This window comes from Urocitellus parryii, chromosome 3 (genome assembly GCF_045843805.1).
Source record: "Urocitellus parryii isolate mUroPar1 chromosome 3, mUroPar1.hap1, whole genome shotgun sequence".
NCBI lineage: Eukaryota > Metazoa > Chordata > Mammalia > Rodentia > Sciuridae > Urocitellus > Urocitellus parryii.
This window is the reverse complement of record NC_135533.1, coordinates 84,989,935-85,134,113: the sequence shown is the minus strand read 5'-3', so window position 1 is coordinate 85,134,113 and position 144,179 is coordinate 84,989,935.

Sequence of the window (144,179 nt, the reverse complement as noted above, 5' to 3'; positions counted from 1 at the left end):
AAGTTTCACATCCCCTGTGAACAGTTTTTAGTGGAAAAGAACTGAAATTGTAAATGATTACTCCCACAGATGTATGAAGTATCTCCACTAGATGTGACAATGAGAATGTGCAGCTACCTCCAATGGTGGGAAAGAGAGAGACCCTGACTCTGTTATTGGTGCAGGGTGTGCAAATGCCTCACGTCCCAGCAGCATCCAGACTGCATCAGCCACCATGTCTCTCTTACCCATTGGCAGAAGGTGGGGGGATCCTGACTATCTTCAGGTCACCTGTGACAAGAGGCATAGACTCTGGGCCTCACACACCTCTGGGGATAATAAAGTCAGAGCGAGGTTCATATGTGATGAGGGAATCAGGCCGTGAGTCAGTGGGTTGACAGAGCCATCTTTCCAGTTGCCATTTCTACAATCAGATGTTCCAGAATGTTTTGTTCCACCAAGGGCTTCAGACCTATGTCATCTGCATTATCTGGAAGCTCGTTGGAAATGCAGATTCTCAGTTCCCAGCCCAGACCTGGTGATGCAGAATCTTCATTTTAACAAGTTCCCAAGAGAGTCATTTGCAAATTAAATCTGGCATCATGCACTGATCAGTCAAGAGTTCTCTTGCTATTCCATGTCACTTGTCCCTGTACTTCCCATACCCAGTATTGTTAGTGGGAGCTCAGTTATTTGCTGTGCTAAATTGGGTGGTTTATATGCAAAGGCACATATTTATGACAGATGAGGACTTTCAAAGAAGGCAGAGTAGCTGGACTATACAAGAACAGTAAGGAAGTCTCTTTCATTCCCTCCTTTAACCAGTGTTTATGGAGTGCCTGTGATGTGCCTCCTGTAGGCAAAAGGGACACAGTGGCAACGAGTCAAGTCCTGTTGTGTGCCCTCCTGAGTACACAGTGAATGAGACTTTCTCTTTGAACCTAAGGTGAATGGGATCTTTTCATTATTGGATGTCAGAAGTTAAACTGCTTTTTGCCAAAATTTAAAATGCCCACGTTATTTTTCTGTGCATTTGCTCTTTCTCATTTTTTTCTTTTTCTCTTTTCCTTCCTCCCTCCCCTCTCCTTCTCCCCTGCCCCCCATAAGAATGAACAAAGACCGGATTATGATTTTTAGTCATTATCTTTATGGGCAGCAATGTCACATTTCAGTTGCATTTAAAGTCTAAATCAGGAGTTTGTTACAGCTCTTTCATGATTTTACTGTTTCTGTTTCACAGCCCTGTTTCAGATTTACTGCCTACTCCAATTTTGTATGCAGATGACCACTATCCATTGTCCAATCTCAGGGTGTTCCTTCTGTGACCACAGGATGTACAATAATCACTAGGCAGGAGGAATTTTCTTCAGAAAGTCTTTTTCTTTTTCATATCACATTCCAAATCTTAGGCTCCTGAAACATGAGTTGAACAAATACATTTTTTCATGTTCAAAATATGTTGCTTTTTTCATCACTTATCAATTTTTAAAAATTTTCTACTATGTGTGAGATACTGTTGATATAATAAGAAAGGGATCAACTTTATAAAAACAAGAAGGTAGTAAAAACTGACTTTGATGTCTTTGGATTTAGGGGCAGAGGGCCATCAAAGTGGAGGTTTTATGAAATATATTTTTAGAACAGCATGTTATCATTTAATAAATTATTTTCCTCCAGTAGAATACTACATAGCCACTAAATAATAATATTAAGCATGCAAGGTTAACATTTAATAACGTGCAAAATCATCCTGATATATAAATTTCAAAGGTTAAAAAATACGAATGAATAGCATGAACACACTTTTGACTTAAAATATCACATTGAGGGGAAATATTTAACCATGTTAAATACAGCATAATAGGGAAATGGGGGCTTATTTTCATTTTTGTGTGCTCTTTCATAGTTTTCAAATCTTCTCTAATAAATGTGTTCACTTTTGTTATCATAAGTCAAAGAACCACAAATTGATTTTTAAAGTATGCTTCTTCTTGAGTCTGAAATCTGGGACTTCTGTGAGACAAACCATGGTGAAAATATTTTGGAGCTTAATAATTTCTGGGTTCCCTATTGTATTAGACAGGGTTGTCTGGGGAACAAAACTAATAGAACGTATATATAAATTTAAGAGGGGATTTATTAGATTGGCTTACATGGTCGGAGCCCCGATATTCCCACAATGGCCATCTGCAGACTGGAGAGCTGGGGAAGCCAGTGACTGTTCAGTTCAAGAAGCTGGAAGTGTCTGCAAAAGAGGAACCTATAATGCAGCCTTTGTCTGAAGCTGAAGGAACAGAAGCCCCTTGGACGGTTGATGGTGCAAGTCCATGTTCAAAAGCTGAAGAACCTGAGATCCGATGTCCACAGGTGATGGCAACAGCAAAACCCATGCCTAGGTGTAAGCTCAGGGGAGGGTCTAGGGTGTAAGCAAGGGGAGTTTCCCTCTTCTTCAGCTTTTTATTGCCTGTGAGCCCTCCGCCTGTTGGATGGTGCCACTCACACCTACTCAATGGCTGACCCACATACACATCTTCTCTGGAAACTCCTTCACAGACACACCTAAAGGTGTGCCTTATCGATTTTTCTAGGCCTCTCTCAATCCAGTAAAGCTGACAACCATGAGTAACCATCATACCTGTATTGGTTCGGTAGAGTCTAGCATCAGAGTGAGTTTGAATTATGGCACCTTCACTTATAGCTCTGATCTAACCTACAGTTTTGACCTGAACAAAATGAGAATATTAGTAGTTACTACAGTAGATGTTTGTGGATATCCAGCATCTTTTGCATGACTTTCTATGTTATGGAAACTTCATGCATTTAGATGCCCAAGATGCCCATCAGAACTTTATTTTGGAATCTTACTTGCAGCTGCAGCCCTAAGTTATGAGCCTGGGCTCTCCAACTTTAGGAGGTACCCTATGAGGCTCTGATTTAAAAGAGAGTTCAGCAGGGCATGCTAGCACACACTTCTAATCTCAGTGGCTTGGGAGGCTGAGAGAGGAGGATGGTAAGTTTGTTTTATTTTTTTTAATTATTAAGAGAGAGGGAGAGAGAGAGAGAATTTTAATATTTATTTTTTAGTATTTTGGTGGATACAACATCTTTGTTTGTATGTGCTGAGGATCGAACCCGGGCCACACGCATGCCAGGCGAGCGTGCTACCGCTTGAGCCACGTCCCCAGCCCGAGGATGGTAAGTTCAAAGCCCAGCCTCAGCAACTTAGCAAGATCCTATCGCAAAATAAAATACAAAAAAAGGGCTGGGGATATGACTCAGCGGTTTAGTGCCCCTGAGTTCAATCCCCAGTTCATCCCCCCAAAAAACTTTGTGTCAATTATATTGTCAATATTTGCCATATTACATCTTAAAATTAAAAATTAAGTATTCATCTATTAATTTATGTAAAAAGTAATACACTGCCTTCACATAAATTATAAATAATTTATATTTAAGAAAAATTAGTAAAGTTTCTTAAACAAAAATAACTAATATGTGTGACATTAATTTTATTTTTGCAAGTTTCTTTGTTGTTTGGATAAATAAATGTCAGATTAATTTTCTTCTTCTGCATTTAATCTGTTGCGAGATGTTATTTTGGTTGATATAAAATATGATCTTATATAATTATTAGTAGCTTTTAAGATAAGTACAGATAAAATTATACCAAAACTTAACAAGTAGCACTTTCTTAAATGTTAGTTTCAATGTAGAATCTAAAACCATTATCAGTGAAATTTCCATACTCTGCTACATTAAAACATATTGGTATCTCTTTCACTTTTATAAGATCATTGACCCATCATATATTGGTCATTTGAAAGATACACATTCCACATTTCATTATTTAATATTAGAAAATCATATCCATTGCTGATAGATCCTTTGTCATCAATCACACAAGTGCTTTTTCTCAGGAAAATGGTCATACTCTGATATGCAGAAGTGCATGCACAGAGGCAAGGGTATGTGAGGATACAGGGGGGAAAGTGATCATCTGCAAGACAAGAGTCCTCACCAGAAACCAATCCTGCCTTCACCTTGATTTTGGGTTTCCAGCATCCAGAACTGTGAAAGAGAAGATTCCTATTGTTTAAGCCACCCTGTCTGCAACATCTAGTAATGGTAACTCCAACATTTAGGATAATGAAACACCAAATCTGGGAACAGGCTTCCAGCTGACCCACTCTATCCACACTGTCCCACATTCAATTGCTTTAATACAGAGCAGGGGCTCTCTTCACCAATCTGCTGGGTTAACTGATGTTGCATCAGTTAGAATCTGTTTAGGCACAAAGAATATAAAAGTGACTTTAAGTGAAAGAAAAGAAAGTTGGCAGGTAGGTGGGTGTCTCCTGGATTGAGCACTCAAGCTCAGGAACCCAGAGTTTTTCTCTTTGCCCTTTGCTGCCCTCCCTGTGTTGGTGATTACCACACATGGTGACAAAATGGGAGCACAAGTCCTAAGTTTCGGAAGCAGACTCTAAGATGTTTAGCAAAAAATAAAACAAAACAAAATAAAATTGTTCTCATCAAAGTGTGTCTTTTAGGAGCAAGGAAAACCTTTGCAGGTTCTCTTCACCCTCCACACCCAACTTTCCCTCAGATTTTATTGAACACCCTGGGACTTATGGTCAACTCCACGCCCAATTATGGGCAAAAGGACTGGAACCACCCAGCATGCTCCTCCTCCAAGGAAGGGCCCACACTCCTCCAATACATGATCCCAGGGAAGGATAAATGGCTGTTTTGCACCATCTTCTGGCCCCTGGTGTTCATTCATGATCACTGTATAATAAGCTTATCATTCTATTATAGGAAGTCTGCACTCCCAGGCCCTTTCAGATGCCTGAAATATGACTAAGGCTTTACTCAAGGCCTATGTCCAACAGTGAGTCCAAAGAACCTTGCCTCCTATTACGGTTGCTAAAGGAAGGAGGCAGTCTCCTGGTCAACGCCCACTGCTGTCCCCAAAGCACCTTCCAACTTGCACTCTTGGGCAAGAAATCACAGATATTATGATGCAAACTATAGCAGATGCTCTGCCCAGCCCATCTACCCCTCAGAGCCCTCCTCCCGTGCCATTCCAGTGTGCTCTAGGAACACCTTGACTCCTAACTGCCTGTTCCAATATCTCTGAGCCCAAGGGCTCTCTCTGAAACTATGGAGAGCTCTCTTCCAGGAATTAACAACTCAGCAGCCTCCAGTGAGTGCCGAGAGCTGGTAGCTGAATACCCCAGTTCACTCTCTCTTGGTTGGCTGCCTTGCCCGTGTGGTTTTCCCTTTCTCCTGGGATGCTTCCTACTCCTCCCAGATCAATCGTTTGCATTTGAATTCTTGTCTCTGAGTCTATTTCTAGACAAATTCACAGAAAGACATGAAATATTCTATATTATATAAATCAAACCAGACCTAGAATATTGTGTAGGGAACCTCAGGAGATTCTTAACTCCATCCTGAACCAGGACAAAAAGGAGGTTATTGGAGCTTAGCTGGACACAAGGAGATGTCCACGCCTCATGGGTGTCAGAGTCAGAATCAGGTTTTTACTTGCTGTTCTGACTTATCTCTTAAGAGAGCTTTCTTGGCAAGACATCCTCATTAAGCAAGCTACCTAGGAAGTCAGGACCTATTTGGGGGTGAAGGTGGGAGGGATCACGAGAGACAAACGAAATGACTTCCAATTTATGAGGGCAAATAAATATAGTGCAAGCTGACAAGGTACAAAACCTAAGGGAGCAATAATCAAACATGGGAGCGGTCCACAGCCCTGTCCTCAGGAACATGGACTCTGGCTAGCGCTGGACCCATAAAAGGATTTTAGGGAGTGTTAGGCTTGCTTTTGACTAATGAAGTGCAAGGGAAAAAAAATCTAAAGTCAATAATAGAGTGTTGTAAATGCAGAAGGAAAAAAATCCTCAAAATCTCTTTATAGGATTCGAGTCCAATTTTCTATTTCCACCCATTTGGTGTGTGTGTCTCAGCATAGTCATGGCTAGACCTGCCCCCCCAGCAGTTCCTCAGTCCTTTAAGTGTATTGGGGTGTGTGTGTGTGTGTGTGTGTGTGTGTGTGTGTGTGTGTGTTTAATCAGTTTTCCTCACAACAGTAGCAGGTTAGGTCAACAATATCCTTTTCCTTGTTTGAAGAAGTAAAAGCAAGGTGAGGGAGAGGGATGTGTCCTCGGCTCGGGTCATGCAGGAAGCTACAATGAAGACTGTCTGCTCCCAGTCATGGGCAAGGCACCTGTGGACCATTGTAAACGAGATAAAACAAGGCCACTTACTTCCTGCAAGCAATTAAAACTCCCAAATTAGAAAATGAAACGCTTTTAAAAGGGGGGGAAAAAAAGGGCTTTCACTCTCCTGTGATGTGGATTATCAGACGTCCTACATATGGTGATGCAAAGTCAACTGTCTCCTTGAAGTTCTCTGCCTTCATGTCTTTGTCTATTCTTTTCTTCCTAGATCAACCCCACTTCCTCCGGGAAGTTCTCCATGGCTTTGCTGGCCTTCGGGGCTATCCCTGGGCTCTGCATTCCACAACACCCAGTCATCTCGTGACAAGTGCTAACTGGGTGGTTCTGCTCTCCTCCTTCTTTGCATGCTCTCTGGCACCGGATGAAAGTCCAGTATGTATTATTAAACGAGCAAAATGGCATTTTGTGACAAACATGTTGCATGTGCTTGTTTGTCTCTGGGGAATGGGGGTGGGCAACTCTAAGCAGCCAAGACAGATGAAGTCTCAGGGAGGCTTAAGGCATTCCTTGAAGAAAGAAGGGGACAGAACCACAAAAACATGTCACTTCCTTCACATTCCTATGAATGTGAATTCTCTCTTTGAAACTGAGATTGCTCCTCACCTTCACAGCACTGGCAAATCTTGCACCTGAAGGCAAAGGAGCCAGTGTACTCAGTGGTGCCTCCAACAGGAAGCTCTATTACACTAGGCCCAATGGGAGATAGAAGCTGGCAAAGGCCTACGGTCCTATGCATGTGAGCATATGCATGTTCACAGAGCTCAAATGCATCAAATAGATCAGAACTCCTCTGTACCCCTGGCTCTTAGGTTTACAGTGGCCACAAATAATTCTTTCATTCACAAGTGCTTGTTGACAGCTATGGTGTACCATGCCCCACACCAGACACTGAATAGAGAGTGCATGTACCCTCATCTTGCTAGTGGTTAAGTATTCTTGAGATAATGACTCATCCTGCTGTTTTACTTAGGGGCAGTGTATGTGTGCCGGAAATTTAACTCAGGAGCACTCGACTTGAACACTGAGCCACATCCCCAGCCCTGTTTTGTATTTTATTTAGAGACAATCTCACTGAGTTGTTTAGTGCCTCACTTAGTTGCTGAGGCTGGATTTGAACTTGAGATCTTCCTGCCTCAGCCTCCTGAGCCGATGGGATTACAAGCATGCACCACATACCCAGCTCATCTTGCTTTCCAGAGGTATTCTATAATGTTCTGCATGTGTATGTGTGTGTGTGTGGAGGGAGGGGTACTGGAGATTGAACCCAGTGGAGCTTTACCACTAAGCTACATCACCAGCCCTTTTAAAATTTTAAGACAGGGTCTTGCTAAGTTGTTGAGGCCAACCTTGAACCTGGCAATCCTCCTGCCTCAGCCTCTGGAGTCACTAGGATTCCAAGTGTGCACCACTACACCTGGCTGGTTCTATATTCTTCATTATATGGTTATTACATCTGGGGATGCTCCATCTGAGTTTGTGTTCTTGTTCCTGCATTATCATGGACACTCTCTAGTGGAAAAGCAGCAAAAGTCATGTTCCCAGATTGGTCCTCAGTTTCTTGTCAGCAAGGCCAGCACTTTCTGCTAAGAGTCTATACAGTCTTGATTCAGCAGTTTCTTAGTGGAGTTTCCAGCACTTTCCTCTCGGATCCCCCTGCATTAAGATAAAGAAATCACTATGCGTGGTGCTTCTCCCCACTGAACGCTTCATTATAACCCAACAGGAAAGAAGTTTAAACTAAACAAATGCTCACTTTCCTTTTTTTCCTCCACCCATCAGTCTCTGTCATCTTGATAGAGAAAATATGGCTGTTAATAGCCTGCAGTGGAACAAACATTTGCATAACTGTTACCTCAGAGCCCATAACTCTGAGCTAATTGGCTGATGGTGCTTAAAATGATTAAGTGATTGTAATTTATATGATTAACCAATTAAAACGTTCTCGGTGATTGGCTCAGGATAGGCCTGGAGATATATGCTTGTCTCCCAGCATGAAGGCCAGCATGGTACAATGGTAAATGCTCTTTCAAATGCTGAGTTGTTCTGCTGACCAGAGGGGTAAAATGTTTTACACTGGGTGGTTGAATTTTGTCAAGTTCAATGAGCAGCTATTAAAAAACTTAGTGCCTGAACTGGGTGTGGTGGCACAGCCTGTAATTCCAGCTACTAGGGAGGCTGAAGCAGGATTGCAAGTTCAAGGTCAGCCTGAACAGCTTAGTGAGACCCCTGTCTCAAAAAATGAAATAAAAAGGGGGCCTGGGGATGCAGCTCTGGGGTAGAACACCTGTGTAGCATGTGTGAGGCCCTGGGTTCAATCTCCAGCACTGCAAAAATAAAAATAAATAATGAAATAAAAAGGGTTGAGGTTATAGCACAGTAGTAGACTATCGTCTAGCATGCTCAAGGGCCTGAGTTTGACCCTCAGTATGCCAAAAGAAAAAAAAATAAATAAAATAAACTAAAAAAGAAATTGGAGGGAAGATAAGAGTTCCTTAAGAACTGCCTGTGGAAGGACAGGTGGATGTACCGTTGTTATTTGAAAAATAGCCTGTATTCCACTAAAATGAAAGTCATGGTCAGGAGTGAGAACTGGGGAGCCGTGTTGGCTCACTAAAGCCCTGGCTGTGTGTCTTCTCAGCTGTTTTTTTTTTTTTTATCAAGTTACCAACTCCATTAAGCCTGTCGACTCCTCCCCTATGAAATAATATTCATACCTACCTCACATCATTATGAAGGTCAAATAAGACTATATATATTATATTCCCAATGAGTATTAGCTGCCATTATTGTTATTTTTGCTATGATTTTAGTATTGCACTGGAACATGAGTTCCAAAGACAGCCTTTTCTTTTCTATACCCAGTGTTTAGCTTGGGGCCTGGCACATAACAGATACTCAAACATAGCTGAAATAATCCTAGTGAACACAGTCTAAACTCATGCCAGGCCTGTTCTAAGTGCTTCGCATTCATTTAAGTCTTGCAACAATCCCACAAGGAAGGAACTAGTATTATCTTCTGTACATTAGAGGTTAGGAAACGAAGACTGAGAAACAAGATTGGGGACTATATTATGGCACCTTTGTAACTAACAAAGGATAGTTAGACATCCTCTCTTAAGGATGGCTTCCCAAACCCCGGGAAAGATCAGGGATCCAGGGGTGAATACTGTGAGAACCCAGTCTTAGTATCACAAACAGTTTAGGATACTTAGACATGTCTTACCATCCAATGTAAAATGTATAACTTATTCCCATTTGGCAATATATTCCCAAGGGAAAAAAAATACTCCGGTTGCTTCTATTTGGTGGAAACAAACAAATAACTGGGTGAATTTGCCTAGTGATGCCTTTCTTGTACTTGGCAAGTTGAGTGAATGCAATACGGAAGAAATAAACTGGAATTCTTAGGACCAACCAGGCAGGTGATCAGAAAGCAGAAATTGAATATATTCTTTATTAATGTGTTGGGAAACTCAAGTTCAAGGTGATTCCTGCTGGGCTTTTCCCCACCACAGGGCCGGCTATAGGCAGCCACTTCACTCTCCCCTGTGCTCTAGGCTAAACACACCACCTTCTTCCAAAGAAGTTTCCCAGCTTTTTAGCCACTGAGAGATCTGGGGAGCCTAGCCAGTGGCTAGACTGCTGGGCTGTGGGATTTCAGAGCAATTTGTTAAAAATCATAAAGGGAAGCAGGTAATTGGTGTTCCTATCCTGGGAGTGGCACCTAACATACCAAAGGCAACTACTTGAGGGTGTCTTTCCCCCTGGCCTTCTGTGGTTATTAAATGCCAGCTAATAAAGATAGCAAGTGTTTTACTTCCACTTAAAGAATAACTTGCAGTTGTTCTTTGCAGGGGTGTAGAGGAGAGGTGGGGTGCTGCCATTGCTGCTGATTGCAGTAATCATGGGTGTGAGGTGATCTGGAATCTCCCTATACTGAGCAGAACAAGAACTGATAAAAAAAAAACTTTATCATTTCAGCAGCCATCTGGTCACCCTACTTCTTTTTTTCTGACTCTCCATCTCCCCTTCTTTTTATTGCTTCTCTTCTGAGCCTAGGATTCATCTTTTTCTCTTCTCTCTCGTCTTCTCTCCCTGGTTCTCTCCCCTCCAACTTCTTGAATATGAATGCTTAATATGGCTATTTTCTGGAACAAGCTATAGATCATTGGATAAATATAGCTATTCAGAAGGGATTGGGTCATGCTGAACACCATACTGTAACCCCAGTGACTGGGGAGGCTGAGGCAAGAGGATCTCAAGTTTGAAGCTGGCCTGGGCAACTTATTGAGACTCTCTGCAGTTTAGTGAGACTCTGTTTCAAAATAAAAAATAAAAAGGTATGAGGGTGTGGCTCAATGGTGAAGCTCCCCTAGGTTCAATCCCTAGTACCAAAAAAAAAAAAAAAAGTGATTGGTTCATGCTCTCTGTGGAAATTGGAACTTGATGCTAAAATGAATGCATCTATTTTCTTTCACCATAGGTTATTAGTGCTATTTTGTGGCTTTACATAAATTCTTATTTTTTAAAAAAACTTTATTATTCTTAATACATATTTATGAGACATTTTACAAAACAGAAAAGACAAAGAAGAAAATAAAAAATGACTTTGACATATTTCCTAATCTTTTTTCCCCCTCTAAGTCTTCCTCTACTATTCAAAAAGCAGATTTTTTTTTTCAGACCTGAAAGATAATGTTCCATATGGATGTGAGTACATAAGAAGGACAGGATTTGGAGAAAAATGTTTGTGATATTATGACTGGGTTCCCACGGTATCCACCCCTGGATTCTTGATCTTTCCCAGGGTTTTGGGAAGCCATTCTCTGGCTGTTGCAGGGGAGAGAGAAAAATCCAAGCCGTGGACTTGGCAGTCAAAGCAATTCAGTTCATCGATAAGTCTTTAACAAATCCCAGAATTTCCCTGAAGTCATCATTCACTCTGAATTTGCCCATTGCTTTCACAAAGGAGAGGAAAGAACCTCACTTTGGTTCAACATCAGCTCCTATGAAACCAAGCATTGAAAGGGGCCAGAGTCCATAATTGATTTTCTGACAGGTTATAAAATATTAAAAGATGGGAAAGTTTTAAAACTAATTTTTAGGTATCCGTCTGAAGCCATGTCCAGTTGGCCTGCAGGATCAATGAAACAACATTACATAGAAATGCTGAACTCATACTCTCCCAGTTAATCTATATTTCAAAGATGAGACTGAGCTCTTAAATGACCTGCACATAGAGTAAGCTGATCCCCAGTTTAAACCTCTTATTTGGAACCTTGGTTGCAAAGATTAACTATTTCAAGGAAATTTAAGTCAAAACATATCCCCACAAAATAGGCAGGACATCGGGGTAAGAACTCCAACACGAGGAAAGAGATGGGCCAGAGGGGACCCACCGAATCTTGACATAAATTTAGGTGGGAATTCAATCTTAGCATTTCCAGAAACTCTTCCCTCTGAGCCTGGGCTGCCCAGAGACACCTTCAACCTACCTAGTAAAAGTCCTGTCCCTCTCAGAGGGTTCTCCTGAAGCTTAGCTCAGAAGTTTCAAAATCAGAGCCTTCCCCCAAGCCTTCAGACTTGTCTCTCACTGACCTCTCTGTGTCCTTGACGATTCCTCACATTTGGGCACAGTAAATGTAGTAAATGCTTTTTCCTCCTCTTCCCACACTCCCACACAACCACAGCCCCTTGAAAGCAGGGATTAGGTCTGAATCATTTATTTCTATGCCCAAATTTTAGTTTAGACCACTTGACATATATTGAGTCGTTTTATTTTCTAACTCCCTATGTAGAATGCAAGCTCAGTAAAGGCAGTGCTTTTTGCCAAATTTGTTCATATTTCTCCCCCGAAGAGTCTAGAAGAGTGCCTGGCACATAGTAGGTACTCAACAAACATTTGATGGATGGACATATGGGTGAGCTGAGATGCGAGGCTGTCGTAGAAGTGAGGTCTGGGGACCATGAGAATATAGTTGCAGAAGCCGTTTGTCTTGAAGAGGTTGAGAGGAATGATGGGAAAGACTCAGCTAAGGAGACAGAATACGAGCTGAGCCCTAAAGGATAAGAAAATCTTTGTGATTTAGAAATGAGGATCAGAGGATAAGGAAAATAACATGATAAGAGGGAAAAACCAGGTTAGGGAGGCATAGCTGAATGGGGAAGTGCTGCACCTCTGGGTTTGAGGCAGTACCCCAGGGGAGATGGGTGTAAGCAAGTGGCTTGTGCCAGAGTATGAAGAGCCTGGGATCTTATAATGGGCTTCAGGATTCTCCTGTAAGGCTGTTGAGAGCTTTTAGTGAGCTGAGAGATAGCATTAGATTTCTTCATAGAAAATGTGTGGGGGATGCATAGACCATGTAAGGGGGAAGACTAGTGGCAAAGGGTCTGAGGAAGAGGGCTGTGCTATGACCCAGGTGGTAGGAGACAGATGCTGTAGAATTTAGAGTCTCTTCATCCTGCCCCTGGAACATAGGCAGGTCTGTTAGTCAACTTTCCAATACTGTGACCAAATACCTGAGAGAATTAACTTATCAGGAGAAAAGGTGTGTCTTATTTTAGCTCACAGTTTTGAAAGTTTCAGGCCATGGCTGGTTGGCTGGTTGATTTTGGACCTGTGGAGAGACAGTGCATAATGGCAGGAGTACATGGTGGTGGAAGTTGCTCACCTCATGGCCATCAGGAAGTGAAAAGAGAAGAGGAAGTAGAGCTGGGGTCCCAATATTCCCTTCAGGTCCACAGTGACCTAACTTCCTTCCATCAGTTCCTACCTTCTAAAGGCTCCACCCTTCCCCCAATATAGTGTCACAGGGTGGGGACCAAGCCTTCAACACATGGGTGACGTTCAATATCTAACCAGAAAGGCTCCACAAAGAGTGATTGAATGAACGTGCTAGTCAGTGCTGGGATTTCTCTGAGTTTTTCTTAAATATGTGTACTTTGAAATTTAATTCAGTTCACATTAGGTCACTGGTTCTCAATGGGGTAATTTTGCCCCCAAGGGAAAAGTCTGGAGATGATTTGCTGTAACTGAGGAGGTGCTCCTGAATGTAGTGAGTAGGGGCCAGGGAAGCTGGTAAACATCCAGCAAATACACAGGACAGTCCTCCGTAACAGAGAAATATCCAATCCAAAATGTTAAGAGTGCCAAGTGTCACACGCTGAATAGAATGATTGACAGGCTGGAGGAGGAGGCCCAGGAGACGTGTTTCTGCATTGCTGCAGGCAAGACCTAAGTCTCCGAGGGACGACTATGAGTTGTTCAGAACTCTGGAGGGGACTTCAGATTTGGGGTGACAGACACCCTAATGTACTGGCCTGGGTAAGCTTGACCTTGTAGCAATCAGAGGAAAGTTAACAGAAGGCACCATTCAATTAAACAGCAAACACAGGAAAAGTAGCCACATTTCATCTGTCACGGGGTGGTGCTCCAGGAAGGCCACCCTGTCTCTCTGTCCTTTCACTAACTTGTCCTGACATTTCTTCTTGATTATGATCCTGGTATATCTAAGAAGCACTTCCTCATGTCTTTCTCAAGTATCCTCTTCTCACTTCTGGCTGTCCTATCTGCACTGAAACCCCACCCCTACACACACTTCCTACCCTCCTTGCCTTATCCTACCTATGTTTACCCTGCATACACTCAGAGTTTGCCCACCTGTGTACTGTGGGTCTTTCCCTCCTAGGATGTAATCTCTATAAAGATTAGGATTTTTGTCTGTTTTGCTTTTTGCCACATGGTCAGCATTCAGAACATGGCCTGGCATAAAGCAGATACTCAATATATATTTATTGAGTGACATCTCTAGCAAATAGAGAAATGCAAATCAAAAGTACACTGAGAGGGGCTGGGTTGTAGCTCAGTGGTAGAGTGCCGCAGTCTGGCTGGGCACAAATCACGAGAAACTGAAGCAAGAACAGACTTTATTTTTTTACTGCAAGAAAAAACCTCACACACGCTCCTGGGGAATCCTCCCGAAAGCCACGAGGCTCCTGCAGGAAACCCCCCCCCCCACGGAAATATCTCCCTGGGAAATCCCTCCTCCTTGCACTTTGCCAACCAATGGGAACTCCCGGGGAATCCCCATGAGAACTAAAAATAGCGCTAGAACTCAAAAGTAGCGGCAGAGGCGGATATTAACGCCTTGCCTGTCAATCAATACTGTTGGCAAAATGCCAGGGGCCATACAGACTCGGCTGTGGCTCTCAGCAGTAGAGCACTTGCCTAGCACATGTGAGGCACTGGGTTCAATTCTCAGCACTACATATAAATAAATAAATAAATATCTCATGAACAACTAAAAAAATAAAAAACCAAACTACACTGAGATTCCATCTCACTCCAGTCAGAATGGCAATTATCAAGAATACAAATAACAATAAATTTTGGCAAGGATGTGGGGAAAAAGGCATACTCATACATTTTGGGTGGGACTGTAACCACTATAGAAAATAGTATGGAGGCTGGGGATGTGGCTCAAGTGGTAGCGCGCTCGCCTGGCATGCGTGCGGCCCGGGTTCGATCCTTAGCACCACATACAAACAACCATGTTGTGTCCGCCAAAAACTGAAAAATAAATATTAAATAATTAAAAAAAAATAGTATGGAGAAAACTTGGAATGGAACCACCTTTTGATCCAGTTAACCCACTCCTTGGTCTATACCCAAAGGACTTAAAATCAGCATACTACAGTGATGCAGCCACATCAATGTTTACAGCAGCTCAATTCACAATAGCTAAACTATGGAACTAGCCAAGGTTCCCTTCAATAAATGAATGGATTAAAAAATGTGATATATATATATATATATATATATATATATATACATACATACACACACACACACACATACACACACACAATGGAATATTACTCAGCCATAAAGAAGAATGAATTTGTGGCATTTGCCAGTAGATGGATGGAACAGGAGGCTATCATGCTAAATAAAATAAGCCAGTCCCCCCAAATCCATGGCCAAATGTTCTCTCTTATTGATATGCATGAATGCTAACACACAATAAGGGAGGGTAGGGAGGGGGAAAAAGAAATTCATTGCATTAGACAAAGGAGAATGAAGGGAAAGGGGAGATGGGAATAGGAAAAAGAGTAGAATCAATTGAATATCACTTTCCTATGTTCATATATGAATACACAAGCAGTGTAGCTCCACATCATGTGAAACCACAAGAGAAGATCCTAATTAGAATAAGTTATTCTCCACATATATATGTCAAAATACATTCTACTGTCTTGTATGTCTAAGAAGAGCAAATAATGTTGAGTGAAAGTGACTGAATAAATGAAACAAGTCCCAGTTTTCAGTAGCCATAGTGTTGCAAAGATATACTATGTCAAAGCTTGTGTTTTTGCTATGGTTGGCGGACAAAAAGTGTTTTGTAAGCAAGCAAAATGAAAGAAACCCATGAACTGTTGAGGTCCATTTTTCTCCCAACAGGGGGCAAGTCACAGTGTGGCCTGTAGGGCTTCAGCTTCTTACATATGTGAAGGCAAGATGTCCCTGGCTGGGTTTGCTCATTCCCTCAGCTCTCTCAGCCCAGACCCCGCTGCAGGGAAGGTGGCCTGCCAGTCCGGGATTTTTGTTCTATGAGCCCATAAGGCCCTATCAGAGCTGCTAGTCTCATAATCAAATTTTAATGACTGTCTGCTTCCCTTCCTAGATGTTTATAGTCCTCTACACTCTGATTAGGTTTTTGGTCCCATAAGATAGTTAAAAGCCCACAATTTGCACTGGGTGTTTTATTTTTTCTAAGTTAAGTGAGTGGGTAAATGTTCCTTTGATCTTTCTGTGGTGGATGAGGGCTGTTTGTGTTTTTAAGGCCTCACCAATTATGTTAGCTGGAGGCAGGACTAGGTTTGAGGCTGGCCTTCTGGGTGGCTCTAAAGTTCCTCGGAGGAGGTTTTTATTCTCTGTCCTTCTGTCTCCCCTTCACCCCAGGTGCTGAAGGCACAGAGGAAAAGTTAGCAGCAAGGGGCTCTGGGAAGAAACAGGTCCTGATGTTACAGGCCAGCTCAGGGTCAGGTTTCTGAGTGCCAGCAGTTTTTCCCTGGAGGCCCCCCCTTGCCATTGATGGGGAAGGTCGCCAATGCGGGGAAGCACCTTGCTTAAATGGCCATCCACAGCGTTTTTGGTATACAGCGCCATAAGAAGTCGGAGTGGGAGGAGGCTGTCTGAACCACCTGCTGGGCTGGGTTTGCAGTGAGCCCAGTAACCAGCAGATGTCTTCCCATGGCACCTATTCTAGCAACGATGTGCATGAGGAATGAGACACTAGAGCCCTAAAAAGGGCGAGAACCACAGAAATCACACAAGATGCCTCTGGGGCTCCCGGGTTGTGTCTGGATTGAAATATGAACGCCACCACGCTGGCTGGTTGACTTTCTTGTGGAGCATGGCACACAGACATCATCCTGCCTGTGCCCTAAGTAAGTTGCATACAATAGCAGTTCATTATTTTAATTAAGTTTATTGCAAGAGTAATCATCATTGCCGTCGGTATCAATCATCAGTAATTTTTTCTGATTACGGCCGTAAGTGATGACAGTCTATGTTGACAATAAATGATCACACCCGTGGCTTGAATTGACACTTCATTGGATGTTGTGAGGTTGCACCCGAACACTCCCGGGCTTGCTATGTAAAGACCTATTTGTCTATGACAAAAGCTGAGTCTATCACATATTTGTTTTTGCTTCCCAAATGGATAAGTTCATAATATTTGCAAAATTCATCCTTTAGTCGAAGACAGCCACGGAGTCCAAAGCCCATTTAGAAAGAAGTGATAGGCTCTTAGCTCAGGGCTGCTGCAGCACGGCCGGTCCCCAACCTGTCCTAACTGTGTGCCAGCTGAGTTATGGCCCTTTCTTCCAACTGGACGTGGGGAATGAAGTTGTTTCGATTGCAAAATGGCTCTTGGCGGTTTCATATTTCTAAGTGGAAGCAGGAGGAAAGGGATCCGAAGGACAAGGCTGCATTTCCTTTATCACTGGCCTTTTCTGGCACCTGACATGATTGAGAGTCTTCGGCATTTAAATAAGACTTCCTCGGCACAATAATACCCGGGTGCTTATTATTCTTGTTACTGCATTTCCCTGGCTTAAAGCACTCCCTGGTCTCAACCATTTGTGCTACAAATAATTTTAATTGAGCCGAGAAACCCTTGACATTTTAGAAATTACCTTCTATTTATAAGACTTTAAGAAGGAACCTTCATGGCAGTCTTGACCTCGGTGTGATTTGGCCTTTCCAGCATTGTCCCCATCCCCACATTTGAGTTTAGATTTTTTTCTCTTCTTTTCTTTTTAATTTTCATTACCAAATAACTTTCATTCCTAATTTAATTTTTTTAGCTTTATTTATTTATTTTTATGTGGAGCTGAGGATCGAACCCAGCGCCTCACACATGCTAGGCGAATGCTCTACTGCTCAGCCACAACCCCGACCCCATTTAATTTTTTTTTTTTTTTTTTGTGATGCTGAGGATTGAACCCAGGGCCTTGTGCAAGTGAGGCAAGCACTCTGCCAAGTGAGCTATATCCCCAGTCCCCCTAATTTAATTTTGTGGCAACAAATAAAAAGCCTATTTGATATGTGCATAAAATCCCACACCAGCTATGAAATGTCCCAGCTCCTTTGACTCATACCCATGAGGAAGCTGCTCATCTGAAGCAGCTGAAGTCTGTTGTATGAGGAGAGATGATGGACGAAATATTCTTCTGGGGTTGATTACTGAATAGCAGCCTTTGGGGAGAGAGTCTAAAATCAGAGGCTCTATCACATCTATACATTGGAACTTTTTTGCTTAGTGAAAATTCTAATTTTTTAGCACTTTTTCTAAATATCACAAACTTAACTGGAGGAGGCCATAGTTTTGAGGTCAACTTTACTTTGATATGAATAATAAAACATGACTCGCTTAGTGTTTTCACATCCATTGTTTTGATCTTCAAAACAACTAATGTGCATTCACTAAATACTTATAGACCACCTACTCTGTGTCCAACACTGTTCTAGGCGCTTTATATGTATCAGTAAAAAAATGACAGCTCAGGAACTTATATTTTAGGGGGAGTAAAAAAATATAAAATAAATAAACAATAATGTTCATTTGGTGTTAAATGTTGATGTTAACTTTGATGCAATATAAAACAACAACTAAGCTAGAACTGGGCACAGTGGCACATGACTATAATCCCAGGAGCTTAGCAGGCTGAGGCAGAAGGATCATGGGTTCCAAATCAGCCTCGCTTGCTTAGCAATACCGTGTCTCAAAATAAAATATAAAAAGGGATGGGGATATGGCTTAGTGGGTAAGCACCCCCAGTAATAAAATAAAAATAAGCTAAGGAAAGAGAGAGGGGACATCAGAGTGAAAAGATCTCACTAGTAAGAAGGCATTTGAGTAGAAACCTGGAAAAGCGCTAAGGGCAAGAGAAACCTTTTGGGTGAAAAGCAGCCAGTGCAAAAGCCCTAACGCAGGAGCAGAAAGGGGACCACTGGACCTAGAATGGAGTGAGCAGGGGGCTGGGGGTAAGAGAAGATACAGAGCAGTAGCAGGACCTTCTAGGTCAGGTAGGACTTTGAAAGCTAGTGCAAGGGCTTGGCTTTTATTCTGAGATGAGTGCTCTGGAAGGTTTGAAAAGAGGAGTAACATGGTGTGACTTAGGTTTGACAGCACCAGTCAGGGCAGTGGAACAATGGACTCCGATGAGAGCAAAGGCAGTAGCAAGGAGACAAGTGAGAGGCCATTGCCTTTATTAGGAAGACGACATTGGCTTCACGTGGGTGGCTGCAGGTGAGGTAGTGCAAAGCAGTCAGCTTCTGGATATTGAAATTCCTTAAGGAAGATGTGATTGAGTCCCATTTTAAGGTGAGAAAATCCAGTCTCACATTAAGTGACTCAAGAATACAAAGCAAGTGTTTGAGGAAGTTGGGTTTGAAACCAGATCTCTTGGTGAGGGCCCCACTACAACATCCTGTACAGACCACCTGACACCAAATACAGCCCCAAAATCCATCTTGAAGTTTCTGCCTCAGAGCCTTGGTCACGTTCTCATTAACATAATAAATAAGGAATCAGACAGAGCAAGGGTGTGCTAATCCCCTGGATGCCCACACAACTAATGCTACCTGACAAGTAGCAGGTTGGAGCCTAATGAATGGCTGGGAGGAGGAGGTAGAGGAGGAACATTTGCTTCCTGGGAAAGCAAGGAGCTCATTAGCTGCCTGGTTGCTTAGATGGCTCAGGTTTTTGTTTCAGGCAGATCCCTACACTGCTGGGTGTCATTCTGGAAACAAACAGCCCTGTTGTCCCTTTGGAACTCCATGGTGTGTGTGTGTGTGTGTGTGTGTGTGTGTGTGTGTGTGTGTGTATTTGGGTACTAAGATGAAATTCACATACCATAAAGCTATTTTTATTTTAAAGTGAACCATTCAGTGACATTTCATACATTAAAAATTTAGCCACCACCTCTCTGGTTTTAAAACATTTTTGTCAACCTGAAAGGATATCCCTTCCGGTCACTCCCCATTCCCCTTCACCCCAAGCCCAATCACCAATCTGCTTTCTGTCCCTGTGGATTTACCTATTCTGGATGTTTCATATAATAGAATCATACCCTATGTGACCCTTCTGTGTTTGACTTCTTTCACTTGCCCTGTTGGTAAATTGTCTCTGGTAACATACTGGTTCTTCACTCCTTTTTATTACCTTTTATTACTGAGTAATATATTTGTGGAGAGCAGGCTATATCCTGCTTTGAGGTGTTTCATGGTGTGTTAGAACAGCAGTTTGCAGGCTGGGCCTTCCCCGAGTTATTCCATTTTATAAAGCAGCAGTTTGCCAGGAGTTACTCCATTTTGAGTATAAGTGAGCAGGTAGAATGACTCAATGCCTCTTTCATATAAGAAAACAACCACCATCTACAAAGCATAATCATAAGGCACAAACGGATAAATAAATTGTGCTGATTTATTATGACCACCTGTGAACTTATTGGATTAAATCAGAAGCACATGGATGCAACCCATATCAGAAAAACTAGGCCCTGGAGCTTATTAACCTCAGCTGAAATACATAAAAGATGAGGCACCCAAGAAGATGGTCCACCCTGACCTGTCTTCAGACCATCCAGGGAAGGTGGCAAACACCTGACTCTGTCCCCAGGGCTTTAGCTCAATTCCATTTCCCTGCTTGATGTGGCCCATTTCAAACAATTACTTTGGTTGCTTCTTAATCTTATGTGACCACCTACAATGACTCTTTTGCATTTATCTGCTGTTTGTCTCTGATTGCCATGTTTTGGCCACCAAAACACAGTGGCCACTTTAACCCTTTCTTAGCTCTTCTGTAACCTGTATACCATTGTGCAGTGTGATCTGATGATCTGTGACTTGAATGTTACAGATATTAATAATTGAAATTGGAATAAAGGAACCTGCAATTGCCTGAGTATTGGCCACCAAGTGAGCCACAAGTACCCAGTGAATTACAACGTAATTGATTACAACGTAACTGATTGAGTTTGTAAATTTATTGTTATTAAATAAATTCTGACATTGTGTAAAGACACAAACGTGTCTGGTCCATGTCAATGGCATAGCTTGCCCATGACAAGTTTATTGTATGTACATACCTACCACCCATGTTTATTCATTCACCTGTGATGGATATTTTAATCATTTCCACCTTTTGGCTATTGTGAATAAGGCTGCCACAAACGTGTGTACATGGATTTGTTTGAGTTCTTGTTTTAAATTCTTTGGAGTTTACACCCAGAATTGCAGAGTTAGTTAGTTATTTTATAATCAACTCTTTCCCACGAAATTGTTTTCTATAGTAGCTTATTCACTTACAGTTCCACCATCAGTATGAAAGAATTCCAATTTATCCACATACTGGCTAAATCTTGCTATTTTTCATAGCTATCCTAGTGGGTATGACATGACATCTCGCTGTAGTTTTGATCTGCATTTGCCTAATGTCAAGCATCTTTCTATGTGTTTGTTGGCTATTTATATATATTCTTTGAAATATATATGTATGTATCTTTAAGTTCTTTGCCCTTCTATCATTGAGTTGTAAGAGTTCTTTACATACTTTGGACACTAGACTCTTATCAGATATATGATTTACAATTATTTTGTTTTGTTTTGGTGCTGGGGATTGAACCCAGGGGTGCCTATTCACTGAGATACATCCCTAATCCTTTTTATTTTTTGAGACAAGGTTTTGCTAAGTTGCTGAAGGTCTTGCTAAGTTGCTGAGGCTGGATCTGAACTTTCCTGCCTCAGCTTCTGGAATAGCTGGGATTGTAGGCATGTGCCATTACATCTGACCATTTTCTCTGAGTGTTGACTTTTTACTTTCTTAGTAATGTCTATGTACAAACATTTTATTTTTAACTTTTAGGAACTTCCACTTACATTTTTTTTTTTTGCTCAGCTTATATTCCATGATTTATTAAGAGCAATGTTAATGGTAGCAGCCCCACCATGGAAATAACAATGGAGAACACCAAAGAAGAGGGAGGAAGGTAAGGAAGGTGGACATTCACAAATGTCCACCCATTTGTGAATTTTTGTTATTTTAGACCAAGATCTAAGGTAGGCATGGAATTTCCAAATCTCAAATGCATGAAGTTATAGACCTCAGAGTTGTCCTCTGATATGGGCCAGGCTGCTATAACAAAAGATCCACAAATACAGTGAAAGAAAACCAGAGCAAAATTCATTTTTCTGTCCCACGTAAATGGCAGGATAGCTTAGCAGGTCAGGGCCCCAGACTTCTCCTAATGTCTTATTTGCAGTCTCTAACATTCGGTTTCCACCTTGTGATCTGATGACTGTTCTAACCTCCACCACCATCACCTCCATATCCCATCAAGAGGAAGGGTGAGAAAGTGGGAGGTTAGGTTCCTTCTCTTCCGGGTCCAGAATTTGCGCACATCGCTCTGCTCACCTCACATTGGTCAGCGCATAGTCACATGACCACACCTATGGGCTGCTGGGAAATGTGTCCTTTAATTCTGCAGTTGTGTGCCCTGTAAAAACGCTGTTGTTATAAAAGAGAAAGTATACACTGAAGGATGAAAAAATCTGGATCTTGACATAGAACCCCAGGTTCATTAACTCTTAGAATAGGAGTCTGAGCAGTGTTCCTACAGTGGAAAGGAACACAGGGAAACTTCCTTTTCCACCATCTTTCCCACCCATGAAGAGGATCTCAATTTCTCTTCAGGCTGGACTACTTGAGAAGGGGGACTAAAGCAAGGTCACAGAAAAAAGGGGAAGAAAAGAACTCAGTGGGAAGTGATTTGAAGGGCACATGGATGATGAGGTAACATGGGTGATGAACTATGTGTACAAGATTTTTATGGGCAGAGATTTCCATCTGGAAGAGAAACCAACAACAAAATGAAACACATGTTTTCGGTGCTGCATGGTTTCTAAATCGCTTTCCCTTATTGCATCCTAACAACCTTATATGCCAGGTATGGCAGATAATGCTACTCCCATCTCACCTCCATGATAAAGCGGGGTCTCAGGGTAAGAGACTTGCAGCTCTTAAGTGGCAGAGGCAGGATTCAAACCCAGCTCCGCAATCCTCCCTCTCTTGCTCCTTTCTTCCCTCCCTCCCATTATCCTGTATTTACTCACCAAAGGGCTTTTCCCATCATTCTTTGCTACCAGTCACATGCACAAATGGAGCGGATGGCCTGGGTCTCTTGAAGTCTGGTTCTGCATCCAGGAGGGCCAAGTGGTCCCACTTGGGAATTCCTGTCTTTCCAGACCTGCTGTTAAATGCTGTAAAGTCTTGGAAGCTCCTGGAATGCCCATGCCTCTGGTCTGTTTCTGGTCTGCAATAAGGGTGGTACAGGGAGGCAGCAGGCCCTAGGTAGAGTGACACTGGGGTGGGGATGTTGGTGAACATGCTGTGGGGTCCTCCGTGCCCTATTGGGCAAAATGACACCTCTGGCCTTGGATTCACTCTAAACTCACTACCCAGGGCTCCAGCCAGAGCTTTCTGGTCAGTGCAATAGGAAAGTCAGAGTGCTAATGTGCACATCCTGCAACCCCTGGCCCCCAACAAAAAGCCCATTCTTTTTTTCTTTTTCTTTCTTTTTTTTTTGTGGTGGTGCTTGGAATTGAACCCAGAGCCTTGTGGATGTGAGGCAAGCACTCTACCAACTGAGCTATATCCCCAGCCCCAAAAGTCCATTCTTTATCTTGGCAACACTTCATAGGTACATTTTAATGCTTTGTGTTGGCTGTACGAACAAAATGCAATGAAATAAAACATTGTCTAGTTTTTTACCAATAAATTAGTTAAGATTTTGATGACAAAGACAGAAGATTATGAACTGAAATTTCTTATTCGAGACCCAATATTCCTTTGAGGAAAAAGCAAGAGGTTTGAAAATAGAAGTCCTGTTACTAACTGGACATTTGATCTTAGGCAGGTCACACAGGCTCACTAAGCCTCTGTTTCCTGATCTGAGAAATGGAAACAAATAGTCACCAAAATGGTAATAACACATTTCTTGGGAATTCCAAAGATCAAATTTTAAAAATAGGTGGGAAACTGGCTGGAATTGTGGCTCAGTGGTAGAGCGCTTGTCTCACATGTGTGATGCACTGAGTTTGATTCTCAGCACCACATATAAGTAAATGAATAAATAAAGGTCCATCCACAACAACAACAACAACAAAAATATTTTAAAAAATAGGTGGGAAACTGCTTTGTTGACTTTTTTTTTTTTTTCCGGTACTGGGAATTGAACTCAGGAACACTCAGCCACTGAGCCATATCCCCAGCCCTATTTTGTATTTTATTTAGAGACAGGGTCTCACTGAGTTGCTTAGCACCTCGCCATTGCTGAGGTTGATTTTGAACTCACAGTCCTCCTGCCTCAGCCTCCCAAGCCACTGGGATTATAGGCATGTGCCACTGTGCCTGGCTTTTTCAACTTTTAAGAAATATAAGTATTAAATATTATTATAGTGTAAACCTAGCTTTTAAATGTCAGGCAAATGCACAATTAGGAGGGAATTAAGAGTCAGAAAGAAGATCAAGAACTGTCCTTAGATGATTGGCTGGGTTTTGACTCTGATCTGCTGACAAGTCTTCCTTCTGGAAGGATCTCATGTCAATCATGGGAGAGAATTATTAGGACGATAGATGGTGAATGATAACTTTACCACCCTATATTGTTACACAAAGTTTTCCAAAGTACTTTATTCAACTGTTCACAAAAATATCTTCTTTCTCAATGTCACACAAAAAGGTTCTTTTTGTTGTTGTTGACAGTAATAGAGGCTTATTTGTTAATTTCCAGGCAAATAGACTTGGGGCTCCTGGTAATATCAAGATATGAAAAAAAAAAAGTGTAAAGGGATAAAAACAGAGTATGGGAAAAGCCAGCTATTGTACAAATCACAGCAATTTAAAAAACAATTTTCCTATCTAGGGATTTATGTTACACAGTTGTCTTTCTTATTATTTTCAGTGTGTGTTTTTAAGCTGTCTTCTCAGCAATTTTGGATCATATCAAGGTCTAGGCCTATTCTTATTTTAAGCAGTTCTGAAAAATGAGGCATCTACAAAGATATCTGAAGGGGACTGTGGACCAAACTCTTCACACTGGTTACTGTGAGTTGGGATGGAGCAGGAGTAGAAGGTAGGGGCAGTGTATTGCTTTTTTTATGGACCTTTATTTTATTCATTTATTTATATGTGGTGCTGAGAATAGAACCCAGTGCCTCACACATGCTAGGCAAGCGCTCTACCACTGAACCACAACCCCAGCCGCAAGCTATTTCTTCTTGATTCTGTAACCATGTAAACATGTAATGTGGTCAAATTAAAAATAGGTATACATTCATGAAAATAATATAAATAGAAATTGATTGTTTCAGAAATACTCTATTGGTGTATATAAACCCTCACATCACCTGGAATAAAATGTCACCCCCCAATAGGAACCCCATTTTACTGCTCAGGACTTTGCCTTGCTCAGCTTTGGTATAAGAGACTGTATGGACAAATCTGAAAACTTCTTGCACTAAATGACAAACTGTTCAAAAGCAAGGCCTTTGTGTTTATTTTCCTTTCTTCTGGTAGCAGGGATTGAACCCAAGGATGCTTATCACTGAGCCAAATCCCCAGCTATTATTATTATTATTATTATTATTATTATTATTATTTAAATTTTGAGACAGGGCCTCAATAAGTTTCTGAGGCTGGCTTTGAACTTGTGATTCTCCTGCCTCAGCCTCTCAAGCCGCTGGGATTACAGGAGTGTGCCATCATGCCCAGCTTGCATTTCAATCTTTAAATCATTATTCATCTATTTAGTATGTATTTAGAGTGCCAGGTTCTGCTCTATTCACAGATATACTGTAGAGGGAGAGAGAGGGGAAGAGGGAGAAGGAGAGGGAGAGGGAGAGGAGGAAGGAGGGAAGGAGAGAGATAAAAATATCTGCCTGAAATTCATTTATTTTCTAGTATTAATGCATACTCTTAACCAAACTTTGGTAATTAAGTGAATTTGTTAATAGAAATTTATTGACCCCTTACTGCCATTGACCTGGGAGTTACTCTGAGCACTGAAGCTCTAGCAATGAGCCTGTCAAAGCTTATATTCCAGAGAGGGGAAGGCAGACATAAACCAAATAAGTCAATACATAAACATCAGATGGTAATCTGTATACAGTTGACTGTTGCCATTGAACCTCATCCTGTGTATACAAATGTAGCTTACATATAGGAAAAAAATGTGCAGACCTTTCTTGTTGCCTGCTGGTTTAGGTCTTTGGCAAATGGACCACAAGACTCCATTGGCATCATTTGTGAAACTGGGTCAAACTTTCCCATTGTTTGCCCCATCCTCTCCTAAAGGTGCCTATCCTGTGTGGGATGTCAGGCAGTATGTTAATTTTCCATTGTTGTCATTTCATTTTGTTGGGTTGCCACACATTTGGTGGTGTACTAATCCAAATTTCTTTTCTTATTGTTCTGAAGTTCAGAAGTACAAAGTAAGTTTCATGGGGCTAAAAGAAAGGTGTTGGCAGGTTTGCACTCCTTCCAGAAACTCTAAGAGACAAGGCCTCACTTCTCCTTCCTTTCTCCAGCTTCTAGAAACTGCTCACATTCCTTGCTTTGTGGTCTCTTCCTCCATCTTTGAAGCTGGCACTTCTGCTTTTAAGGACTCTTGTGATTCTATTGGGCCCACCTGGACAATCTAGAATTATCTCCCCATCCCAGGGTTAGTTGACAGCAACCAAAAATTCATCTATAAACTTAATTCCCCTTTGCCATGTCACCTAACACATTCATAGGGTCCTGGGATTAGGACCTGGGCATCCTGGAGACTGGGGCATCTTCTGCCTACCATAGGCAGATTAAAAAGGAAGTAGCTGTTTTTCTTCTTTCTGCACCATCCCAAATTTTTAGCACAGTGTTGAGCATTGTGGATATATTGACTGGTTTACACATGATGGTGAACAGAAGAATTCCTCACTCCAGACATCAGGAAACAAGGAGCCTGCATTTAACTGCTCAACCGCCTCACCTTTCCCTGGCTAGCAGCTATGTGCAAGAGCAAGCTGAGTAACTCCCACAAGCAAGCTCAAAAACTGTTTGCAGAATGGTCTCAACCACCTCTGTTTTTCAGTTGTTTTTCTTTCCTCATAACTTCTTAAGTATAGGGAAGATTCTTACTTACAACAATCTCACATATCTTTTTTTTTTTTTTTTTGTACCCAGGATTGAACCCAGAGGTGCTTAACCACTGAGCAACAACTCCAGTTCTTTTTAATATTTGATTTAGAGACAGGGTCTCACTAAATTGCTTAGGGCCTTGCTAAGTTGCTGAGGCTGACCTCAAACTTGTGATCCTCCTGGCTCAGCCTCCTAAATTGCTAGGATTACAGGAGTGCTCCACCAAACCCGGCTAATCTCAATCTTAATATTCTTCCTTTGTGCATTGCACTTTGTAGAGCACTTTTGCATCCTCTAAAAAAGCACTTGACCCTCATGAAAACTCTGTGAGGGGGAGTGGCAGGGATTACAATATAACCCATTTAACAGTTAGGAAACTGAGTGTCAGAAGAGAGGTGTGGCCTGTCCAAGATTCTGAAGTCAGGACTTAGGCCAGGTCTTCTCATGCCAAAGCCTGCTCTCTCTCCATTACTATATGTATCCCCAGCAGTCATTTCTCTTGCTTCAGGACTCCAGCGTCCCTGGACCAAGTTCTATCCTCACCACACAGTGAGCATTTTATCATCATCATCATCATCATCATCATCATTGTCATCATTGCCATCATCATCGTCACTGTCCTCTCTATAAATTTTCTCTAAGTAATTCATCTGCAGAAATCTCCTTCAAATGTCAGTAGCCACTTTTAACTCTGTCCATCAGGGGAAATAACGACAGGGCATATAAGCCACCGTCTTTGTTCAAGCTGTCAACATGTCAAGACATTAGTCTGTCTCTGTGCGTAATCCCTTCTCTGTTCTCCCCTGTGACATCCACACTCAGTCTCCAGATGGCTAGGAAAAATTAGAGGGACTGCAGTCAAGATCCTCAATACTACCAGCATCAATATACATCCCTGATAGGACTGTTCCAATTATCTACAGTCAAAAGTAAAATAAAATAAAATAATTCCAAAGCTCAGTAACTTAAAACAAACCATTTTATTTGCTCATGATTCTTAAATCTAAGCAGTGTTCATCTGGGTGGTTCTCTCAGGCCTGTTGGTGTTCACTCATGTGAGAATGAGTGAAAAGACACATAGTGTCTTGAAATTCTTATAAAAATAGTTTTGACCTCATGTATCATCTGAAAAGATCTCAAGTAACTTCAAAGTGAAGGTCCACTATCCTACCTATTTTTGGTTTACTGTTTTCAGACTGGATCAAGACTTGTCTGGGAGAAGGGTCACCAGTTAGGTCTAGGAAAGCAAACTCTAAAGTTCTGGAAGTACTGAGGAACTTTTGTAATTGTCACATAATGGTCAGGAGCAAGCCAGTGCCAGCGGGCTGTGGACAGCTCTAGGCTCCATTTCTAATCTTTGGAAGTATTCGAACCTCTTCCCAGTGCTCTTGAGTGTAAACTCCAGCTCAAACACTACATCCAAGGCAGAATTCCTATCCTTTTGTTACAAGCTATGTGACATTTCCTTTGGGTTATTCTTTTCCCTCAGTGGAATTTAAAATTTCCACCCTCCAACCTGAGCCTTGCTCCACATGATGTCTTCCATGACATATGGCATATTTTTAAAACATCTCTCAGCAACATCACCCTTACATTTGTTAAGAGGAGGAGGGGTTGAGCTGTGCAGCTCTTATTAAAACCTGCAGCAGTCGCACTGCTTTGAAAATTTAGTGGTTAGCTAATATAAAAGTCATAAAAGGTTTGGGGTTCTGGGGACTTCCATAAACTTTGAATTTTAGGTGCCCTGAGATGCAGTTTCTGAGCGAGTTCTTTGATCTCTGGCTGCCCTGGTAAATCATTTATTAGGGCAGCCTTTTTAAACAGGATCCTCTCAACCTCTCCCACAAGATGTATAAAATAATGTTCTCCGCACACAACCATCATCTCCCCGAACTTACTGTATTCACTGATTACAAACTGATGGGAAGGTAAGGAGGCTTTTCAACCAATTCTTTCCGTCCTCAGAAATTGGCAGAAGAACCCATGATGATGTTCCACAAGACGCCAGATTACAACTGCTGGAAGTCTCCAGAATGGGATGGGCTCCACTAAGATGATTTCAGTAGTATTTGGTTTTTTAAAGAGGAAGATATTTATAACTAGTTGAGTTCCAAATTGGGTCTATCTCCAAGTCATCTGGGTCACATCATTTTCTTGTTGTATCTTTCTATTTTCTTCCCCCTCCTTCCCTAACCTACTCACTCTAAGACCTCTCTTTCTATTTTATCTTCCATGATTTTTAGGGACTCCAAGCAGAGAATAGAGTAATTATCAAAACCACCAATCCCCACTCCTGCCTGTCTGCCTCCCCCCGACACACACACATACATATACATTTTTCCTCCTCCCTTTTTCTGAAGACTTTGAGGAATTGGAAAGTAACTGTCATCAAGAAAATGTTTGAGAATTTCTGGCTTAGAAAACTGTAAATGTCATATTGCTTGCCAAGTGTCTAACTGTATGAGAAGAGAGGTTTGTGAGAGAGAAGTCCTGTTGAAGATTTGGACATAACAAATTTTCAAATCTCTACCACCACTGTGATATTCAAGACCAAAAGTTTCAGTTTTGTGATTAAGAAAAAATGTTGGCAAAGTCACCCTGAAAAGAATGTCTCATGACCAATTTAAGTAACAATTTATATCTCAAGATTAGAGAGCAAAACCTATTCCCAAATTTATAAATCTTGGAGAAGAAAAGCCCTTTCTAAGCAAGACAAGAAGCTATAAAGGAAGCCATGAAGAAAAAGTTAGATAAATTTAATTATATAGGAAAGTTTCTATACAACAAGCTACATAAACTAAATCAGAAGATAAATGACTAATTCAGAAAAAAAAATGTTTGCTATATATGACAGAGGGCTAATTCCTCTAAAGTTCAACAGATTCTTACTAATCAATAGGATAGGAAAGTAGATAAAGCAGCTAATCAGGCAGTTAATGGAAAAATAAATACATTGGTCAATAAACATACACAGATTCACAAATAAGTGCAAATAGAAACAATGATGAGACACTGTTATTAATTTAATATTTGTGTCACCCAAAATTCATATGCTGAATCCCTAATGCGCAACGTGATGATATTTAAACATGGGGACTCTAGAAGTGATTAGGGTCAGATGAGCTAGGTTGTAAGGATGGGGCCCTGATGGGATTAGAGGCCTTATAAGAAGTGACATCCCAGACCAGACAGCATGAGTCCTCCTCCCCATCAAAGGGCATCAAAGAGGCACTATTCATTAGCAGAGAAGAGGATCTCACTAGAACTTAACCATAAGGGAACCCTGATCTTGGCCTTCTAGGTTCCAGAACTGAGAAAATGAATTTCTTTTGTTTCAGTCACACAGTCTATGGTATTTTGTTATGGCAGCCCTAGAAGACTCAGACAGGTATCATTTTTGTCTGTTAAATTGTAAACTATTCAAAACATTTGATGACACTCAATGTTGACAAATGTGAGGTGAAATAAGGATTCTTCTGCCCCCTGGTTGCGATCATTTTGATAAGCTACGAGACAACATGTGTCAACTTCTAGAATGGATACATCATTGAACTCAGCAGTTCTCACTTCCAAGAATTTATGCTGTGGATTTAAGTGTGTGTGTGCGTGTGTACTAGTTATCTCTGTGTAATGAATCAAAAACTGAAAGAGGCTTAAAAGTACATAAGGAACTAGGAAATAGATGGTTTGTCTTTCCATGGGCTGCTCTCCAACCTTTATAAAAGAATGTGGTTAAATTGAAAAGGTAAATATATAGATATTCACAGTATGGTTCTTTATATTTAATTGTTTTTTTTTTTTTTTTGAAAATTTTCAGGATAAAAGTTGGGCAATAAGAGAGAAAACAGCTGGGCGTGGTGGTGCACACCTGTAATCCCAGCAGCTCAAGAGGCTGAGGCAGGAGGATCACAAGTTCAAAGCCAGCCTCAGCAACTTAGAGAGCCCTAAACAACTTAGCAAGACCCTGTTTCAAAATCAAACATAATAAAGGTTGGGAATGTGGCTCAATAATTAAATGCCTCTGGGTTCAATTTTTAGTACCAGGAAAAAAAAAAAAAAAGAGGGAGAACACAGTAGACCTACAGATCCTGTTATAGAAACTGACCATTTGGAATATGGTATTATTCAGTTTTTCAATCCTTGATCCATAATTACCTAAATTCTACCCCCCAATTCTTGCTTTTATTATTATAAATCATTCTGTCATAAATTTCTTTGTTCATAATCTTTTTTGCATATTTCTCTCTGTTACTTTAAAGAAAAATCACAGAAATTTAGACTTGGGCTTATTTATGACCATTATTAGACTATCCATACATATTTTAAAAATCTTCTGAAAATGTTCTTCCAATTTGTCTTTTATCAGAAATTCCACAATTCAATAAATACTTATTCTGTGTTCATACTATTAAACTACTATGAAAAACACCATATCAGAATTCCCTACAAGAATTAAAAAGCACCTGGAAATTAAAAAAACAAAAAGTTTCCTACAAGGAATTTCAAATACTTTTCTTAAACCGCTAATATAATAATTAATACTTACTGAGTGCTACCATCTGTCAGGCTCTGTGCTGGGTATCCTACAAGTCGTGATGTGCTGCCAAATTCAAACTCACTGCTGAGGTCTGGGTTATTTGTTTGAAGAACTGAATTTTTAAAGAGAAGCTAATCTCCCTGGCTCTCCAAAATCTCCATGACCACACAAATTTTAAAAAGAAAGAAAAGCAAAAACAAATGATGAGTTGGCTTCTTTGCACATAAGCAGCCCTCTTTTTGGAATGCGGGCTTCTTAGTGGTTAGCATTTCAATACCAGGGTAAAAGTCCCCTGGGTCTTTCTAAGGGAGCCAGAGACACAGTGGCCTCAGAGGCGAGCCAAGCTTTTCCACCTAATTGATAGAAGGCTGGAAACTGGGCAAGGACTTTGTGGAATTGTAACCCAGAATGCAGTGGTGAATTGAGAATGAGCAAAGCCACAGAAGCACTGACAGTCAGGAAAGGCAGGCAGGCAGGCAGGCAGAGGGGCAGGCAAAAGAACATGGGTTCTAGCCAGGCATGATTGGCACACGCCTATAATTCCTGCAGTTCTGGAGGCTGAGACAGGAGGATTGCAAGTTCAAAGCCACCCTCAGCAAAAGTGAGGGCGCTATGCAGCTCAGTAAGACTCTGTCTGTAAATAAATACCCCCCAAAAAGGGCTGAGGATGTGGCTCAGTAGTTGAGTGACCCTGAGTTCAATTTCTGGTAACCCCGCACCCCTCAAAAAAGAACGTGGGTTCCTTCAGCCAACCTCAGCTTTCTTCATCCCTGAGTTTGCTGAATGATCATAGTCCAGCACATGATCCATTTTGCCACTAACTGGATGTTATTATATAAGAGCCCAAGTGAGATGTATGGAGGATTCATTCCCAGGACAATTTTCATCTTCTAAGGAATTGTACCCATTGACTGGATATTCTCATGTGCACATGACAATAAATGTGTGTCTGCGGATGACCCACACATGTGTGTGCACAGTCATAGAGGTTGTCTGTCGGTGTATATAGTTATAGAATTCAATGCTTCTAGAGCTTGAAACCCTTTTTAAAATTACATTTTACACATCAGTAAACTTGTAATGCAGGAACTGCTTTCTTAGGGTTATTTATATCCTTGGGCTGCAGAAGGATTTGTCAGGAAATAATATGAATGTTATTTATCTGACTGTTCAGCTTTATTGACTGCTACATTTCACATCCTTCAGTTCTTTTTGGCAGAGGAGTAAATAACGCTGCTATTAACCTCTAACACTGGTATAAAAATAGGCAGTTATTAAGGGGTAAATATTACTTTGACGATTATTGCCCCAGTCTGCTTTCTCTGGAAGAGGTAATAAATAAGGCCTCTTGTGGGGTCCACAAAGTTCCCAATTTTGTGAGGGAGCTGGCAGTGTTTGTGGCCATGGGCTGTGATTTGGAGCCATGTGGAGCTGATAAAAACTGCTCCATGAACTCTTGGTCATCTCTCGAGGAAATCAAGGCAGCATGAATGCCTGATGCTGTGTGTGAAGTGCCGAGGTGTCAGGTTTTAAGGTCTCTCCCAGGAAACAATTAGAGATGGTTGGGACCCTGTAAGGAGTGAGGCTATTGAGAAGAGGGAGCCGGCCTTGGGAGCAGGTGAGCATGTAGAAGCCTGGGGTGTGTTGATTCAACCTGCTCACAGAGCCCAGCTCTGGCTATGAGGCTCAGTTTGACAGTGGTCATCCTTTAGTAATGAACAGGTTAACTACATCGAGCCTCTTCATTTTAGAAGGAGAAAGCTGAAGAGTTATGGTAACAGGCACAGAGAGAGTCTTGGACTAGAAGCCACAAGCCCTAAACTAGTCTCAATTCTCAACTCCTTCATGTTATGATACTACGTAAGTTCTTTCATTCATAAGAAATGAATGGTTGATCTGTATGGTTTGGTTTTCTCAGACCTCTCCCATCCAGAAATCCTTTGTCAATAACCCAGCTAGGACTGTTGGACAAATCCACAGGTGTGAGGACAATGCTAACTATGTTTGCACATACAATGGACATGACAGTGCTCCCTTGTCACTCTCCGGGAAGACCCAGCATCACTGGGACCTGCGCACTCAAACAAGCCCTTGATTGTAACCTAAACCAAGATCTCCGGGCTTTTCAGTACTGCCAAGCACTGCTACAAAGCCAGGAATCATCATTTACTTTGTTTGCTCTCCAGGACTAAATTTTCTTGGCTCCAAAGATGATATTTGGCTTTCCTTTGATTGTAAATGTAAAAATGGTTTTTTTCCTCCTTGAAAAACAATTAAATCCAGACCTTATAGTTAAAAATACTTGGAATATTTTCTGCAGAATAAGAGGCATACATGCTTCATATTAAACAGAAGATTAACTTCCAAAAGCTGCCTTTATGTGAAGGCATTGTAGGAACCCATTATTTAAGGAAAGTTTTGAAAATGGAAGGATCCAACATAGATTCAATCTGTACGTTTGGGAAGTTTAAGTTGTCACACATTAGTAGAGTGGAGATGTGATTTGCAGCAAAGCACAGCTCTGCTTTCTACATCTAAACTGTGCTTATGCTGGGTGTGGTGGTGCACGCCTGTGATTCCAGTGACTTGGGAGGCTAAGGCAAAAAGATCCAAGTTTGAGGCCAGCCTCAGCGACTTAGCAAGACCCTGTCTCAAAATAAAAAATAAAAAAATAAAAAGGACTGGAGATGTAGCTCAGTGGTAAAGCACCCCTGGGTTCAGTACCAAAAATATACATTATATAGACATCAAAAAATAAATGTGCTGACCTAATCAAATGTGGTGTTAGCCAAGGTCCTTGTCTCTGTAGTTGAAAGTTCAGAGCATGAGAACAATGTGGCATCTCCATTCCACTTAGAAAGCATAAGACATTTATTCAAATGCATTGTATTTATGAAATAATAGAAATACACACAAAAGGGTGAAATATATAATGCTACAAGTGCATTTTGTCTAAATGTCAGCAGGATGTTTTGGAAATCCTGGCCTCATTTAAATTTCCCCAAATATCCTATTTTATACTGTAGTAAGTTGATATACACTGCCAGTATTTCAATGTTGTTGAAAGTGGGCATTTTAAACCATTATGACTTAAATCTTTAACTACCCCATAGCCTCTCAAATAACAACAATCATAAATGTGCATTTTGGCAAAAGGAAGATAACTGTGTGCCTAACAGTGGCATAGGGTTTAGCCACGTGTCACATCTATGTGTACATCATGCATACATGCAAACATAATGGAGCAAATGGAGAGGGAAAAAACTGGAACTTGGAAAATTTATGAGATGGAATCAGAGAGAGATTGGTATGACACAGGGGGAACTGCTTCTCTATCCACACATGTCTGCAGATGGGAAACCCTATCCCTATCCCAGCCAACCACCACCCTATCACATCAGGTCCACTGGAGGATAGACACCCAGTCTGTGAAGGTCACCTGGGGAAGGCCATCAACCCCTGCACTTACACACTGCCACAAGTGCAGACTGTCCTGCACAAGCAGGCCCACTGGTCAGGGGTCCCAGACAGTGCTGCCATTGCTGTGGAGGCTGTGGCCATAGTGCTCCTGGTACTAACCCCTCCTAAGAACTCTTCTTCCTGTCTCTGCATGCTCCTATTTTCCCTCTCAGGCTTATTCTGTTCTTTCTAGCAACAAAAGGAAGCTTCATGTGGCTATTGTTACTACTTGGAAACGATCAGGGACTCAGGCAGGGCTGTGACCCTGGTGGGTTGGGCTCCCTTGATGCTTGTTTTGCAGTGAGCAAGGGGACCTTCCCAAGACAGAACTCACTGTAAGGGACAATGAAACCCAATACCTTGAGCTATTCAGAGTCTTTGGGACAGGGCGATGTCTTTTACTTAGAATTGTCTACTGGTTATGTCTTCCATTGGAAATCTCTGTGGGTCCTGTGGCAGCAGGGGATGGGGTCTCCAACAAAGACAATCAATTGAAGAATGCCGCAGTCTGGCTGGGCACAAATCAAGCCACTGAAGCAAGAACAGACTTTATTTTTTTACTGCAAGAAACAAACCTCACACACGCTCCCGGGGAATCCTCCCGAAAAGCCACGAGGCTCCTCCAGGAACCCCCAGCCGGAAATAACTATCCGGGAAAACCCTCCTCCTGCACTTCGACAACCAATGGGAACTCCCGGGGAATCCCCGTGAGAACTAAAAATAGCGCGAGAACTCAAAATTAGCGCTAGAACTCAAAAGTAGCGGCAGAGGCGGATATTAACGCCTTGCCTGTCAATCAATACTATTGGCAAAATGCCAGGGGCCATACAGACTCGGCTGTGGCTCTCAGCATCTCCCCCCTTCTGTTTAATTAAACAACAAGTAATGTGGCTTAGGGACCGTGCCTGTTAGGTAGTCCAATTCAACATATGGTCCTTACCCGTCATCGGATGAACTGACCTCTAGGCGTCAGCCTCCTGTCTTAGGTTGGTACCACTGCAATCGGATCATACCCGTCACTGACTACCGGTCCAGCATACAGCCATACTTGTGGATAGGCCTTTGCACCAGTGGGGGGGTGAGGTTCTTTGCCTCACCTCTGTTGGCCCCCAAACTTGTCCTCGGTGCCAATGGGGGGGTGAGGTTCTTTGCCTCACCTCTGTTGGCCCCCAAATTTTAGACCATCACTAGTAGAAGGGAGGAGGATGAAAAATGCCATGGCACCAAGCCAATTGAGGGCTCCTTTGAAAAATTGTACCACCGGTGACACCATCAGCAAAGATGCCAGCATTACCACAATTCGCTGCACCAACAGATAGTTCACAATGCATACAAGTGATACATAGTCCAGGCAAGTTCTGCAAGCAGTTCAAAGTAGAGGAATCTGTCAATATGTCCATTTCCTCCCAAAGTAAATCTACTCCTTGATTGAGCATTACTTGTTGAGTTATTATTCACTGATGCATCAGTTTATACAGTTTGTTGTGATAGCTACTGAAGAAGCTGTAGTATGGTTTTATCTTTGTCTTCACCGGCACTGGGATGAAGATAGGAATTCTGGCAATGATGCTAGGAAAAAAATTATGTAACATTCCAACAGGCATTAAGAAAACAATTTTTTGAACAATTTACATTATCCTGAACAGAATTATTAAATATAATGAGAAGGAAAGGTGAAAGCAAACAAACAGATCTGTTAACCTCCTTATTTGTTCACATATTAAAACAATTTTCAACAGCTGTTTACTCAATCTAAATTAAACCATTAAAATCACGTGAATAAAAAAAAAAATTCGGATCCATTTATTCATGAGCGCTCCTCATATAAGATATATGGACATACACACATACAGACATACAACACAAAACAGAAGTGTGCGCACATAACATACAACATATAAGACAATAATAAAGGCCTTGTAGCTTTACCTAGGTGAAATCTCCATTGCAATGTTTAAAAACTCCACAGTCAAAAAATAAAACACAGTCAAAAAACAAAACTGATCAGAAAAACATTAACCTAGGTTTGTATGAGCTCAAAAAATAAAATAGAACTTTATGATGTGGGAAAAATGCAATAATAAAATAGATATTGAAAAAAGGCACCGTGGTTAATCACTGTCGCAGATGTAAGAATAGCCAAGCTGGAGCTCTGGATATCAGCTGTTATGGATTTCAGTCAAATCATCTTCTTTTTCTGTAGAAATTGTTTTGGTTAACCTCTCTGGAATCCAAATCGGCTGCTGTTCTCCCTGTGGGAACACACAAACGGAACCCCGACTCCAGACAATAACTGGGTCGGGACCTTTCCATTGTCCTGTTAGAATATCTTTCCAAAGTACCTTAGGCTTATGTACATTTTTCGGATACATATGTCTTTCCGCAGCACTAAGTCCTGATGAATCCAAATTTAGAAAGTTTAGAGTAAAAAGGGTTATTTTAAGTTTATCTTTGGGGGATATATACCCCTTTCCAATTCCCTCTTTTTGCTTTAATAAGTACGTTTTAATAGTTTGATGAGCTCTTTCAACTATGCCTTGTCCCTGTGGATTGTATGGGATTCCTGTTATATGAGTAATACCAAAAGATGAGCAAAATTGTTTAAAAGAGTTAGAAGTGTAACCAGGACCATTATCAGTTTTTAACTGTTTAGGAACACCCACAGTGGCAAAATTTTGTAAGCAATGAGCTATAACATCTTTAGTTTTTTCTCCGGCATGAAGGGAGCCCATCAAAAATCCGGAAGAAGTATCAACTGTAACATGTAAATATTTTAATTTTCCAAATTCTGGCAAGTGTGTGACATCCATCTGCCAAATATGGTTAGGTATCAGTCCTCTAGGATTGACTCCAAGATTAACTTGTGGTAAAAAGGTCACACAATTTTGGCATTGTTTTATTATATGCCTGGCTTGTTCCTTAGTTATTTTAAAACGCTTTTGTAAAGTATTAGCATTAACGTGAAACCTTTTATGAAAATTTGTAGCTTCTTCTACAGTAGAAAAAATATGTATATCATGTGTAGTTTTATCTGCTAAATCATTGCCCAAACTAAGGGCTCCAGGCAATCCTGTATGTGCCCTGATATGTCCTATAAAGAATGGATCTTTTCTATCCCAGATTAGACTTTGTATAGTGGAAAACAAAGAGAAAACAGTAGAGGAAGGGGAAATCCTACCAGCATCTTCAAGGGATATTATAGCATTAACTATATACTGACTATCAGAAAATAAATTAAATACAGAATCTTTAAACATCACAAAAGCTTGTAAAACTGCATTGAGCTCTACCTTTTGAGCTGATTGTTTGGGAACTAAAAATGTAAAAGTTTGATCAGGGGTAACTACTGCTGCTGTACCATTATTAGACCCATCAGTGAATATATTTGGAGCATTCACGATAGGTGTTTTTCTTGTCATTTTAGGAAAAACTACAGGATGCTTAGACCAAAAAGACAACAAAGGATTAGATGGTAAATGATTATCAAATGAAACATTTGATTTACACATGATTATTGCCCATGTATTTAACTCATTAGCTAACTCATCAATTTGCTCCATAGTATATGGAGTAATAATTTTATTGGGAGAAATTCCAAACACTCCCTTTGCTGCTTTTATTCCTTTCAGTATTAATTGTCCTACAGCCTCAGGATACCTAGTAAGAATAGTGTTAGGAGAGTAAGATAAATGTATCCACAATAATGGACCTTCTTGCCAAAATACTCCTGTAGGAATATTTTTTGTTGGTATTACAATGAATAATAAAGGCAAACTTATATCAATTCTGTCCAAATGCATATTTTCCATATATGTTTCAATAATTTTTAATGCCTTTCTTGCTTCAGGAGTTAATATGCGGGGTGAATTTGGATCTGATGGACCTTTTAGGATATCAAATAAAGGTCCCAACTCTCCTGTTGGTATGCCTAGATAAGGCCTTATCCAATTTATATCTCCCAACAACTTTTGAAAGTCATTAAGTGATTTGAGTTGATCTACTCGTATTTGAATTTTAGGTGGACGGACCATGGTTGAGGATAATAGAACTCCTAAATAATTAATTGGAAAATTTAATTGTACTTTATCTATTGCTATCTCTAGATTATAATTTTTTAACAAATTTGTAAGTGTGGCATAACATTCCAACAATGTGTTTTTATCTTTGTGTGCTAACAATACATCATCCATATAGTGAAATATTTGTAGTTCAGGATTTTGATTTCTAAGTGGCTGGATTGCTTTATTAACATAAATTTGACACATAGTTGGGCTGTTAGCCATCCCTTGAGGGAGCACTTTCCATTCATATCTCTGATCAGGACCTTCATGATTCAGTGCAGGGATAGTAAATGCAAAATGTGGACTATCCTCAGGATGAATTGGAATTGAAAAGAAACAATCTTTAATATCTATAGCTAAAACATACCAGGTTTTTGGTAAAGCAGACAATTGAGGAATCCCTGATTGAGCAGGTCCCATAATAACCATCTCATTATTAATGGCTCTTAAATCTTGTAATAATCTCCATTTACCAGATTTCTTTTTAATGACAAAAATGGGAGTATTATAGGGAGATACAGAAGGTTGTATATGTCCCTCTGCTAATTGTTGTTTGACCAGGTCATGGGCTGCTTGTATCTTTTCTTTAGTCAGGGGCCACTGAGAAACCCATACTGGTCTATCTGATTTCCAAGTGATTTTTATTGCCTCAGTGACCCCTTCTGAAAACCCAGTCCATGTCTATTTATTCTTTGATCTATTTGTATTGGTGCTGCTATACCTTGTTCTTGTTTTTCTAATCTTTTTCCTTTCCTAAAACCTTGTCTAGCCATAATAGTGGGTGTATTTTGATTGATATTATTTGTTAATGTCAAACCTAATTGATCTAAGACATCTCGTCCCCATAAATTTACGGGAAGATGATCCAATACATATGGCTGTATAGTTCCTTCACATCCTTCAGGATCCTTCCAATCTAAGACCATTGCACTTCTATGGGGATTAGTTGCCACTCCTAGGCCTCGAAGCGTTTGAGTGGCTTGTTGTAATGGCCAATGTTTTGGCCATTCTTGACGAGATATGATGCTAAGGTCTGCACCTGTATCCAGTAGCCCATTAAATTCATGTCCTTGAATATTTAGTTTTAGCATTGGGCGAGAATCTAAATTCAAAGACAGCATAGCCCAATCTACACCTGTGGAGCCTAAACCCCTGGAACCTCTTTCCATAGTAGTACTGGAAAATTTATCATGTAGGCTGGATATTATTAATAACTGTGCTATTCTATCTCCTGGTGAAATTACTGATATACCCTTTGGAGAACTAGCTATAATTTTTATTTCACCTTCATAATCGGGATCAATTACCCCGGGACTTATCATAAGTCCTTTTAGCGTAGAAGAACTACGTCCTAACAATAAGCCTACTGTTCCTTGGGGAAGAGGTCCTTTTACTCCTGTGGGAATGATTTGAACTCCCATCTCTGGAGTTAGTACTGCTCTGGCGGAGGCGCAGATGTCCAACCCTGCGCTCCCTCTGGTTCGTCTGATGAGAGATCTGATGGATAATGTGTCCTGGGTACTACCCTGATGGGGTTGCTGGGTTCCTCCGTGGTTTTTCTGGGTTCCTCCAGTGCCCCGTACATTTGTGGTCGTGGGCCCCGGAGCATTGGGCCCCCCTGTCCGTTTTTTGGCAATGGAGCCTGATGCCTTTCTCCACGATATCGTGGGTAACCACCTGGTCCTTGTCCATTTTTTGATAATGGAGTACCCTCTATGGTGGTTTGAGAACGGCATTCATTAGCCCAGTGTCTCCCTCTACGGCATCGTGGGCAAATATCTGGTGTTCTATTCCTTTGATACCTAACTTTGTTATACCTTCCTCCTATGGGGCAACTCCTTTTAAAATGTCCTGTTTGTTCACAATTGTAGCATGTTTTTGGCCTGGCATCTAAAGCCTGTTGTACTGCTGCCAAGACTTGTCCTTGTTCATTAATGTCTCTACATAATTTAATATATGTGTTTAAATCTTCATGTCTCCATGGTCTAATGACCTCTCTGCAGCAACGATTTGCTTGGTCATAAGCCAGTTGTTTTATAAATGGCATTGCTTGTTCTGTGTCACCAAAAATTTTGGAGGCTGTTTGAATAAGCCTATCTACAAAGTCAGCGTAAGGTTCATTAGGTCTCTGTATTACCTTAGATAGCTGACCTTGTAAATCTCCATGTCCTTGTAAAGTCTTCCATGCCCTAACTGCGTCTGCAGCAATCTGTGCATATACAGCAGGATCATATTGAATTTGTTGCCGCTGACCCTCATAAGGTCCTTTTCCTAGCAACATCTCTAGACTTCTTTGAGGGTAACCGGCTGCTGCATTTCGTCTAGCTGTCTCCCTGCAAAATTCCTCATTGGCAACCTTCCATAACAAATATTGTCCTCCATTTAGCACAGATCTACACATGCTAGCCCAATCTGCTGGAGTCATGTCCAAGTTAGTAATGGATTCGACCATGCTTACAGTGAAGGGTGCATGAGGACCATAGGTTGTTACAGCCTCCTTTAATTGCTTCACTGTTTTGAACTCTAACTCACGGTGAATTCGCTGCCCTCCTGCCTGCTCAAGTACAGGGCATGCTAATCTTTGAGGTCCTGTCTCAGGATCCCATCTATCAACTACGGGGGTTGAGGGGGTTGAGGGCCACTCAGCTATCTCCATAGGTGGAGCTGTTGGCTGAATTACGCCCTCTGGTGATAGATCGGTGTTAGTAGCAGCCTCCTGTTGTTGCTTCCCCCCTGATAGCTGTTTCTCCTCTAAGCTTTCTTCCTTTAAATTTTCTTCCTCTGTCTGACTAGCTTGAGAGACCTTCTCTTTTGCTTGATCTAAATTGTCTTTCTCCATGGTTTGAACCTCTAACAATTTATTTAACACTCTTTCAGTTTGTTTTTTACTAATTTCTAATCTGTTACAAAGATAACGCAACCCAAAAAGATAACACAAAACAAGACCGAAACAGAATGAAACAAAAATGGAACAAAAAATCGTTGTATCAATTTTCCTATTTTCTGGACATGTGCATTTGTGGTCTATTTCTATCTCTTCCTCAGGGGCAAACAACTTCAAACCTTGAGCCAACCATTTTTCCCAGTCTGCCTGAGAAAATTCTAGGGATAGGCAGCTTGAAACAAAACCAAAAAAAATCAAAGCAAGAACATATTGTTTTTTAAAATGGTCACCCATTCTCTTGCCTTCCCTTAGGGGTAAGCAATTTCACTTACCCCGAAGCTTCAGACGTTCCCCGTCGCGGGCCGCCAAATGCCGCAGTCTGGCTGGGCACAAATCAAGCCACTGAAGCAAGAACAGACTTTATTTTTTTACTGCAAGAAACAAACCTCACACACGCTCCCGGGGAATCCTCCCGAAAAGCCACGAGGCTCCTCCAGGAACCCCCAGCCGGAAATAACTATCCGGGAAAACCCTCCTCCTGCACTTCGACAACCAATGGGAACTCCCGGGGAATCCCCGTGAGAACTAAAAATAGCGCGAGAACTCAAAATTAGCGCTAGAACTCAAAAGTAGCGGCAGAGGCGGATATTAACGCCTTGCCTGTCAATCAATACTATTGGCAAAATGCCAGGGGCCATACAGACTCGGCTGTGGCTCTCAGCAGAAGAAGAAAATGATCATGTAGTAATTAACTGGAAATGCTTATGAGCCAATGTAAGAGGCCCCTAAGAACTACCAAAGAACTACTGGACGTGTTTATGAGGTCTCTTTCCATGGGTGTGGGAAGAGTGCTATATACCTGTGAGAGCTGGTTTAAACAAGAGCCAGTGGCATGCAAATTGTCATTGTCATATAACTCCATTTGTATTCCAGAATGGAGAGTCCTGGAGAACCCACGTCTAGACTGTCCTGATGGAGGTTTTCCCAGTTGCTATTTCTACCCTGTGGTTTGCAGGTTGGCCATGTCAACACCATCTGGGAGCCTGTTACAAAGAGAATCTCAGGCTCTGCCAGCTGAATCAGAACCTGCATTTAATAAGACCCCAAGGGACTAAAGTTTGAGAAGTGTTGCTCCAGAGCAGTGATGCTCAGTCTTGGCCACACACCAGAATAATCTATGGAGCTTTAAAAACTACTGATGCCTGCGTCCTACTCCTAGAGATTTGGATGATGATGTGGCCTGGGCTTTAAGATTTTTGAAAAGTTCACCATATGATTTTAATGTGCAGGTACAAAAGAGAGCTGGAGAAAGACTTTGCTCAGAATCCATACTTTGGCCAACTACCCTGTCGCAGAAAGCTCTTCTCTATTGGGTGCATGCTTCACTCCTACTGTATCTGCCTTCAGCTCAGTGGGTACATTCTAGTGAACACGTTTGCGTTTATGATTATGATTATGCTACTGAATATGAAATCTATGAAAAGTGATGCATGGTGACGTTTGTAGTGTGAACCCTATTTTTACACAGATAAATTAGCATTTCAAAGTCCCTTATCTAAGTCTAAGTCTTCTGTTACTGAATATTTTGATACTATGCATAAGACCCCTTCTGAGATTTTTTTGTAAAGCACCCGTTTATAATGTAACAGTCCTATCTCATATTTCTGATATTAAGTTTTCATATATTAAGCTTCTTTATGAAGGGTTATCAGACACCTCACATTTACCTCATTCTCCTAGTTCATGACCTTATCACGTGACTGAGCATTGAGGGCTCGTATTTGAATCTCGAACTCAACTAAAATCAATTCTTCCTCTCTCCCTCTGCACGCCCCCTGATGACCCTCTGTTGGCTCACCGTCTTTTTTCACTCTGCCACAGGTTGGGTTTGATGGTCTATTTCTTTCCCTCCCACTAGACTTCGTGCTCCTCTGAGGAATTAGAGGATGTGTGATCATCTCAATGTCATGTCCATGCAAGGATGTTCAAATAAATGTTTGCTGAGTGCATAATGCTTTGCCAGACATGCAGATGAACAGAGCCGGAGGGAAGCATGTGACATCCTGAGCCCTCCACTGTCTGTGAGGGGGGGGCAATGTTGCCTAATCAAACATTATCAAGGGCCAAGTAACCAGTTCTTATCAAGCCCCTGATGTGTCCATACCCCTTGTCTCCTGACAACGTCCTCTGCCATGGCCTGTGGGTACAGGCTCCTGTCTTCTGCAGTGGTGCTTGGCTTCTGCTGGGACACTAGGTTTTCCTTGAGTTCCATGCGTATAGCTGTATTGTCACCTCTTCTGTTTACAGAAAAAAAAAAAAAAAAGCATAGACACCTCTCAAACATTTGATTTTTCCTCATGCATCCCCAAAGAAGGCATACATAGAGGGAAGATCAGGTGAATCAAAATAAATAGGCTGGACAGAATTAGGGGCCACAAAATCTATGTGACCAAGATTTCATCTGACTTGACCTGGCAGTACTGGGTCATTGGTAAATAAGGAGCCATGTTAGGGCAATGCTGGCATTATTATCAAAACTGCTTACTTCACATCCCTTAATTTTGAGATAAAATTAGTGCTTTGAATGTCATAAACAATACTAATTGATGGGAGGAGGGAAAGAGGGAAGGGAACAAAAAGGAAGGAATGAAGGAAAGAGGAAAGGAAGGAGTAGAGGGGAGTGAGAAAATATCTTGGTTTTACTCTAAAAAAGCATTTTTGCCCAGTGAAACCAAGTGCTGAATTACAGGGGGAAAAAAAATGGAAAATATGCTGAAGCCGAAAACTCTATGTGGAATGTACAGATAAATAAGATAAATTTATAAAATGTAATAAACAAGTTTATTTCTCTAATAGCTGGTATAAAATAAAATATCACCAAATGATGTTGTTTCCCACAAGAGAGTATACTTTTATTGGGTTGTGAAAAGGAGAATAGAAGGGCAGGGTCATCCTAACCTTCTGGCTTGACGGATGGAATTTCAAAACCAAAGAATAGACAACTTTTCAGTGTGGGAAGTGGAAACTCTGGGAATGTTTTCTCCTTTCATTCAATCATTGACCCCTTTCTTGTTGATAATTTTTAAGAATTAATAATGACTGGATTTTCCATTAAAAATTACACACATTCCTGACCTCAACTGTAGCTTTTTTTCATTGATGATAAAACCCTGGCACTAAACAAGAGTGAGCTGTCCTGTGCTTTACCAGCCCTATTGTGCCTTTTTCCACCCCCGAGGAGGTGTCAGCAGGTTGGGCTCTTTAGGAGAGCAGAGGCAAGACTGAACCAGGCATGGATTGGACCTGAGAGATGTGCCCAAAGAAAAATCTAGAGAGCATTCCAATAGCCATATTCCTGTGTGGTGAGGTCAAGACTTAGAGGAAGCCACAGGATATACCCAGTGATTCTTGGAGTGTGTGTGTGTGCGTGTGTGTGTGTGTGTGTGTGTGTGTGTATACACACACACACACACCCAGCTTGCCTCTGATATGGGAGGAATTGGAATAGATCTCCCCCAACCATGTCATGCCCCTCCCCAATCCATCTAAACAACATCAGTGTTGTCCAAGTGCAAATCTGATGCCTTAGTGCTTCTACTTAGCCCCCGTGCCCTTCATGTACAGCCCTACATAATCTGTCTCCTTCCCCAGCTCCAGCCTCAGCCCCAAACCAGCTCCCTGACTGGGATTCTGCCTCACACTGGCTGCTATGGGTGTCTCAAATTCTTCACTCTCTGCCACTACTCCTTCCTTTCTGGGGCTTCTTCAGTGGGGAATGTTCTGCTTTTCCTATTTATTCTCCAGAGCTTTCTTTAAGTGTCACTTCCTGGAGGAAACTTCCTAATCCCCCGAATTAGGTCACATGCCCAAGTTCTATGTACATATATCACCCTGAACTTCTTTCTCCTAGCATTTATGGTATATGAATTCATGGATTCATAGATAAATTCATGCCAATGGTTTGCTAATGTATATTTTGCTCACCAGACTTTTTAAAAAATATTTTTATTTTAATTTTTTTTAATTGGACACAATATCTTTATTTTTATGTAGTGCTGAGGATCGAGCCCAGGGCCTCACACATGCTAGGTGAGCATTCTATCGCTGAGCCATAACCCCAGCCCCAGACTGTAAGTTTTTATAGGAAGAACAGAGCCCATGTTTCTCTTGCTCAACAATGTAAACTTAGCATAGTACCTGCTACATAGTAGGTGAACAATAAATATTTGTTGGTGTCGAATAAATAAGTGATAAGATGGCAGGTGGCACCTAATGCCAACAGTAGTCTCCAACAGAATTCTTTTTTTTCTTCCTGTGTGTGTGTGTGTGTGTGTGTGTGTGTGTGTGTGTTGTGCTAGGAATTGAACCCAGGGCCTCATGCATACTAGGCAAGTGCTGTACCTCTGAGCTACATCCTCAAACCCCCAGAATTCACATAGCAGAGTCTCTCAGGCCTTAAGGTGTATCTATTGGGCCCCAATCATGTGTCCAGAAGGGAAAAAGCTACTATACAGGAGAAGGAGGGAGGATTGGAGAGGTGGGGGGAGGGAGGGAGAGAGAGAAACAGAGAGAGAGAGAGAGAGAGAGAAATAAATCAGGGATAAATAAAAACATTGGTACAAAGAACACAAGGAACTCGTAGGAAAAAAAATCATGGGGGAATAAATGGCTTTCTGAAAAAAATCTGAAGGAGAAGGGAGATGAGAAATACAAGGTGCAGTGTACCAGGAGCACAGACCCCTGGTTTTGTTGCCCAAGCGGAGTTTCTGAGCAGCCCCTGGACAGGGCCTGCTGGAAGAGGGGGCGGGGCAGGAACTCTGACCCGCCCCAGGAGGACAGCTGGGGGCCTCCGACCTCAGCGCTGCAAATCCATCCATCAGTTGTTAGCTCAAGCGAAGCCCAGAGCCCGTGTCCCGGATGATAGAGGAAAAGTGGCCGTTTCTAATGCTGGGAATAGAAACTGCTAGCAGGTGAAGAGATGAGGAAGAAAGAAAGTGGATTGTAAAGATACCTGACTTAAAAAAAAAAAAAAAGAATAAATGAAACTGATTTATTTGACTAAAAGGCCAGCAATGGCATAAATGTTAAAAGGCCATTTGTTTTTCCATATCACAAAATGCGAATCACTAAATTTGCAATTTGAATGCTTTATGGTACTCTAAAAATTCTGAATTCTTTAGTCTGTCCTTTTTCTCTTCCAAAAAAGCTATTTTAAAAGCTCACATTAGAATATTTTATAACTCTTTTATCCCTCCTGAACATCTGTGAACTGGAAAGAATATAGTATATTACAGAAACAATCCATTTAAAGAAAAACAATTAAAATGAAAACTACTTCCATCTCTGTGGTATAAAAAACTCTAATTCTCTCCCCTTTGCAATTTTATTACCAGTCTGACATGATATAGTCGCAGCTTCACTTACACACAATGTTAATTTCACTCATACTCTACTTAATCTTCAAAACACTGCAGAATAACATTTTTCTTTAGTAATTTATCATTTATTGTGATAAGGCAATGTGTTTAGAGGATGTTAGAGGGTTTTTTTTAAAGTCTGCATTTATCTCAATCCTGAAATGTGCTCAGAATGCTATTAAAATATATCATTTATACACTTTCACATTTAACTATATTAACTATACCTTAACTAGACATTTATTAAGAGCAGCATATTTATTTCCCATTCAGGACTTTTTAAATCTGTGGAGTCAGCTCTATGGAAATGAGCAATTTTTGCCAGCCTTACACTGTGTAATAGGTTAAACTGAGCAGAAACCCCAGGGCTCCATTGTAGTGGGGTACACAATTGCATATCTTTCTGGGCTTCCTTAAATAGTTTACTGATGCAGGACTTCTGATTCCACTGGCTGCCAGTGATATGCTCTGAGTTCTAAATAAGTTCATGTCAGCTCTCATTCATTCATTCATCATTTATTGACTATCTCCCATGCACACAGCTTAAAAGATAAACACATCCCAATTCAAGATCCTTCCTTTGAGGTTAATATGAATACATAAACTCCTCTTGTTAATTTTATTTCTATTTATATCAAAATATACACACATAGCTTAGAAAGTATATTTTCAAGTATAGAGTTTAAAATGAAACATCAAGTCCCTGCTCTGCTGCTCTTCATTACCCTTAATCCTGCTTTCCAAGGGCCACTAATTTCAACTTCTAGCCTCTTCTTTTTGTTTTGACTGCTTTAATTTTTTTTTCAGTTTAGATAATATCTGTTGACTACCAACTAAGGAAGAAATTGGTTTTATTTTCTTGTATTAGCCCCCATATCAAATACTTGCCCTCCCTCTCAATCTCCCAGTATGGTATTATGATAAATAAGTAAATATTATTCATATTTAAACCATAGTAAGCAACTGTAATTCCATTTACTTTTCTGTATAGCTTTTTGTTTTCCTTGAAAATGATAATGGCTTTGTTTTGTCATTCTAGAACTAATTGAATCCTAATGCTCTCACAGAACTGTAAAATCTCCTCTCCAGATATTCAGACACACTAGGCTGTCTATTAGTTGCTGCTGCCGCTGCTTCTTTAAGACATCAACCTTGGAGTCTTTTGTCTTCCTGCTGCCAACTGGACTGGTTGCTCCATCAGCCTGTTCACTACCTGTCAGTGTAGGATTTCCCTTTTCCCTCACCCTGGAAATTTCTTTTAACCTGTTTTCTCAATCCTAGTCCCCCGCCTTTTTTTTTTTTCTAGACCAAGCCTCTGTTTTAGTGGAGTATATCCTCAAGTATCTTTCTGAGAAAGGTACATGGGAGGAAGTATAAGATACTACTTCCATATTGTGAGACTTTCTAGGGAACCATGGCACCAACAACCTGTTTCTAACTGGCTCTCCCCCTGGGGGCCTATGTTTCAGCTTTCCTAGTCTTGTAAAATAATGAAGATTACCAGCCATCAAAATTTTGCTGAAATATCTCATAAGCTCAGTTTCTCTCTCTCTCTCTCTCTCTCTCTCTCTCTCTCTCTCTCTGTGTGTGTACTGGGGATTGAACTCAGGACCCCATGAATGATAGGCAAGCACTCTACCACTGAGCTATATCCCCAGTCTTCCCCTTCTTGCTCTCTTAGTGAGTTCATGCCCTTTATATTCTTCCGACATGTCTTGAGGGAACAGATATAAACACACATGTTCTACTGACCATATTTAGCCTGAAGTATAATAATTTCCTTTGATAATTCTAGGATTTAGTTCTACAAATATGTCCATTTATTCTTTTGGTTACTTAACTATTCAGAGAGAACCTATTATATCCAGACATTATTCTATACCCTAGAGATACTGTACCAAACAAAAGGACAGAATTCCCTATGTTTACATTCTAGAGAAGGGAAATATGAACAATAAACAAAATAATAACAAAAATATAGATATCATACAAAGTGATGATGAATTTTATGGAAAAAATAAACCTCCAGTGGGAACATATTTTATTTACATTTGAATAGAATGGACAGAGAAGCTATTCCTCATCTTCTTTTTTCTTTTTGTGGTGCTGAGAATTGATCCCAGGTATGCTCTACCATTGAGCTATACTCACCGCCCTTTTAAAGTTTGATTTTGAGACAAGGCCTTACTAACTTGCCCAGACCTCAAACTTGTAATCCTCCTGCCTTAGTTTCCCACATAGCCAGGATTATAGGCATGACCACCATGCCTGACTCTTCATCTTCTTTTTTTTTTAAATTTAAAATATTTTTTTAGTTGTAGATGGACATGATAGTTGTTGTTGCTGCTGTTGTTGTTGTTGTTTATTTTAATGTGGTGCTGAGCTCATATGATAGGCAAGTGCTCTACCACTGAGCTACAGCCCCAGCCCTCTTCATCTTCTTTTCAAAACCCTCTCAGAAAACATGCTTCTGGGTTGGGTGGTGTTTTATTTATTTTTTTTAGTGGGGGGGTGTCCAGGGGATTGGGCTCGACCACTGAGCCACATCTCCAGCCCTACTGTGTATTTTATTTAGAGACAGGGTCTCACTGAATTGCTTAGCACCTCGCTTTTGCTGAGGCTGGCTTTGAACTCGGGATCTTGCAGAGCTGCTAGGATTATAGGCGTGCACACTGTGCCTGGCTCTGGGGTTTTTTTCCCTTTCAAAAACATGAGTATTTCCACCTCAGAACATTATTCAAACATGTATAAGGTTAACTCCTCCTTACTGTTAGATTTCCTCCGTAATGCCAGTGCCTGCAGTGTTCCCATCATTTTCTGTCACCTCCCCATACCATCATTTCCATGGTATTTGCCACTTTTTAATTTACTGTGTTCTTTTACTTGCTTTCGTGGTTTTCTGAATTGGAATTTATTTATTTATTTATTTGTTCTCCTCCAGTGTCCAGCTGTTCAAGGGATAGATGGACAAAATACTTTGGGCAAATATGAGAGTATCTGAAATTACTTTAAATTGATTCTTTTAAAATAGTCTCCTTTCAGCTTATTCTTTAACTTCACTTAAGTCTTGCTTTTAATTACAAAGAGGCTGGTGGGGGAAAAAAACATCAAAATATTGAGAATTAGCACTTCTTACATATTTTTAACTGCATTTTGCTCTTCAGAGAGTTTTGCAATCTGTGTTTCATTCGCTAATTTTACCCATATAAAGCAGCTGTGAGCCTATCTCCCATGACTTAGTTGCATGTAGTAAGTTTTCAAAGGAAAAATTCCAATTCATTAGGATTTGAAACCCCATTTCTTTAATAAGAAAAATCTCAGTTTTCTTACTTGGTGTTTACTGCATTATCACTTTGTTCAGGGTTGATGGGGAGGGAGGTGGATGGGGAAGACCTCTGACTGCTAATATCACCCTTTTATGGCCGGAGCCAGACGAGGAGGGAGAAAGAAATGGCAGCCACAGCTACAAGAACTTTAGCCAGAGATCAATTGAAGCGCCGAGCCCTCACTGAAACAATGACACTCTAAGGGGCACATGAGAATTTGATGGATGATCCTAAGGGTCAAATAAAAATAAATGAACCCAGGCAGTGCACAGAGGAACCAGCAGGCAACAGAGAATGAAAAAAATCCCCATAGGAAACTTTGTGTAGCTGCAACCCAAAGGAGCAAAAGGGGAAAGAAGGAAAGAACACATGAGGCTCTTGAGCCCCTCTCCAGTGACTCCTGAGCATGGAGCTCAAGTTGGCTTCTTGGATGAAGCCATCATTGTTGGTTCAGCCTCAACCTTTTTAGAGAGAAAAATTAAGTTGTTGTGAAATCATTTAAAATGTTTATGCTTCTTATTATATCCCTCTATTTTGGGGGGAGGAGGGGGTCTTGGGGTAAAGCTTTATATAAATATAGAGAAGCAAAATGGATCTTGGGGACTCACCTGGCCAAGACCTCCTTTGTTCCAGGTGAGAAAATGAGGCAAAGTTAACTTGGCAAGCTTAGCCCTAGTCTGCAGCTCTCCCACTAGACAGGATAGGTCTGATTTACCAAAGGTATCCCTACTGTGTAGCAGTCACTCGATCCAGTACACTATAAGCGCTCAACAGCACATGTGCTGTTTGTTTGGGTTACTCCTCATTGGCCATCTTGCAAAGGGCTGCCCGATTCCCTCTAAGTCATTATTCTAGTACACAATATAATAATGGGTATGATTAGGGGAACGAATGTCTACAGTGTTACAACTGGGGATTTAAGGAAATGTCTCCTACTAGTCAGAAAGAGAGAGCCCTCTAGGGCAAGAAGGTACCCCACCACACACTGGGCCCCCATGGTAGCACAGTACCCCTCATGAGAGCTGCTCATCCACAGAGCTTGAAGTTCATTACCTTAGTTATTGGTGATTCCTCTTTTTCTTCTGTTAACTAAAATTCATGTTTCTAAAACCTAAGGAGTTATCATATATGCTTAATATAGAGTTTTGAGAGATGATCTGACCACATCTAAGAGAATCAAGCATTGGCCATGTTAAGTAACTTTCTCGAGACCACGCAGAAGTCCAGATTCAAACTAAGTTTCTCTCTGAGTTCTTACCCTCTCCTTACCCCATATTTCTGCTAGAGAGAATTCAGTAAGATTGAAAAAATAATTAGGACCAAGCAAGTGGCTTTGGGGTCAGAAGAAAGATTTACCGACCCATTGTAGAGGCTGGTCTTTAGAATTGGCAAGATCTGTACTGAGCTTTTCTTGGCTGTCTCTCTGACCATATATATCACTATGTAATCTATACAGTGGTGTTTTAACAGACAGAGCTCTTACCTGTAATAATTTTCTTTGAACTCATATGCTCTAAGAAATGCCAATAAACTCAGTTGAAGTAATTTCTCACCCACAGCACATGCATTTGTGCAGAAGGACCCTAGATCTTATGAACAATAGAAGAACATCCAGCAAAGCCCACGTAGAGTAGCCATTACATGCAAAATGGACATTTGAAAAAGAAAACATTTGACCCTTCCATTGATTGAGCTTTCCTTCAAAGTGCCCTTCAGGGAGTACTGAACTGGTTGCCAGGAAACAGAGATTCTTTTCTGGAATCAATCCTTGCCATTCTAAGTGACCCTGAGTATGTCACTTATTCGAATCTTGGTTCCTAACTTACAGTGAGGGCTCTTCTCCCTTTCAGGCTTCCTCATCAAGGTCAAGAAATTCAGAATGCATGTGTAAAATATTATGGATACATGAAGTGACAATTTTTTAAAACCATACCTTTCAATTAAGTTATTTTCAAATACCATGCCACTTAAAAGGTTCTGAGTGATTGCAGTTGAATTTCCTATAACATATTGTCCATCCTGGTCCTGTGTAAGTGTGAGTCCTTCTGCAATGTTAGAATATAAACTTGGTGTGATACGTTTTGTGATCTGGAGTTCTGGAACAAGCTGGGGTGAGCTGATCCAAGTCCTAACCCAGCTTTCATGGCTTGCCAGCTCTGTGATGGAGAGCAGGTGGCTTCACCCCAGGATATGTTTCTCTACTTGTAGCTTGAGAGCATTAGGAGAGATGATCTCAAAAATCTCTTGTAACTTGCTTTTATTCTGAAATTGTATCATCTCTTCCTGATCACCCACAAAAAGCATACAAAGCCAGGGTCCCAAGTATTTTGTAGTTCAGCAAGGGAACCGAAAAACAAACAGTACACTGATACATAAATAGCATAATTATACATTGTGATATGTACCATGAAGAACTGATCTACTGGTACTGATGGAGTTTAATGGGGGTGGAAGAATCATAGTACTCAGGGAAGGTGTGAAGGGCAAGAAGTCTTTCTAATTTGCCTCATTTTTCACCGCAGGGTGTCAGAATATACTGTCTGAAGCTGACCAAAGAAGAGTTTTCAATACACTATTAAAAGTTACTGAAGTTATCATTAGAATAACAAAAACCAGAATGTCAATCTTAAAAATCAGTAGAAGATAATTACACTCATTCAACAGAGAACATAAAATGAGAAACTCTAAGCCATTTATCAAAAAATATTAAAAAGGATAAAATAATAAATCATAAAATAAGATTATAGAACTAATAGATCAAATCCTGTTTATTGTTTAATGAAAATGAGGAACCCCCTTGCCCCTTTCTTTTTTTGGTACTGGGGATGAAACTCAGGGGCACTCAACAAATGAACCACATCCCCAGCCATAGTTTTATATTTTATTTAGAGACAGGGTCTCCTGAGTTGCTTAGCAGCCTCACTTTTGCTGAAGCTGGCATTGAACTCCAGATCCTCTGGGATTATAAGTGTGAGCCACCGCACCAGCACCAAACACCCCTGTTTAAAAGAAAAAGACTCCGGGCTGGGGATGTGGCTCAAGCCACTTAGTGATCAACATACAATTTGGTGAAGTTTCGAGTAACAAATGGCATTGCTTCCAAATGCATAAAAGAAAAACTGCAGTAATCACAAAGAGATAGACAACAAGGCTGGGAAAATTAAAACCACTTTTTTTTCAGTCCGTAACAGACCAAGGAGGCAAAAAATAAGTGTGGCCAGTGGAAGTATAAATATCAGAATTAAGATGTGTGTGTGTGTGTGTGTGTGTGTGTGTATTTTTACATGTGTGCGTACGTAAATGCTGAATAGTCATTTAACATCTGTTTTTAAATTTTTATACAACTTTCAACAAAATATTATTGATGGATGCTTCCATAATATATTAACTCAATAAAATAACATGATCATTATCCAAAGCTTGAATCATGCTGAGTAATGGAAACCCTGGAAACCTTCCTCAAATCGGGAGCAAAGCCAGATGTCTGCCATCCCCACTGCTATTTGACAGTATTCACAATGTGTTAACCATACAATAGAACAAGGAAAAGAAGGGATCACATGGAGAGAATGTGAGTGAAATTATCATTTGCAGATTATAGGAAAAAAATTCAATAAAAAATATTGTGGGTGGTGAAACAACTTTTAAAGTTGATGGGTATGAAAATAAGATTCAGAAATATCTTTTTTTAAAAAAAAAGCAAAATGGGGAAAATATTCACTCATAATAAGGGACAAAAATACCTAGATATGAACTTAAGAAATATTTAAATTATGTATGAAGAAAACTTCAAAATGCTATTAAAAGACACAAAAGAAAACCTAGTAATGGAAATGCTACCCTGTTATTGGATGGGAAGACTTAATTATAAAAAAGTCAATTCTCCCTAAATTAATCTATAAATTTAATATAATCTCAACAGAATACCAACATGATCCTTTTCAATCTCAGGCAGACTGACTTTCAATTTTCTAGGAGAAAGTAAACATGCAAATATATCTAGAAAAATCAGGAAAAAAAGAGTAATGGATACCAAATATTAAAATGTATTAAAGGGACTCCATGTCTTATAATGAGAGTCTGGCAGATGAATAGACTGATCAATGGAATGAACATAGCTTTCACAAATAATATGCTCAAGTTCAAATGAAAACAGTTTATTACAAAATTGACAATGTGCATTCATAAAGAAAAAGTGGGTTATTCTGTAAGCAGTGTTGGGACAAGTGGAGAACCATTGAAAAAGAAAGTAAAGTTACCAGTAGTTCCTCTTTCTGTATACCAAACTAGACATTAAAAAGGAATCACAAAACCATAAACTATAGAAATTCTATAAGAAAACAAGTGCTTCTTTAAAACATAATAATCTTGGATCGGGGAACCCTTTGACATAAAACCTAGAAGGCACTAAGGAAAAAATCATGGTTAAGTTTAAGTACATAAAAATTAAAAACTGCATCATGACATTAAACACTTAAAACACTAACAAAGAAGAAATGATGGACTGGGGGAAAATACTTAAAATTTGTACAACAGCATTGACAACAGATATGATAGACCAAGGGTAATTCCTGATATATGAAAATGGCCTAAAAAACTTTAGAAAAGAGTTCAACACCTGTAGAAAAATGGTTATAAAGAATATGAACAGCTGGGCACGGTGGTGCATGCCTGTAATCCCAGTGGCTTGGGAGGCTGAGGCAGGAAGATCACAAGTTTGAGGCCAGCCTCAGCAATTTAGTGAGGCCCTAAGCAACTTAGTGAGACCCTGTCTCAAAAAAAAAAAAAGGACTGGGGATGTGGTTCAGCGGTTAAGCACCCTTGAGTTTGATGCTTGGTTAAAAAAAAAAAAAAAAGAAGAAGAAGAAGAAGAAGAAAAAGAATATAAATACACTTCAAAGAAAAGAAACACAATTGGTACTTAACATTCATAAAGGAAAAATGTGCATTATAGGTCTGAAATTGTCATCAGGCAAAAATTAACAAATTCTACAACACACTATAGAGGTTGGTGTTGGGGGAAACATTGGCATTCTTAAATATTGTTGAAAGAAATGAAAATTGGTATAATAAGTAATCTTTCCAAATTAAAAATACTCAAATCTTTGGCTCTGCAAACCAAAGCTTGGTTTGGAAATCTTATATTTGCCAATATAATTAAAGTTGTATTCATAACACTATCCAAAAGTACAAAACTGAAGATATTAAAGAGATTCTAAATAGAGAACTTATTAAATAATTTATGGTGTGTCTTTAGAAAGAAGGGTATATTCTGGTGTGTGAAAAGACCCCAGTTATGTCATTAAGTTAAAAAACATCATCAACAGCAAAGTGTGTGGGTGTGGGTGTGGGTGTTGTGTACAGATATACACATGGAAATTTTCTGGTAAATACATGTGCTGCTATTGTTGCAGGTTAATTCTATGAAAACAGCTCAGGAGCCTGGGATGGAGAGAAGACTCATTTTTCATTGTGTATATATCAATGATATATACCTATATCACTCTATGTGTTATCTGAGTAGTATTAAATGTTAATTTTTAAAATATCACAACAAAAAGAAAAAGTACACTCAGAAATGATTTTACCTGTGACCTGAAATATATGAAAATCTGTTCTACCATGGACAGTGGTTAGTCATTCTCCATTTCCACAGAAAAGATCTTCTCCAACAAGAGGAAATAGTAGATTTAAAATTGAACATATATTTGGAACTGGAGAAAAAGAATAACTTCCTGGTGGAATTGGAGAAAAGTTATACAAATCCTCTAAAGGGCTTTGGAAAGAGGAGGTGTTGGGAGTGACTGGATAGGGGGAACCCTGGTGGCATAGGGAGGCCTCCTTCCTCCCCAGAAGGCTGTGACCCTCTTCCCAGGAGCAACACCTTTCTGCTGGCTGACAGTTTAATGAGAATTTTACCCAAGGCATTCACACCAGTAGGAAATCCTGTTAGATTTCTAAGTGCCCATTAGTTAGAAGTTCTCTGGAACCATGAAGACATGACACTGTGTAAGGCTTTTTGGGGCTTCCTGGTGCTCCACTGTTGAATATCCAGTGCAAAGAGAGGCCCACGGGGAGCTTCTCCTGTACATCAGAGCAAGACCCTTGAGCTTCTCATAGTTGATAAACTTCAAACCCAACCACTCTCCTACTGCGTGCTCCAGCCTTAAGGGTAAAAAATGGGATTGCTTCCATGGATGAATGACCTAGTACCCTTCAGTGATGGATAGAGCATATTTACAGTAAATAAACCAAGGCAGAGTAGGAAAGAAACCACCAGATCTGGGTCACTGGTGGTTTCTTTCTGCATATTCCATTATTCATCTCCTAGATCAATGGTTCTCAAAGGTAGATCCTAGACCAGAAGCATTAGCATCAACTGGAATTTTTTTAGCAATGCAAAGGATCAGGTCCCACAGCAGGCATAAATGCTGGTTTGGAAAATCCTGGGGTGTGGCTCAGCAATCCATACTTGAACAAGCTCCCGATGGGATTCTGAGGAGCTCAAGTTTGAGAACCACTGACTTAGTCTTCTGGAAGAAGGCCACTGTCTTATTCACAACCCAGTTGTGCCAGGACAGGGTGGTAAGTTGCAGACAAGCCAACGAAAGTGCCCAGAGACCGCATGGAGGACATATGATGTATTGAGGGAAAGCTTGCAAGAGATCAGTGACTGCTCCAAGAAGAATTCAGAGGCCCCAGGCTTACAGATAGCACTTCTGTTCCTTGTGGTGCTTCCTCTCTCTCATGGTGTTTTGTTCAGTGGTTACCGGTTGGATGAGTGACATGTATTTTTCCACAGTTCTCTCTGTTCTGTGCCCATCCCTATACCGAGACAGGTTTTATATATTAGGCTGCAGAAGCAGTGACATCATTGGCATTAGCTGGCTTAGTTTGCTTATATGACCAGCATCCCAAGGAGCAGCTGTCCTGGCTACATGCAAGAAAGTAGCTTTCTAAGGATAACAGAACTTAGCCTAAGTCCCAGTGTGCATAAGAGAAAGCCAATGTCCTTCAAGATAATATGAATCTGGACACTCCAGCCCAAGTTTGCTCTCATTGTTCCCTTAACTTGGTGGTTTGGGGCAACAAAAAGGGGACATTCAGGGACACAGCATTTCACTGTCCCCATCTGCTTGAGTGACAACACAGCCACTGATGGGAATAAGCACTGGCTTGCCTCTGCAATCTTATATGCAAGAGAACCCAAGACGACAACTGAATGTCTCTAGGCAAGATTTTAAATTTCAACCTATAGGTGCCTCTTCAGCCTTGGCTGCTAATGGAGTGCCTGCCTCCCCTCAGAGGAACATCATCTGATCATGGTTTGTTCATAAAGGACATCCCAGTTCCAGTATGTAGAGTGACACATTCCAGAATGTCAAGGAAAGCAAGATTGACCCTATGTCTTCAAGCCATGATACTGGAAATCGACCTACCATCCCAAATACGTGCCAGGGAGTGTAGGGCATTAAATCTCACCGTTAATACTGGAAACTTTAAGGGTCAAAAACCTCCTAATAATGAATTCTTTCTTAAGTAAAAATCATGGAATGTTTGACCCCATGTCAGATTGCAAATTGCTTCTTCCACTTCCTTAGCCCAAGGATGAGGCTGACTCACCAAGGAGGGAGGGAGATGCTGGGAGAGGAAGCCAGAGTCAAGGTGGGGCCCACACCACTCTGACTCTCAGCTTCCTGTTGTGTTAGAAAATGTCCTTATTGTCGAGATCACTTTGACTTGGATTTTCTGTCATTTGACACTGAAACACCCTACTGACCAAGTGAAGATCATTATCCCTTAACATATACGGGGGATTATGGTTTAATTGAGAGGTGTCCCCCAAAATCTCATGTGTGAGACAATGCAAGAAGATTCAGATGAAAACTGATTACATTATGAGAGCCCCAGCCCAATCAGGAATTAATCTCCTGATGGGGTTAACTGAGTAGTAACTGAAGGTGGGTAAGGTGTCTCTGGAGGAGGTGGGTCCATGGGCCCATGCCTTTGGGGTATATATTTTGTATCTGGTGAGTAGAGTCTCTCTGCTTCCTGATCATCATGTGAACTGCTTCCTTCCACCAGACACTCTTCCACCATGATGTCCAGCCTCACCTCTAGCCCGGAGGAATGAAGCCAGCTGTCTATGAACTGAGACCCCTGAAACTGTGAGCAACCCAAATAAATGACAATTGCTCTGGTTAAGTCTTTTAGTCACAGCAAGAAAAGAAAAAAGCTGACTAACACATGGGGGAACTGAGGCACAGAAAAGTTTGTGAATGTGCTAGTAAATGGCAGAAGTCCAAGTGCAAGTTCATTCTGGGTCTGTGCTCCCCCACCAGGGAGCACAAAATTGAGGGTGTTTCCTGGGCGCAGGGTGTGGGGGTGCAAAGATGCAGAACAACACAAACAGAGTATTGGAGTGCTCCAGGCAACACCATATTTAAAACTTAAAAAAAAAAATAACACCATAATTTTGTCCAATGGGCCCAGATGGGAGGACGAGAGACAGGGATATTAGAAAGAAGACATTATGGGGAAGAGAGATGACCATAATTATAGAAAAATCAAGAAGACAATAAAAATGTGTTTTCTAACATTAGGGCAAAACTCTATCCTCTACGAAAAGTTACTAAGCCCCTTCCTTGCTTTTCTAAAGGCATTTTTATTAGTTTGCTGTTGAAGTGTGCAGCAAGATGGGCCCATGTTCTTCCTGGAACCACTGAACGCCAGTTGTCCAGTTGCATGACACACGCCACCTTTTTGCATTGGAAATTTGCTGCCCAAAATCTACTCAGGAAACTTACTCAGGTAGGGTGGATAGGGATGGGGACATCATCCATAATGCCCTCACTTTGAGTAGCCCCCCCAGAGAGCTGTGCTGTCTCTGTCCCTGTAATGAGAAAAGCTGGCTTGTTTTGAGTCTGCAAATCTCCCCTCCCCCATCCCATCTAGCAAGTTGCAAATCAGTGTTGCTTGGTGGATAGCAAATCAAGTTTCAAGGTTATAGGCAATAGAGAAAGGAGGAAGGTAAATGAGAAATCATTTATCAACACCGTATTTAAAACTTAAAAAAAAAAAACCTCAGGTCAAAAATGTAACACTGTCTTTTAACTATATTTCTCTCTGGTGTTGGCAGAATCTCAGGGTGCTGTGAGATTTAAAATGTCATTTTCAATGGATTTGGGGATTTGAAGTCAAAGGGATCATAATGTTCTTGATTGCAAAGTTTAAGGCATTTTTCCCCCTTCCACTGAAGGGGATCAAGTGGCTCATTTTTCAACATGAAGCCACCAACAACTCTGGGAGCTGCTGGGTGGGCCTGGCTCCCTAATCCATACCTCTGGTTTTTCAATTGATCACCTTTGAAATTGGACACATATGTCCAGCTTAACAAGGAATTAGTGTTTGGAGGAGTTAGTGGTGTCTGGGAAGAGATGCAAGAATATGAAATCACACTGTGAGGTTGCAGGAGTCGGGGTGGTGGGCAGCTAGTGGTCCCAGACCTCTGATGTGAAACTCAGTCTGTGCCAGTCATCCCATTCTCCTTCCTCAGAGGTGAACAAGCCCAGGTCAGAGATACCAAGGAAATTGCCCAGGATCAAACAGCAGGGTTTTTGTTTTTGTTTGTTTACCCCCTGGCACTGGGAATTGAACCCAGAAGTGCTTAACCACTGAGCCACATCTCCAGCCCCCCACCCCCTTTTTAAAAAAATTTTATCTAGAGATATGGTCTTGCTGAGTTGCTTAGTGCCTCACTAAGTTGCTGAGACTAGCTTTGAATTCAGTTCTCCTGCCTTAGCCTCCTGATCGGCCGTGTGCTACCATGCCAGGCCAAACAGCAGATTTTGATTCCTACGTAACTAAATGTTGAAATGACGAAGTGAGTGTAATAAAAAAAAAAAAAAAAGATGCATGGAAAGGACCCTCTCCTCATCTCTCACTACTTTAGCCACTAAAAAGCCCTGACCTGGCCACCAGTGCTTGCTGATATTCTGTAGAGGGGACTGGACCACACAATCCTGATCTGTGTGTCATGTGCACAGCGGGGAAGCTGGGCACCTTACCTCACATCACCATATCCCAAGAGAGGGGCCCCACATACATAGCTGGCTCCCTCCAGCCTGCCCAGGATTGGTGTACACACTAGCAGCACTTACACATTACTTTCCTAGTATAGCACAGCCATAGTTTGTAGCTGTGACATTGAAGGATCTACCCCACTTCCTCTGTCTCCCATTAAGCCACCTCCTCCTCCAGAGACTAGACACAGGCTCCCTGCTCCATGTCCAACTGTTCCACATAGTCCACAATCTTTGAACTCTAGGCTATTTATTTTCTAACCTCCACCAACTCAACAGCATCCTCTTGCCCTCTGCTGCTGCCAGGGCCCAGAAAAATGTGGTAGATGGACAATGGTTGCCTGTGGCCTTAGTTGAATGGAAGAACCTCCTGCCTTTAGCAACCACCTGCCTTTCCAAATCAAGTCTCTTTCAGTGTAAGCAAATGGACTTTTCCAGTACAAATCCCCAAGTGCCTTGTGGGAAAGTGTGAAAAGTGCTCAGTAGGGCTATTTTAGGCCACTGGAACACAATTTTTTTTTTCTACCATTAACACTACCATTAAAAATAACAATGGTTCTTTGAGAATCTCTGTTCGTAGTAAATGGAGCTGTTTCATTTTATATTATTGCAGTAGATTTCATCCTGGCCCTTGAAAATTTGCTTTCAATGTTCAATTGGAAAATACTTCTGGCAGCAATATGTTAAGGCTTCATTTGAGCTGCGAGACTGATGAGGATGTGGAGTTGGAGACGTTACAACTTCTGCTACCGTCACTTGTCTTCTTCCTCTGAATTTCTCTTCATTGAATGTCTGACATTTTATCACTTTCTCTGGTACTCATTGAGGAAGTCATACATCTGTTGGGCTTAGCTGTTAGTGTATGTGCTACTTATATCTGTCTTTTTACTTTCTTCCATTTGGGATACTGATTGAATAATGGGGCACTGCACAAAGGACTTTTTCCTCAATTAATAAATGTCCACTATTCAGAATATTTTTTTTAAGCAACAGGACATGCCCCCTGGGTGGCACATCAGAACAGGGGGAAGGTAGTATGACACTGCCCTGGTGCTCTGCATGCTATCCCCAGGCTCATTCATAAGCCCAGATGAGGCTTTCCCATGTCTGCCATCCCCTTGCCATGGCAGACTTGTGCTGGCCGAGAGAAGTCAAGACAGTCTCATAGTCTTCTAAGGGTCACCTGTCTTTCCTGACACTATTTTGCTTTTCCTAAATACTGCATCCCTGGTCAATCAGACGCTCATATAGGCTCCTACAGGGAGTCAAAGCTGTAAAACGGAGATGCAAGGAAAACTGCCTCCAAAACCACTAACCTCTCTGTACTTGCAGCCAAAGTTTTTGGATTCTAAGAACAAATTTATAATCCATTTGTCCTTCATGTGTGGACTATGGTTCCCCAGAGGCTTAATCAGAGTGAAAAAGACTCATTTACCCCATCAACTTCTTGGCCTCTGGGACTCAGTTCTTGCCTGTCAGCTAATAGGAGATTAAAATTTCCACATATTCCCTAAAATCACCTTGAAGGCAGAAAAGAAAAGACCACCACAAACTTAGTTGCAACAACTATTTAATGCAGGGAAGCTACTGTAGCAGGCTCATGAGCTTCAGTGAGCTATGGGTAACTCTCAAAACTAATGGAGATATATATGAAAACAGAGTGTATTTTGACATATTATACATATATGGGGTATAATTTATTTTAATTAGGATGCTTTTTTTTTGGTACCAGGGTTTAAACTCAGGGACACTTGACCACTGAACCATATCCTGAGCTCTATTTTGTATTTTATTTAGAGACAGGGTCTAACTGAGTTGCTCAATGGCCTGCCATAGCTGAGGCTGGCTTTGAACTTGCAATCCTCCTGCCTCAGCCTCCTGAGCCACTGAGATTGTAGGTGTGCGCTATCTGACCCAGCTAGGATCCCATTCTTTTTTTTTTTTTTTTTCTTTTTTTTTTTTTTTATTGGTCGTTCATAACATTACATAGTTCTTAATACATCATATTACACGGTTTGATTCAAGTGGATTATGAACTCCCGCTTTTACCCCGTATACAAATTGCTGTATCACATCAGTTACCCTTCCATTGATTGACATATTGCCTTTCTAGTGTCTGATGTATTCTGTTGTCTGTCCTATTGTCTACTATCCCCCCTCCCCTCCCCTCCCCTCCCCTTTTCTCTCTCTACCCCTTCTACTGTAAATCATGTCTTCCATTTGTATTCTCTTGACTTACCCCTTAGGATCCCATTCTTGTGGTTGAACATGATGTGGAATTACACTGGTCAAGTATTCCTATATGAAGGTAGGAATGTTACGTCTGATTCATTCTACCTTTTTTTCCTATTCCCATCCTCCCTCCCTCCCCTTCATTTCCTTTTGTCTAATCCAATGAACTTCTGTACTTCCCCTCCCCACCCTCCCTTGTATATCCCAAATAAATAAAAAACAAAAACTGGGGATGATGGGGATGCCTTTGAGCTTCCTGACTCAGGGTCTCCAAGCAAGTGGGTGGAAAGTGCATCCTGAGGGTGCTCCATAGAACTGTAAAATGAAACATGATGTTCAAGGGTAACTTAAGGAGGGTAGCAAAAACAAGAGGTGGGCTATCAGAGTGGAGGTCCAGCTGCTGAAACCAAGTGCTGGGCTCCTTTTTATGGGCTGCATGAAACAAAAGACATCCAACCCATTGCTGTATTCATTGTCTAGCTCAGAGCCACAGTAACCTTCCAATAATAAGAAACCAAAGGTGGAGACGTTTCCAGCCGCTTATGGAATGTGCAGCCCCAACCCTCTCAATTTAAGGGAGGCCTGAAGCTACTGAACAGGCAGCTGTTAATCTGCGTGCTTACTGAAGAACAGTAAAACCATCAACCCCCAGGTCCAGCTTAGCAGGAGGCAGGAAGCAGCCACTGACTTGATCTCTGGGAAATTGTAGAAGAAAAAGTCCTGGCTTGGAACCTGGGTTAAAAAAGCAGGCTGGGCAGCACACCTCTCCCCCCCCCCTTTTAAGACTTCCATGCAGCAGGTGGTGGAAACATGAATGAGGAAAGGAGCACGCTATGAGAATCTCCTCAGAGCATCCTTGGGAACTGCTGATAATTGGGAGGGATGTTCTGGAACAGATCGTTTTTAAAAGAACTTTGTGATTTTTTGTGATTTGCTTAATTAAAGGAGAGAAGTCAGGGAGAAAATGCTCTAATTATGTTCACCAACATGGGAAAGTCAGGTCACCTCTTTTATAGAGATGAGAAAGTACACAAACCAAAGAAAGTGTCTGCACTTATAGGATCCCATTCACTCACTCACTATTTATTGAGCATCTATGAACCAGTCCCTTTACCAGGGATGGTGAGGAGCCAATAGAGGATGAGGCAAGGCCACTGCCTGCAAGGACCTGCAATCTTGGAGAATAGAGACAAAGCCCAATGGGTAAATACAGGATATTCCAGGAAAGCTCCAGAAAGGGATACTGCCCAATTTGGGGAACTGGGGAAGGCTCCCCAGAAAAGAGGGGATGCCTTGTAGACATATGGCTAGGGAACATTTGGAGCAAAGAAGAAAGAGTTTACAGAGTAAGGAATGGCAGAAATCTTGTTTTCTTGTCTCTAGGAAAGAGAGACAGAATGCTCTGCCTAGAACTGTTCTGGAATTTCGGGGACAATGGTGAAAATAATTTTTTATTTTAGCTCTATAGCCTAAGCTCCATCAGTTCCTTTTAGGAACTCTGCATTTTAAAAGCTTTTGAAATAGATTCAGTTGATCATTTTGACTTTAGTTTGACTTTATTTTGATTAGTTCACATAAATTAACCTGAAGGTGATTTGAAATAATAGGAAAATGTGATGTACTGATTACACTGAGAAATGTAATAGCAACCTCAAGAAAAACTGTGGGCTAGCGGGGCACAGTAGTGCACACCTGTATTCTCATCTCCTCTGGAGGCTGAGGCAGGAGGATCATAGGTTTGAGGCCAGACTGTGCAACTAAGTAACCTCCTGTCTTAAAATAGAATTATTAAAAGGTTTGGAGATGTAGCTCAGTGGTAAAGTGCTTGCTTACTTGCCTAACATAATTTTTTGAGACTTTGTTTGTCTAAGAAAACTACCCTCTTGTTATTAAACATCCTCATGCTTATGAAATTCTTTCTTATATTAGATGAATATCCCATAAATCCACTGATTCTTGTTTTTTTCTTTTTTCTGGTAAAAAGTGAGGGTCATTAATAACAAGAAGGAAGTTTATAGAGGCTAAGAGTCTTCCTTTCTCTCTATAAAAAATCCAACATCACTTCCGGTTCCCTATGATCAAAGGAAGTAAGGCTGCATTCCATCAACTATTGGTCCTCTGTCTATCTTTAGAAGCATGGGGACAAGCCCCAGAGCAGGGGAGACCCTAGTAAAACAGTGCCAAATGATAACCTGGCATACCTACTATGTCACCTTTGGCAGTCCTGGACAACTTCAAATGAAGTTAGAAAAAAATGTGACTTCCACAGCAATGGGGACAAACTGTGAGTCTTGACTATCCAATCAAGGTTGCCTAAGGCTTTTCTCCCCTGGCTGCTGATAAAAAGCCCTCCCTGCTATTTCATTCAAAATTCCCAGAGGCAAGGAGAGCTGAAGATGCTCCACTGTTTTGGGGCACAGGCTCTGGGAACCTTGGATGGGTTACAGGTAACTCACAAGATAACAATCTTCTTGTGCCACAGCATGAGCCGGGCACCGTAGATGATAAAGATGAAAACCACTTCAGGGTTTGGAACACTGGTCCTCAAACTTGAATCTTCTGGAGGGCTGGTACAGGGTGTTGGGCCCACACCCAGAATTTCTGGAATGAAGATCCAGAATTTACATTTCTAACCAGCTGCTAGATATTGTTCTTGGGCTGGCCTGGGAACTTACTGTCAGAGACCCACCATTCCAGAGTAACCCCCTGAGCATTACCCAAGAGGCATTTGCCCAGTAGCAGTAGCTATAGATCATGCTGTGCCCTTGGCCTGCACCAAGGCCTGTCGAGCCACTGAAGAAGTTCATGTCCCATGTACAGTACTGGCAGACAAATGGAGACAGAGCTGGGCTTCCGAATGGTGCATCCGGAGAAACAGTTTCTTTGTATACACCACATTCTGTCCATTTGTACCTGAAGTTCCTTCATAGCAGCTTCTAGACTAGGTTAATGATGCCTGCTCTAACGTTCCATACACACATTAGAACACTTTCATTATTTTCAAAAAACTGCTATGAAAATCTTCAAATGTATTTGAAACTTAATTTCATTAACAAAAGAAAGGTCAATGTTATATTTTTCAGTGAAAGTAAAGGAAGTCTTTTTTTTTTAACAGATTTGCAGAAAGTGTTTGACTATAGTCAAAATGCTTAAAAAAAATTTTTTTTTTACCTACATAGAGGATAAAGTTTTCCCCTTGTGACTATAAGGAATTTGAGATCATCACTAAAAGAAGTCTCAATTGGGAGTTGGTATAGTCATTTCAAATATGAAACCTGAAAATGAAAAATACAAGTAAGCTCAGGTTTCTAATCTTAAAACTTGAAAAGGTTTTATTTGGATGTTTTATGAATGTTTAATGACATTTTTAGTACTTTGTATTTTATTTTTCTTATCATAATTACATAACAAAGAAAAAGTAGTGATTATTTTCACTAAGCTCTATATTAAAGCTCCTTTTACCCCAGGGTGCCATCCAAATATTAGAATTTTTCACATGTGCTATGTTAAGGAAAACTCTAGAAGGCTTTCCCTTAAAGAGGATGATAGATTCTATTGGAGGCTGAGACAGCAAAAATCCCCCAACTTCTCTCTTGTTAACTGAACTTACATCTGATTCAGATGTTGGGAAGGCCTGTGCTTCAGAGGAAGCCACATTTTCCCCCAGCCCCATGCCAACTGTGAAATTCCATTCTCCTTGCCAATCATAGGGTTTGAAATAGGAAACTGATATGATGCAGTCCATGAGCCAATGAGGGAACATTTTAGAACTGAACAAACAAGGACTGTGGCTGTGGCTAAGTGGTAGAGCGCTTGCCTAGCATGTGTAAGGCACTGGGTTCTTTCCTCAGCATGACATACAAATAAACAAATAAAAAAGGGGTATTTTGTCCATCTACAACTAAGACAAAATGTTTAAAAAAAAAAAAAAAAACAAGGATTGAGCAGACAAAGGAACTTTGGAAAATGTTTTTCCTCTTCAATAAGGACAAAGAAAAGGACACTCTTTTAGTATTTGAACATTGTCAAGTGAGTCTCTGATGATTGGAGCAGCTGCAGTTCATACTGTGACCAAAAGGAATTAATCTTGATGACAACCCCAACATGTTGGGGATGGCAGAGCATAAAGGCAGAAAGGACACTGGACCCTGATGATCATAGAGCCCTCAATTAACATTCTCTGGACCTTGTATAACTGAACTTTTTGGTATAGGATAATGAATTTCCTTCTTGTCTAAGTCATTTATATCTAGGTTTTCTATTACTTGCATCTAAAAATATTCTCACTGGTGATACACAGTGGGTTTGGTGGTCAAACTTTGCAATGCCAAATTGCCTATTAGATGATAGTCCCAATCGACACTGTGGAGAACAGGAGGATGTCCATTTCCCTCACCCATGTTTAGTTGTTATAATCCTTTGCCAATGTGATAGGCAACGTTTAATCTGAGGGAGATAGGACTGCCCATCTGACCTGGAGAGAGCTGCTCCAAGGATTCCAGCCCCCTGGCTGCAGCCCTGGGCCTCTGCCTTAATCACAGTCAGTCTGTCTGTTGACTCAAGCAGGCCAGTGCTTAATTCTAACCACAAGTTGTGCCGAAACGTAACTTACATTTAAAAGGAACACATTCTTTAATTTAAACTTTTCGTAGATGACCACCAACCCACTTCTAACTACAGTTATTTTAACTGTATTTGTGGTTACAACCATGCATTATATAATGAAAATGAGTTGAGAGTGATCAACTAATGTGTACCCTCCATCCTGAGCATTATGGGGTTCAGGATACACTAAACAACCCAAAATATGGTATCTGGGTAGGTTGAATATTTTGAGCAGAAGGAGTTTGGAAACAGCATGTATGGGAAGAGCTTTCTGATTTTCTCCTGAAGCAGGTCACAGGCCCTCATGTGAAAGGTCCCTCCCTCCATCCCCAGAAGAAAAGGGCAGCCTTACCTTGGAGACACAGGGATGCCAAGGGACACCTAAAGGAAAATTCGACCTTAAGTTTCCACCAGCTTATAACATTTAGCTCAGAGCTTTTCCTGTAATATTTCTCTACAACTCTCCCCTCTTCATCAAACCTCCCATGAAATCACCAGGTTTCAATGCTTCTTCATTTCCTAGTGAAGGTTCCCATGTGACATACAACTGAACAGCAAATAAATTTGTATGCTTTTCTCTCCCATGTGTATTTATTACAGAGGCTCCACCTGAAGAGTCTAGATGTATTGAAGGAACCTGTCTGTTCCCTCCCCTACATACCACTTGTTGAGATGGGAGACTGTGCATTTGCTGTGTGAGACAGGCAGAGAGTGCGTGAGCTGGGAGAGACTTGGGGATGGATAGAGAGAAGGGCACACACACAGCCACACAGGGACTGTCCTGTGAGAAGCGGTGTATCTATCCCAGCATTCCTGAGACCAGATTAGGTGGGCAGGTGTGATCACAGCAAACTTTGTCCCTGGACATCACAGGCTCTGGGTGAAGGTATGAGAGGCATAAAATAAGGCCCTGTAGCCCAGCTGTTCAGGGCTCTCACCAATTTATTCATTCAAGTAGGCTTGGCACCAGCTTGACTCAATAACAACAATATGTACTTTTTGAACACTCACCGTGTACCTACGGCTCTTTCAACTATTTATTTTGTTCAACAGGAAGATTTCACTGTCTTCATTTTTTAAACACACAAAATTGAGGCACAAATGTTATTGTCTAGGTTCACACACCAACATGAGGCCTCAGGACTAGCTGAACCAAAGTCTTATTGTGGGACCCACAGCCCTACACCCCACATGGCAGAGCTTTGCTAGCCAGCAACTCCGAGGCCTGACTTTCTGAAGACTAAAAAGGCAACAGGCCTAAGTAGCTCATTTGAAACTTGTCAAAAGAATTAATTCAATGTGTAATTTTAGCTCTGCTAAATCATAGGAAGCAAAAATATTCTAGGCATTTTCTAATTATCACTAGGTCTTTGAATTTGTTTTTACTGTTTACTTTTGCTCTAGAAGAGATAATAAGAGGTAATATGTGTTCAGGATAGAAATTTTGGAAGTATAAGAGCTCTCTATTAGTATTGCTATAATTTGTAAGAAAGATAAATTTATCCAATCTGACTGCAGTGGTGACAGGAGCTGTCTGTAGCTACATTCTTACCATTTCCACTTTATTATCTGCTCTGGTCATGTATGTTCTTAGTAGTAAAAAATACATTACTACTTAGGGCTGGAGTTGTGGCTCAGTAGTTAGAGTGCTTGCCTAGCACGTGTGAGGTACTGGGTTTAATTCCCAGCACCACATAAAAATAAATAAATAAATAAATCAGATAGAGCTCTAATTTCCAGAATGTACAAAGAACTCAAAAAATTAAATAATAAGATAACAAATAATCCAATCAACAAATGGGCCAAGGACCTGAACAGACATTTCTCAGAGGAGGACATACAATCAATCAACAAGTACATGAAAAAATGCTCACCATCATTAGCAATCAGAGAAATGCAAATCAAAACCACCCTAAGATACCATTTCACTCCAGTAAGATTGGCAGCCATTATGAAGTCAAACAACAATAAATGTTGGCGAGGATGTGGGGAAAAGGGTACACTTGTACACTGCTGGTGGGACTGCAAAATGGTGAGGCCAATTTGGAAAGCAGTATGGAGATTCCTGGGAAAGCTGGGAATGGATCCACCATTTGACCCAGCTATAGCCCTTCTCGGACTATTCCCTGAGGACCTTAAAAGAGCGCACTATAGGGATACGGCCACATCAATGATTATAGCGGCACAATTCACAATAGCTAGACTGTGGAACCAACCTAGATGCCCTTCAATAGATGAATGGATAAAAAAAATGTGGCATCTATATACAATGGAGTATTATGCAGCAATAAGAAACGACAAAATCATAGAATTTGCAGGGAAATGGATGGCATTAGAGCAGATTATGCTAAGTGAAGCTAGCCAAGCCCTAAAAAACAAATGCCAAATGTCTCCTTTGATATAAAGAGAGCAACTAAGAACAAAACAGGAAGGAAGAGCATGAGGAAAAGACTAACTGTAAACAAAGACGAATGGGGGGAGAGAAAGGGAGAGAGAACTGAAAGGATTTGCAAATGGTAGGAGACCTTCAATGATACACAAAAGTATAAGAGGTTATGATGGGCAAGGGGGAGGGGGGAAAAAAAGGGAGAGAATTGAACAACAGCTGAGGAGGCAGAGAGGGAAGGTAGGAGGGGAGGGGAGGGGGGATAGTAGGGGTTAGGAAAGGTAGCAGATTAAGACAGTCACTAATATGCCATTATGTAAAAATGTGAGTATGTAACAGATGTGATTCTGCTATCTGTATTTGGGGTAGAAATGGGAGTTCAAAACCCAATAGAGTCAAATGTATGAAAAAATTAAATAAATAAATAAATAAATAAATAAATAAATAAAAGTATTGTATCCATCTATAATTACAAGTATTTTTAAAAATGCATTACTACAGAAAGCCACTTGGTGTCTATGATATGTATTGTTAGGAGAAGATGGGAGAATGTGGGAGACATGGTTGAAAATAATATAGCACACAAAGCAAATCTACCAACAGAAAAATGGGCAAAGAGCCATGAACTTCCAACTTACAGAGTCACACAAAGACTCATAAACATGAAAACATGTCAACCTTACTATTAAGCAAAGCAAAGCATTGCAGACACTTTTGTGCCTATCTCTGGTCAAATATTGGCAAATATGATAATATTTGATGTTGGAGAGGATCCAAGGAGACAGGATCCCCCTTCACATCTGCCAGGAGAGAAAGTTGAACCATATTTTTGGAAATACAGTGTAGATCATGAGGCTTAAAGAAGTTCTAACCCTTACCCTTCCCTAAGAGAGAGCTCTTCTCCAAGAGTCAGAGGAGATCAGGGGGCATACAAATGGTTGTTCATAGCAATATAAATTTATAAGGGTAAAAATATGAGAAACAACTTAAAAGTCCAAGAGATAGGGAAAGAAATTATGGAATACCTGCCACATGTAGAACTGAGCTATCACAAAAGAATTTGAAGGCCATTTAATATCAGGAGTGGGGAGGCAGAATACAAAACTTAGAATAAACTAATATGATTTAAATACAAAGAAAAAAATTTTAGGAAAATGTGTTGAAATACTAACAGAAGTTACCTTTGAATTACTACTTCACTTAACATGAAAATTTTAACTTTTTTTTCTGGACTTCTATATAACAAAAAACATATTGGGAAAAAATAAACATTTAAAAATTTCTAGCCAGGCACAACTGTAATCCCAGCAGCTTGGGAGTCTGAGGAAGGAAGACCTTGAGTTCAAAGCCAGTCTCAGCAAAAGCAAGGTGCTAAGCAACTCAGGCCCAGTCTCTAAACAAAATATAAAATAGGGCTGGGGATATGGCTCAGTGGTTGAGTGCCCCTGAATTCAATCCCTCGTACCAAAAAAAAAAAAAAAAAAATCTAGTGGTATCTAGAAGCAAGAAGATCTAATACATCCCTAAGACATCCCTGACCTTAAAACATCCTTGGAGAATTCCCAGTCCTTAACTAACTCTTCTCCTTGGGAACTGTTAATAATTATTATGACAACTGCTAATATTTCTTGATCAATTACTATGAGTGAGTCATTATGCTAAGTACTGTGCATTTAATATTGCACTTAATCCCTATAGCAGCCCAATAAGATGGGCACTAGAATTATTCCTACTTTATAGAAAATGAGACTATGACTTTGAGACATCGGTGATTCATTTAGGGCCATTCAGAAATGAAAGCAGAATCAAACCAGTTTTGATTCCAGCAAACCAAGACTGAGTGCAGAGCAAAAAACCAACAAACAATTTTATTTATGCACTCTCAGTTTTTCTTAATTCTACCTTTAGGCTCTGCCCCTCTGATTAAAACAATTCTTAATATCCAAACCATCAGCTTACAATATTCTAAGCTCTTTGGATGAAAATCACTATTGAGAACTACAGAATAGAGAAAGTAAATAGTGATAGAAATTTTCGTTCTGTCACTTTAAGAGCTGAGCCATCAAGTTTGACTTCAGGAGTGTGAGACCTGTGTAGTCGCATAGGGCCCCATGCTTAAAAGGTCTCTATGCTTGATTTAATGTTCTGCTGCCACTGTCTTACAATTCTTAATAATTTTTCAACAAGGAGTCCACATTTTCATTTTGCACAGAGCCCTGCAAATTATGTCACCCAGTCCTGCTAGTCACACGTGAATAAGTAAGTCTCAGACCTCATTTAAAAAGACACAGTGTTTGGGGTTTGCAGTTGTGTTCCTTGCTTTTTATTACTACCCAGGCCCAACGCCTATAGAGAAAGTATTTTCCATTGCCTAAACGTGGGCTCCGGTTGAAAACACGCAATGTTATTAAAGGAGGCTATGCACCCACCCCCTCCTTAGCATCTCCAGTGGGCACCAGAGTCAACCCTGCCCTCCCAGCATGTGTTCCCACACTATGGGATCTGGTTCATCAGACCCTGGTGCATGTGGTCAGGCCAGATTTAGCAGCCACAGCCTGGTGAGCATCACCTGCTGCACACCAGGGATACTCCAGACAAAAATGTAAAATCTCCCTAGTATGTACTGTTGGAGAGGGACATTGTCAGGGAGGGTAGATGGAATTGTGTCAGCTATACAGCCCCACTCTTCAATAAGGTAGTGGCTGGGACAGTAGTTTAGTGTAAGGAAAACACATTGCTGGTAAATTAACCATTAGCACATCTGGGAATAAATGGTCTATCAAACCTCATTTCAGGGAAACAGTGAGTCTCATTGACCTCCCCTCTTGGAATTGCACAGGATTCTGTGTAACTAACTTCTCTGTGCACTTCCCTTTAAAAATGGGGTCTAGTACAACATGAAGTTAGAGGTCAGGAGTGAGGGCTTCTGTCAAACCCTAGGGGTGAGTCAAGCCCTTGTGCCTCTAAGAATCCAGGGTCTAGACATGGCCAAACAGGAGTCTTGTGGGAGAGCAGGGATGTCACCAGGGGAATATAATAAGGAAATGCATAAGGCACAATGAATTGACAGAATTGAGCTGTCAGTTGCTTCCTCTGATCAAACTTTAAAAGCCTTTTTTTTTCCTACCTTGTCCTACATCAGGATTTTCTCAAATTCATTGCCTACCAAAATCCTATAACTTACAGGATTCTATGGATTCTCCCAAAGCACCCATTCTTACTTCTTTTCTTACAAGAATTCTGATTTTGTTCTGGTACATTTACTCCTCTGAATATTCAGTGTGTCCCAAGATTAGCTCTGATTCAACTAAGCCAATCAAAGTAATCCCATGGTTCTTACCAGTCATTCATTGAGGATGTCATGTTCTTCAGTTTGGGAGAAGAAAAAGGGTTGTTGGAAGTTTCTAGAACAGTTCTAATCAGATTCTCTTACCTTTAAGGGAATGAGCTAGGAAACACACAGCCTCCATTGCTCCTAACTGCCATTTTTCAGTCATGAAGAAAGTCAGCCTGAAGCCAAAGTCAGCTCCCCAAAGAGCTCAGAGCAGAAAGAACTGCCAGGAAGAGTTAAAGCCTAGATGCAGCTGAGCCTGAAACTCACCCACTCTAGACTTCCCACATACAAACCAGTGCAATTCCTGATCACTGGAGTTGGCCTTTCCAAGGATTGCAGGAAAAGTGCAAAATGGACCTTCACACTAGAGTCAATATGAGAGTCTGAAGAATTGAGGGCCCTGGCTCGTGCCTAATTATTTAATGTATTAAATCACTTGGTGCAAATCCCAACTTCCTCAAACCTCACTTTTCTTATTTTGTAAAACTGGCCATTGTAATGCCTGTCCTGTTTACTTTGGGAAATACCACAAGATTGAAAAGATAAAAGGTATGAAGGCCTTTTGAAACATACAATTGTTATACACGTATGAGGTACTGTTGCTCTTCGAGTAAATAAATTTAAAGTCTGTCCAAGAAATCTGTTTATTTGCCTGTGTAGATGTATAACGAATAACGCAGAATTGGTTTTAGTGTTCCTACGTTCCTGCTTCCTTCCCCAAACATACTTAGCATCTCGTAGATGTGTGGGAGACAGTGATAGAGCTTTCTAGAATAATTCTTCTCCCTATTCAGCAGATTCCCAAAATACCAAACAAAAGGATTCAGTAATTTTTTACAAGCTTCTTGTTTAAGCCCCTCCTGTTCTGCTTTCAGAACAGGAATTGGAGATGTGGTACTTAAAAGGCTTTTGGGGGTTGGAAAGAAAATTGTCTAATCCTGGAACAGACGCGTGGGGTACATTTATCCTCCTAAAAGGTAAATGAAATTGTCAAAGGCATGTAATGGATTGGCAGAATTTTAAATGGAAACTGTGTGTTTTCAGAAATGCACTAACTTGTGATCATTCACGGCAGAGAGAAATTAAACTCAAGTGAGGAAAAGAAAAAACCTGGCCTGTGAGACCTTACACGGATGCAAAATGAGGAGCCTCGAGAATCTGGGAGACCAACTGGTCAATTAAGTACCACGTAAAGATTTCCAATTTTCTTGTAGTAAATTATTTATTTAGCTCTTCCATACCATCAATATATTTTACAAGTTTAATACCCAAATTATAGCTGGCCCACCCATTTATGGCCCCATAAATGAGCCCTGACTTACCAATGTGAATTCTTGTTCCTGGCAGTGTCAGACTTAGATTGGATTTGGATCTATTGCTTTTATCCTTATCAGGCATTTCGAAGCTGATATTTTATTGCTATATTTAAAATGGAAAGTGCTTTAATATAGACTTGGGAGGGAGCACCACTGATTCCTACCCCAATATGTCATTTCCTGACTTTACATCCTACCATCATCTAGGCTAAAGGGTTGGAAGTCCACACAGAATCCTTCTCTGCTATAAGATCTCCCCCCACCCAGGGAATTTTCTCCAAGGAAAGTGAGTGATTATAAAAAATCTTAAGAGTAGCTGGAGCTTTCAGTAGTAAAACTGACAAGCAATTTCCATGCCTATATACTTTGTAAGTCAAGTGAATAATAAAGAATATAAATGAAACACATCTCTCCATTTCTTAAGTTTGAAAGTGAGTGCGAATGTCAAGCCTTGTTCTTCAAGGTTTGGATTTTATAAAATACATAGAACAAACCAATAAATTAACAGAAGAGAAGACTAACAAATCAAGTCTGCAGAACAGCTTCCACTTACAGTTATAAAAAGTATTATAGCTCTGAGATTAGTAAATCCCACAGAGTTATAAATATGAAAACAAAAATGTACAATATGAGTAATGCACCCCAAATTATAATAACTAATTGTGATTTTTAGGCCTTCGAGAAAAGTCACCGAAATGTGATTTTTAAAACTTTTTATATTACCTTGTTGTTTTACATTTACATTGTCTTGTTTTTTAATGGTTTTTATGAAATATTTTTAATAGACTATAAAATAACCAACGTCGACCTGAGATTCATAGGAGCCAAACAAGTTCCATATAAAGAACAGAGGGGACATGAGAGCTCAGCCCTTGAACTAGTCCTGGGAGAAGAAGCCAAGGATAGGAGCGACTGGTCTGGTACCAAAAACAGGCCTACCTCATGGAAATATACCCAGGTAAAGTACTTTGGAGGAGAAACATGGCTTTTGTACTAAAGGAAATAATTAAGAAAAAAGAAGGAATTGTCTCATCAAGGAACTTGGAGTTGTTTTAAAAATATGTAATTGAGAGGTTTAACAATTCTAGCTATACCCCTCCAGCACCAGCACCATCCCTACACACCTTTCCCTAGGCCAGCTGCATAATTTGGGGAGGTTGGTACAAAATAGAAAGTGGGGCTCCTTATATTCAAAGGAAAGAGAGCTGGGTGCCATGGTGCAGCTACATAATCCCAGTGGCTCAGGAGGCTGAGGCAGGAGGACTGCAAGTTCAAAGCCAGCCTCAACAACTTAGGGAGGCCCTCATCAATTTGGAAAGATCCTGTCTCAAAATTTAAAAATTAATTAAGGAAAAAGGGGGTGTGGAAGAAGCTCAGTAGTTGAGCACCCCTGGGTTCAATCCTTGGTACAAAAAAAAAAAAAAAGAAAAGAAAAAAAACGCAAAGGGAAATGTCATTAAATTATAAAGCATTTTCCCTTCTATCCTGGTCTCTCTACTTGGTGTAGCATGCTCATATTTGCGACATGATGTTATAATAAATAAATGAAAATTAAAAATTTAAATTATTAGCATGAATTTTACCATTTATTCTTACATTGTACAATGTTGCTTTTAAAATGCAAATATAAGAGCATTTAACTTACTCCACAATTCCTGCTTCATACACCAGGCATATATATCTGGGATTGAACTCAGGGGCACTGGACCACGGAGCCACATCCCCAGCCCTATTTTGTATTTTATTTAGAGACAGAGTCTCACTGAGTTGCTTAGTACCTTGCTTTTGCTGAGGCTGGCTTTGAATTTGTGATCCTCCTGCCTCAGCCTCCTGAGTCGTTGGGATTATAGGTGTGCACCACCATGCCCAGTGGTTTCTCTCACTTCTTGATAAGTGCACATTCTGCCAGCATCTGCCTGGGTTTATGATAAGGCAGGAGGGTCTGAAAGCAAAAGAAACTGTGGTTAGGCCTTTTTCTCCCTCCTCCTGTCATCATTTTCAGCCTAAGTGGCAGCTACTTGAGGGAAGTGCCTTGAATAAGATAGGAAACTCTAGGGTTCCTTGGTTGCTGTGTTGCTTAGAATTCCACTACTTCTTTCTGCCTTCCAAGCAAATTCTGGAAAGCAAGTTTTTGAATGGAAAGTATGGAAAAGCATGACTTCTGGGGCTCTCAGTTCCCCCTAGTGTAGGTGTAACACACTTTACCTTGTACAGGTGGCCTTCCATATCATAGGTTCTGCATTCTCAAATTCAACCAATCATGGATCCAAAAAAAAAAAATGGAGAAAAGCCAATTATGTCTATGCTGAACAGGTACAGACTTCTTTCTTGTCATGAAGTTTTAAACAATACAGTAACGGCTATTGATTCACACAGCATTCAAACTGTATTAGTGTAAGTATTCTAGACATGATTTAAAGTACACAGAAGGTTGTGTGTAGGTTATATGCAAATACAACATCGCATTGTATTAGGGATTTGAGCATCCTCAGTTTCTGGTATCTATGAGAGTCCCTGGAATCAATCTCCCATGGACCCTGAGCAACAACTGTACTCATTTTGAGTCTTGTTCAATTTCCACGTATTGTGGGTCCATCTGAATTTTGTGTTATTCAGGTATTGTGAGAAAATTTGTTTCCTTAACAGCAAACATGAATATTTCAGGTATCACTTCCTGTACAAGTTCAGTGTCCCATTTGATGTCATGCACAAAACACATGTTCCAAAATAAGATTAGGAAGAATCTCAAAATAAGATTAGGAAGAACCTCAAGAGTCCTAAACCAAATGTGGGCCTTCTAAGCTCCAGGTTCCATGCCATCACACCTGTCCATTTCTGCCCAGCTCCTACCTGGAGGGAGTCGAAGTAGAGGAAACAGTCACCAATCCTGGTAAACTCTTCTCTGTTCAGACACCTGAGTCTTGTACTGCCACAAATGCACTTTGGGAAATCCCTGCAGACAGCCTTCTCTTCTCTTCCCTTTTCCAATCTTCCATCCCCTCCTTCTCCTTTTTCTCCTCTTCCTCTTCCTCATCCTTTGCCTTTTACATATTCCATCCCAACCTGCCCCAGTTTGTCCTATATTTTGAGGAAATGCAAAATAGCTCCTCTTCTCATTGGAGAGTAGTAAAAGAGACAATATTCCCATTTGCTTGTACTTTCCCCTTTTTCTCTTAAAACAGTGGTTAGTCTCCATACAATACAGTAAACCTCAGTGAAGTTCACTGTGGTCAAATTTTAAGTATATACATGGGAAAGAATAGAAATTTCGTTTTATTGTATTACCTGGGCATAACTTTAGGGTGGGAAGGAAGCTACTTTTAAAAACAATTATGGGTTGGCAATTTTTAAATTGTGATGTACAATGCTACTTTCTAAAGAAAGAATCCATGTATAAAAAAAATCACAGGTTTTGGATACAAATCCATGTGTTTCCACATACAGTGTAACTTGCTACTTGATTCTAGAGGGGAAAGTGACTAGGTGCTGGAATGGGAAGAAAATGGAGGCGAGTGTATTGAGATTGCTGAAATGATCCTGAAACATGGACCAGTATTTGGGAATTTTTTTTCTTCACTGAAGAATGATGATTGAAGTGGGAAGAAAAGACCTTTTTTCCATCTTTTGTTGGTCTTCCCTTTCTCTTTCCAGCACAGCAATCCTAGAGTTTCCAAGTTTGTAAACTACTTAATGAAGAAACAAAACCACAAAGAGGATTGTTTTGGTCTAAATATCTCTTTTTCTTGTTTGGAACCAGTGTAGAAATATATCTCCACTCTGCCCCCGCTCTCTTTTTTAATGTTTTGACTGCTGGGGATTGAACCCAGGTTCTCACGCATGCTAGCAAGTGCTCTGCCATTGAGCTACATCTCCAACCCGTAATATTTTCAATTAGCTGTAAATTGGTAGATGTCCAAATTAGGAGGAGGTAAAGGTAGATGACCCTCCCCCCCCCACACACACACACACAGAGACACACACACTGGGGCTTTTTGAAGCTTCAGAATGACATCCTAACAGAGTCTGCTAACCAAACCCCTTCCCTCTGAGATTTAAGATCAAAGAGTCCCATGTCCTGGTTCCCAGATTTAAGCAGCAACCTTGCAGCAAGTGAATAAAAGACTCCTCGTCCTCTTCTGAGAGTCCAGTTTTCTTCAGTACTTAACAGGTTCAATATGTTGCTCAGAGCACAAGGGCGTCCTTCTGCAGAGGTTAGGAAACTCTCAGGCCATACTTTACTACGCTGATAACTTGGTGGCGGCCAAGAGCACATTCCTCACTTTGTTCATAATCCCCATTAATTAGCCCTTGAATGTGGCCAAATTCCAAGTAAAATCATTTTATTTGGCCCTACTTACACCTTTCCTGGAACTCTAAATGGACATCATTCTTCCCCGCTGGGCCGGGCTGCTGAGCTGCTTTCTTGGAGCTGGGGGGCAGCCTGTTGTGGTCCGCAGGTGGTGGTACTTCAGGGAAGGAAGCAGGAGGCCCTGACAGGTAAATATTTAATAATCACGGGGACACAGAGACATGCTCTTTTCCTTCATATCCTTTGGGAGCTGAGTACTTTGGAGTAAAAGGAGCCCCTCAAAACATAAAACACATCCAGAATAGGCAATCCACAAGACAGAAGGTGGATTCATGGTTGCCTAGAGATGGGGGCAGGGAGCAAATGGGGATGATTACTCAATGGATGGGGATTGTTCTTCTCGGGTGAGGACAAAGTTTTGAAACTAGAGAGAGGTAGTGTTGGCACAGCATTGCACATGTACTAAATGCCATGGAATGGACCACTTTAAAATGGTTAAATGTTATTTGAATTTCACTTCCACTTAAAAAAATAAACCATTGTTCTTATAGATTTCACTCTTCATTCTATATTCAATTATTTTACAAGACATATATATGTATATATCTTGTATGAATATGTGTGTAAGTGTGTATGTGTGTTTGTTTATTTATTTATTTATTTATACCAGGAATTGAACCCAGGGGTGCTTAACCACTAAGCCACATCCTCAACTCTTTTTTTTACATTTTATTTAGAGACAGGGTCTCCCTGAGTTACTAAGTGCCTCATTAAGTTTCTGAGGCTGGCTTTGAACTCGAAGTCCTCCTGCCTCAGCCTCCCAAACCACTGGGATTACAGGCTTGTGCCACCCCTCCCGGCTACTTTTCATTTTTATATTGAGACAGGGTATCACTAAATTGTTTAGGGCCTTGCTAAATTGCTTAGGTTGCCTTGAACTTCTCGTCCTCCTCCCTATACCTCCCGAGCCTCTGGGATTATTGGTATGCACAATCATACTCAGCTTGAGGAATATATTTTGAGAGAAAATTCACATTATCACCTCAGTCCATAAGAAGAGAGTTTAATAATTAGCCAATGAGTCTGTTCAATATTCAAGATGAAAGGATGGTCTTTGGGGTTACTGAAGAAACTTCATCTCATCTTCCCTAAGCAGAGACTGTGAAGATGGCTTTGTGTGGATGAGGTTGTATTTTCACACAGTCAGAACCATGCACTTTAGGCTGGAGATGCCGGAAGCAACGACAGCACAGGGAGCTTGTGAGCCTCCTCTCTCAGAGTTGTTTTGCAAAGGACTCTGGCTGCTGAGGGGATACCTCTGTTGGCTGGAATGACAGGGTCTAGTATGAAATCCAGTGCTCTGGCTCCCACTTGCTAACCCACCTGCCTTGCTCAACTTGAAAAGATCAGGCAGCAGACATGAGTGACCCCTCCATCCCTGCAGTGTGAGATAGGCTCACAAGACCCACAGGGCTCGACTTGTACTGCAGGTGCTGCATGAAGCAGTAATTAAAGAAATGTAGAAGTCACACATGCCAGACTATTACACAATCCAGCCCTGGCGGGGGCTTACATATACCCATTTATGAATGTTCCACCCCGTCAAATGCATACAAAACAGAACTGCTAGGGTATGAGCTAATTGATTTGATCAATGTTCCTAGTTCTCTCCAAAACTTTAGTTTAAAAAAAATAACCAAGACATGTCTATATTTTAAAAGTGTATATTCTGTTTGACTCTTTCTTGTCACACCAATTGTGACAGATGCACAACCAGTTGGCTCGATGCCCCCATTGCAATGAGCTTCTGAGTCTCCATAAACCCTTATTTATTAACTCAGGACTGCCCAGCTGTCTTTTCTAAGTTGTAGCTCTGCCCAGTATATAATTACTGCTGAATTGTTGGTTTGTTTTTCAGTAAAAACATATAGCATAAATAAAATTTAGAAAACCTTTCAATGCTTTTTGTAATGTCATTTGGAATATAAACTCCAGAGAGTTTAAATTCCAATTGCCTCATTTTAGAAATGGAACCCAGATTTCTCCAAAATCCCATCTCGTGGGTTAGTTATGGTGTAAGACTAGAATCCAGACCTCTGGTGCTACTGTATCATTGGTTTTGATCCATTTCTTTGCTCCTCTTCACTTAAGAAGCTTCAAAGCCAAAGAATGATGCAATTCCAGAAATATACCATGTATCACTCTTAAAATTATTTTTCCACACAGAGTATTAGTGAAACAAAACAAAACCAAACAGTACCTTAGAAATCTACATCACGTCTCACACACGTGTCTCCCCTGACAGTAGGCAAACCCAGCCAGCCGGGCCCTTGCTGAAATCTTAAAACAAACCAGGCCAATTCGGAGGTCTAGACAGGCCCCAGACAGGGCTTCCCGAAGCTTTGAAATGCTGCTTTAGAACTGGGTAATTTAGAGGCAATTTAACCAAGAAACCAAACTGACATTCAGCACATTTATTTTGAAAACATTTTTAAAGCATCTGCTCACCCCTTTAAAATACGATTTTGTGTTTTCCTTGAGGTAGGCCAACTGGAATTGCAATGAAGAAGGAGCAGTCTCACCAAGTTTTCATAAATTCTAAACTGAGAAAAGCAAGGCCTCCTTCTTAGACACTGTCCCCCAGGATCCAGGAGAAACTTGCTTTGTCAAAACATATCCCAAAATTCACGTTTCACTTTTACATTGTTTTCCCAGCAATTGAGGGGTTGTACTTTTTAAATCAATGTTCACAGGTCCCAGAGTTCCAGGAATAATTCTGATCAAAATTTTTGTTCAAGGCAGCCAAATTATTCATCTATGCAAAAACATCCTTGGTGCAGAGCTTGCAGTTAGTAGGTACTTACTAATTTTTCATTTTAGTGAAAAAAAAAAAGAGTGCTCTCCAGAAAGCTCTGTTTTAGGGTGTGTGGACTGATATCATAATTGTTACTATAAAGCAACTAGGAGTCATAGTTAGGGTGCCAGAAATCCCATCATACTCTCAGTGCTGCATATCAGGTGGAAGTCCCAGTATATGAAGCAACTGTGTCTGTTTTACTCACTTTCATTTGTGGATGCTGTTCTACATTGAGAGGATTTTCCCCCTAAGGAATGACAGTGTTGCATATGAAAGTTCAACTCATGGAATCTAAGAGATTGAGAGCATGCTGCCTACGTCACTGTGGGGGTCAATCTGAGGTCCTTAAAGTTGACATCTTCAGAAAGCACAGTCACTCCCAACAATTGGTGATTAGGAGACTTATTGTTAATTACCTTAAAATACAACTGTAGGAAACAGCACCTGTCTTTGACAGGTTCTGTAACCTCTGGGTTCCTTCTTTTAATTCTTACTAGTCATTTTAAATTCAGCTTTTTAAAAGTCTTCGTCCAGTTGCCCTTCGGGAACAATAAAGTGGCAATTAGGTATGACAAAGGTGTGGAATAGACACAATTACTTATTGCCATAGTAAAAGAAAAAAGATGGCTCTATGAACCTATCAAACCACTCTGCAAAATGGAATGGGCTGCTGGACCTTATAAAAATGTATCCAAATATTTGCAGAATGTATTTTTGGCTACCTCCCTATAGAGATATTAAACCATTTTCTTTTATCGGAGAATTTACTACCATTACATTTTATATTAATTTAACGACTTTGATCAGGCAATCATCATTTATTTGCCTAAATTACCCGTCCCTTAGTACTTCATCAGCAAAGAGAAATATTTCACAGAACATGAGGCAAAGCCTCTAATTACTATTAAAGCATAATTTAAAGTAACTTCAACAGGTATTGTAATTTTGACCGATTGAGTTACTAATTTGGAGAATCAATTATCTCCTGGATCCTTTTAATTTCCTGCCTTGTTTAATTGGCAGTGGCTGTCCAATTACACATCTGGCATAGTGGGAATATTTTGCATCTGCAGATCTTCAGCCAATCAGCAAACTGAACCTGGTTGAACAGGTCAATGTTTCATGGGTTTGAAGGTTTGATACATTGTAAGATTGTTTGTATAGAATTATTCATAAATTTTGTATGTATCCTTCTTCCATCATTCATCTTAAAATCACAAAATTTTAAAGCAATTTTATTCACATAACATATTTTATTTTTTATTTCCCTTGGTCCTAATTCTGAAAGATATTCAGTTTCAAAAAAAGAAATCAAACAAAACTATCTGCTGGATGCAAAAACAGAAACTAAGTTTTCTTATCTAATATGCCTATGTTGCAAGGTAAAACTAGCATAATATACTACTAATGATGTTGTAAATTATATAAATCTTTGGAAAGCAACAGAGTCATACAGTTCATAAATTGTCATGCATTTGATCCAGTAATGCCACTTCTAGAGTTTTATACTAAGGAAATAATTTCATAGAAGGGGAAAAAAATCTATATTCCAAGGACATTCTTTCCAAGGCTGACTTTGACAGTAATGAACAGCAACAATAATAAAAGCACTAACAAAAGCTGAAACAAAAAATGTCTAACTATGGAGAAATATTCAAATATGCTATATTAATAAAATAAAATATCATGTAGCCATTTACCATGGAAATTTTTGATGATGCAGAAATAAAGAAAATGTTTATGATGTTAAATGAAAATACAAAAACTCTCCAATGGGACCATGGTAACGAGGTAGAGTGGAACACCCATGTGGCTCATATAAAAAAAAAGTGCAGTAAATGCTATAATCTTGTCTCACAAAACTGAAGTGCCTTGGGAGCTACAGAGAAGGTACTTTCCCATCCATTCAGGAGACTGCAGAGGTGGCTGTATAATTGGCATTCAAGAGTTCCAGAAAATAGATGGGATTTCTATAGAGGAAAAAGTTCTGCACCAAGACAAAGATGTGCTCTATTGAGGACCATCAAGAGTTCTGTCTGGCCCAGCACAGTGGCATACTCCTGTAATCCCAGTGGTTTGGGATACTGGGGCAGGAGGATCATGTGTTCAAAGCCAGCCTCAGCAACTTAGCAAGGCCCTAAGCAATTCAGCAAGATCCTGTGTCTAGGGAAAAAAAAAAAAAAAAGTGGGGGAGGGTCATGCTGGGGATGTTGCTCAGTGGTTAAATGCCTCTGAGTTCAATTCCTGGTACAAAAAAGAAAAAAGAAAAAAGTTCTATTTGGCTTGAAAGTGTCACATTGGCCAGAAGAAAGCCAACGACTTGCTGTGGAAGCCTAAAGATTTCAAGGCTTCTTTCTGAAAGCTGTTTTAGAATTGAGAGAGGCCATATGATACAATCTGAAAGAGAACAGGAGGAAACTAAATTTGGAACCTGCCCCTGCCACCTGCTATGATCTTGGGCAGGTTATTCCAACATTTCCAACCCTGGTTTCTTATATTTAATGGAAGCAGGAAGACCTGCTTCTTGGGGTTGTTGTGGGAAGTGGAGATAGTATGTACAAAGTACTTGGCACCTAACAGCTACCACGTAGGTTATACTTGTTATTAGGAAGAGTCATCTGTTATCAAAGAGGAAGATGGATGAAGGCAGGAAGGAGAAAGTACAGTAAACCACTTCATACCAGAAGCAATGAAGCCAGGAGAAAGGTGATGTTGGTGGCTGATGGAAACCTGAAGTGAGTTGAGGGTCACCATGGAAGAGGAACCCATAGGCTGGGGCAAGGTGGATCCAAGCTTAGTAATGGGTGAAGCTTATATAATGAGGGGGCTTTCTAAAATAAAATAAAATATTAAGCCCAAAGTTAATATTTATTTAGAAAGAGAAAAGAAATAAATGAGAAACATGACAAATACCACTAATGTCACTAAAATACCTATATTTCTAATGAACTTCCTGAAAAACTCTATAATTCTTATTTTTATACACTTTTGGCTATATACTCTTTGCTTATTTCTTATAGGACAAATATTTTGTGACATCATTTTCTAAAGAGAAAATAGATAATTTCATCTTTTCTCTGGTGTGGTTGATCCAAATGTACTTTCTCTTATAGACAATTTAGAACAGTTTCTTATGACTCACAACTCATTATTGGTGACATTGTGTAACTTTTTAAGACTGTTTTCAAATTGAGGAACATTGTTCTATCAAGTTTCTTTTCTGTGTGAGTCATTATAGATAGGCTTACTATTTATAGTCCTCCTACAGGTTACAAACACAGACTAAAAATTTTTTATTTTCATTATTCTCATTTTTTCAAAAGTATAATACATAAACTACACTGTAGGGTATACTCCTGATAGGACAGAACCGGTATGCTGACCAGGAGTCAATAAGTGAATCCTCTGCTTACAATTCTACCTGCCCAAGAACAGAAAGAACATTCCACAGACAGCTCAGCAGACTCACATCTTGTTCCTCCTCCACATCCACACAGCACGATGCACTTCTGGCCTTGCTTCTGTAGGGTAGGATATCAGGTAAGTCAGCACAGTAGGCTGAAGGAGAACACTGGAAGCTATCCCCTACCCTGGGACAACAAGCAATAATGAAATATAAACCAGAAGTGTCTCCAAAACACATGACTGCATGCCATTGGAACAATAATGTATCCCCAACTCAATTCAACATTGATTCCGCCTAATCTTCAAACTGGCATTTGACAAGAGGGAAAGTGTGGCTGGGGAAAGGCCGGAGTGGAAAAAGACATGGGCTCAAACATCTTAATATTCACATTTTGCAAAACCTACCATCTTGTGAACATGTTACAGTGCTTTACTTCCCAGGCGGAACCCTGGAAACAGCCTGTGCATAAGAAGGGCTCCAAAGCTTTGGCTTCATCTGCTTCATGGTTAAGCTGTTTCTTTCAGCGATGACTGGATATACTAAGTGGTCAGAAGAACAAGAAGTAAGGTAAAGGGGAAATTATGGTGCAAGAAAGAAAAATCAAGGAACAGGGTTAGTTTTGTTATGTTATGAGATGGATAGAGAAGAATATGTAGTAAGTCATAAGTGTGGTGGGTTTAAGATGCCTGTGGGGTGTCATCTGCCAAAGATGTCATCCAGGAAAAATCATTTAAATGGATCTGTGTGCAACTCTCTGAGGAACCAAAAGTATTTCTCTTGACCCCTCAACTTGTATCTACAATATTAGTTTTAATTCTTGATCCTTCCATCAGTTCTTGACTTGGCCATTCTGTTTCACCAAAAGCAAATTTTCTTGCACTGATAGTTTTGTACAACAACAACATGAACCCTGCAGTCTGAGATGACGGTGGTTGGAGTGTGGAGAAGGAACTTGACATTGAGCTTCAGTAAAACTGCCAAGTCCTACTTTCTATTCTCTGTCTTAAATAATTCAAAAGGCCTTCAGTGTTTTAAAAGGGTCCTATGACAGAGAACCAGCAGGAATCTCCATTTACTGTTCTCTTTCTGCCAATTCTCCTAGCTTGGAATAAAAATAAAGGAGATGATAGATAGTTCACTTATTATCTTGGTATTCATTTAGACCATTTTGTCTGCAGTGAAAACAGAGTAATCAGAGGATGAATCAACAATGAGAGCCATTGTGGCTACTGTACCTGACTGTAAATTCATGCTGTTGAGGCTGACATTGCTTGACAGACTATTTTTCACGGATATTACCTTTGCTATCTTTTTGTGTCTTCATCTATGGATAGTTAATGCATCTTCTGTTATCATTCCATGTAGCAATTGTGGTTATCCAGTAACATTACAATGATGTAAGAAATTAAATATTAATAGGCAATTTATAAAACAGTTGAAATTTTACATTCCAATATATAAAATTGAAAAATGGAACATGCAAAAGCCTATAAGGGGGTTTCTCGCTGTGTGTGTAAATCAGAAGCTCTCAGGATCCTTTTAATGTCGCCCGAGGAATAACAAAAGTTAAAACCTAAAAGTCTCCAGTGGAAGCTGGGTAGCACCAGCTGGCATGAAAAGAAAAAGCAAGACAATCTTTGTTTTGCCCTTTAGGAAACAACAACAACAAAACACTCAACCAACTGATTTCAACTAAGAAGATGATGATAAAAAAATTAATTGGGGCAGAAAAATAATCTGAACCAAACATTAAAAATAATTTTCAAAATTGCATGGAAATGGAGGGAGACCCTCATTGTTATACAAAATTACATATAAGAGGTTGTGAGGGGAATGGGATAACAAACATGGAGGGAAATGAATTACAGTAGATGGGGTAGAGAGAGAAGATGGGAGGGAAGGGGAGGGGGGAGAGTAGAGGATAGGAAAGGTAGCAGAATACAACAGTCACTATTATGGCAGTATGTAAAAATGTGGATGTGTAACTGATGTGATTCTGCAATCTGTATTTGGGGTAAAAATGGGAGTTCATAACCCACTTGATTCTAATGTATGAAATATGATATGTCAAGAGCTTTGTAATGTTGTGAACAACCAATAAAAAAATAAAATAAAATAAAAATAAAAATAATTTTCATGGCAGTTGATAATGCTTGTTTTTTAAAACCACTTTCATTTTATTGTTTCATCTCTGAGGGAGTTATGTATCTCATCATGGCTCCCAGATTCATCTAGGTCAGACATCAGCAGTTTTACAATGCAAGGAGATATCTATTGTGGCAAAATCCTGGCCTCACTAGATGTAAGGTCCTAATCTCACCCACAAAACCTACTGCTTTGGAATTGACTGTTATGCAGCCAAAAATGCTGGTTGGGCCTTTTGTTTTCCAGCCATTATGCCAGGTTATCCAGTAACAATACAGACGCTGAGGGCCTGACTTAAGGGGGTGGTTATAGGAAGGGAGAGATGGGTAGATGTTGAGAGTCCCAGTAACTACTGCTATGTTACAGTGTGCCACAAACTTAGTAACTAAAACAACAAACATGCCATCATTCCAGTGGGTCAGGAATCTGGAGAGGGTTCAGCTAGGGTAGGGTCTGTAGCTGTAGGCAGGTGGTGCAGGTAAAGCAGCTGGACGCCTCAGCATGGCACCTCTCCATGTGCTAGTTTGGGCCTCCCCACTACATGGAGGCCTCATGGCTCAGAACACTAAGCACAAATGTTCCAAAGAGCCAGGCAGATGCAGGATCACTATTTATGGGTTAGCCTTGGAACTCACATGGTGTCATGGTCATGAAACTAGGAGTCTAACAGTCACAGAAGTCTATAGTTTTCAGGGAAAGAGACATACCCACCTCTCTATGGGAGTGGCAAAGAATTTGTGGCTGTATTTTAAAAACCACCACAATAAAGAATGCAAATTGGCAAAACTTGGTGATTGACTGGATGTGGGAGTGAGGGTACAAAGTGGAAGATGACTCCCCCATGGGTCATGTGGGTACAGAATGTCACTGACCAAGATGTGTAGATCTGGAGGAAGAGCAGGTTTGATAAGAAAGGGGTAAACTTAGTAAACAGCAAAGATGAGAGGGCCCCAGCAGAAAATAGGGCTGAAGACAAACCTGGAGTCACTGGTGCCTAGGTAAGCTTAGGCTTCAATGGGATTTTGGAGGAACAGCATGGAACTCAAGAATAGAAGACAGTGGCCAGGCATGGTGGTACATGCCTGTCATCGAAGCGGCTTGGTAGGCCAAGGCAGGAGGATCATGAGTTCTGGGAGGCTAAGGCAGGAGGATCATGAATTCAAAGCTAGCCTCAGCAATGGCGAGGCACTAAGAAACTCAGTGAGACCCTGTCTCTCGATAAAATACAAAATAGGGGTGGGGATGTGACTCGGTGGTCGAATGCTGGAGTTCAATCCCTGGCACACCCCTCCCCCCAAAAATGGAAGACGTGCACCAAAACAATACCTTTTTGAAGTTGTTTGAGTGTCCTGAACCACTGCAGAGTCTGTATCGATGCCAACCAGATAAAATGTGACTGACTCAGTGTAAGAGAGGGACTCATCCTTGGTAGGTGAGTGGATATTGAGTAGGACTGGCAGCTGGAGGGCTTCTACCATGACAGTGGAGAAGAACTGAGCCAGAGCTGTCCATCTTCAGGCCCCTGCTCTTCCCCACCACATCCCTCCCTCCTGAGGTATGCTCCCTTTGCGTGGGACCCCCTGATGCTCTGCACCCAGCTGCTACTCATCAGTGCCCAGGTCCCCAGCTCTTTGTTTCTTCTGAATTTGTGTGTTTTCTCCAGCTCCGTCCTTCCACACGTTTCTCCCCCTTTCTCTTCCATTCTAAGTTTCTGGGCTTCTGCCACTCCCATTTCTCTCCTGTCTCCTTCATGGGGTCTAGAATGGGGCTAATGCTCCTCTCTGCCCTTCTGACAGAAGGAGACAGACGACTCCTATGAACTTGCATTTCCTATGCCATTTCTACTGGCCTGCCTTATCCTTTTTAAAAATATCCAGGTTTCCTCCCCTCCAGAAAAGCAAACAGAATCATTCTTAGATTCCTTTTGGCTTATGTTATTATTATTATTATTTTTAATGTCTGGGACTGGATCATTTACCCTTGAATTAAACTTGGCTTTTCCAGATCTTCATCATATCACTTGACATTTTCTAATATTGAACCCAATATAAAAGCTAGGTCACCTGACCCTTTGATCCTAGCAGATAGATATGTAAAGATTAACTTGAAAGCATGGAGTTTCTTAGGCACAAATATGAACACATTTGGTTTACTGAGCCGCACGTTGGGAAGACAGGCATTGTTAGGATTCCTGTTTCTACCAATGAAGGAATGGAGGCTAAGACCGTTCAAGTCACCTGCTTAAAACACACTGGTAGTAAAGGAAGTAGCCCAAATTCAAACCCAGGTCTCCTGCTGTGACACCATGACACACTGCTTCTCGGAGGCCTGTTGGAGATGACTTCCATTACAGTGAAACATTCAGAATAATTTGTAGGTGACAGAATTGCATGTAATGGAAATAGACATTCTGAAGAATCAATATTAAATCAAGAGGCTATCGGCTGGATGGTATTATGATCTTGGCCCCAGGGAAGACATTCATTTGCAGAATTGCTTATTTATTGTTATTAATATTATTTTCAATTCATAAACATCATTGACACCTTTGTTATAATGATTTTTCCTAGGACAGCTATGTTTGGGAAATTTCTCTGGAATTCGCAGCTTATTCATTCCTAATGGAGTCCTGGCTTTTATTTTAATCATGTTTTCCAGACATGGAAGGAAAAACTGAGAACATTCCATATTCTTCCAGATTCTTGTGGCCAACTTGAAAGGCACCATGGACCCTGAAAGAGGACTCCCCTGGCTGTGAAGGGAGGTGGAAGAACTTCTGCCTCTTTGCCCTAGGTCTTTCCTGGCCCTACCTTCTTTAAACACACGGCTCACTCAGGACCTCCTTTGATTTACACTGCTGCAGCTCAACTGTTTTGAAAAGCTGATGTTGTGGAATCCTTAAGTCATCTGTGACCTAGGTCACTAAAGACAGGAGCAATTTAGCAAAAGTATTAATTGAAACTCTCCTGACAAGCCCTACTCCTTCAGATGAAGTTGCACATCAAACCCACACAGGCCGCCGGCTCTTCTGAGCAGGCTGAGATTTTCAATATCTCATAAACAGGCCCCTCAATCACTACAATCTAATAAGGCTATAATCATCATTGACACTATAATGATTAAAATGAATAAAACCCATTAAGAAAAGTCATGTTGAGTTATTAAAAGTTTCGCTCTGCGTGATATGTAATCTTTTATCCATTTTTTATGATGAAATCTGTAACCATCTATCCACAAAAGACCATTAATTTACTGCTCTGTGGATGTTACCATGCTCTTTAGTTTAACAGCTTATCATTGATTTCTTGAGGGAGATATTATATTTGGAGAAATACACATGGAACAAAAGCCCGAATGTTGCTGTAAATTTCCCACTGACAGGATGATCAAAGTATTGGGGCCTGGTTGGCCACACAGGGCTGGCGAACCAGTTTTCTAGAGTAGAGAGAGCCCGTCCGGCTACCAGGAGGCAGCTTCATGTCTTCAGGCATCACAAATGCCTCTAAGGAAAGGTCATGTGTACCGCAGGGGGTGGGGGTGGGGGGAGAAACAATAAAATGTCCATTAACTGGAGCCTAGTTAACTGGCTTATTGGCATCTATTAGAAACAAATTGCAAACAAAACTGATCCTATTATAAACTTCTCCTCATCCCCTCTGTCAAGGGCAGTCTCTGATTGGCTCACAAGGGGCCCCAGCAAATACAACGTTGTCAGATGGCTCCTTTATTTGCCAAAAGATTGGGTTTCTGCCAGTGGCAGGCTCCAGCCCAGACTAGCAGAGAACTACAAAGTTGGGAGGGATACACGGCCCCATCCAACGGAAAGCACTGGAAAGACGACTAATGTACTCCTGCCACATACTTTCAGCAGGGACTTTTTCCCCCCTAAGAAGACAGCAATTAAAAAGAGAGAGAGAGAGGAGAGAGAGAGAGAGAGAGAGAGAGAGAGAGAGAGAGAGAGAGAGAGAGAGAGAGAGAGAGATCTGAATGGAAGAATGTGTACACAGAGTGCTGAGCTGAGTGGTGGAGGAGACCGATGCTTAATGTGTACTTTTTCTCATAATAAACTCTGCTCTAGTATCTTTACTGCTCATCTCCTATTTAATCTTATTAACAGTAAAACCTAAAAAGAGTCTGTGAAGCTAAGGAGAGGGTGTTGTCTTGGAAAGCAGTCTCCGTTTTTCCTGAAATGATTCATAAATCTGTTCGCCCGCCTTCCTCAGCTGCCCCTTGCTGAACGGACCTGCCAAGGTTCTCCTGCAAGTAAGGGCAGGCCCTACGCAAGCAAGTAAAAATAGGTGGCTTAGGTTTTATCAGATTTCCTAATTTTCCAGGTTTGCTTCCCTCATTGAGATCCTGCTGGGCTTTTTTTTTTTTTTTTCCTTTTCTTCTTCTTCTTCTTCACTTTATCTAAATAACATTAGGTTATAAACGTCATTCCATAACATACCATCTCTTTGACTAAGGGAAGCCTGCCTTTACCAAAATAATCAAATGTTCTTTATGGTCCTCCCTCTTAAAAGAAAACAGCAAATTCCATTTATAAGGTTGAAGTATAGTTCAAAGCGCAGCCAGCAGACATCGATTTTTATCAATCTTTGGAGAGTTCATTTAAGTCTACACCATTTCATCATGTAAGACAAAATGGTTGCTAAATGAAATTAAAAGGCAAATTCACCGAGAATAAAAAAGGAAATCATTCTTTATACAATACATCATTAACCTGTGGAAATAACTGCTGCGGAACATGATGGAGGCTAACGGCTTGGTAAAAATTTTTAAATGATTTAATGCTTCTACAGATAAGACCTGCATTCTCGATTGTCAGCTCTGTCAACCTCACATTTCTGTACGCACCCTCTTCCCACAGACAGGACGTCTTACACTAAGGTGGGGAGACAGGCAGCAGTGTGGGTGAATGACCTGTCCTGCCATCTCAGACCTTCATCTCACCTTATAGGTATGATGTCTTTGTGGTTCAAGGGGAAAAGAGGATTGGGGGAACTATTTGTCCTTTTCCAAGTGGCAGGTCTTTATTCCTCCTCCCTCTTGGGGGAATCAATCAAGATTTAGTGCAGCACAAATGGTCATTTGACTATGTCTAAAGGTCTGCAAGAGAATTACAAAATCACTTAAGTATTCTGATATAAAGGACTATTTAGAAGAAAACTCTGTGTGGCGGGGGGGGGGAGGGGGGAAGGGGGTACATAACATAAAGTAAAATAAATAAGCCAGAGTAGGGTAAAAAGAAATAAGGAAGAACTCACTTCAGTACATCAAAGGAGTCTTCTTCGAGTATATCTTCAGAGAAAGTGAAATTGACTGTTAAAATACCTATAAAAATTTTAAAGACATTCATGAATTTTAATTTATCATCATGGTATTAAAAATATAGCCTCTTCTAATCATGGAGGCACCAAGAATTTTGTAACATGAAAGTTTTCCTGCTGGTAATTTGAGCCTTTAATTAATTATAACCTTTTAGAACAGGGATGTTTAACTGCCAAAAAAAAAAAAAAAAAAGGTTACATAGAAATGATGAAAAAATCAGACTCGCTGCAGATTTTCAGCGAAGCCGCAAGTTGGTGAGCCCCAGCTCTCCGTTGATGAGTCAGCACTTCTGTGATTACAGGTGGAGAGAGCAATAAAATCTTGCTGAGTTTAGTTCTTGAAATTATATGGTTTCATAAATAGTATAATGTTGTTCTCAGCAGGTAAATGTTATATTTTAATGACATCCGTATTGTAACACATACAAATTCTCAAGTTCAAGGTCGACAGAGCCTTTCTATAATACAGTATAGCGAGAGCCCTGCACTGAGGCTGCAGATGAATAATTCAGGCTCCCAAGACAAGAGGGTGTGGGAAAGAAACTTAGATCACAGTAACTTTTTAATTAGGAAAAAAGTGTTCTTCTGGAGGTACAGGAAATGTGTGCGGGTTTGAGCTGTTCAGTGCAGTAAGAGACCCGAATGAGAACTCCACTGTAATGAAGGGGTGAACCTGTTGTAGATGAAGAGCTTTGGTTTCCAGCCTGAATCATGTTAAAGTACAAGTCAACATGCTCTTTAATTAGTCTCAGGCCAGCATACTCCTGTTCACCTGATCACCTTTAAGCCCAGAATTTGAAAGGACAGGTAATACGTTTGTACATCTAAACTCCCTCCTGAACTTATTAACTTTAAAAAAAAAAAGTTGGAGGGACTAAGTTTGTGTGGGTCGTTCATAAATCAGCTTTATTTCATTGAAAACATATTCATTAGCTATAATCCTCCCAGCTGTTTACCTTTAGGGCCTCTGGAGTCCCTGGCCGAGACTGGTGCGGATATTTCATTTTTATAAATGGCACGTTATTGTTCCTCTTTTAAAATATCTCTCTACAACAATGGCAACTACAATTAATGTAAGTATTGTATACTTGAAAATTACTTAGTGAGTTTAAATGTACTCACACACACAAAAGTAAGTGAAGTGATGGATCTGTTAATTAGCTTGATTTAGCCATTGTCCAATGCATACATATGTCAAAATATTCTGTCTCAGTATCAAAAAAAAAAAAAATCACACACACAAAAATACACCTTACTGTATAGCACAAACACACACACAAAAATGTCAATTAAAATGAACTAATGAATTAGTTAAAATATCTCTCGTGTACAGACAACTTAATAGTTTACAAAGTACTTTCCCTGGCACCAAATTTTATTTAAACCTCACAGCAAACTTTGAGGTAGATAACATCTCCATTTTACAGATGATGAAACCAAGGCTCCATAAAGCTGATTCATTACCTAAGGTCAAACCTGTCATTGTTGAAGTCAAGGAACAAGTTTAGGTCTTCTATCTTACAAATCTACTCCTTGCCCTACCACCCCAAACTTCATGTTAGGAATGTGGAATAGCTCATGATGTTCAGGAGCCATCTTTTTTTTTTTTTTTTTTGCTTCTCTTTTTTTTTATTGGTTGTTCAAAACATTACAAAACTCTTGACATATCATATTTCATACATTCGATTCAAGTGGGTTATGAATTCCCATTTTTACCCCAAATACAGATTGCAGAATCACATCGATTACACATCCACATTTTTACATAATGCCATATTAATAACTGTTGTATTCTGCTACCTTTCCTATCCTCTACTATCCCCCTCCCCTCCCTCCCATCTTCTCTCTCTACCCCATCTACTGTAATTTAATTCTTTCCCTTGTTTTTTTTCCCATTCCCCTCACTTCCTCTTGTATGTAATTTTGTATAACAATGAGGGTCTCCCTTCCATTTCCATGCAATTTCCTTTTTCTCTCCCTTTCCCTCCCACCTCATGTCTCTGTTTAATGTTGATCTTTTCCTCCTGCTCTTCCTCCCTGCTCTGTTCTTAGTTGCTCTCATTATATCAAAGAAGACATTTGGCATTTGTTTTTTAGGGATTGGCTAGCTTCACTTAGCATAATCTTCTCTAATGCCATCCATTTCCCTGCAAATTCCATGATTTGTCATTTTTTAGTGCTGCATAATACTCCATTATGTATAAATGCCACATTTTTTTATCCATTCATATATTGAAGGGCATCTGGGTTGGTTCCACAGTCTTGCTATTGTGAATTGTGCTGCTATGACCATCGATGTGGCAGTATCCCTGTAGTACGCTCTTTTAAGGTCTTCAGGGAATAGTCCAAGAAAGGCAATAGCTGGGTCAAATGGTGGTTCCATTCCCAGCTTTCCCAGGAATCTCCATACTGCTTTCCAAATTGGCCGCACCAATTTGCAGTCCCACCAGCAATGTACAAGAGTACCCCTTTCCCCACATCCTCTCCAGCACTTGTTGTTGTTTGACTTCATAATGGCTGCCAATCTTACTGGAGTGAGATGGTATCTTAGGGTGGTTTTGATTTGCATTTCTCTGACTGCTAGAGATGGTGAGCATTTTTTCATGTACTTGTGGATTGATTGTATGTCCTCCTCTGAGAAGTGTCTGTTCAGGTCCTTGGCCCATTTGTTGATTGGGTTATTTGTTATCTTATTGTTTAATTTTTTGAGTTCTTTGTATACTCTGGATATTAGGGCTCTATCTGAAGTGTGAGGAGTAAAAATTTGTTCCCATGATGTAGGCTCCCTATTTACCTCTCTTATTGTTTCTCTTGCTGAGAAAAAACTTTTTAGTTTGAGTAAGTCCCATTTGTTGATTCTATTTATTAACTCTTGGGCTATGGGCGTCCTATTAAGGAATTTGGAGCCCGACCCCACTATATGTAGATTGGAGCCAAATTTTCTTCTATCAGGTGCAGAGTCTCTGATTTGATATCAAGCTCTTTGATCCATTTGAGTTAACTTTTGTGCATGGCGAGAGAAAGGGATTCAGTTTCGTTTTGTTGCATATGGATTTCCAGTTTTCCCAGCACCATTTGTTGAAGATGCTATCCTTCCTCCATTGCATGCTTTTAGCCCCTTTATCAAATATAAGAAAGTTGTAATTTTGTGGATTGGTCTCTGTGTCCTCTATTCTGTACCATTGGTCTACCCGCCTGTTTTGGTACCAGTACCATGCTGTTTTTGTTACTATTGCTCTGTAATATAGTTTGAAATCTGGTATTGCTATACCACCTGATTCACACTTCCTGCCTAGAATTGCTTTTACTATTCTGGGTCTTTTGTTTTTCCATATGAATTTCATGATTGCTTTATCTATTTCTACAAGAAATGCCGTTGGGATTTTGATTGGCATTGCATTAAACCTGTAGAGAACTTTGGGTAATATCGCCATTTTGATGATGTTAGGTCTTCATTCAGGAGCCATCTTTAAGCTATGGCATGATAGTTCATTATTGTGAATCTTTTAATGAATTGTGTTTTTTTACTGGTAGGAATATCATGGAAGAAAGTGCTATAAGAACTGCTATTCATTTGTTCCTGCCATCCTGAGATGAACAGCATGTTGGGGAGTAGCAGGCCTGAGAGGTTGTCTGTCCAACAGTTATCTCATCTGCCTTTCTTGGCTAAGAGAACCCTGAATTTTTCTGTCCCTACCTTCCTTTGTGCAATTAGTGGGTAAATGAGTTGATCAAACCAATCAAGGTATAGTATCTTCTGCCAGTTCAGGAAAGAGCATGTGACGTTCACCAATGAGTTTCTGCCCAATAAAACTCAAGGAAAGTCTATGGGGGCTTTCTCAGGCAGGTTTCCTTGGTTTTAAAGGGGTACCCATTAAGAAATACCCCCTCTTCTTTCATGAGTGATGTCATCTTGACTTGGGATAAGCCAGTCTCAGGAAAAAGCCAACTGGGAAGGGCAGAAGCTGGGTCCTTGATAATGAGTTGATGGAGTCACCAACCTTGGAGCATCCCTCAAGACTTCCTGCTATATATATATATATATATATATATATATATATATATATATATATATATATAATAAGATTTGTTTATTTTTCAAGACAGTTGGTTTGTGGTTTCCTGCTACTTGCCAAATATCTAACAGAAAATCTGTCCAGGTAAACATTTGACACATATCTCAATTCATACTTTTAAATGTATGCTACAACCAGGTGAATGTAGCTTAAATCATCCAATACTATAGGATACTATCATATGTGTGAAATGCTTCAGCTTTAGATCTGAAGCACCTGAAGGACCCAATATAAAATCATGTCTTTGTTTTTTAAAGAGAGAGAGAGAGAGAGAGAGAGAGAGAGAGAGAGAGAATTTTTTAAATATTTATTTTTCAGTTTTCGGTGAACACAACATCTTTATTTTTTATTTTTATGTGGTGCTGAGGATCGAACCCAGCGCCCCACGCATGCCAGGTGAGCGCGTTACCATTTGAGCCACATCCCCAGCCCATGTCTTTATTTTAATAACAATGTATGATTATAAGTTTGGAGATCAGAATAATGAGACAGTTATGAACCTACTAACTGAACCCTTTAGCTAAGAAATGTAGTCTTAAAAAAAACAACAATGCAATTTCCAATGGAGAAAATTCTTACATGGATGGACCCAGCTATCATCCTCCAACATCACAAGGATGTTTTTGGTAACTCACGGGGTCCCCCAAATGACACTTAAGATGAGCCAGGCTCAAAAACACATCAGGACTTATAGTCACACTGAGAAAAACTCTCTACTCACTGAGTCTTCCTTGAAAGATGTAGTAATATAAAGGAAAGCAATGTAAGCCATATTTCAAAGAGAGTAACCAAAAGATAAAATAAAAATGAGATGGTTACACATCTGAGTTCCAAATATCCCCGTATATGTCATAATAATACCAATGAAGAACACCTTGAATCAGGAATGCTTGGGTTACACAATTTGCTATCAACAAAATCTCAGAAAATTCAGTTACTTTGAGATAAAGGTAATTTTCTCTAGCTCCTGCATAATCTGGATCAGCATTTCTCTGGACTAGTAGATATTAACAGATATATGTGCTCCCTACCACAAAAAAAAAAAAAAAAGTAGGGGGTGGTCCTGGTTTGGGTCCCCTGGAAATAGGGCTTGAGTCAAGGATTAAAGTGCAGTTTACTTAGAAGATAATCCCAGGAAACACTAGCAGAGGAGTGGGGAAGTGAGGTGGGGAGGGGAAGGGAGCCCATACCAGGTGCTTCATCAAACCAGCTACCACCCTCAGCAACTCCAACTCAGCCCTCCCAGAACTCTGGCAAGGGTGGAGGAACATGCCTCAGTTTCCTAACTGAGAAGCAACTGAGGAATTTATCAACTAACTTCCTATGCATGTTCAGTTGAGCACCACTGTGGGGGCATTAACTCTCTCGTTCTTTCCCTGATCTGACTGTAGGCTGGAGTATTTGCATAGCCCCCCCCCCAGCACCACCACTACCAAAAGGAAAAACACCTTCAGGCAAAGAATTGTGGGTGCTTGTAGAAAGCAACCTTCAACATGTGGAATGTGTGATGAAAGAATGTGGGTGTGGGGTAGCTCCACTGCCTTTCTTATCCTCCCACTTGGTCATTCAGAGTACATTTTACATTTTGCCATGTTGACGGCCCTGAGAAGACCTACCTAAGAAATTTGTATAAGCTGGATTGATTTGAATTAGTACCTCAAGAGTATATCTAGTAGTTGGGCCAGGTGGTGCACGCCTGTGATCCCAGCAACTTGGGAGGCTGAGACAGGAGGATCTCAAGGTCAGTCTGGGAAACTTAGTACTGTAAGTTTCACTTTGGGAAAAGCTTCTTTAAATGAATGAATCATCATCATACACAATAGGTCAACTATGACACTCACACCTTTCTAAATAGAAACAATCCCCACCCCCATGGTGGCCCAACTCCTACTTCCATTCCAGGCTGTCTTAAGTCATGTTTAGCTAGCAAATTGTCCACTCTGAGTCAAGGGCTGACTCTTGATCCACGAGTACTTGCAGATCAGGAGAGATTCACATTGTTCACACAAAAGATGAGCTAGCATTATTCCTTGGTGGTTTCATTTCGGAAACATGGAGAAATATAGGCTATTAGCAGGAGGAATAGAAGCATCAAAGATGTCTAAAGGGAAACCGTGAAATAGCACTCGAGTACTGTGGGGCATCCTGGCTAGCTGAAATAATGAGGGTACCAAAACTATGAGAAACCAGAAACTCCGATTCATTGAAAGGTAAAACAGAAGAAAAGAACAAGTACCACGGAGCCAGCTGCAATCAGAAATGAAGAACAGATATCCTGATTGCTGAATCAAGCCACTGATGGAACTCCAAGGAAGGGTCCATAAACCCCTATTGCTCTGGCCATTAGGGCCATCCTAGATCCAGAAATGCCCTCCAGTTCTGGACCTCATGAGGTCAGGCCTTTTAGCTGTATTCTTGGAATTTCATGAAGATCCGTGTTAATACTCACATAAACTTTTTCTCAAGTAGATCACTTTTGTTGACAACTGAACAGGTTTTGTCAATCAGTGGTCCATTAGGGCTTGTTGACAGGTCAAATAGGCAATATCTGGGACAAGGTTTCGACAGACCAGGAAGAGGGAAACAAGAAAGGGATGCCAAGGAGTCCTCTATTGAAAATGGGGGATTCTTGAAAATCTGTGAAAGGGTGAGATTTCTGCTTTTCATCTGGGCGCTGGGAAATGTCTACCCTGGTTCTGAATAAAAGCAAAGATCACTGGGTTCAAAAGTGGTCTAAGAAAATGTTATCTGGCCCATTCCTCATTTCTCCTCTTTCTACTCAACAACTTGAGCTTCAAGTCCTAGAGTAGAAAATGACATAAATTGGAAAAGGAAGGCTTGAGAGTCAGCCAGAAAATAGAACAGGTCAGGAGATAGGAGGTGGGTGGAGAAGATGATCCCCATCACCTTCGGCCTATGTGGATTTCTCACTGTTTCTTCCCCCGGATGGTGAAGATTCTAATAGAAACTTCCTTTGAAATAGCCTAATGGAAAGAAGTCGGGTTCAACACCAGCACCACCCCTTTCATTGTGTGACATAGAGGACAAATTACTCAATTCCGTGGGCCCCGGTTCTCATTTGTAAAATGAGAAGAACAACACATAATCTACAGCATTATTTTAATGACTAAATACAATGCCTGAAACATAATAAATTATACATTTATTCTTCTCCCTCTTAGAAGAGGGAAGGAAGTTACTGGACTACTGGACATCGGTATTGTCTATGCTTCTCTAAATCAGCTTTATTTACTTGTAACTTACTTCTAATCAGGGCGGAAGAGAATTGGAGAATTTCATACAGCCCATTTCCCTGCGTAGTACACACCACATACAGCTTTCCACAATCATGGTCCTCAGATGCTGGAGGGGCGGTGGATAGCACTCTCCTTGTTTTACAGGTGAGGAACCTGGATTCAAGAGAGGTTTTGCAACTGGCCCAGGTCACACAGCTAGTGGACAGCGGAGGAGGGAGTAAGAACCTGGGTCCCAGACTTCCACGAGTGTTTGTCCCATCAGAACTTCTTGGGATTTTTTTTTTAACCTCAAATCAAATTCTCTATTCAAGATAAAGTACATCTCCCCAAAATGTCTGCTGTTTTCATTTTGTTTCTCTCCATGGGTAAATCCAAAAACACTTTTCCCTGTAGATCCTGCAGGGCTCTGCTGGTCTCCCAGCCTCCCCAACCTCCTTAACTGGCCTCTCTCTCTGTGCTTTCCCTGCGATGTTGTAGTTGTCTTTTCCTTGGGACTACACTCCTCGGAGGCCCATCCTAAATCCAGTTCTTCAGTAAGTGTTGGTTGGATGGATTCTTAAATGTATGGACATGGAAATTCGAATTCATTGGGTTAGATTAGAACACCTCAAATGTTGAGGTAAATAAGAGGGCCCTTGGTTGATTTCTTAATTGAGGGCGTGTAAATTACAGCTTAACAAACTAATGATCTCCAAGAACAATGGTCTACCCTAGCCGTTCCCTATAATTGAGACATAGTGGAAAATTGCTGCAGATCTATTAGCCTAGGGATGTGGACAGTCGCTACCCAGTGTTCCCCATTGGTAAAGAGGGTTCATACCTTAGATTATTTTAAGTTTATCCTTAGTTCTAGAATAGAAAAAAATACATATTCTATGTATTGAATTAAGCCCCAACTGTGCTTTGGGCTATAAACTTCACTGTTGTTCTCAGATCAGATCTCAAAAAAATCATCCCGATTAACACATGATGTGTTTTCCCACAGACTCCCCCCTGAAATATCAGCCACAAAAATAGGGCCTTTTGCTATCTTAGAGCAAAATGGACATCATTTTCCCTCTTTTCAGAATCCCTATTTTGATTTAAAAACACATAAACAGCCAGCTTAGTGGTGCCCGCCTATATACCAACAACTCAGGAGGATCGCAAGTTTAAGGCCAGGCTCAGCCACTTAGTAAGGCCCTTTCTCAAAATAAAAAGGGCTGGGATGTAGCTCAGTGGTAAAGAGCTACTGGGCTAAATCTCTACTACTACTACTACTACTAATAATAATAATAATAACAATAATAATAATAATAGAAACACATGAACATTAGAGACTTTATATTAATTTGTTCATTTATTCTGTTCAAGTTTACTAAGCATCTACTCAGTGAACAGTGCAGCATTTGACTCCCCAAGAAAGTCAATAAAATCAGGTCAATGATACGGACAGATCTCTGCATTAAGAAAACAACGATTCTGGAGAGTTCAGGAACCCTGGTGTCAGTGATCTTTCTATTCTGATTATTCATGAGTGCTTTCAGGGGTAGGAAGGAAAGCGAACTCCACCGAACCAGTATTTTGCTTTCAAGAGTATGAAACAAAATCATTGCAAAAACATAGTATTCTCAAGCAAGGTGATGGCTCTTTAGGAGGGAGAGGGGAGTTCTCTTTTTTAAATGATTTGCAAACTATTGTGACAATAATAGAGCTGTACATAAGAAGACCTGGAAATATATCCTCTCACCACAGGACTTTTTATAAGGTGCCCCGATGCCTGTATTCAAGTAAGAGAATGCCTGTGGGTTTCCCTTTATTATTTTCAAGACCATTGCTAAGTTGAGTTGGAGTGTAAGAATCAAAGCAGGGGAATTATTTCAACATACATACTTAATGGGTGAAATCTTAGAATACCAAGCAGCTCAAGAAATAGGAGTTTTTGTAGATGCTATTGAACCATGAGTCAGTTAATGAGTGAAGAAATGTCTTTGGAATTGAGAGGGGGAAAAAAGTAATAAGATTTCCATTTCTCAAGGGCATAGCTGGGGGAGTTGATTAAACTAAAACTCAGGAAAAATCTATTTAACATAGGTGTAGCTATCGATGATCCATCACTAGTTGTTTGAAACCAGTCACTGTCTTCTGTAATAATCTTAAAAAAGTGACCCATCCCTGGTGACTCAGATCTAGTGGAAGTTAAACTAGAAAAACCTAGTGAGCATGAGTGAATAGAGGTAGTGACAATGGCAGCCTGCCTTAATTTCACATCCTATGTGATTTTTATCATCATTGCATCTATGTCCTACATCACATTGGAAATTAAACATCTGTTATGTTTGCTCCATGTGTTGTATGTGAGACAGACATACAGGCAGATGATTGTGGGTATATATTATCTATAATGACATTATATATAACATATATTACATTTCAAGAAAGACAGAGCATCCCACAGTGCAATGTTGAAAAAAATTCCAAGAATTTACTTGAAGACTTGGATACCACAACTGTAAGGAATGTAAAAGAATGCAAAATTTTGAGCAAAAGTCAAACACAAAAGATAGCCTAAAATTCCACTTATGCAAAATACAACAACAGGACAACCCAACCCATGATGTTAGAACAGGACACTGTCCTGGAGGGAGTGATGACCGAAAGAAAGGCAGGGCAGTGGGACTCCCGGTTGCTGGGCACCATCTTTTCTTCGTATGCTGCTACATGAGCATGCTCAGCCTGTAAAACCCATCCAGCTGCAGCCTTGACATCTGCACACTCTGGTCAGTGGGTCAGAAGCAGGTGTGAGGTGAAGTTAGGAGAACAAAAGCTGAATTGGAGAATCACCCCTCTGAGAAGGAAAAGTGGGGAGCAGGCCTGGGCAGGAAGAGCAGTCAGACCATGGCGCAGGGCTGGCAAATCCTCTGCCAGCTCATGGGGAGCTCCACAGCAGAAATGGCTCATTGGAGAAGTTCCAAGACAGATAGGATTGATGAGGCCCTGGTAACAAAATCTTGCTCAAACATTGATGGGGCCACTTTGGGAAGAGTATCCTCACCTCAGAAGCCAAGTGAACCTGAAGTTGTTAACACTAACAGGCCGTCAGGTGATCATATTCTTTGCAAATGGGTAATGAAGTCTTTCTTAAAGGGGGTTCAAGTGGCATGTGGATTCATATAGTAAGAAGTGAACTGTGGTTATATTTTACCTATTGATGACATATATATAATATATATATATATATATATATATATACTATTAGTTCAGGAAGTGGATTGTGGGTATATATTACCTATAATGACATCATATATAACATATATTACATTTCAAGAAATGTTTTTAAGTAAAAAGAAAGTGTCATACACTCCAGGTGTTCTCAACATCACAGATCCCCAGTGTTATACAAGTTAAATAAATGGAAATAAGTGGATTTTTTCCTTTTCTTACATTTTGACAGAATAAAAAGGCTAACATAATGCATCTTTTCTCGATAAGTTTTTATCTCATAAACGCTTCTTAAATCTTTCACAGACTACCACATGTCTGTATAGGAACAAGATGAAGTCTGATTTAGCAGAAAGTTACCTATTTTATCACATCAATTTGTCAAGAGATTTTACGGCGCACCATAAAGTCCAAGTGTCCCAACATACAAACAAGTTTGAAGACCAACTAAGCTTTTTGGAAAAAAAAAAAAAAAACTAGAACAGTGAGGAACCCACAAAAGATTGAGGCCATAATCACCAACCACTGGGGAGCAAATGGCCCAATCTCAAAGTATACAAGCTGTCACTGTGCTGTGTGTCTCCTGTGTGTCCTGGATCTTGCATAGTGTGTGGTTCCTAACTTGTTAAGTTCTCTAGTTATTCCTTTAGGCTCACGTGGATTGAACCTGTTGCTTAGTCTCTTCATGTACATATCCATCTGCCTGTCCTGTGACCACAGACACCTAAGCCTAGAAATTAGTTGCACCCTCTGGATTCCAACACACACACACATACACACACACACACACACACCTTCCTAATTATCCTTTCTGAATCTTCCCACTTATAATCTCTTACCTCATATCAGACTTTCTGACTGATCCACTAATCTGATCTTGTTCCCAGACCAGAGGACTCTAGGCTCCCCCTATCCTATAGCCAGCCACCCTGGTGCTAAAATATGTTATATACAGGAGTATTTTTAGAAGTTCATAATAGAGCCAAGTGTATGTAGCCAGGAGGATGTATGTTAAGTCCTCCTGAGAATAGGATGAAATAGCAATCATTTGAGGGTTGTGTCGTTAGAAATAACATAGTGTACAATGAAAAGTGATCAAATAGTCTCTTACCTACAAGTGTAATAACCAATAAAATTTCAGTACTAAAAAATCCAATAAACAATTCATAAATGACCACTAGCAGGAGACATTTATTGTTTTAGTGGCAGAGTCCCATCTCCCTTGTTTGGAAAGAGCATCCTGTTTGCTTTTAGGGTCTTACCTTCCCACCAGAGTAAGCAACTTTGGTGGGTTTGTGAACCAAGGCACACTTGCATTTCCAAGTCCAGATGAGAACATGTGGTCCACACTAAACCAATCAGGCTGCTGGGATTTTGCATCTTAAGCACAGTGCAAAATGGCAGGAGAAGAAATTATTAGAAATCTATTACAACAAGGTATGTATCCTGACAAAATGGCCCAATAGTTCCATCTCCTTCACCTTGGATGCTACTGTTCTTTCTTGACCTAGCTTTAAAAGGAAAAGAATAGTTTTCAGCAAAAAACATTTTAATGAACTCTCATGAAAGGAATGGCATGCATATAAGACAAGGCCTACAATCACCTCAGTCTACTCCCTGGAGAGAGCTTCTAGGCTGTGGTAAATCCACGAAGAACTCAAAGATCCTGGACTGGAGAGAGCAGGAGATATAGGGAGGCCAAGGCAGTTGGACTGGCAGAGAAGAGAAACTGCACAGGTTTATTGAGAACATTGCAAGTTTACTGAGGGGTCACCCTCAAATCTTTACCAAAGTACCACTTAATGCACATGGGTGAGGAAACCACCTGAGACTGGGAAAAAAGTACTGAAAGTACTCCAGAAAGCATTCAGTCCCAGGAATAGTCACTGTCCCCAACCAGAGTATGGAAGCTAAGAAGCACAGCAGGTCAGGTAGACTGCTCAGAGTGGGGCAAAAACTCCAGTCTAAACTGAAGCTCTAGTTTGGCCTTTAAGAGATTGAAAATAGGGGCTGGGGATGTGGCTCAAGCAGTAACATGCTCACCTGGCATGTGTGTGGTCCGGGTTCGATCCTCAGCACCACATACAAACAAAGATGTTGGGTCCGCTGAAAACTAAAAAATAAATATTAAAAAAATTCTCTCTCTCTTTTTTTAAAAAAAAGAGATTGAAAATATGACTGAAATTATGAGATGGTTCTATGTGACTTACTAGCATCCCAGAACAAAACTCAAGAATATATTTAGGAACTAGCACCCAAGAAGAAAATATGTAATCTTTGGGATCAAAATAGAAACTAGTAGGCACATAAATGAGCAGGAGAATATGACCCATAGTGAAGATAAAAACTAGTCAATAGAAACTGACCCAGAGATGACTCAATTGAGAGAATTTTAGACAAGGATGTTAGAAACAGTTGTAACTGGATTATGTATATTCAAGAAACTGGAGAAGAGACTGAAAATGGAAAACTAGTAGATGTGGGGGTGGAGAATGAAGGAACTTTGGATTGTGCAGAGAGGAGTGAGGAGAGGGGAAGGGAGAGGTTGTGGGAATGGGAAAGATGGTAGGATAAGACGGACATAATTATCCTTATATACATGTTTGATTACACTACCAGTGTGACTCCATACCATGTTCAGCAAGAGGAAAAAGTTGTGCTCCATTTGTGTACAATGTGTCAAAATGCATTCTACTGTCATGCATAACTAATTAGAACAAATTTTTTTAAGTTTAAAAAATTTTTTAAAAGGAACAATGCAGAATATGTAAAAAAAAAAATTACAAACCAGGAGAATCTGAATTAAGTCTATACTTTAGTTAATAGAACTGTCCCAATGCTAGTTTTTTAGTTTTGATAAATGCACCATGATAATGTATATTAACATTGAAGTAAACTGGGCACAGGATATACGGGAACACTTATCTTTGAAACTAAGAAATAAGTCTAACATTATTTGAGAATAAATTTTTTAAAAGGGACAACACAAGGTCGTGTACCAAGAAAAGAAGATCTAAATCAGATTTCTAGAGATGAAAACTACAACATCTCAGATTATAAGTATATAGTATAAATATCCTGGATGTGATTAACAGCAGATTGGACACTGCAGAAGAAAGAATTCACAGTCTTGAAGCTATTTAAATAAATAAGAGCTATTTAAAATGAAACACAGAGAGAAAAATATTTTAAAAAAGAAAAGAGCAACAGTGACAACTTTCTGAGTCTAATATACATGTAACTAGAGTCTCTGAAGATGTGAAGGGGTAGAAAAAAAATGTTTGAAGAAATGATAGATAAAAGTTTTCCCAATATCATTGCCCACAGCTCTAAGAAGATCAACAAACCCCAGGCACAAGAATCATGAAAAATACTACAGCTAGGCACTTCCTAAGCAAATTGCATAAAATAAGTGATAAAGAGAAAAAGTCTTAAAATCACTCAGAGAATGTACATAAATGTAAGAAACTTTTATCAAGAACCTACTATGGGGCTGGGATTGTGGCTCAGTGGTAGAGTGCAGATTTTAGAAGTGAATCTTCTGTCATCATCTATTTCCTAAAAATATATCCAACATATCTGTTTCTAGAAAGCACACTTTGTACACAACACTGTGATGAGGAGTTGCTCCAGGCCTTTGCTGCCAATCATCAGAGGATTCTAGCATGCTGCTTGGTGTCTATTTGGATTACACCAGCACAAAGCCTGGGCAGGGCCTTTTCCTTAGCACTCCATTCTAGTTCCTCTACTCCTCTCCTTTGCTATTGGTGTGTGTGCCTCCCTTCAAAAAGAACAACACCCAAACTTGGACCAAGAAGATTTTCTGCTCGCTTTGGTTGTCCCACAACTCATTATTCTACTACAGACCCAGCTGCCATATATTTAAATCATCCAAGGCATTAGCTGGGGATGGATTTATCCTGAAGCTTTCATAACAGAGATGGCCACAAGGGATAGAGGGCTTTTAAATGTCCCCTCTTCTGCACACAAGTGATAACTTCACTCTTTGGTGAGCCCCTGCTGCTTTACTATTATGCTCACTGAGAGGGAAATATTACAGATGAACATAAAGTTTTAATATTTTGGATGTTTGGATTGCACACCAGGTAGTTGTATCTTTTTTTAACATTAATGTATTCTAAGATCAGTTATATTTAATGCTCCTGGTTCCAGCTGGTCCCCATGCCAAATGCAAAAGAAAAAAAAAACTTGTAGAATATCCAAATAGTCTGAGTTAAAAGGAAACATTTTGCTCAAACTTCCACCCAGAATATTTATCCTTTCTATTGCATTCTTAACAGCACCAACTTTCTCAATTAAATGGGCATATTAGCTGATTTATGTAAACAGTTAATCCAGGATCTGGAGAGAAGATTGCAAATCAAGGACTATCACAAGTAACAGAAAAGCAGGATCACAACAAAGAGATTGTCAGGAGCAAGGCTATTATAAAGAGCTGTGTAGACTGTGCCCTGCACATCTCAAAAGTTACAATAATTGGTGCCCCTGAAATGTACAGTGTAAAACCTACACAAATTCCATAGCAGCCCTAAGCAAAAGTGAAATAGAAACTTAACCCACAGCAAGGAGGTTGAATAGATATATGATTAGGAACTCAAGCAAACAACCTGGGTAAAAAAAGTCAAAACCAAGAATAAATTTTTGATTTTGGATGATGAATATAGGCATCCACATTAAGAAGGTAATTCTGAAGCTAAGCATAGTGGCACACACCTGTCATCCCTGAGGATTGGGAGGCTGAGGCAGGAGGATCAAAAGTTCAAGATCAGCTTCAGTAACTTAGCAAGGCCCTAAACAACTTAGCGAGACCCTGTCTCAAAAATTAAAAGTGGTGGGCGGCAGGGCTGGGGATGTGGCTCAGTGGTAAAGGGCCCCTGATTCAATTCCCAGCACTGCCTCCACCATCAAAAAAAAAAAAAAAAGAAAGAAAGAAAGAAAAATAAAGAAGGTAACTCTGCCTCATCCTAGCTCATCAAGCCTTTGACATGTACTTACATTTACTTAATTGTAGCTTTCATTACTCAACTTCATTACTCAACCTAGACCTGTGGTCATCCACAACCGTAATATTTTCTTCCTTTTCTCTCTCAGGTCTCCACTGTGGTACCTCTAACAATGACATCTCTCCAATAGGAATACAAGGCCTTAAAAGTGGTTGTCTGTGCCTATTCTTGTCACTATAACAAAATAACTAACACTAGGGAATTTATAAAGAGTAGAAATATATGCTGGGCAGTTCTGTAGGCTGGAAAGTTCAAGGTCAAGGTGCAGGCAGATTTGGTGTCTATAAGGGTCCAGTCTCTGATTCCCAGATGACTTTTTATACTGCATCTTTGGGGGAGGGGGAGAACACTGTGTTCTCACATGGCAGAAGGGATACGAGGGCAAAGCCTAGTTCATTCCCTCCAGCACTCTCATAGGATCGTTCATCCTGCTTTTTTGTGTGCTCCAATCCTCAAAGCCCAACCTCTTAATCCTGCTGCACTTGGGATTAAGTTCCAACATGAATTTGGGGGGGAACACAAACATTCAAACCATAGCAGCAAGCACACAAGAATAAAAAAGAGCAAAGCAATTCTGCTTCTAGGAATTTTCTCAAAGGAAATAGTCATCAGTATTATTAATAACAGTGATAATAGGAAACAACAGAGATGTCCAACAACAGCAAATTGTTTAAATAATCTGCTATAGTTGTACAACACAGTACTAGATGGTAGTTTTTAATTATTATTACAAGACCAGAGCTGCAATGGCTTATGAATCTGATTATGGATCAGAAAATTCCAAAATTATAATGTAGATAAAATCTTAATGATGTGGAAGGATGCTTATTATTTGAGGATATATCTGAAAACAAGATTACAAAACAGCATGACTACAACCATTTTTAATATTCTACCTAGATATCAGAAAGACTTGAGCAATAATATGGTAAAATATTTGCAATAGTTATTGCTGATTTTTAACAACCTTTACTGTGAAATTATTTTTTTTCCAACTTCAAAAGTAATAATGCTATCATTATATAAAAGTGGGGGTTTAAAAGTCCAAAGAAAAATAAAATTATCCATAATCTTATCATTCAGGAAAAAAATACTAATACTTTGGGGCATATATTTTTAATGTTTTGACATTCAAAAATGTTTTTTTATTATGATAAAACTAATACATGTTCAGTTTTGAAAATACAGATAAACAAAAAAGAAAAATATTTACTGAATGATTTCTGTTTTCTTTCATTGGCTTATTTTTATCCTACAAGTTTTCAGCAATGAATATAAATTGTTTTGGAATGAAAAATAAAATATGAACTGATCTTGTTTCTCCTATTTCCTCAACATCATCTGAATTACAGGAATTCAGAAAAGAAAATCACTCGGTGTTAATGACTGATAATGGCTTAATATATACCCTTCTCCCAGTTTAGCTGGGGCTTTCTGTAATTTTTCTTTCTTACTAGGAAGGGCATTGGCCTGAAACCTACAGAAACACACAAAGCTGTGGAGGAGAAATCAGGAATTGAGGCCAAGCAGGACTGAAGTCCTTAGCAACCTGCAGAGCTGCAGGCTGGTCTTAAAGCGGGGCTTTAATATATAAATTGAGATGGGAACTCAACACTCCAGGACTAGGTAGGGGCTGGTGTTGCTTGCCAAAGGTCTGACCATAAGATACAGAAGTAAAGTGAGTTAAGTCTTCAAAAATAGCTGCCTGGTCCAGTGGAGGTGACCAGGAAACAGAGAGGGCAACAATCCTAAGGAATCTAGGGAATCTTCTAACTTAGGATGTCCAAGCAAGAATGCAATGCAGAATCAAGGCAGAATCCCACCCCATGGTCAGGGAAAGCATAGGAGAGTGTTCTGGATACAGTGGTACCCAGAGCTTATCCTGGACCCCTGGATCCAGGACTTGACTGGATATGAAAACATTTATCCAGTCATGGATTTGTTAATCAAGTATTGATCAAGCTACTGACTAACATCACACAAAGGAACACAGAGACAGGCTGTGAGGTAAAACACCGAGGGTACAAAGTTTAGACTGGGGAGAGACTGACAGGGAAGAATTTTCTTAGGAAGTGAGATTTAATCTGAGAACCAAAGGCTGAACAGGAATTAGGCAGATAAAGATTGGGACAGAAAGCATGTCAAACAGAGAAAGCAGCTTAGACAAGAAGTCTCAGGACAAACAAAAGCCTGTATATCAGCTCGGACAGGTTACGGCTGGACACCCAAGCCTGAGTCACACACCCCACCTGACCCATCCCACCCCCACCCTGTGGCTTGGAGTACAGACCTCAGCTTGGCACACCGACGGCCCCAGCTGTGAGAAGCTGAGATCAGAGCTACACTATGATTTTTCAGGGACCAGATACTTTTTACCTTCATGGGCTATTTCTTCTGTTAAAAAAAAATAAATAAGTTAAATTATATTTTATGACTGAGATGATAAAAGGATGAATATAGCCCAGGCTATATTATATTCATTTTTTCTTCTGATTTTAAAAGAATTAAAACATTTTTTGTGAGCTTCTAAAAGTACTATGGATCTTGGGCTCCTTGCTTGCCCTGATAATTGACCATGACTAAGGAAGGCAGAGGCTGAGGAAGTCAAGATGGGCCTGACCCATCAGCCCAAAGGAGTGAGTATAGATAAATTGCTAGAAGATCTGCAAGGCTGTTGGGAGATATTTGGGCCCTGTTGGAAGTTTTTGTTAGCTTTCAAATAACAAATAATTGCCGCAGTCCAGCTGCAGCAGAATAACCAGGGGGGTGACCAATAACTTGTGTACGTTGATACAGCAGGAATAGGAGCCGTTTATTGTAGGGCAACAGAGCTATTTATACATTTTGCACAGCTTATCTTAATTAGCATAAACTAGATACATCAATCAACCAATAAGGAATCTCCACATTTAATGGCTCGCTTTTGTTACTTCTCAAACCACTCCCTCTGACATTTTGCCAGGCACCATCCAGACTTGTTTACCAACTCTAACATTTCTCTGGCAAAATACCAGGTGTTATTTTTGACTTGTTTACAGACCTTAACAAATAATTACATCATGTATTAGTGTTCTCCACTTTCATTTCCATTTGCATTTTGTATTTTACAGACATAAAACATGTCCACGCTCAATTTGAGCAAATGGGGTATGGACTACTCACCTAACTCACTAAGCCAGCTAAGGTTAAAGCAAATGTCCAACTTCCTAGTTCTCCCTGGAAGCCAAGTGGTAGCTGGCAAGATCGTGGGTCTCAAAGTCACAGTAGTCCTCAGTTCGCTATCCCCCATCTCATGAATACTAGTGGTATGACTTTGAGAAAGTCACTCAAATTTTCTGATTCTCAATTTTCTCCTCTGTAAAAACACTGACCCCCAAATATACTCACAAGACATAAATGAAATAGTAGACATAAAGTATAAGTACAGCTCAAAAATAGTTTACAATTCAAAAATTGTTTTAAAGAGTGGTGAAGAAGGATAGAGTTCAGACACTATCAACACTGGAGAATCTACTGCTTATAGGTGGCAGCTGAATAGGGTGTGTGTGTGTGTGTGTGTGTGTGTGTGTGTGTGTTTGTGAGGGGGGGGACTTTTCAGCTCTGTAACAAAATACCTGAGAAGAACTTGAAAAAAGAGAAAGGTTTGTTTGGGCTCACAGCCTTGGAAATTTCAGTCCATGGTTGGTTGACCCCACTTTTGGGCCTGTGGCAAGGCAGCACATCCCTGTGGGAAACTGTGGCAGGGGAACCCCATTTACCTCATGGCCAGGAAGCAAAAGAAGGAGGAAGCGATTAGGGGGAGGGGATGACTCGAGGTGGGCATCTCAAAGTCACCTTCAAGGACACACTCCCAGTGGCCTAAAACCTCCCACTAGATCTGACCTCTTCATGTTTCTCCACCTACCCAAAGGGCCAAGCTGGGGAACTACACCCTTACCAGACAGGCCTTTATGTGCAGGTTTTAGAAAAAAAGACAGGTAAAGAAGAGAAATCGAGTGGGGCTTAAACATCTCTGTCCGTGTGTCCTTGGAAGAGCTAAGGTCCAGGCCAATAGGAGCTGAGTGTGTGGGCCAGCATCCTTGGGTGTTGGCCAGGGTGTAAATGGATTTGGGTCTTCTGTAATCTTTGGAGGCTTTCAATGGCTGCAGATGAAAATGAATTCTGAACTTCTCTGAGTAGATTTCATGAACTATGTCTGGTAAATTACCAATAAAACTTAACTGAGTTCATCTCATATCTGGGGACCCTTAAAGCCGTGATCATAAAACTTGACTGATGAAAGACTTTCTTATTGATTGCAATCATTATTGGCTCAGCCCGCCCAGCAGAAAGCAAATATGCATTATAACCCTTGAGAAAACACACTTCAGAACTATGCCAATTTTATGAGACAAGCCTCAGAGATGAAAGCATGCATTCAGTGTCCCATTGGGATCTTTCAGGAGGCTTGCTTCAACCAGGAAGATCTCGACAATCCAGAAAACTCCAGAGAAGCAGTCTGCTATGATTCATGCAACCTGGCAATGACCATGTGGTCTGATTAGAAAGATGCTCCCAAGCCCAAGCGGCCTAATTTGCTATTTTATTCTATATTAAAATTTCGCTTCTATTAACTCAGCACACCAACTATTGATCTGAAAATAAAATTAATTCTTGCTCTCACATAACAAAGAAGAATTGCAGTTTAGAATGAAATAAATTCTCATACTCAATTGCATAATAGAAATCATTATGTTTCCTTATTACAAAGGTACCTAATTAGCAAAGATTTTTATCTCCCCTGATATCATGGAAGGGGGAAGGGGGCAATCACTATTCTAAGCACATAGCTGTCCCTTAGGTGCATCAAAATTTGCATCGTGCAAATTCCTTTTGAGACAAAGCCTTAGAATGAAGCAGAATATAGATTTGGCATGAGGTTTTGAAAGGAAAAGGATAAAGAGATGTATTAAGTGGAACTTGTGTTCTTCAGGAACCAGCCAGAGAATTCTTTAGTCTCTCGGATATACTCCATAATTTTTCACTCTGCCTAACATAAAAACATTCTTTAGAATTATCAGCATAATAAACATAATAATTTGTATATTTTTTCCTTCTGCTCTAGAGGTTCCTATGGCACATCAAAACTTTAAAATACCCAGGTGCATTGGCACATGCCTGTAATCCTGTGACAACGGAGGCTGAGGCAGGAGGATTGCAAGTTTGAGACCAATCTCAGTAACTTAGGTCCTAAGTGTCTTAGCGAGACCCTGCCTCAAAATAAAAAAAAAAAAAAGGCTGGGGATGGAGTTCAGTAATAAAGCTCCAGTGGGTTCAATCCCCAGTATAAACAAACCAACCAACCGACCTTTCAAGTTATACTAAATGTAATACCAGAAGCTATGGTATAGTTATATTTATACATAAAGTAAATTTTAATTAAATGACAACATCCAATGTTGCTAAAGATGTGGCAAAGTTTGTTTTCTTGTGCACTACTGGTTGCATGGTAAATTGTTACTACCCACTTGGAAAACAAGTAATGTTTATCATTAATCGTACAAAAGTTTAGTACTCTTTCACCCAGTGATTCCATTTCTAGAACTTTATTCCATTATATCACCACAAAACAGGGGAAAGGGCTATGTGTGAAGATGGTCTTTGAAATACCACTTTTGGAAAGTAAACACTGAAATTGACCTACTTTGGGAATGTCAGTAATTATAGGCAAAAAATTCATATACTTACCTGGTAACACTTGAGAAATGTCAGAAATTTTCTCTTACTTAATCTACTATGATAACCTGAAATATTACCAAGTAAGGTTAGAAGCATTCTATCTAGGAGTTTACAATTCAAATGCAATTCTTGAAATAAGAAAGGAAGGAAGGAAAGAAGGAAAGAAGAAAGGAAGAAAGAAAGATGAAAACATCCCTAAACAGCAAGATGGGAAACAAAAATCTAGCTTTAATGTGATAATATTAATAAATGAAATGTATATCAAAATATCTCAAACAAATTTATACAACAAAAAATGCTAGTGAACTAAACATTACAATTAAAATACAGTGACTATTAGACTAGGTGTGTGTGTGTGTGTGTGTGTGTGTGTGTTGTGTCTGTGTGGTTTGTGTATGTCTGTTGTGTTACTGGGGACCAAACCAGGGCTCTACACATGCTTAGCATATGCTTTACAACTGAGCTACACCCCCAGCCCAGACTTAACGTTTTAAAAAAAATGACTCAATAACTCAACTAGATACTTGGCACTTACAGGAAACATAATATATACAATGAGCCAGAGATGTTGAAAATAAAAGCATAGAAAAGATATTATGCAAATTCTAATCATAAGAAAGCTGGTGTGGCTGTGTTATCAGACAAAGCAGACCTGAAGACAGGAATCTTATCAAAGATAAAGAGAAACATTTCATTGCCGCAGTCTGGCTGGGCACAAAATAACCGAGCCACCACACACCTTGTAGATTCAAACAGCAACTCTTTATTCTCGAACTGTCACCAGCACTCTACACACACGTTCTGGGAAAATCCACCTCCACAGGGCTCTGCATCCCAAATACTCTCTGAATCCCACGGGAACTCAAGGAGCCGGTGCCTGAGGCAGCAGGATACGTCCTATTCCCAGCAGGATCCACCTTAAACCTGGAACCGCCCTATTCCCAGCAGGATCCACACCCTAAACCTGGGACTGACCTGGTCATTGAGCAGAGTCACCTTTCTCAAACATTCATGCAATGTCACTGCAAATGACCTGGGTCCAAGGCAAGCCCATTTCCACAATGGAGAGTCCTCCCTCTAAGCAACATTGGGTAGGCTGACAAAGAAATTGCCATGCGTCATTCCTACTTGGCTATGGCTTTCAGCATTTCATAATGATAAAAGAAGCAGAAAGACATAATAATCCTAAATTCATATATACCTATTGACATAAATTTCAAGTTACAGAAAGCAAAATTGATAGAACTGAAGGAGAAATAAATAAACCTACAATCATGGCTAGATAATAGTCTTTGAATCAGGATGCATTGTTGATAGCTTAGCTTATAATCATCTCTGAGTTGCTTATAACCTGCACCTGAAGGGAAGGGTTGCAGGTTAAGTTCCCTTTGATCCTGGAAGAAAGTGAAGCACAGGCCTTAGATTGACTGATATGCCAGTGTTATAGTTAAAGCTTCATCCCAGGATTTCATAAACTGACTTCCAGACCACTCATGTATAATGGAATCAAGCCTTTATTGAAGCACACCGGTGGCTGCTGACCAAAACATAAAGCTGATCCCCTGATCAGCCCCGAACAATTGCAAGGGCGATCCTTATAAGCCTGAAAACCTCAAAAGGGATGTTGGGGGGTCTAGCCAATGCAAGCAAGCCAGGTTATAGAAGCAGGACAGTGCAGTCAAGCGGTAGGAAGCCTAACCAATCACAGCCCAGTCACCCCAGTTACAAAAACAGAACCCCATTACCCTAGTTACAGAAACAATGCCCCATTAGGTAGTTCTGTGTACTTAAAGGTTTCTATAACAAAAGGAAAAGAACATCTTGCCCCAGTCATGACCCTTCTACTTGGCATGGCTGCTTGACAGAATGAAGTCAAAAAACAAAATGGAGTCACATTTGCTCCTACTATCACACCAGTGAGAAAATTTGGTCAGAGTTGGGGCAAGAGAATAGTTCTAGGGCCTCAGGGGAGAAAAAAAAACAAAAAAAGAAGAACAGGTAACATGGAAAGGGTGATAGGAAGATTTAAATGGTATGAAAAAGAGTAGGACTCCAGTTTGCCCATTTTAACACTTACTGAGGAATCCTGGGAATGTAACTAAATCTAATACTATATTTTGACACTTAGAAAAATGAAGAAAAGAGCTGGCACAGTAATCCCAGGGTCTCAGGAGACTAAGGCAGGAGGATAAGAAGTTTGAGGCCAGCTGAGCAATCTTGTCTCAAAAAATAAAAGAGGATTAGGAGTGCAGCTCAGGGCTAGAGCACCCTTGGATTCAATCCCCAGTACTGGAGAAAAGAAAAGAAAAATGAAGAAAAAAAACATATAGGTTGATACGGAGATTAAACATTTAATATATGGGAAAAGTGCCAGCAATACAATACCTGCCCTTTCCAGTTTCCTGATATTAACCAATGCATTCAAGGTTCCTGCAAAGAATTAGGAAGTGATCCCAGGACTCAAATCATATGGAAGGAGGAACACAACTTGCCTAGTTCTGAGAAAGTACGAGAAACTCACCCTCTAGGAATATCTCCTGGCCATTGTTTCCTTTGGGAAAGTGAAAAGAGCTCCATGTTGGTCCTGAATGTCCTTCCTTAGAATCCATACTAGTGTTCTGTCTTCTTACCTACATGCATGCCTGAAGGAATTTGCTAGAATTTTAATGACCGAGACCCTTCAGTGGTCATCAGTTCATTGACTGACCTCCAGACAAGACCTCATATTTCCCTGAAGGACATATTTCTCTTCAAAATTTTCAGAGAATGCTAAATCCACCCTCACTTTCTTGGAAGTACATTTTATAATCTCCTTGTTCAGCAGGAAATACTTCCTGTCTCAACTAAATATCTGTGGAACAAGCTCGAGTCCTGTATATTTTTTCCTTCTGCTCTAGAGGTTCCTATGGCACATCAAAACTTTAAAATACCCAGGTACATTGGCACATGCCTGTAATCCTGTGACAACGGAGGCTGAGGCAGGAGGATTGCAAGTTTGAGACCAATCTCAGTAACTTAGGTCCTAAGTGACTTGTACTGGGCTTTAGATTTAGGGGAGGGAGAGATTTTACATGTGTGGACAAGTGGCATTTATTCCTGGTCTTAAATAATAGAGTTTTGGCCCGTGTGAAGCAGGGATGGAGAACGGATCAAAGGCTGATGAGGGAAATGTGAGGTCTTTGGGGAAGAACAGGTGATTGTCAGGGCAATGGGGACACAGTAGGGAGGAGAGAAGAAAAGGTGACTCCATATTGTGGCGGCTCCCACATACCTGGAAAAAGACCTGGTTTTGTTTGGTAGCTGATGAGCAATGAGATAATTAATAAGTTTGCAGAAATGAGGACAGAGCTGAATTTTCGGACCATCAACCTAGTAGAGATGGGTGAGCTGAGAGGAAGAGTAGGGATGAAAGGTGAAAGGTCAGTTAAAAAGTCCTTATCGGGCTGGGGATGTGGCTCAAGCGGTAGCGCGCTCGCCTGGCATGCGTGCGGCCCAGGTTCGATCCTCAGCACCACATACAAAACAAAGACATGTTGTGTCCGCCGAGAACTAATAAATAAATAAATAAATAAATAAATAAATAAAAGTCCTTATCGTTCAGGTGAGAGTTCCAGAAGGGCTGAGGGTCAGCCAAAGCATTGGCAAAGGAGACAAGAGCCAGTGTGAGGCCCCAAGGACAGAAAGAGTTCAGATTCATCTTCATGTGCAGACCCTGGCTCACAAGAACTATTTCTTAAATCAGAACTGCTGTTGAGTGGCAATTTGATGATAAAGAGATGAGGAAGAAAGAGAAATCAAATTGAAAAATGATCAGAAAGAAAAAGAAAATATAATAGATAATAATTAAACGTAGAGAACTTTATCTCAAGACTCAGTCCAAAAGTCCCCAACTCAAGGCTCTTACCTTCACTATTTGATAAATAACCGTAAACACATGTCCAGTTGATGATGGATCACACTGTATCTTTGTATCTGAGAGACCTCCCTTTGATTGATCCTTGTTATGGTTTAGATATTAGGTGTCCCTCAAAAGCTCACGTGTGAGACAATGAAAGAACATTCAGAAGTGAAATGATTGGGTTATGAGAGCCTTACCCCAATCAGTGAATTAATCCCTTGACAGCAATTAATTGAGTGGTAACTATAAACTGGTAAGGTGTAGCTGGAGGAGGTGGGTCCCTAGGGATGTGCCTTTGAGGTATATATTTGGTGAACTGAGCTTAGTTTCTGTCTCTTTCTCTCTCCCTCCCTCCTTCCTGATCATCATGTGAGCTGCTTCCTCCATGATGTTCTGCCTCACCTCAAGCCCTGACAAATGGAGCCAGCTGTCTATGGGCTGAGACCCCTGAAACTGTGAGCCCCAAACCTTTCCTCCTCTAAAATTGTTCTTGTCAAGTCTTTTAGTCACAGCAGTAAAAATGCTGACTAAAACAATCCTATTATCCCAAAGAGATGCCAACCAGGCCAAATAAAAGGAAATCCAGAGAAGTGAATTTTGAGCCTGTTGCCCCCAATAAACCAGCATTGTTGAGGATCTGCTATGTACCAGACACTGTGTTAAGCACTTCAGGTGAATTATCTCATCATTTGCTCCACTACCCTAAAAATAGATGCTGCTATTCTGTTTTAACAGATGAAGAAACTGAGGTTAAGAGTGACAAAGTCAGGCTTTGAGCCCAGGTGGATTGACTCCAGAGCCTGATCTGTCTTCTCCAGCACACTGTGCCACTTTCTAAGGAAGGAAATGCACCACAATTAAAATCTGAAGCACGCCTATAATCCCAGCAGCTTGGGAGGCTGAGGCAGGAGGATCACACGTTCAAAGCCAGCCTTAGCAAAATCCAGGCACTAAGCAACTCAGTGAGGCTCTGTCTCTAAATAAAATACAAAATAAGACTGGGGGGTGTGGCTCAGTGGCCGAGTGCCCCTGAGTTCAATCCCTGATACAAAAAAAAAAAAAAAAGAAAAGAAAAAAAAGCACAAGTGCTTGCTGAGGGATGCTTTTCTGCCATTAACTTCAAAATAAACATCAAGTTGGCAGAGAAGCACCTCTAACATTCCTAGTCAGGTCTTTCCCTTCAAAAGTACACTAGGGAGGTGTAAAACTGCCCTTTCCTCCTGAAGGAGGGGGGTGAAGTGAGTCCCACCTGCCACACCAGTAGCCAGGGACAGTGTATAGGAGTATGGATCAGTGAACGAATTTGGGATTTTGTTGTAAGGAACAAAGTGCATTGAGAGCACACTGAGGTCCAGAAGATTTAATAGAAAGATCTGGAACAACTGAAGGACCAGGATGGGGGTTGCTCCAGGTTCTAAGGACAGGCTCTTCAGGGCGCCTCTTGTCTGAAGAAACCAATAAGAGCCATCTTTGTTTACAGGCTCCCTTCAAGGTTCAGATTCCCCAGAGAGAACATCTGCCTGTCACCATCCTCTTATCTAGGGGATGGCAGAGTCCTCCCACCAAGAAAGTCCACCATACAGGAGAAGGAACGCACCAAAGAATTTGGCTCTGTTACTGGAAGAGACGGAAATGAATGGACAGCCAAACGCAGCAGGTGCCATTACACTGCCGGAGGCCAGTTTCCTGGGCTGGAGAGGTGACCAGGCATATGGGAGCGATCAGCCCCAGCCTTACAGTACTAACAAGCAGTTGAAAAAGTGACTCTCCCTGCTGCCCCAGCAGACTAGATTTAGTTATAATCATATGTTACGGTATCATTAGGCAAGTAGCATGTGAAATCAGCTAGGAACATTTCATTTTAAACTTTGCTGATTTTTCAAATTTGCTTTGCATTCTTGGTAATGATTTCTTGCCCTATTTTTATGCCTCTTCAGATAAAGTACCATCATACATGATGTTAGCCCCATTAGACATGAAGCAAGCATAATTTATGATTAGCATCAGGGTTATGGTGCATTAAAAATAGGAAAGGAAATTATTTCCAAAGACCTTTTCAAAGCCTTGGAAGTTGGGGTTTAAAATTGTCAGACTTTTGCTTTCTTCGTGCCACAGGGTGGTGAGGACGGCGGAGGCAAAGCGGGTTGACTGCTCAGGAGTCTCCTGCTCTTAGTACTACAGAGAAGTGCACAGATACTTCCTAGACTCCACCATAGAAGGTTGGGGCCCTGGTGGAGTTCATCAATATTTGAGGAGTTGAAAAGGAGGGAGGCTGTCATTATCTGGGTTTGAACCTTATGGAAAGGCCAGGGGGATCAGGCATGGTAAAAGGAATTTCAGGATAGCTCAGGTACAGACCGGTAGGCAGATGACCAAGAAGAGACTTAACTAGGCGAGTGCAATATTGTACTTCATCAGCAAGTTCTAAGGACAGGTTCTAAGGTTCTAAGGACAGTCTCTTCAGGGCACCTCTTGTCTGAAGAAATCAGTAAGAGCCATCTTTGTTTACAGGCTCCCTTCAAGGTTCAGATTCCCCAGAAAGAACATTTGCCTGTCACCATCCTCTTACCTAGGGGATGGCAGAGTCCTCCCACCAAGAAAGTCCCCCATACAGCAATAATACTCAAGTACATCCATTGTTTTTTCTCTCTCCCTCCATCCCATCTGTTCTTCCTCCCTCCTCCTCCTCCTTTTCCACCTTCCTTCCCTTTTTTCCTTCTTCTTTCTAATTCTATTTTTCTCTCTTATTCTGTTTCTCTCCAATCCCCCCCCACACACTCTTTCTTCTTTCTTTCTCCTTGATCTGCAGCTAGAAATCATAGCTAACAGTGGTTAAGAGCCATGAGTTAAGAAATAGGTTTTATTATCGTCCCCACTTTTCAAGGAGGAAGTATAGGCTCTGAGAAGTTAAATAACCTTCACAAAGTCAGGTAGTGACTAATTGATAGAGCCTGAACTTGAGCTCAGCAGTCGGATTCTAGAACCTTTCTTAGCTGCCACCCTCTGCTTCCTCTAGCTAACTACATTCCCCCTAATTAGAAAGTCTAATCTGTCCATCCTCAAGAGCCAAGAACTTCAAGTTGAGTATGGGTACCAGATTGTATATAATCTTTGCTATCAAGAAACCTCAAGCCCAAGGTGAACTCTACAGGGCCTGTGCAGAGAAAGCGATGGGACAATTCTAAGGTACATGCGTGACCTCAATGGGAAAAGAGACTCAAGGAGGCAAATCCACAAGCCAAAGAAGTAGGAGCATTCATAGCCAAAAATTTTCAGAGAGTAGAGAGATTTTAATCTGAAAATTCATCCGAAGGGCCTTCAAAATAAGTATTTAAATTGTTCAAATAAATGCAAGAGCACAGTTCATAAAACAGGAACACAAGAACAGGATTGGTGGTGTAGTTTAGAGGTGGAGCATTTGCTTAGCATACATGAGGCCCTGATTTCAATCCTTAGCCCTGAAAAATTAAATAAATAAATAAATCTAGCATAATCCTTTGGGGAATAAAAAAAAAGGAGATATTCCAGAAATAAGCAAATATTTTCACTAAAAGAATATTTTTTTAAACTTAGCAGATAGGTTAAATGAAAGATTAAACATAGTTTAAGAAGAGAATTATAGAATTCCTAGGTAAATCAAGGAAATATCAGAACAGAAAACAAACTAAAGATATGGAAAATATGAAAGAGAAGTTAAGAGACAGAGAAAATAGATTGAAATTTTCTGGAAAGACCAGACAATGGTAGAAAATCTATCCTCAAAGACACCTTGATTCAGAATTTTCCAAATGATTTAAAATTTCTCATATTGAAAAAGTGCATTGACTTCTCATCAAGCCAAATTAAAACAAACCTATAAGCAACACCGTAGACCCTGAACAAATGGAAAATTCTTAAATTATGCTAGAGATAAATAGGAATCATCATCATCAACAACAACAACACCTAAAACTATAATCAGACTGACCATGAATTTCTCAATAACAGCACATGTCAAAAGAAAATGGAATAAAACATCTGAAGTGCTGAGGAAGAACAATAGCTAGCCAAAAAAAAAAAAAATCTACATTCCATGTAAAGCCATGGAAGCTCTGAACATTCCTACTTCTTCCTAGGCACAGAGGATGACTATATTTCCCAACTTCCCTTGAGGCAATGCAATTTAGATTTCTGACCAACATGATGTAATGGAAGTGAAGGGTTTGTCTGAGGAAAAAGTAAATAAAACAAAATAAAAATAAATAATTTCAATAGTCAATGCTTTCCCTAGGAAAGACTCAAATATGGCAGAACCATCAAATGCAAGGAGCCAGTATCTCTAAGTCTGTGCTTGGAAGAAAACCACTCAAGGGAGTCACCAGGACACAGTAGATGGAGACATGAATGAGAACTTCATTTTAATTGTGTTAAAGCCTCAGAGATATAATGATCAAGATGATGGAGACGAAAAGACAGAGTTACTGGCAGAGTGGAACAATCTGCAGACTCATCTGAATCTTGAGATAGCAGCCAGAGTGCTATGTATCCTAATATACCAGATAATCAATCATTCAAGAATAAACATAAGCTGGAAACAGTGATGTACACCTGTCGTCCCCACTACCTGAGGCAGGAAGATGTCTTGGACCTAGGAGTTTGCAGCCTATCTCAAGAAAACAAAAAAAATAATAATAAAGGTAAAATGTGACAGGTGTGTGTGTGTGTGTGTGTGTGTGTTGTTCTGGGGATCCAACTCAGGACCTCCTGCATGCCTGCATGCTAGGCAAACATTCTACTACTGAGTCACACCCCCAACCCAGATCCTTTCTGAAAGAACTACTAACAAATATATCTCTGGAGAAAAGGAAATTAATCTATGAGAAAGGTATGGGAAGCTAGTAGCAATCATGAGCCAAGACATAAGTTGTATATCTAACTAAATCTAAATAAATATTTGCCGCAATCCGGCTGCACGAGCCACCAGCAACCCGGCTAGACACAGAAACACGAACCGCTCAAGCGGGAAACAAAGCTTTATTTTAAAAAAGCCGCCAGCGATCCCTGTGTGTCTTGCTAGCCAGCCCATCGACCCACCTGTGTCACCGGAACCGGGCGCGAGCACCTCCCCCGGAAATTCCCTCCTACTATCCTTCCCCAACCAATGGGAACTCTTCCATTACATGAATAACATGAGTAACCTGAGTCCCGTAACAGGCCGAGGTAAACAGCAGGAGTCCAATTTTCATATGAATGTAAAACTTAACATAATCATAATCTCAATGGCTAGCTGGTAGTCACCTAAACCAAAGGTGCCTGTATCAATATTTTTGCTGTGGCTCCTAGCATCTGCCCCCTTCTGTTTAATTAAGCAACAGGCAATGTGGCTAGGGACCGTGCCTGTTAGGTATGTCCAATTCACATATGGTTCTTACCCGTCATGGGAAAACTGACCTTATTGCGTCAGCCTCCTGGCTTAGGTTGATACCACTGCAATCGAATCATACCCGTCACTGACTACCGGTCCAGTATATAGCCATACCTGTGGAGTAGGCCTATGCACCAGTGGGGGGGTGAGGTTCTTGCCTCACCTCTGTTGGCCCCCAAATTTAACCTTGATGCCAGTGGGGGGGTGAGGTTCTTGCCTCACCTCTGTTGGCCCCCAAATTTAGACCATCACTAGTAGAAGGGAGAAAGACACAGAAATGCCACGACACCAAGCCAATTGACGGCTCCTTTGGAAACACTGGTGACACATCGGCTAAGATATTTTAGCATTACCAGTTCGCTGTATCAACAAATAGAGCACAATGCATTCAAGTGATACATAGTCCAGGCTAGTTGTGTAAGCAGAATCAAAGTGGAGGAGTCTATCAATATGTCCATTTTCTCCCAAAGTAAATCAAGTCCTTGATTGAGTATTACTTGTTGAGTTATAGAAGCTGTAGTCTGATTTTATCTAGTCTTCACCGGCACTGGGATGGAGATGGGAATTCTGGCCATGATGCTAAAGAGACATTATCCTGAACAGAATTATTAAATATAATGAAAAGGAAAGGTGAAAGTAAACAAATAGATCTGTTAACCACCTTTAAAATAAATTTTTAACAGTTGTTTACCTAATTTAAATTAAACCATTTAAATCACGTGAATAAAAAAAAATTTTTTTTGGATCCATTTATACATGAGCGCTCCTCATAAATGAAATATGGACATACACACATACAGACATACAACACAAAACAGTGTATACATAACATACAACACATAAGACAATAGTAAATAAAGGCCTTGTAGCTATACCTAGGTGAAATCTCCATTGCAATGTTTAAAAACTCCACAGTCAAAAAATAAAACACAGTCAAAAAATAAAACTGATCAGAAAAACATTAACCTAGGTTTGTATGAGCTCAAAAAAAAAGTAAAATAAAATAGAACTTTATGATGTGGGAAAAATGCAAATAATAAAATAGATATTGAAAAAGGCACCGTGGTAAATCACTGTCGCAGATGTAAGAATAGCCAGGCTGGAACTCTGGATATCAGCTGTTATGAATTTGAGTCAAATCATCTTCTTTTTCTGTAGAAATTGTTTTAGTTAATCTCTCTGGAATCCAAATTGGTTGCTGTTCTTCCTGTGGAAAGACACAGACAGAGCCCCAACTCCAGACTATTACTGGATCCGGGCCTTTCCATTGTCCTGTTAGAATATCTTTCCAAAGTACCTTAGGCTTATGTACATTTTTCGGATACATATGTCTTTTTTTTTTTTTTATTGGTCGTTCATAACATTACATAGTTCTTAATACATCATATTACACGGTTTGATTCAAGTGGATTATGAACTCCCGCTTTTACCCCGTATACAAATTGCTGTATCACATCAGTTACCCTTCCATTGATTGACATATTGCCTTTCTAGTGTCTGATGTATTCTGCTGTCTGTCCTATTCTCTACTATCCCCCCTCCCCTCCCCTCCCCTCCCCTCCCCTTTTCTCTCTCTACCCCTTCTACTGTAAATCATTTCTTCCATTTGTATTATCTTGTCTTACCCCTCCTTTCCTCTTATATGACATTTTGTATAACCCTGAGGATCGCCTTCCATTTCCATGCAATTTCCCTTCTCACTCCCTTTCCCTCCCACCTCTCATCCCTGTTTAATGTAAATATTCTTCTCAAGCTCTTCGTCCCTACCCTGTCCTTGTTAACTCCCCTTATATCAAAGGAGTCATTTGGTATTTGTTTTTTAAAGATTGACTAGCTTCACTTAGCATAATCTGCTCTAATGCCATCCATTTCCCTCCAAATTCTATGATTTTGTCATTTCTTAATGCAGAGTAATACTCCATTGTGTATAAATGCCACATTTTTTTTATCCATTCATCTATTGAAGGGCATCTAGGCTGGTTCCACAGTCTTGCTATCGTGAATTGAGCTGCTATGAACATCGATGTAGCAGTGTCCCTGTAGCATGCTCTTGTTAGGGCTTTAGGGAATAGACCGAGAAGGGGAATAGCTGGGTCAAATGGTGGTTCCATTCCCAGCTTTCCGAGAAATCTCCATACTGCTTTCCAAATTGGCTGCACCAATTTGCAGTCCCACCAGCAATGAACAAGAGTGCCCTTTTCCCCGCATCCTCTCCAGCACTTATTGTTGTTTGACTTCCTAATGGCTGCCAGTCTTACTGGAGTGAGATGGTATCTTAGGGTAGTTTTGATTTGCATTTCTCTGACTGCTAGCGATGGTGAGCATTTTTTCATGTACTTGTTGATTGATTGTATGTCCTCCTCTGAGAAGTGTCTGTTCAGGTCCTTGGCCCATTTATTGATTGGGTTATTTGTTATCTTATTGTCTAATTTTTTGAGTTCTTTGTATATTCTGGTTATTAGGGCTCTATCTGAAGTGTGTGGAGTAAAGATTTGTTCCCAGGATGTAGGCTCCCTGTTTACCTCTCTTATTGTTTCTTTTGCTGAGAAAAAACTTTTTAGTTTGAGTAAGTCCCATTTGTTGATTCTATTTGTTAACTCTAGCGCTATGGGTGTCCTATTGAGGAATTTGGAGCCCGATCCCACAGCGTGTAGATCATAACCAACTTTTTCTTCTATCAGATGCCGTGTCTCTGATTTAATATCAAGCTCCTTGATCCATTTTGAGTTAACTTTTGTGCATGGCGAGAGATAGGGATTCAGATTCATTTTGGTGCAAATGGATTTCCAGTTTTCCCAGCACCATTTGTTGAAGATGCTATCCTTCCTCCATTGTATGCTTTTAGCCCCTTTATCAAATATAAGATAGTTGTAGTTTTGTGGATTGGTTACTGTGTCCTCTATTCTGTACCATTGGTCCACCCGCCTGTTTTGGTACCAGTACCATGCTGTTTTTGTTACTATTGCTCTGTAGTATAGTTTGAAGTCTGGTATCGCTATACCGCCTGATTCACACTTCCTGCTTAGTATTGTTTTTGCTATTCTGGGTCTTTTATTATTCCATATGAATTTCATGATTCTTTTATCTATTTCTACAAGATATGCTGTTGGGATTTTGATTGGCATTGCATTGAACTTATAGAGAACTTTTGGTAATATCGCCATTTTGATGATGTTAGTTCTGCCTATCCATGAGCAGGGTATGTTTTTCCATCTTCTAAGGTCTTCTTCAATGTCTTTCTTTAGGGTTCTGTAATTTTCATTGTATAAATCTTTCACCTCTTTTGTTAGGTTGATTCCCAAGTATTTTATTTTTTTGGGGGATATTGTGAATGGAGTAGTTGTCCTCATTTCCGTTTCAGAGGATTTGTCGCTGATATACAGGAATGCCTTTGATTTATGCGTGTTGATCTTATATCCTGCCACTTTGCTGAATTCATTTATTAGCTCTAATAGCTTCTTTGTAGACCCTTTTGGGTCTGCTAGGTATAGAATCATATCATCTGCAAATAGTGATAATTTAAGTTCTTCTTTTCCTATTTTTATGCCTTTAATTTCTTTTGTCTGTCTAATTGCTCTAGCCAGTGTTTCGAGGACTATGTTGAACAGAAGTGGTGAGAGAGGGCATCCCTGTCTTGTACCAGATCTTAGAGGGAATGCCTTCAATTTTTCTCCATTCAGAATGATGCTGGCCTGTGGCTTATCATAGATTGCTTTTACAATGTTGAGGTATGATCCTGTTATCCCTAATTTTTCTAGCGTTTTGAACATAAAGGGATGCTGTACTTTGTCGAATGCTTTTTCTGCATCTATTGAGATGATCATATGGTTCTTATTTTCAAGTCTATTGATGTGGTGAATAACATTTATTGATTTCCGTATATTAAACCAGCCTTGCATCCCAGGGATGAATCCTACTTGATCATGATGTATAATTTTTTTGATATGTATTTGAATCCGATTCGCCAGAATTTTATTGAGGATTTTTGCGTCAAGGTTCATTAGAGATATTGGTCTGTAGTTTTCCTTCTTTGAAGTGTCTTTGTCTGGTTTCGGAATCAGGGTGATGTTGGCCTCGTAGAATGAATTTGGAAGTTCTCCCTCTTTTTCTATTTCCTGAAATAGCTTGAAAAGTATTGGTGTTAGTTCCTCTTTAAAGGTTTTGTAAAACTCTGCTGTAAACCCATCCGGTCCTGAGCTTTTCTTAGTTGGTAGTCTTTTGATGGTTTCTTCTATTTCCTCTATTGTTATTGGTCTGTTTAGGTTGTCTATATCCTCCTGGCTCAATCTGGGCAGATCATAGGACTCAAGGAATTTATCTATGCCTTCACTATCTTCTATTTTATTGGAGTATAAGGATTCAAAGTAATTTCTGATTATCTTCTGTATTTCTGAAGTGTCTGTTGTGATATTGCCTTTTTCATCCCGTATGCTAGTAATTTGGGTTCTCTCTCTTCTTCTCTTCGTTAGCATGGCTAAGGGTCTGTCAATTTTATTTATTTTTTCAAAGAACCAGCTTTTAGTTTTGTCAATTTTTTCAATTGTTTCTTTTGTTTCAATTTCATTAATTTCAGCTCTGATTTTAATTATTTCTTGCCTTCTACTTCTTTTGCTGTTGTTTTGCTCTTCTTTTTCTAGGATTTTGAGATGAAGTATGAGATCATTTATTTGTTGGTTTTTTCTTTTTTTGAGGAATGAACTCCAAGCAATGAATTTTCCTCTTAGAACTGCTTTCAATGTGTCCCATAGATTCCGATATGTTGTGTCTGTGTTTTCATTTAACTCTAGGAATTTTTTAATTTCCTCCTTGATGTCTTCTAAAACCCATTGATCACTCAGCAACCTATTGTTCATTCTCCAGGTGATGCTTGCTTTTTCCTTTCTTCTTTTATCATTGATTTTCAGTTTCATTCCATTATGATCAGATAAGATGCATGGTATTATCTCTACCCCTTTGTATTGTCTAAGAGTTGCCCTGTGACATAGTATATGGTCTATTTTTGAGAAGGTTCCATGTGCTGCTGAGAAAAAAGTGTAGCTACTTGATGTTGGGTGGTATAGTCTATATATGTCAATTAAGTCTAGGTTGTTAATTGTGTTATTGAGTTCTATAGTTTCCTTATTTAACTTTTGTTTGGAAGATCTGTCCAGTGGTGAGAGAGGTGTGTTGAAGTCTCCCATGATTATTGTATGGTGGTCTATTAGACTCTTGAACTTGAGAAGAGTTTGCTTGATGAACACAGCTGCACCATTATTTGGGACATATATATTTATGATTGTTATGTCTTGTTGGTGTATGGTTCCCTTGAGCAGTATGAAGTGTCCTTCTATATCCCTTTTGATTAGCTTTGGCTTGAAATCTATTTTATTAGATATGAGTATGGACACTCCTGCTTGTTTCCTCGGTCCATATGAGTGATATGATTTTTCCCAACCTTTCACCTTCAGTCTATGTATATCTTTTCCTATCAAATGCGTCTCCTGTAGACAGCATATTGTTGGGTCTTGTTTTTTGATCCATTCTACTAGCCTGTGTCTCTTAATTGGTGAGTTTAAGCCATTAACATTTAGGGTTATTATTGAGATATGGTTTGTTCTTCTATCCATATTTGTTTATTGATGTTACTAAACCTGATTTGTTATCCTCTTTGACTACTTTCCCCCCTTTACTGTCCTACCTCCCATTGTTGGTTTTCAATGTTATTTTCCATTTCCTCTTCCTGTAATGTTTTGCCAAGGATTTTTTGAAGAGATGGTTTTCTAGCTGCGAATTCTTTTAACTTTTGTTTATCGTGGAAGGTTTTAATTTCATCTTCTAATCTGAAGCTTAATTTCGCCGGATACACGATTCTTGGTTGGAACCCATTTTCTTTCAGTGTTTGAAATATGTTATTCCAGGATCTTCTAGCTTTCAGAGTCTGTGTTGAGAGATCAGCTGTTATCCTGATTGGTTTACCCCTAAATGTAATCTGCTTTCTTTCTCTTGCAGCTTTTAAAATTCTCTCCTTATTCTGTATGTTGGACATTTTCATTATAATGTGTCTAGGTGTGGATCTCTTAAGATTTTGCACATTCGGCGTCCTGTAGGCTTCTAGGATTTGGGATTCTGTCTCATTCTTCAAGTCTGGGAAGTTTTCTCGTATTATTTCACTGAAAAGACTTTTTATTCCTTTGGTTTGGAGCTCTGTGCCTTCCTGTATCCCAATGACTCTTAAATTTGGTCTTTTGATATTATCCCATAATTCTTGGATGTTCTGCTCATGGTTTCTTAGCAGACTTGCTGAGCTGTCTATGTTCTTTTCCAGTTGTAATACTTTGTCTTCATTGTCTGATGTTCTCTCTTCTAAGTGATCTACTCTGCTGGTAGTATTCTCAATTGAGTTTTTAAGTTGGTTTATAGCTTCCTGCATTTCTAGAATTTCTATTTGTTTGTTTTTTATTACCTCTATCTCCCTGTGAAATTGATCTTTTACTTCCTGGATTTGTTTGTCAATGTGATCTTTCATTGTCTGATTTTGCTGTCTCATGTCTTCCTTGAGACTCCAGATCATCTGAAGCATATAAATCCTGATGTCTTTATCTGACATTCCATCTGTTGCAGCTATTACCTCTTCTAAAGTTGAGTTGACCTGCATTGCTTGTGGTCCTTTCTTTCCTTGTCTTTTCATACTGCTGACGTTTCTTTCTGCTTGGTGCCACTGTTGTGTTTTTGAAATTTACCCCCTATTTATTTATGTTGCTCTTGTATAGTTGGGAAGTCTCCCTTGCAGGGCGGGTATTGGCTGTGCTCCTCCTCTAATTATGGTGGTCTGTCTACCCCGCTGATCGGTCGCAGGTCTGCCCCCGCTGCGGGCACGGGTGGTGGCTTTGCTCTGCCCCCACTCCAATTGTGGTAACGTAACTACCATGCCCTGGGATCGTTGGTCCTGATCTGGATGTGGGTGGCGGCTCAGCTGGGCCCCCGCTCCAATTGGTGTGACGAGTCTACGGCGCTGGCAGACCTCTAGGCCGGTGGGTCGCAGTTCTGCACAGCCCCCACTCCCAATGGGGGTACCTAACTACCTCTCCAACGGGTTGCTGAGCCCCCTCCGGACCCGGGCGAAGACCCTGCTCCACCCCCACTCCAACCAGTGTGACGCGACTGCCTCGGTGTTACGTGTCCACCCCGCTGGCAAGCTACCTGGCCTGTCTTGCCAGTTGGCGGCAGGTCTGCCTGCCCTGCTTGCTCGGATGGCAGCTCCGCACAGCCCCTACTCCAAATGAGGTTACTTGGCTACTGCGCCGCGGAATCGCTGGTCCTATTCTAGGCGTGGGCGGCTGCTCTCTTCAGCCCCAGCTGCGTTTGGGGTGTCATGGCACCACGCTGGCGGGTCACTTGGCCTGCTCTGGGCGCAGGAGGAAGATCCACTCTGTCCCTACAACACCCCGCCGGACCCTGATTGAGAAGCAGTCACCACCGGTTCCCTAGCCTTGGGCCAAAGCAGCTTAGGTAGCCGGAACCCCGCCTCTCCGATCTGATACACTCTCCGCTGGGAGCTGGCTCCAAGGAGCGACCCCCACGGGTTCCCCAGCCCCAGGCCAAAACTGTTCCAGGAGTTAGAACCCAGTCGCCCCAAGCTCAGCGCACGCTCCACTTGGAGCTGGCCTCCGCCGGCAGTCTCCGCAGTTTCCTCAGACCTGGGCCAGGTTAGCCCCGGGAACCCGAATCCAGCTGCTCAGTGCCCGGCGCACGCCTTGCCGGGCACGAGCCTCTAGGAGTATTCTCCACAAGAACCCCCGCCCCGAGCCTGAGCAAGAAATCTGACTGCTAGACGCAGGCAAATACCAGCCTGATATCACCTGTTCGTAGTTGAATGGGCTGAGATCAGTAGAACACGGGGATGATTACATCATCTCTCCGAAATGGCGGCTGCTGTTCTCCACTGTGGTCCGACCGGTGTCTGGAGCCAAACCGGGCCTCTTCTCTCCTCTGTTTCAAAGCCGGAACTCAGCGCTAAGGGCTCCGATGTACCCCTGGCGGGAGCCCCCCCGGATCCGTATCGCTGTTCCCCCGCTCCGGCACCCTGCCGCTCCCCGGTGCGCGCCACAGACTCCAGCCTCCGGGCGATCGCCTGTCAGGCTATGCGACCCTCCGTGCGGGGAAATGGAGCTCTCAGAGCCGAACTTCGCACGATGGAAATCTGTCCACTAGATTCTGGAGCACTGGAAAAATTCTTCCTAAAAGATTCCTCTAAGGAAAATATAATTTCCTGCTTGGACTGGCAGGTGGATCCCTCACAAGCAGCCACCTCTGCAGCCAAACCGCTCTTGATAGCAGGCTCTGCCCCCACCTGTCTTCCAGCAGCTCCCAGAAGATCACACCAATCTTCAGTGCAGAGACCAAAGTCGGAGTCCACCCTCGGAAACCCTACATATGTCTTTCCGCAGCACTAAGTCCTGATGAATCCAAATTTAGAAAGTTTAGAGTAAAAAGGGTTATTTTAAGTTTATCTTTGGGGGATATATACCCCTTTCCAATTCCCTCCTTTTGTTTTAATAAGTACATTTTAATAGTTTGATGAGCTCTTTCAACTATGCCTTGTCCCTGTGGATTGTATGGGATTCCTGTTATATGAGTAATGCCAAATGATGAGCAAAATTGTTTAAAAGACTTGGAGGTGTAACCAGGACTGTTATCAGTTTTTAACTGTTTAGGAACACCCACAGTGGCAAAATTTTGTAAGCAATGAGCTATAACATCTTTAGTTTTTTCTCCGGGATGAAGGGAGCCCATCAAAAATCCAGAAGAAGTATCAACTGTAACATGTAAATATTTTAATTTTCCAAATTCTGGCAAGTGTGTGACGTCCATCTGCCAAATATGGTTAGGTATCAGTCCTCTAGGATTGACTCCAAGATTAACTTGTGGTAAAAATGTCACACAATTTTGACATTGTTTTATTATATGTCTGGCTTGTTCTTTAGTTATTTTAAAACGTTTTTGTAAAGTATTAGCATTGACATGGAACCTTTTATGAAAATTTATAGCTTCTTCTATTGTGGAGAAAATATGTATGTCATGTGTAGATTTATCTGCTAGTTCATTACCCAAACTAAGGGCTCCAGGCAATCCTGTATGTGCTCTGATATGTCCTATAAAGAATGGATCCTTTCTATCCCAGATTAGACTTTGTATAGCAGAAAACAAAGAGAAAACAGTAGAGGAAGGAGAAATCCTACCAGCATCTTCAAGAGATACAATAGCATTAACTACATACTGACTATCAGAAAATAAATTAAATGTAGAATCTTTGAACATCATAAAAGCTTGCAATACTGCATTGAGCTCTACCTTTTGAGCTGATTATTTGGGTACTAAAAATGTAAAAGTTTGATCAGGAGTAACTACTGCTGCTGTACCATTGTTTGACCCATCAGTGAATATATTTGGAGCATTTATGATAGGGGTTTTTCTTGTCATTTTTGGAAAAACTACAGGATGCTTAGACCAAAAAGACAACAAAGGATTAGATGGCAAGTGATTATCAAATGCAACACTAGATTTACACATGATTATTGCCCAAGTATTTAACTCATTAGCTAACTCATCAATTTGATCCATAGTATATGGAGTAATAATTTTATTGGGAGAAATCCCAAACACTCCTTTTGCTGCTTTTATTCCTTTGAGTATTAATTGCCCTACAGCCTCAGGATATCTAGTAAGAATAGTATTAGGAGAATAAGATAAATGTATCCATAATAATGGACCTTCTTGCCAAAATACTCCTGTAGGAATATTTTTTGTCGGTAGTACAATAAATAATAAAGGCAAACTTATATCAATTCTATCCAAATGCATATTTTCCATATATGTCTCAATGATTTTTAATGCCTTTCTAGCTTCAGGCGTTAACATGCAGGGTGAATTTGGATCTGATGGCAAATATTAACTTATAATAATAAGGTAGAAACAAAATGTTTTATTAGAATGCATAAAAAGGAATGTGGAAGGAAGTGATGAATACCTAGTTTCTTGTATTATTTATGACATGGATAAAAATATTGATTACCTTTAGACTTTGTTGGCACAACAGTAAAAATGAATGTTTAGAATTGTGGGAGGGGGATATGGATTACAGGTTCCAGGCCAGCCTGAGCAACTTAGCAAGACCCTGTCTCAAAATAAAGTAAACAGAACTGGGAATGTAGCTCAGTGGTAGAACACCATGTGCAAGATCCTGAGTTCAGTTCCTAAATTACTATTTTTTTTAAATGCTTTTAAAATTTAAGTTTTATCTCTGAGAGAACACAAAGTGAGGTAGAGACCAATATGACCCAGTGTTTCTAAGTCCCAGGGTGCCCTCACAACTATTTCTCTGGTTTTTCTCTAGGGGTATCTTCTATACAAGTAACCTGGCTCAGTGAACACTGATGAGAAAATACAGTAATCAGGAATGGGGGAAAGGGAGAAAAAAGGTCAGTGGGCCAAACAAAGAAATGCAAGAGAACATGGCAGCTGCCTGAGAGACAATTTCATTTGTTACACAAATAGAACCATGGCCCAACTGTTTCAAATATGTGCTCTTTACCCAAATCCTGACAGAGACCTCTGGCTAATGTATCATAGTAATCACTCTGTAAAAAGCAAAGAACAATGTGGCAGCTGCTCAAAATGTTAAACATAAAATTTACATATGATCCAGGAATTCACTCTTAGATATGTATCCAAGAGAAATGAAAACATACATCCATACAAAAACTTGTCTTCAAATGTTTACAATATCATATTTGAAAATAGTTAAAAAGTATAAGCATCTCAAATGTTCATCAACTGATAAATGGATAAACAAAAAATGGTACATTGCATGTGGATGAAACATTTTACAGTCATAAAAAAGGAATGGAGTACTGATACATGCTACAACATGAATGAACCTTGAACACATGCTAAGCAAAGAAAGCCAGACACAAAGACCACATATTGCATTATTCCATTTATATGACATGTCCAGAATAAGCAAGTCTACAGCGATGGAAAGTAGCTTAGGAGTATGGAGATTCCTCAGAAGACTTGGAATGAAACTACTATTTGATCCAGTCATCCCTCTCCTCAGTTTATACCCAAAGGACTTAAAATCAGCATTCTACAGTGACACAGCCACATCAATGTTTATAGCAGCTCAATTCACAATAACTAAACTATGGAACCAACCTAGATGCCCTTCAACAGATGACTGGATAAAGAAAATGTGGTACATATACAAAATGGAATATTACTCAGCCTTAAAGAAGAATGAAATTATGACATTTGCAGGTAAATGAAGGGACTGGAGAATATTATGCTAAGTGAAATAAGCCATTCCCAAAGAAACAAAGGCCAAATGTTTTCTCTGATATGTGGATGCTAATTCACAATGATGTGTGTGTGTGTGTGTGTGTGTGTGTGTGTGTGTGAAGAATAGAGATGTTTTGGATGAGGCAGAGGGGAGTGAAGGGAGGAGCGGGGGATGGAGGTAGGAATGATAGTAGAATGAATTGGATATTATTATTCTATGGGCATATATGATTACATGACCTGTGTAACTCTACATCACGTACAACCAGAAGAATGAGAAGTTATACTCCATTTATTTGAGTGTCCAAATGCATTCTACTGTCAAGTATAACTAATATTTTACAAATAATATATATAAAGAAAGTAGCTCAGTAGTTTCCAAGTATCAAGAGGGAGTGGAAACCATGGGGAATAACTGTTAATATATGTACAGCTTCTTTTGGGGGTGATGAACATGCTTTAAAATTATATTTTGGTGATGGTTGCACAACTCTGTGAATAATACTAAGAACTAATGACTTGTACACTTGAAATGGGTGAGCTATATGGATCATGAATCGTATTCCAAAAAGCTGTTTTCTTTTAAAGTACCTAGAGTCTCCCCCATCAAAAAAAAAAAAAAAATCACCAAAGATTTGAGAACAACTTGCCAAAACAAAATAAAAATAGCTTGTTTTCAAACTTAAACAACATTAGTAGTTTTCTTCGGGCATATTTTAAAATGTATATTAAAATAAATGTAATGGGTGCTAAAGAGAGAGAGAGAGAGAGAGAGAGAGAGAGAGAGAGAGAGAGAGAGAGAGACTTAGACCAGTAGACGCCCCTCTTTCCAGCAGGCCATAACTATCGGTTATCGGAGACCTGTCCTTGCCTTTGTCGCAGGAGTCCACGGCTGTGAAGATAAAGGTTTGCAAACGTCAGGGGCCACGGGCACAGATGACCACTGTGCAGTTACCTCTATTCTTCTCTCTCTCTCTCTCTCTCTCTCTCTCTCTCTCTCTCTCTCACACACACACACACACACACACACTCACACACACACACACTCACACACACACACACTCACACACACACTCACACACACCCCATTGTGAATTAGCATCCACATATCAGAGACCACATTCCCCCTTTGGTTCTTTGGGATTGGCTCATTCCACTTAGCATAATATTCTCCAGTTCCATCCATTCACCTGCAGATGTCAACCCTCCCTAGGGGTTTGATGCCAACGCCCCAAACCTGAGGCCAGACGGGCGACCCTCTGAGGCTCTCGGGGACCCAGGGGCCACGCTGCTTGTGAAACCCGAGGAGGCCGGCGGCGCTGGCAGCAAGCGCATTCTGGACGCCATATATTTTAACTGTGAAAGCTCAAGTCAAGTCATAAACCTACATTTCCATAGATCCCAGACAAAAATAAACACAGACTCTCTTTTCTAATCCTTCCCTCGCTCTCCTCCAAGTGCTGATTAGATCGCGGCCCTGCGGAGGGACGGGTGCGGACCCTCCCACGGGCTTTCCTCACGGGTTCGCGGGTTCTGCCCACTCAGATGCACGATCCAGCTGTTCTTCTGTCAGCTGCAACCTTTTTGGAACTACAGAGAGAAAAGCTAGGTTTAATCATTGTGCCCCGAACATATCCCTCCCAAAGGAGAAGAGGTTCTTTTGTGTGTCTCCCCAAGATAATGGCTTCTTTCAACCAGTAGTGATCTGTCATTCTAATTCTCTGTTTACAATTTTGAAGGTTGGTATGTATTTTATCTTTAAGGTCTTAAAAAAAAATCCAGCCTTTTTGGCTAACGTGAAATGTCATACATTGAGGCCTGATAAGTTGAAAGCTAAATGTTTTAAGACAGCTAAGGTAATAATCACTAAGTGCTTAATTTCAAAACACCATTCATTTGGTCTGATAGGATGAAGGGTCCATCCCGGAGTCACACCCTGGCACCAGGCCAGATTTTTTCTTCTCCACCCCCCAACCAATCCTTGGGTCTATTGTACATGTGGACTCTCAAGGCAACTAACTGTCTCTGGGTCTCCCAGTTCTGCCTTTCAGAATTGCTGGAGGCCAAGCAGGGCACTTTTTCTCCCTGGGGTAACTTTTCTTCCTCTGCATGCAAAGCCAGGGGACTCATCCCCCATTGGAGTTCCAGGTCACTCCCAGTACATTTGGGGCTACGCAATGAACTTCTCCTGCCTGGGTCCTCTGCTGCAGGCACAGCTGGAAATGCTGCCTAGGAGAGCTCTGAGAGATTCTTGTTCAAAAGTCAAGGTCTAACCTCTCTGTGTCCACAGGGATCCCCCTGCACCCACAAGCTGGCCAATTTCCAAGGTATGCCAATGCTCAGCCTTGTCCTAGAAGGAACCAACTTAATTTATATCATAAAGAAAAGAAGGTTTGTCACATAATCCAAAGTAATCAAATGACATATGGACTTAAGTCGATGAATAAGTAGCTCCTACACAGGAATCAAGACAGGCAGCCCTGCTGACGGCCCAAAGCTGCTGGAGTCTGGATAGAATCTGAATTCAAGTTTAACTGGCAAATCAAGTTTTTCTTGGTTAAACAACTGTAGAAGCTATGGCCAGTATTTATGAGGCTGAGGATCTCTAAGTTTCAATTCAACCACAAGGAAGATCAATGCACACAGGAAGGCAAAAGTCCTCCTAGACAGAAAAGCTAGGATCATAATGCACATAAGCCTAAATGAGAAAATGAAGTGGTTGAATGGATATCTAGCAGGCCAACTTTGGTTTAAAAAAACAGACAATAAAATATATACTCCTACTTGCTTGACTTTGCATAAAGAAACTCTGGAAGGACACATGAATAATCAAAAATTGATGGCTGGTTTAATGGTAGAGAACTGGAAAGAGAGTCTAGGAGTGACAGCTGGACTTTTCACTATATGTCTTTCATATTCATATATAAGTAATTATAATTAATTAATATATATTAATATAATTAATATATTGTATGTGTATGTATGTACATACAATTCTTTAACCATGTGTGAGGAAATGCTCTAGGAGGTTATCAGGAAACAAAACTGCTCCCTCAAAGAGCTTTTATTCTTGTGCAAGAAGATAAATGTAAACATAAAAACAAGTACATTAGATGGTCATAAAAAAAGAACAGTAGCAGGAGGATTGCAAGTTCAAAGCCAGTCTCAGCAATAGGGAGATGCTAAGCAACTCGGTGAGACCCTGTCTCTAAATAAAATACAAAATAGGGCGGGGGATGTGGCCCAATGATTGAGTGTCCCTGAGTTCAATCCCTGGTACAAAAAAGAAAGAAGAAAGAAAGAAAGAAAGAAAGAAAGAAAGAAAGAAAGAAAGAAAGAAAGAAAGAAAGAAAGAAAGGAAGGAAGGAAGGAAGGAAGGAAGGAAGGAAGGAAGGAAGGAAGGAAGGAAGGAAGGAAGGAGAGAAAGAAAGAGAAAGAAAGAAAGAAAGAAAGAAAGAAAGAAAGAAAGAAAGAAGAAAAAGAAAAGGAAAAGAAAGTAGAGGAGGTGAGGTCATTGGAAGAAAACAGTCTGCAGTATTAAAAAAGAGCCAGAATAGACTCAAGGGTCAGATCTGCATTAAGACTTGAAGGAAGGATGGGTAGAAATTAGTTTGGGGGAGAAAAGTGTGCCAGGCAGAGAGAACAGCTATAGCAGTGAGAGCAGTTTAGTCCCCTAAGGGACATCTAGCACTGTATGAATGCATGTTTGAGCGTCACAGCTGCACGGGATGCTATGGCATCTGGTGGGTAGGGGCCAGGGATGCTGCCTAACATCCTACAATGCAATGCACAGGACAGCTTCCCACAAGAAAGAACTGCCCAGAAAGTCAGTTAAGTGCCACTGAAGACCCTGAGGAGGGTGGATGCTGGGTATGTTCAAGTTACCAGGAGGCTGTAAGAGATGGAAACTGTCCTGCTTCTACCTTCCTAGGATTGCTGAGCGCTGCCGGGGAATCATACAGAGCAAGCACTCATTCTCACTAGCAGCGCCTCCAAACACATGAGAGCAAAGAGCACGGTTTCCCTAGGAGTTCCCTCTCAAGGCTACCTCTCCAACAGGTTCATGCTTCCTGTGGTCTCCCACAGGAGTATTAATTCTTCTTTTATTTCTCCACTCCATCCCCAGCCCCCTTACACTGTGTAGCTTCACAGAGATTGGGGAAACTACCGTTGCTTAGCATTTTATTCTGATTTCAATTAAGGGTGGAGAAAAATTCAAAAAAAGAATATTACCTGGCCAATAGGTTCTCCTTCCTTTTCAAAAAGAATGGGGCTAGGCTGTAGCTCTAGTATGGGTAAGGTCCAGGGGCCTGATCCCCATCACTGGAAAAAAAGAAAAAAGCCCTCAAGGAGAATGAATCACTGAGAGGTCTGCAGAGGGCTCAAAGCAGAAGGGAACATGTAAGTCACTTGTGTCTGTCAACTCAGCCCATGACTCTGGGCACCTCCTGGAATTTCCTTTTCCTGTCCCCTTTTATACGGTTTCCCCTTCTCCACTACCTGGTAAATGCCCTATCAACATTTGTTGAACTGAACTGTTGCTAAACAGTACTGACCGAGGTGGGACTTTTCTCAGCATTTCTGGGGCCAAAGTACATAGTACCAGGCAGGAGAATGTGAGGTATTTTTAAGGATGACAGGTTCAACTTCACTGGAGTACCATTCAGGTTTGGGGGAACAGCGAACAATAAAATGGGAAGCTCAAGTGAAATAATATTTAATAAACGGTGTGGTTATAAAATTAATATATAAGTCAACAGATGTCAGACACTTTTACATAAATTATATTTTTAGTTCTCTCAGCATTTCTATGAGGTTGATATTGTTGAGGTGATATTGTTGTTATCACCCTCATTTTACCGCTATAGAAATTGGGCTCAGGACACTTCAATAACTGACTTAGGACTCAAAGCTGGTAAAAATTAGTGTTGCCAGAATTCAAACCCAGGCTGCCATGGCACCAAAGCGTGTTAAGGACTACCATATGTGCGGCACACACCTTCAGCTTTAGATAGCTTAGTGGTTATAAAAGGCTGCATTTTTTAAGTGTCTTAGCCACATTCCCAGCCCTATTTTGTGTTTTATTTAGAGACAGGATCTCACTGAATTGCTTAGTGCCTCTCTAAGTTGCTAGGCTAGTTTTGAACTCTCAATCCTCCTGCCTCAGCCTCCCTAGCCACTGGGACTATAGGCATGTGCCATCATGCCCAGCATAAAATAGATTTTTAATTGGTTATTAAATATAAAATAAATATTAATACTACTGAATTGAAACAGTCTTTTAGATCTTTTGTTGAATGGAAAAAGAAAGGTATAGAACCATGTGGATAGGATAATTACATATATGTCTTACCATTACATAGTATGTATGTGTTAATATGCTTACCATGTATGTATGTTTATAAATGCATGGAAAAAATCTCTGTAAGGATATGTAGTCCCTTCCCCTCTAGGACGGAAAACTGAGAAATGGAGCCAGAAAAGGGAGAGGACACATTTTTCATTGTATATTCTTTCCTGCTTTGAATGTTTTCAGTATGTATTATACATTTTGCTTTTATCAAAAGTCATTTTAGGGTCTAGCATGTAGCTCAGTGGTAGAGCTCTTATCTAGCATGTGCAAGGCCCCAAGTTCATCACACACAAAAAAAGCAATTTTAAAAATTATAAACCCAGTTATCAAGAATACAAACAATATTAAGTATTGGCAAGGGTGTGGGGGAAAAGGCACACTCATACATTGTTGGTGGGACTGCAAATTGGTGCAACCACTCTGGAAAGCATTATGGTGATTCCTTAGAAAACTTGGAATGAAACCACCATTTGACCCAGCTATCCCACTCCTCATTCTGTACCCAAAGGACTTCAAATCAGCATACTATAGTAACACAGCCATATCAATGTTTATAGCAGCTCAATTCACAATAGCTAAACTGTGGAACCAACCTAGATGCCCTTCAATAGATGAATGGATAAGAAAATTTGTATATATACACAATGGAACATTACTCAGCATTAAAAGAGAATAAAATTATGACATTTGCAGGTAAATGGATGGAATTAGAGAATATCATGGTAAGTAAAATAAGCCAATCCCCAAAAACCAAAGGCTGAATGTTCTCTCTGATAAGTGGATGCTGATCCGTAATGGAAGGTGGGGAGGGAAAATGGAGGAACTTTGACTAGGCAAAGGGGAGGTAGTAGAGGGTCAGGAAAAACAGTGGAATGCAATGGACATTATTATCCTAGGTACATCAATGACTGTACATATGGTGTGACGCTACATTATTACAATCAGAGAAATGAAAAGTGGTGCTGCAATTGTGTACAATGAATCAAAATGCATTCTGTTGTCATATATATATAATATAATTAAATATATATATACATATGTACATATATACATATATAATTAATTATATAATTTAAATAAACTTAATTAAAAAATTATAAACCAACAAATGATTGTTAATGTCATGGCAAATAAAGCTCAATGAAGAAATTCTCACCCACATACACAGGGAGATGTTCATAGCCTGGTTATAGTAGAGAAAATGAAAAAAAATAACCTATAGCATAATTATTTATTAGAATAATTATGTTAAAGTGAATGAACTCCTTTTACATATATCTGTGTGAATAAAACTCAGTAACATATTGAAAGTTTTTAAATTGTAAAGCAACCTATTAAGTGTACTATGCCATATTACAGATATAATAACACCCAAAATAATTCTATATATAATATTAGACACACACATTCATGGTTAAAGTGCAGAAATATTCAAGAGAAAAATACTTCGCAGTCCCCCCGTGACAGTGGCTACCTAATATAAGCGGGCAGGCAGAGAGAAGGGGTGAGAAGGTGGAGGCAGGGGCTGACTGTACTGTCATCAGAATTTCAAAAAAATCTCCCAGAAGCTTGTGTGTTAAAGGTTTTAGGCTTCAATCATGGTACCATTGAGAAGTAGTGGAATCTCCAGGTGTGGGCCCTACAGGCAGGTCTTCAGGTCATTGGGGGCAAGTGACCTTGAAAGGGATAGAGGGACCCAGCACTGTCTTTATTTCTCTCTTTTGCATCCTGTCTGCCACCAGGTGAGTGGCTTTGGTCGGCCAGGTGCTCCCACCCTGCTGTGCCATCTTGCCAAAGCAATGGGAACAATTCACCATGGACCAAAACCTCCAAAACTGTGAGCCAAAATAAGTCTTTTCTCATTATAAATTGGTCAGATAGTGACCCAAAGCTGACTAACTGTGTCTGTAAAACTGTCCAGAGCTCAAATCTTAAGCAGCATCTGTGAAGTTGGAAAGGAAGGGTTGTTCTTACCTCTGATTCCTGTTCTTTTGTTGATGTTTTGTTTTGCCATATTGGGAATCAAACCCAGGGACTCATGCATGCTAGACAAGCACTGATAAAATGAACTACATCTCCAGTCCTTTTTATCTCTTTTTTGTTTGTTTTTGATACTGGATATTGAACCCAGGGGCTCTTAACCACTGAGCCACCTCCTCACCCCTTTTTAACATTGTATTTGGAGACAGGGTCTTGCTGAGTTGCTCAGGGCCTCACTAAGTTGTTGAGACTGGCTTTGAACTCTTGATCCTCCTTCCTCAGCTTCCGAGCCTCTGGGGTTACAGGTGTGTGCCATAGTGCCTGGCCTTTTTATTTTTTTTTTTTTTTTTATTTCAAGGCAGAGTCTTGCTAAATTGCCCAGACTGGCCTTGAAGTTGGAATTCTCCTGCCTCAGGGCCCTGAATAGCTGGGATAACAGGTGTGCACCACCCCGTTTTGAATGAACACCTGTTTGGTTTGCCCAGCATCAGATGAGTAACCTGTGGGTGTGACAGTGTAGTGCATCATAGGATACAGTTTGGACACCTGGGAGGGCACTCTGTCACTTTAAGAAAGATATTTAACCTGTAGGGACCTCAATTTCTCCATCATCAAAATGGAACTAGTTGAAGATCCAAGGAATAAATAAATGAAAAATGCTTAACACAAAACCTGGCATATAATATGCGCTCAGGAAACATTAGCCATTAATATTAGCCATGAACCAAACCATGAGTGCCTTCCTGCCCTCTTCCTTCCGAGAGCTGAGCTCATTTTCTAAGAAAAAGCCCCAGGGGCCTGGTGTGCAGGACAGTGACCTTCCCAGGTAGAAAGCTCATCCTTTTCAGAGGCCATATCTAGGCACCACCTTCAAGGAAGCCTGTTTTGAGAAGGGAAACTGGGGCTGGGGATGTGGCTCAAGCGGTAGCGCGCTCACCTGGCATGCGTGCGGCCCAGGTGTTGTGTCCGCCGAAAACTAAAAAAAAAAAAAAAAAAAAAAAAAAGTAAATATTAAAAAAAAAAAAGAAGGGAAACTGTCCCCATGTATCCCAGTTGGCAGTGAGAAGTGAACGCTGGCAGATCATGGCCCCAGGTCATTCAAACATCTCTAAAGAGTCATCAGAAACAATATCAAACAGCTCCTCTGTGAGCTTGAGAACGCATCTTTTTAATAAGGGGAATGATTTCACCTCTGCTTTTAAATTGATTTCTTCACTTAAGTGCTAATAGGAATTTAGGGCAACCTGGTGTGATATTTTGTTCCTGGGGTTCCTGAGCCTCTGGAGGCTGTGGATACTTTGGAAAGAGAAGATAATCATAGCATCTAAAACCACATCATAGCATCCCATCGTAGGCAGCTTCTGTGGCCTGGATCTAGGTCACTTAAAGACAAAGCTAGGTACAAGAAAAAGTGACCCTTGGGAATCCACGATCTGGCAAACACCAGCTGCTGATAGTCACTCTGCACCAGGCGCTGTGCTGATCATTTTGGATGAATTATCTTATGCAATGCTCAGAATCTCTGTGAAGACACAGGAAAGAATAACTAGGTGACTTGCCTGAGGTCTGAGAGCCAGTATGTAACAGAGCATAGTTCTGCCACAAACTGGCTGAGAGTCCTTGGGCAGGCTACCACGCCTCTCTGGGTCTTCACCTGTTAGGTGAAAGGTGGGCTGGATGACTTCAAAGGACCCCTCTGACACTTAGATTTCATGTTTCTGTGAGATTCAGTCCCCTCCCAGCTTGCCAGTAAAACCATAGCTTTCAAAATCAAGCCTTTTGTAATACCGGTTGCCTAAAAGAGGTAGTCTCCTTCTTTAATACTGAATAAAACTTTAAGTGTTGTGATCAGAAAACTCCAAGGGCTCTGTAGGGTCAGCTCTACAAGGAATTTGTGTTCAGGGGCTATTTTGGGGGGCAGCTGGGGAGAGAGAAGGGGCAGAGCAGGGCCCATGCAGGAGAAGCTGAGGTTCTGGTTTCTGGAAAATCATGAAAGTATCTCCTGCTTAAAGTCTTCAGTTCCACTAAACCAGGACCTCTGAAAAGCAAACTTGTGACCTTCTGCTGGGAATACTAAATGAGCCCCCGAGGTCTTTAGAAATATGGGACTTACAAATAAGGCCAAATATTTCACCTCTGATTCCGATGAAAGGTTTATGAGTCCCGGGAATAGTTGAAGCACGACGTGTCTGGATTGAATATTTGGTGTGCACTTAACACCAGCGGGTTTCAGAGGCTTCGTGTTTCACAACCAAACTTTGGCAGAACTGTGTTAGTTACCTGATA